The sequence below is a fragment of the Ranitomeya variabilis genome, chromosome 6, assembly GCF_051348905.1.
Source record: "Ranitomeya variabilis isolate aRanVar5 chromosome 6, aRanVar5.hap1, whole genome shotgun sequence".
Lineage (NCBI taxonomy): Eukaryota > Metazoa > Chordata > Amphibia > Anura > Dendrobatidae > Ranitomeya > Ranitomeya variabilis.
In genome coordinates, this window is record NC_135237.1 from 408,127,853 (window position 1) to 408,272,031 (window position 144,179).

At 44.5% G+C, this 144,179-nt stretch overlaps 1 protein-coding gene and 1 long non-coding RNA gene across 2 annotated transcripts; one reads left to right on the forward strand and one right to left on the reverse strand.

Moving 5' to 3' along the window:
* Nucleotides 1-9,650: 9,650 nt before the first annotated feature.
* Nucleotides 9,651-38,843, reverse strand: RAB12 (RAB12, member RAS oncogene family). Its single transcript, XM_077270221.1, has 6 exons — nucleotides 38,413-38,843; nucleotides 28,546-28,606; nucleotides 14,631-14,769; nucleotides 14,282-14,371; nucleotides 11,731-11,835; nucleotides 9,651-10,891 (listed from the first exon to the last, which is right to left on the reverse strand). The coding sequence occupies exons 1-6, from the start codon at nucleotides 38,651-38,653 to the stop codon at nucleotides 10,778-10,780; spliced, it is 750 nt and encodes a 249-aa protein (XP_077126336.1). The 5' UTR covers nucleotides 38,654-38,843; the 3' UTR covers nucleotides 9,651-10,777.
* Nucleotides 38,844-38,891: 48 nt separating this feature from the next.
* On the forward strand, nucleotides 38,892-118,050 carry LOC143782607 (uncharacterized). Its single transcript, XR_013217003.1, has 3 exons — nucleotides 38,892-39,001; nucleotides 39,098-39,144; nucleotides 117,965-118,050. It is a non-coding gene; the product is annotated as an uncharacterized LOC143782607 (long non-coding RNA).
* Nucleotides 118,051-144,179: the final 26,129 nt, after the last annotated feature.

Genomic DNA, 144,179 nt, shown 5'->3' on the forward strand with positions numbered 1-144,179 from the left:
CCCACACTCTGCGTCCTCCTTCATTGGCTGAAAAATGGCGCTGAAAGCGTCATACGAAACACGACTTTTGCGTGCAGATCGCCGACCTCATGGCCGATCCCACACTAGGATCGGGTCGGGTTTCATGAAACCCGACTTTGCCGAAAGTCGGCGATTTTTGAATTTGTACGATCTGTTTCGCTCAACCCTAATCCCTGCCACATAACAGGATGGCTGATTGCCGATCTTTTGTAGATCTTAGCAGAGTGGAGCTATCAGTCCTGAAGTGGTGGCGCTGCTCTATTCTGGGGGAGGGAGGTGGGTCATAGGACAAGTTATCACTTATTCAAAGGATAGCGTTAAATGTTGGGAAAGACCCTTTAAAGGGAACCTGTTACCCCCCCTGGCGTTTTTAATTAGAAGAGCCACCTTGTGCAGCACTAATGCTGCATTCTGTGAAGGTGGCTCTTCTTTTTATGGTACCTTCCAACGCTGCAATAATACTTTTTATACGTTGCGCGCCATACCTTTAGTCTGTCCAGGGCACGTCTGCATGCATCTGTCTGGTGTCTCTGCATCCATAGTGGAGACGGGATTTCATAAAATCCCATCCACTATGCTGTAACGTCTATACGCTGCGGATGTACACAGCGTCCAATCCACAGCATTTACTGACCGTGGAAACATACCCTAACTCAAGAGAAAATCACCACTCCTGTGGTGAACTAGAACTCTCAGCATGCCATAAGAGCTTCTGTACATGCTGGGAGTTATAGTTCTCCTCAAAGGGATAAGGATAATAGTCAACCATGTGACAGAAATGGCACCTATGGGATCTTAAAGGGAATCTGATGGCTGATGCATGCTGCTCGTTCCGCAGGTTGCATGTATCAGACATTGGCTGTATAATTCCAGAAAGGTATGCTGCGTTTCAGTGAAAACACACTGTAAAAGCTGCTGAGGACCAAGGCCACATGGGAGACTAGTCAAACAGGTGGGTCCCTGGTGGCTTCTCCCCATCCGCTCCCACTGAGGGACAAGTTTGTTCCTGGTGCGAGTACAGAGACACACCAGTCATTGGCAGCCGGAGGGGAGAAGTCAGACATGTTTTTCTCTGTGATGCCGCAGCGTTTCAGAGACAAACATACCTGGCTTAGATCATACAGCCGCTGCCGGACACATGCTGCCCATGGGTCACACAGCAGATATCAGCGGTCAGGTTCACTTTAAGGGTATGTGTAGACGTTCAGTATTAGGCTTAGTGCACACTTTGCGGATTTGCCTGCGGATCTGTAGCGGATTGGACGCTGAGGATTTGCAGCAGTATTCCATCAGGTTTACAGTACCATGTAAACCGAAACCCGCTGTGAACATGCTGCGGAAAATACCTCGTGGAAAGGCTGCGGTTTATTTTCCGCAGCATGTCAATCCTGTGTGCGGATTCCGCAGCGTTTTACACCTGTTCCATGATAGGAATCAGCAGGTGGTAAAACGCAGGTGAAATCTCCACCAAAAACGCAGGAATTCCACGGTAAATCTGCAGGTAAAACACAGTGCGTTTTACCTGCGGATTTCTCAAAAACTAAGCGGAAAATCTGCACAGAAATCCGCAGTGTGTGCACATAGCCTTAGGCAGCACTTATGACGCAGCACATGTCCGATTGGCCAAAACGATGCAGACTTCTCAGATTTTGGTGTGTTTTTGGCGCTACATATTTTTGTTGCATCAAAAACGCAGCATCTTACAGTTCATCAATGTGGATGGGATTTACCGTATAAAAATCTCCTGCCCACTGGGCTTTTTTATGCAGTGAAAAGTGACCCGCGGTGCGTGCTTCACATTCCCAACATGTCCATTTTTCTTGCAGATATGCTAAATTTTCTGTGCACAATTTTCCCATAGAAGCTAAATATAGGTAATGTGGTCACTTTGGACCAGACCATAGCACTATGGAGAGCGCAGCATCATCTTCATTGTCTACGAGACCCCGCTCTGTGTGTAAAGTAGCAACTTTTCTTGGTACTGCAACTGAGGCTGGAATCACGCAGGCGTATAACATCAGATGCGAGCGCAATGGATGCGATATGCCAATGACCCTCGGCTCCAGCTCTGATGTGTCAGTGCTCTGCTCCGATCCTCTCACGTGGGATAATCAGAGCACAACTGTGGAGGAGACGGAGAAAGTAATTTCTCCATCTCCTCCATTACCTGTCTCGGCGTAAATCAGACTGCACTGGAATGACATCAGAGTGCAGTCCGATGTTTCACATGCATCCATAGACTTGTCTGGGTGTGAGTGAGCCAAGTGTCGCTGCCTATGGCAGCATGCAGCGATTCTTCTCTTATGCCGAATCGACATGAGAAAATAATCGCAGATCTGAGCTGCACCAAAGGATAACACTGGGCCAAGTGCTATACGATGTTTTATTACATAGCACTCAGCCATGTTATACGCTCACGTGATCCCGGCCGTGGAGCAATAAATAAGACTGAGCTGTAATACTGGACCAGCTGGGACTGTGTTATATAGTCTTGTTAAACGCACCTCATATCTTGTGACATACAGGTGCACAAATATCTACTATATAATTGTCTAAGGGTTAATTCCGTCTTTCTGTCTGTAATGGAAATCCCAAGTCGCTAATTGGTCGCGGCAAAACAGCCACGACCAATCAGCGACAGGCACAGTCCAGCAGCAAAATGCCCGCTCCATACTCCCCTCCAGTCACTGCTCACACAGGGTTAATGGCAGCGTTAGTGGACCGCGTTATGCCGCGGTGTAACACACTCCGTTAACGCTGCTATTAACCCTGTGTGACCAACTTTTTACTATTGGTGCTGCCTATGCAGCATCAATAGTAAAAAAGATCTAATGTTAAAAAAAAAAAAAAAAAAAAAAAAAAAGTTACCGTATTTTTCGGACTATAGGACACACCGGACTATAAGGCGCACCCAGGTTTTAGAGGTGGAAAATAGGGAAAAAATATTTGAAGCAAAAAAAAATGTGGTAAAATATTTAATAACATAAATAACATACTATTATATGTGGTGTTATTATATATAATAGTACGTTATTATGTTGGAAGCTGCGGGGCCAGTGTGGTGTCTGTAAAGTACTATATGAAGACACTGGAGGGTGAGTATAAGAATGGGGGCACAGGGCTTATAGTGAAAGCACCACTCCAGCACTGCAAAATAACACTGGAGTGCTGCTTTAAAATCCCATGGGAGAACTATAACTCCCAGCATGTCCTGCAGATCCTATGACATGCTGGGAGTTATAGTTCACCAAAGGAGTGGCAGAGTGCTTTATTGTGTTTTGTAAAGACTAACCTCTTAATTGTGGGAGCCAGCCTGTGGTGAGGTAAAAGCTGGAGCATCCCATGGCTGCACACACAGAGCCCTCTCTCTTGTTGCCTTTCCACAGCGCACACGCAGGACATAAGAGGAAGCTGCAGATTCTAGGTGGGAGTCTAAAGGACCTATGATGATGGGCAGCACGGTGGTGCAGTGGTTAGCACAGCAGCCTTGCAGCGCTGGAGTCCTGGGTTCTAATCCCACCTTGGACAACATCTGCAAAGAGTTTGTATGTTCTCTCCGTGTTTGCGTGGGTTTCCTCCGGGCACTCCGGTTTCCTCCCACATTCTAAAGACATACTGATAGGGAATTTAGATTGTGAGCCCCATGGGGGACAGCGATGATAATGTGTGTAAACTGTAAAGCGCTGCGTAATATGTTAGCGCTATATAAAAATAAAGATTATTATTATTATTTATGATGTCAGAAGAGGGAGGGCTCTGAGCTGCCATGTGATGCTCCAGCCCGCCCACTTCTGACATCACACAGGTCCTCCTTGTGCACCACAGACAGCTCAGCGTCCAGCACAGGCAGGTATGCAGCGATCTCCTGGCCCCTGCTGCTGCCTCCTCCTCCCCCGGACACACAGATTCTCCCCAGAATCAGTGCTGGGGAAACTGTGTGTCCCTGCTTAAGTGCAGTATTCATTTGCTGCTCCCCGCTCAGCTGATCGGTGGGCGGGGAGCAGCTAATAAATATTCACTGCACTTAATCAGCGGGGCCATGTGGTTTCCCCAGCAGCTGATTCCAGCAGGGGACATCCTGAAGTGGGATATCATTGCGATCCCACTCGCTGCTGCCCCCCTCCCCACATACTATATCCGTACTATAAGACGCACCCACACTTTCCTCCCAAATTTGGAGGAAAAAAAGAGCGTCTTATAGTCGGAAAAATACGGTATATACTCACCGTCCGTCGGCCCCCGGATCAGGAACCGGCCTTTCCCGCTCCTCGCGATGCTCCGGTGACTGCTCCATGCATTGCGGTCTCGCAAGACCGCTACGTCATCATCTCGCGAGACCGCAATGCACTCTTGGGACCGGAGCGCGCGAGGAGCATCGGTAAACGCTTCGCCTGCATCCGGGGGCCAACGGGAGGTGAGTATATAACTATTTTTTATTTTAATTCTTTTTTTTAACAGGGATATGATGCCCACATTGCTATATACTACGTGGGCTATGCAATATACTACGTGGGCTGTGCAATGTACTACGTGGGCTGTGCAATGTACTACGTGGCTGTGCAATATACTACGTGGCTGTGCAATATACTACGTGGCTGTGCTATATACTACGTGGCTGTGCTATTTACTATGTGGGCTGTGCAATGTACTAGGTGGGCTGTGCAATGTACTACGTGGGCTGTGCAATATATTACGTGGCTGTGCAATATACTACGTGGCTGTGCTATATACTACGTGGCTGGCCGCGAACAATCAGCGACAGGCGCAGTCCGGCCGCGAGTTGGCGCGGGATTTGAACCACGCTTCGCTAATTGGTTGCAGCCGTCCGGCCGAATCATGTGTATAAATTGCATTATTTTAAAATCTTCATAAATAAACTACATACATATTCTAGAATACCCGATGCATTAGAATCAGGCCACCATCTAGTCTACTATATAATTGTCTAAGGGTCACTTCCGTGTCTGTCGGTCTTTCTGTCTGTCTGTCACGGAAATTCCAAGTCGCTGATTGGTCGCGGCAAAAATCAGCGTTCACACACGGTTAATGTCAGCGCTAACGGACTGCGTTATGCCGCAGTGTAACGCACTCCATTAACGCTGCTATTAACCCTGTGTGACCAACTTTTTACTATTGATGCTGCCTATGCAGCATCAACAGTAAAAAGATCTAATGTTAAAAAAAAATAAAAAGTCTGGATCCGGGGGCCAACGGAAGGTGAGCATATAACTATTTTTTAATTTTAATTCTTTTTTATAACAGGGATATGATGCCCACATTGCTATATACTATGTGGGCTGTGCAATATACTACGTGGGCTGTGCTATATACACTGTGTTCCAAATTATTATGCAAATAATATTTCCTCATATTTTCTCTAAATTACCTATCTGAATTGCAGTCATTGTTATTTTCCAGTCATCTACTATTCTAGTATAATTGCAATGTTTTGGAACAAACTGCCTATGAAAACAGTATCTTTAAAAAAAAAAATAAACACTCAAAATGCATGTTCCAAATTATTATGCACAGCAGAGTGTTCAACCTTTTTTTTTTATTTTGAACAAAAAAAATGGTCAGTTGTGAAGTTATAAGCATTATCAGCTTATTACAAAATGAAATCAAACAGTTTTCAAGTGAAAACTTTATTCTAGGTGATGTTACATTTGCACATAGGAGCCCTTGTTCGAAAGAAGCTTCTGAACTCTCTCGTCCATTGAATTTGTCAGTTTTTGGATGGTTTCTGCTTCAATTGTTTTGCATGTGGACAGAATACCCTCCCAGAGCTGTTGCTTAGATGTGAACCGTGTTTTCATGGGGTGTCCATCCACCAGCCATCCTCCACTCCATCCATCTGGACTATCGAGCGTTGCACGGTACTCATCGGTGAACAAAACAGTTTGGAAGTCAGTCTTCATGTATCGTTTGGCCCACTGGAGCCGTTTCTGCTTGTGTGCAGTGGATAGAGGTGGTCGACAGGATGGCTTACGCACAGCTGCAAACCTCTGAAGGACCCTGCATCTTGTTGTTCTGGGGACGTTGGAGGCACCAGCAGCTTCAAAAACTTGTGTGCTGCTATGACAAGGCATTTTTGCAGCTACGTGGCCTGTGTTATACACTACGTGCGTGGGCTGTTATATACTACGTGGCTGTGTTATATGCTATGTGGGCTGTTATACACTCCGTGGGCTGTGCTATATACTACGTGGCTGTGCTATATACTCCGTGGGCTGTGTTATATACTACATGGCTGTGCTATATACTCCGTCGGCTGTGCTATATACTACGTGGCTGTGCTATATACTACATGGCTGTGCAATATACTACGTGGCTCTGCAATATACTATGTGGCTGTGCTATATACTATGTGGCAGTGCTATATACTACGTGGCCGGCCGCGGTCAATCTGCGACAGGCGCAGTCCGGATTTGAACCACGCTTCGCTAATTGGTCGCGGCCGGCCGAATCCTGTGTATTCAATGTATTATTCTAAAATCTTCATAAATAAACTACATACATATTCTAGAATACTCGAAGCGTTAGAATCGGGCTACCATCTAGTATTATATATTCACCATGCGAAAAGTGGGCCTGTGTACCTTCAAATGCCAGGGCTGAATTTTAGTCCCAGTCCGACCCAGGGTAGGAGTCAGGGAAACTGAGGAGTCAGAGTTGGAGGTTTGGCTTACATACTCCACAGCCCTGATCAGCAGCACATCTGCATTTTACACAAGGCGATGTGCTGCTGAGATGATTTTTGTTCTGCCATAAACAATCCAATCACCGAATGAATGAGCAGCATTTTGCTTGCTTGTTGGACGATTGCCAACATGTTTATACAAATGAATGCTCGTCTGTGCAGCAGGCATTTATAAATGTGCATGACACACAGTGTGTCACATACTGTCACTGTATGTCTATACTAGGCCGTCTACATTTACAAGTTAGAGTGATGCAATAGAATATTTAGCCCCTTAGTGACCAACAATACATCTTTTTACTGACCTGAGATACAGCTCTGGCAAAAATTAAGAGACCTCTGCAAAATTTTCAGTTTGTCTGATTTTGCTCTTTATAGGTATATTTTTGAGTAAAATGTAAATTGTTCTTTTATTCTATAAACTTCTGACAGCGTCTCTGAAGTTCCAAGCAATAAAATTTTGTATTTATTTTCTGAAAATGAGAAATGGTCAAAATAACAGACCTCAAATAATGCAACTCAGGAAGAGTTCAGAAATCAATATTGTGTGGAATAACCATGATTTTTAATCACAGCTTTCATACGTCATGGCATCCTTTCCTCCAGTCTTTCACTCTGCTTCTGGTGCAAAAATTTCTTCTTTGTTTGATGTCTTGTGACTATCCATCATCCTCTTGATTACATTCCAGAGGTTTTCAATGGGGTTCAGGTCTGGAGATTGGGCTGCCCATGACAGGGATTTGATGTGGTGGTCTTTCATCCACACTTTGATTGGCCTAGCTGTGTGGCATGGCGCATTGTCCTGCTGGAAAAACCAGTCCTCAGAGTTGGGAAACATTGCCTGAGCAGAAGGAATTGACTGTTTTTCCAGGATAACCTTGTATGCGGCTTGGTTCATACGTCCTTCGCAAAGATTAGCCCGCCCAATTCCAGTCTTGCTGAAACATCCCCAGAACAACACCTGGTCATCTAATGGTTTGACGGAGACCTGGAGAGGCGCACAAGCCAGTGTCTTGCACCAACTGTGAAATTTGGTGGAGGATCGGTGATGATCTGGGGATGCTTCAGCAAGGCTGGAATTGGGCAGGTTAATCTTTGCGAAGGGTGGTTTTATGCTGGAAGGAATGAGATGTTCCACAATATGAGCTGCAGCTTCTCCTGCTCACATCAACAATGTGCTAGGAGACACCTTCCTGCCCTCTCCTCTGCTGGGACTGCTGACAAGAGCTGGAGGAGCTGACAGGACAGGAGCCATGTCTACCATCACCAGGAGCTCAGCACACACAAGTGAATACAAGACCACTTATCTGACAGCTCAGCTTGGTAGGTGCCGTGTCTCTGGCTCTCCCTCCCCCGCAGAGGCACTGTGCAGGAGCACTGGCCAATCAGCATGTCTATCATTCTGCTGGAGAAGGTTCAGTGGCCGGTGTTCTTGTCCTTCACTGCATGCTCCATTTTCAATACCAGTTCCCAGAGAGCATGGCCTGTGATTACATCTTGGTCAGATGATTGTGATGTCCTTAACCAGCCTCTACATCGGAAGCTGCATCTATAATGCTATTATCAGTGAAGCTTCTGCTGTAGACGCTCCCTCCCAAGGGAGTGGGGGCCCTAGGCAGCTGCCTAGTCTGCCCTGCTCCTGAGCCCCGTAGTGTGCCTAAACCACATTTAGTGTCCACATGTATGGCATTAATGTAGTGAGGAGAGGCCACTTAATTTACAGGGTGCATGCCCCCAGAAGCAAAAGCTGAGAACTAAAAATCGTCACTACATCTGTAGATAAATTACCACAGGGGTGTTTCCAAATTGGGGTCAATTGAGGCAGATTTCTGCTTTTGTGGCCTCTGTAACTGGAGTCTGCAAACTATTCTAAAAAAGTTTGTTATTCAAGAATCAAATAACACGCCGTCCCTTCTGAGTCTTCTGTGTGGCCAAACAGTAGAGCCACATATGGGGCATTGCCATGTTAACGAGAAATTATGCAACAATTTATGGGGTAACTTTCAGTGTACTCAGGAAAAGTTGGACAACAAATTCATAGGTTCATTTTCTCCTGTTACCCTTGTGAAATTGCAAAATTTGGGGCAAAACTAAAATTTTTGTGGGAAAAAGTAAAAATGTCCATTTTTCTTAAAGGGTAAATATACTTGAATGTGGTTTTGAGCACTTTGAGGGGTGCAGTTTTCAAACTGGTGTGACTTTGGGGTATTTTTTGTCATATGTCACTTCACATGTGATGAGGCCTCTAAACTAAAAAGTTTTGTAAATTTTGTTGCAAAAATGGAAAATTGCTGATAAACTTTAACACTTCTAACTTCCAAACAAAACGTTTTAAAAAATTATGCTAAAATAAAGTAGACATGTGAAAAATGTTATTATCTATTTTGTGTGATATAACTGATTTAAGGGCATAAAAAATTCGAAGTTTGAAAATGGCAAAATGTACAAATTTTTCACGTTTGATATTTCAGTAAATAAAACAAAATTACATTGACCTAAATTTACCACTGACGTGAAGTACAAAATGTCATGAGAAAATATTCTCAGAATCAGTGGGAATCATCAAAGCTTTCCGGAGTGATCACCACATAAAGTGACACTGGTCCGAATTGGAAAATGAGGCTCGGTCATTAACAGACCCTTAACTTGGCCCTTAATGGGTTAAATTGCCTTTGACCAGTCCCATAACTTGAGGTTTGCGGTCTCAATCTTAAATCCCCAACTATCATATTCTTTAATAGTACAGGCCTTCTCAAATGGGCGATACAGACTTTTTGCAACCCCTGCACCCACCAGTTACGGTATTCTCCTGCCTGTGGCCCGGTCCTCCATCAGATTGGATGATTTAGCTGCTCATGGACACAGAAAGCAGAGCTAACAATACAATACTAAAGAATGGTAGAAAGAGACAAACACTACTACACCACCATTCATAAATAAAAAAGGTTTATTTTCACTACATTAGTTAGAAATACTATGTTTTTTCAATACCACAAAGACACACATTTATCCAAATGCATATCCCTGCACTGCTGTGTCCACATTGGATTATACAGTGCATTTCAATAATGATATCAAAGACTTATTTCACAAAACCACCGTTATTAAAACAGTATGTGCCATTTAGGTGTCATGTCATACTTTTTCACCCACCCTCCCCACTAAAAAAAAAATCCAAAGTGGCATGATTAAAAGCAAAGATTAGTAGCTGAATACTAATAAAAAACAGTTGTATTTCCATTCCCAAATGGAACAGTAGTGCTGCTTTCTTAGCAGTCTTTTCTTCCAAGCCAGCCCATGAAATGCTGTGCGCAATGAAGTCTCCATAGAGCTCATAAAGCACATACGTATATTCCTTCTTCAGTGTGCCACACAAATCCTGTGCAAGGAGCATTAGAGAGAACAGAAGGGCACTGACAGCTCGTGTTATATAACTCTACTAGTGAAAGGAAAAAAAAGCAAAACAAATAAAAATTCCTCCATTATTAGACGTTAATAAATATTACTGGAGCAAACATTAATACTCGTGGCAAGTCCAGTAATCAACTATTGCTACAATTTATAAGAATATTAAAGTAAAATTGCACTGTTTGATAAACTAAATATAATACTGCATATGGAAGCATTTTACCGGAAAGCTTAAATAGTTAAATATTTTGGAGTGATAACAATGAGCAAAGCACCGTATATGCCTCTAGATTTAGTTAAAGAAAAAACATCCAAAAAAAGATTGGTCACTGAGAAACCAAACTTCTGAGCTGAAAACCCTAAATACTACCCAACTAGTGGAGCCTGATATAAAGTGCTTTGCAGGAACCACTGCGGTACAGCGCTTCAAAAGAGGGGCCAATCCTTCCAATCCAGGGCCCATCCATATTGGAGTACAAACTCCGGACTATTGCTCAGTGAGCAAAAGGCAGACTTTCAGAATTAAAATCTTTGCTTGATTACATATTTACAAATTTAACTGAGAAACAAGTGCAAAATGGGATCTTCCTAATGATTGTATCACAGGACACGGACTGAATGTCACCGTCCTGCTGTGTCAGGAGGAAATCAGCAACAACGGACCGGTGGTCGAGGTGGAGGCAGCTCTGGAGGGACTTCTGGCTCTGGCTGAAGAGATAAAATGCTGTTGGATAACCCGCTCCGCATCATATCCAGGGGCATCTGCACAAGAAATATTACGTGGTTACTATATGGAATATTTATGCTAAAAATATATAGATAAACATGATAAATCAGTTACCAAATGTACTAAAATCCACAGGAACTTACACGTGTCACGGAAACATTTTGCTGGATCTTTGGAATTTTTGTGCCTTTAGAAGCATCTCGTGTGCAGGCTATGTGGCGTTCTCTGGTGCTTGGGCAAAAACCAAAAGGGGCTTTAGTCAGGCAGCAGGGCTGCTTTCCCTGCTGGCACTGTTCAGAAGTGATCCTCCACCAAATTATGGACCAGTTTTCTTTTAGCACCGAGTGGGTACATTTCTGCACTTGTGTTGCTGCTGTGGGTCCGGATACTGGTCTGGTGACCTAGCTGGCAGGTTTGTAAGGATAGTTCAGACAATGGCCAATTACAATAGGGGTGGGGAATCTTTTATTTCTGCCAAGGGACATTTGAATATTTATACAATCTTTCGGGGGTCGTACAAACTGTGCGCTAACTCTGCCCACAGAGTATGTCCTGACGCTGGCATCTTTCATTGCACGCACCTCAACCTTCAGTAGAGAACACTCTGCGCAAGAAGAAATTAATGGGCCGCCGTCCATAAAAATACAGCTGCCGGCTTATTGATTTGGGCCAAACAACCCCTTTAAGGGACAAAGTAATTTTGGATAAATTACTGAAAATAGCAGCTGTGACCAATGGAGGGGACTTACACATTCACTTGTTCATAGAGTATGAGGGGACTGGAACTGAACTTCAGAAGATTAGAAATATTATAACCCAATCCATTCACAAGGCCTTTCACAATCATTGGAAAAGGTCTGGAGAACACACTTGCCTTTTTTAGTATGTCATCAACCAGCTTCAGGAAGATTTCGTCTACATTAAAGTTGTCCTTGGCACTTGCTTCACAAAACCGCATCCCAGTTATCTGTTGTGCAAACTTCACAGAAATATAGGAAATTAGCAGATGTGACAATATCCAGGTGAAGATACTGTATTATGCACCTCTAAATGCTTGTGTTTAGGCTTTGTTCACATCTATATTGTGGCTTCTGGTTATAGAAGAAACCACAATGCTGGATCCATCAGTCTTACGATGAACCCCAATGAGTTCTAATAGGGGCCATCAAGTTCTGCTACGAGGATTCACAAATCTACAGTCACAGAGTAACTACAGATGTGTAGCCTAATGCGGCAACCCCTTAGCACCTTCATCGTTTTTCATTTTTGCGTTCCTGTTTTTTTGCTCCCCTTCTTCCCAGAGCCATAACTTTTTTATTTTTCTGTCAATATGGCCATGTGAGGGCTTGTTTTTTGCTGGATGAGTTGTACTTTTGAACGACTCAATTCGTTTTAACATATTGTGTACTAGTAAACGGGGAAAAAATTCAAAGTGCGGTGAATTGAAAAAAAAAAAAAAAAAGTGTAATTCCACAATTGGTTTTTTTTTTTTACCATGTTCACCAAATGCTAAAACTGACCTGCCATTTGGATATTCCACGTCATTACAAGTTCATTGATACCTAACATGTCTAAGTTTTTTTGTTTGTTTAAGTAGTGAAAAAAAAAACAAATCAAACTTTTGTAAAAAAAAAAAACTGCATCATTTTCCAAGTCGGCTCCAATTTTTGTGATCTCGGGCTAGGTGAGGCCTTATTTTTTGTGCACTGAGCAGATGTTCTTAATGATACCATTTTGGTGCAGATACGATCTTTTGATCGCCCGTTATTGCACTTTAACGCAATGTTGCGGCGACAAAACCCCCCTACAAATCTGGAGTTTTCATTTTTTCTCGTTATGCCATTTAACAATCAGATTCTTTTTATATATTGATAGATCGATGGATTCTGAACGCAGCGATACCAAATATGTGCATTTATTTATATTTTGAATGGGTCAAAAGGGGGGGGTGACAAACTTATTTTTACAATCTTTTTTTTTCTTTAACTTTACACTTGCTTCAATAGTCTCCATTGGAGACTAGAAGCTGCGATCATCATTCTGTGTTGCAGAAATGCTCACTTGCTGACCGCTGGGCGGCGCTTATAGCTGTCCTGCTATGACAACCAAAGGATCTTCTTCGGACCCCGGGATGTCATGCCAACCCATCAGCGACCCGTGATCATGTGACACAGGCGCCGATGGGTGGGATTAGTGATACGCTTACGGCGCTATTGTGATAAATGCTGATGTCAGAGACTGACAGCGGCATTTAACAGGTTAACAGCCGTGGGTGGATCGCGATTCCACCTGCGGTTGTTAGAGGCACATGTCAGCTGATAAAATGAGCTGACATGTGCCGGAAAAGATGTGGTCTCAGCACCGGAGCCCACATCAAAGGGGAACACCCGACATACATCGTACATGTACGGCGCATTTGGTGAAGGGGGTAAACTTACAGGGAATCGTGGGCAGCAGGACATCAGTGTTTAGCTGCACAACTGTGGCCAGGTATATTTTTCTCTATGGCTTTTCAGGTAAAACATACTTCTATAGACCACAGATGAGACAAGTCCGGCTTTGCCTCCGGATGGCCCTTCCCAGCATCATGGCAGGTGATTGAGAGGTTCCTCTCTATGGGAGAGGCCAGTCAATCACCTGCAATTGTGCTGGAAGAAGCCAGACAGTGGCCCAGCTGGAACAGTCTCGTCTGTGGCTATGGTCTCTGGCCGGATCTATAAAAGTATATTTTCTCTGATATGCCAAAGTGCTTCTGATAAATGTATAGCTGTCTACAACAGTGCAGGCAGACTAAATCCTATTGCCAGCGGTTTGCACAGATGACAGGTATCTAAACAGTCTCCAAGAGAAACTTTTCCCAGGAGCAATTTGTTAACGAAGAGTGCTTTTTTCAGCATGATGGAGCATCATGTCACAAGACAAGTGTGATAACTAAGTGGCTTGGTGACCAAAACATGGATAATTTGGGTCCATGGCCTTTAAACTTCTCAGATATAAATCTCAATGAGAAACCTGGGGTCAATCCTCAAAACGTTGGTGGACAAAAAAAAAAACACAGAAATTGTGATAAACTCCAATTACTGATTAGACAAAAATGGGTGTCATCAGTCAGGATTTGGCCCGGAACCAGCTGCCAGGGTGAATTGCAGAAATCCTGAAAAATAAAGGCCAACACTATATATATGGAGTTTTTCCATAAACTTGATAGAATTTGTCAATAAAAAGGTAAACATTTCAGAAATGCTTATAATGGTATTTCACCAACTACAGAAACATCAGACTAAAAGATCCAAATCCACCGAAACAACAAACTTTATGAAAACCAAAGTTTGCGTCAGTCTCAGTTTTTGGCCATGTCTATATGCAACACGGAATTATAATCCAAACACCTTTTGAGCCATATTTGACAGGACAGGACTCCGTACCTTTTCTCCCTGCTGTCGGGTGATTTCTCTGTCAGTTTCACAGTCCAGCTTATTTCCAACTAGAAGGAGCTCTGCCTCCTCGGACGCATACTAGATTAAACACAAATTGTAAATCACTCATGTTTTACTGTATTTTGGTTGTCACAGAATATTTTTTCAGACATTTTCTTATACATTTGAAAGTCATGGTTTCATTGGTGATGCAGGGACAAAAACATCAAATTTAATGTCCGCTTTATTATTGTATGTAGCACAATATGGACTGCTGTATCAACTCATGATAGAGAGTATGGGCAATTCTGTCTTTACATAACAGGCTGGTTGTCGCCCTTGTGTCCATAATGCCCACCTTATCAATCATTTTCATCCATTTTGGTAAATCATCAAAAGTTTCTTTCTTGGTGAGATCATAAACTAATATGATACCCTTGGCACTTCTGTAGTAAGCTGAAGTAATACTGTTGAAGCGCTCCTGGCCAGCTGTGTCCCTACAAAAAAAAAAAAGGATATGATAGAAAACAGAGTAAGATGCAACATAAATCCCACAAAGAGAAGCGATTAGCATTCAGCGTCACACCTACTCACACTGCGAAGAACAAAGCCTGATCTGTAAGGGCATGAAAGGAGCTCCAGGATCCTGCCGCTGATCTCACAAAATCCTTGATCACGCTGCATTATCTCTTTATTAATGTCAAATTCAGGGGCTTGTAAGAGCTTAATGGGGAGTTGGCGTGTTTTAGCAGTTACTAATATATACACTACTTGTCTCATTGCTCTAAGGACAAACGTTAAGGCCAGGGTACACAGGAACATTTCACACAAACAGTGAGTTCATGCAATATAAAATCCACGAGGAGTTAAAGTTGTGAATCTACCACAAGCTCTATTCTGAGGCGCATTTCACCATGCTATATGTGTGTGGACAAGTGTTCCTTACTGGCTGAAACTCAGTGTGAGAAGGCCAAAAGAGCCATATTTTGCATAACATTGGGAATGGTATCAGTAGACAACAGGTGCAATTTAAAAGGAATCCATAATCAGATGAGGACGTATTTAATAAATCAAGTTTTATGTAAAACTAGATGGAGGCCCGATTCTATCGCATCGGGAGGGTGGTTTTGCGGCGGGGGAGTCCCAGCAGCGGGGGGTCCGGTGATGACCCGCTGGTGGTACTGCGCAAGGGCCTGGTACCACCAGCAGGTGCCATATTGGAATACCCATCACTTGGGTATTCCAATATGGCGGTCGGCGTACTTCCGGTGCAGCGGATTGTGGGATTCGAGGATGTCCAGACGGAAGTGGATGACAGACAATTTAAGGTATTTATATAAATAGATGTTTTTGTACAAAAATGTTTGTCTTTGTTTTTTAAATAAAATAAAAAAATATTTTGTATTGAAATGTCTAATAGCCTGTGCAAAGGTCACTGACAAAAGGAGAAAGCCTTGTTGGCTGGCCCTTTTGTTGTGAGAAGTCTATAGCCTGTCATTGCAATCCGGTCTCTGCTGATCAGGGGTGGACATAACATTTCTGAAACCAGTGAAGCTGTGCAGGGCCCAAGAGATAAGGGGCCCACAACCAGCTCCAAAGCAGGTGGAATTGGGCATGATCATGAGTGGACTGCACAGGGGCCTTTTCTGTCTTTGACTGCTCATGTGACAGATAAGGGTTAGAGATGGGCGAACCCTTGGATGTTCTGGTCCGGCCGAATAGTTTAAAAAAAGTTTGGTTCGTGTACCAGAAACGTACAGGGACACCATTCACTTAAATGGGGAGCCCAAATATCCAGTGTTTGCGACGCTGTCATGTGCATGACAGAGCGGCAAACACTGCCTATGATTGGTGGTAAAATCATTACCACCAGTCAGTGAGCCACAGTTCCCCCCCCCGTCATATGACAGCATGAGCCCACAGCTGAGATCAAAGGTGAATAGTTTACCTTCAGTCACTGGCATCGGATAATGGTACTACTCCTATCAGCTTACGCCTATTGACACAAATGACAGCGAGAGCAGGTGCGACTGATGGGAGTATTCATCAGCTGGGCCTGCGCTCTAAATAGAGACTTAAGAAAAAACGGTGTGGGTTACCCTGGAATGATAACCAGCCAAGCAAAACTGACAGGTGCAGGCTCCAACCCTCAGCTGCCAGCGTTAGCAAGGCTAGTTATCAAGAATACAGGGGACCACAAGTCGTCTTTTTTTTTTTTTAAATGATTTAAATAAATAAAAACCGGCGTGGCGTCCCCTCCATTTTTGTAAACCAGCCAAACTACAGCAGACAGCTGGGGACTGGTATTCTCAGGTTGGTAAGGCGCCATGGATATTGCTCCCTCCAACCCCCAGCTTAAATATAGATGCCCAGACACCCAAAGAAAATTCACATCTATTAGATGCGCCAATTCTGGCGCTTTATCAGGTTTTCCAACTAGCCCTGTGGCGGTGGCAAATGGCGTTCATATTTGTGGGGATGAAGTCACCTTTGTATTGTCCGGTGACATCAAGCCCACGGGTTAGTAACAGAGAGCAGTCTACAAGACACCTATCCATCACTAATCCTATAGCTGAAATTTCTCATTTCTCCCAGTGAACTCACCGCTGCACCATGAGACTTTTTCTCACTGTGCTAGCAGTGATCTCACTGAGGTCCCCGCAGTTCAGGGGCCCGGCTGGAAACGCAGTCTGAGTGACCTGCGTTAACAGCATCACCACTAGTCACTTGATGTGGGTTGAAAAAAGTATCCAGTCTGTTGCATTTCCAATGGCCGATTGTTTTGTTGCACAGAAGTTAGGCCACTGACAGAAGTGACCAGCATAAACTACAATAAAGATTAACCCCTTGCCTGTTACCTCCATCCCACCTTGCCCTGTCTGATCAGTCCTAACAGCCCTTTAACCCCTTCACGACATGCTCCGTACATGTACTGCTCTGTGGGAGCTGCGTTCCCACAAACAGCAGTACATGAACAGTGGCACAATCGTGCGGCCTCACGGGAGGATAGGGATGATAAGGCCATGCATACCAGGATAGGGATGACGGGGCCATGCATACCAGGACAGGGATGAGGAGCCATGCATACCAGGACGAGATGGGGGGCCATGCATACCAGGATAGGGATGAGGGGGGCTATGCATACCGGGATAGGGATGATGGGGCCATGCATACCAGGATAGGGATAGGCCATGCATACCAGGATAGGGATGATGGGGCCATGCATACCAGGATAGGGATGAGGGGGGGCTATGCATACCAGGATAGGGATGATGAGGCCATGCATACCAGGATAGGGATGATGAAGCCATGCATACCAGGATAGGGATGAGGGGGGGCTATGCATACCAGGATAGGGATGAGGGGCCATGTATACCAGGATAGGGATGATAAGGCCATGCACACCAGGATAGGGATGAGGGGGGCTACGCATACCAGGATAGGGATGATGAGGCCATGCATACCAGGATAGGGATGATAAGGCCAATAATACCAGGATAGGGATGATAAGGCCATGCATACCAGGATAGGGGTGATGGGGCCATGCATACCAGGATAGGGATAGGCCATGCATACCAGGATAGGGATGATGGGGCCATGCATACCAGGATAGGGATGATAAGGCCATGCATGCCAGGATAGGGATAGGGGGGCTATGCATACCAGGACAGGGATGAGGAGCCATGTATACCAGGATAGAGATGATGAGCCATGTATACCAGGATAGGGATGATGAGGCCATGCATACCAGGATAGGGATGAGGGGGGGCTATGCATACCAGGATAGGGATGAGGGGCCATGTATACCAGGATAGGGATGATGAGGTCATGCACACCAGGATAGGGATGAGGGGGTCTACGCATACCAGGATAGGGATGATGAGGCCATGCATACCAGGACAGGGATGAGGAGCCATGCATACTAGGACGAGATGGGGGGCCATGCATAACAGGATGGGGCCATGCATACCAGGGTAGGGATGATAAGGCCATGCATACCAGGATAGGGATGAAGGGGGCTATGCATACCAGGATAGGGATGATGAGGCCATGCATACCAGGATAGGGATGATGGGGCCATGCATACCAGGATAGGGATGATGGGGCCATGCATACCAGGATAGGGATGATGGGGTCATGCATACCAGGACAGGGATGAGGAGCCATGCATACTAGGACGAGATGGGGGGCCATGCATACCAGGATAGGGATGATGAGGCCATGCATACCAGGAAAGGGATGAAGGGGCCATGCATACCAGGATAGGGATGATGGGGGTCATGCATACCAGGACAGGGATGAGGAGCCATGCATACTAGGACGAGGTGGGGGCCATGCATACCAGGATAGGGATGATAAGGCCATGCATACCAGGACAGGGATGAGGAGCCATGCATACTAGGACGAGGTGGGGGCCATGCATACCAGGATAGGGATGATAAGGCCATGCATACCAGGACAGGGATGAGGAGCCATGCATACTAGGACGAGGTGGGGGGCCATGCATACCAGGAAAGGGATGATAAGGCCATGCATACCAGGATAGGGATGAAGGGGGCTATGCATACCAGGATAGGGATGATGAGGCCATGCATACCAAGATAGGGATGATGGGGCCATGCATACCAGGATAGGGATGATGGGGTCATGCATACCAGGACAGGGATGAGGAGCCATGCATACTAGGACGAGGTGGGGGGCCATGCATACCAGGATAGGGATGATAAGGTCATGCATACCAGGACAGGGATGAGGAGCCATGCATACTAGGACGAGATGGGGGGCCATGCATAACAGGATGGGGCCATGCATACCAGGGTAGGGATGATAAGGCCATGCATACCAGGATAGGGATGAAGGGGGCTATGCATACCAGGATAGGGATGATGAGGCCATGCATACCAGGATAGGGATGATGGGGTCATGCATACAAGGACAGGGATGAGGAGCCATGCATACTAGGACGAGATGGGGGGCCATGCATACCAGGATAGGGATGATGAGGCCATGCATACTAGGATAGGGATGATAAGGCCATGCATACCAGGATAGGGATGAGGGGGGCCATGCATACCAGGATAGGGATGATGAGGCCATGCATACCAGGATAGGGATGATGAAGCCATGCATACCAGGATAGGGATGAGGGGGGACTATGCATACTAGGATAGGGATGAGGGGCCATGTATACCAGGATAGGGATGATGAGGCCATGCATACCAGGACAGGGATGAGGAGCCATGCATTACCAGGATAGGGATGAGGAGCCATGCATACCAGGATGGGGATGGGGCCATGCATACCAGGATAGGGATGAGGGCGATCATTCCTGCCAGGATAGGGATGAAGGATCCATGCATACCAGGGTAGGAATCAGGGGGCCATGTGTATCAGGATGGCGAAGAGGGGACCATATATACCAGGATATGGGATATTAAGTACAGAATTGATCACATTTTTTTGCTTCATTTTTTTTCCCTTAATTTACTCCTCTAAAACCTAGGTGTGTCTTATGGTCCGGTGCGTCTTAAAGTCCGAAAAATATGGTACTCACCATGTAAACTTAGCCTTATGGTGTCAAGCACAGAAATTCTCTCGAATGTGTGGTGAGCTGAGGTCTATATTTCTCAGCCACACCAAGCTTACTGCACATATCCTAATCCAAAGTGCACCACTCCTGCTAAATATCACCAGAATGTGGAACAAGAAATCAAAAAAGAGAACAGGCGTGTTTCTAAGGATGACTCGGCTGGGATGCTGTACCGCCCTGATGACTTGGGGTAACGGTATTGCACACAAGAATGTAAAACGACAAAATTGTACAACTTAGTTACAAACACCATTGTTATCAAATCAATTGTCTGCAAGGGGTCAAATTAATAGTCAATTCACTGATGACATGTTTCCCTTTAAGCTAGAGTAGATTTCTGCTATAACTTTCCGGCCTAGATTATACCCTCCATAATTCCCTTGTAGGGTCACATCCTGAAAATGGGATGCAGTTTTGGGCTCCACATTCTAAAAAGGATTTGGGAAAGCTAGAAAATGTTTCAAAGGCAGGCAACTAAATTATTTCATGGGGTTGAAGGCCGCTCCTCTGATAAGCGTTTGGAAAAGTTTGGTTTGTTTAGATTAAGAAATATAGACGCCTCAGAGGAGATCACATTCATATGTATAAATACATGTGTGGTCAATATAAAGGTCTGGCACGTGATTTATTCCTTCTACTGACCTTACAAAGGACCACGGGATATTTTATTATATGTAGAGGAAAGGAAGGGATTCCAATGTCTAAATAGAAAAAGATTCTTTACAATTAAAGGGGTTGTCCAGGTTTGAGACAAAAATCTATAGCTACTATGTGACTACAGACTTCTGAATCATGACAGTATGTTGTGAGCACGTGGTTTTGATTCCCCGGTATTGTTGGTGCGAGCAGTCACATGACCCCATGTATGACTTCAACAGAAAACAAACTTGTCATGTTATGAAGTGTTAAGAGTCTATGAAAATCGCATAAATGCAGCCATGTAGTCGCTCTTTTGCTCCAGCAGTAACGGCGGAGTTGAGTCAGTGTGTGTACCACTCGCTGTCACGATTCAGAAGTCTGCAATCATATAGAGTAACTGCAGACTTTGCTCCGATACCTGGACAATCCCTTTAAAGTAGTCAGACTGGAATATCGTATCCTAAGAGGTAGTAATGACAGACACTATCAGAATTTAAGAAGGGCTGAATGCTTTTCTCACAACAAATGTTATTGTGGATTATAGATCCACATGGAAAAAGATAGAACCGGAGGACTGATGCCCTGATGAAGTGGCCTGTTTGCCACGAAACGCGTAGGCTAATAAACAGAGTGTGTGTGTAACTCTGTTACCTTTATTGTGGTCTGCGCGGCTTCTATCCTCCGGTTCTATCTTTTTCCATGTGGATCCATACTGTTTGCCGGGAGCCTACTGCGACCATACGTGCTTATCCAAGGGAGTTGTGACCTATCACAACCAGACCAGGTGAGTCTGTTTTGTGGGGGTCAAGGTGATTGCGATACCTGAAGGTATTACTCTATGTGCGCTTCTTTTTCTTGATTGTGGATTATAAATATTCTACAGCAATAGATAGCAAGGAAAATCCCAGTATGTAGCCGGCGTTCCCGTATGGAGAATCTCATAGATGTTATTTATAAATATTTATTTTTTAATGACCTGAAGAAGACTTCAGGGTGTAGGAGTCGAAACGCGTTGTCCAGTAATTTTTTCCTACCTCAATGAAGCAGATATTTATATATAACATCTATGAGATTCTACATACGGGAACGCCGGCTACATACTGGGATTTTCCTTGCTATCTACTGCTTTACCCTGGATGTCTGAGGGCCTATTCTGTGTACCCAGTCGGCCGAGCTGCAGACCGTTCCCCTTGGATTCCTGTTGGATCCCCTTTCAATGCTTCCTTTTTGCCTTTGACTAGGTGAGTGCAATTATATAAGAGTGCAATTTACACCTAGTTTCTACTGCACTTAGATCGTGCGCGGCGTTGTTCCCTTTTTTTCCCCTATCCTCAGGGTTGTTTGGATTCAAATATTCTACAGCAAAAAGGACAACGGTACTTACATGTCCAGGTTACAGGAGGGGGTGATTGCTTAGTGTTAAGCACCAAAAAAAGGCTTGTATAGGGCCCTGGTCAGAAACACACACATGTAGCTTGTGTATTTTGGCCAGAATTAGAATTTCTCCTTCTGCAGCCTTGCTTTTAATATTAGTGTAGGTATTTGTAAGTGTGAGGACCCTTGATGCGGGTTGTGAGCTTGCGTATTTTGGCCAAAATACCTCATGTAAATTAAATTTTGGTTTTTTTTTTTGCACGTTATATTTTTATTCAGGGTGCAGCCAAGACCATCAATGTTGGCCTTCTAAACTAGGGTGTCTGCCCTGGTGGGGTGCACTTGTAGGGCAGCCCACCTAATCTAATAGTATGGGTGTCATTAATAGGCTGTAAGCTAGACACTATGCACTACATGTGTGTGACCAGCGCCCTATACAAACTTTTTTTTGGTGCAATTTTAATACTTAGGGTATGTGTCCACGTTCAGGATTGTATCAGGATTGTATCAGGATTTTACGCAGGTAAAATCTGCACCAAATCTGCACCTGAGGTCAATGGCAGGTCACCTGCGTTGTTTCAGCATTGTAATGACATGCTGCGTTCTGAAAAGACGCGCCGCATGTGAGTTTTCTCGGGTCTGCCGCATGCGTCTTTTAATGCATAGTGGAGACATGATTTCATGAAATCCCCTCCACTATGCTGTAACATCTGGACGCAGCTCTACGCAGCGCCAAACACGCAGCGTTTCCTGAACGTGGAAACATACCCTAAGAAAATCACCTCCTACATGAACTGGTAGGTTGTGAGCGGATGTCTCATCAGTATTTTGCACCTGTACTGCCTCCATCTTTATTATGTGGGCTTTCTGCACCCTGATAGTGTAATAGCTCTGAGACCTGGGCAGGTAAATGCTGTGTTAATTCTTGAATTTTGGGGGAAATTAATTCCTCTTTCTGTGGCCTTGCTTTTAATAATATTTATAAATATTCTAGAGATAGAGACTGTATAACTGGTCAAGAAAGATCAAACTCACACATCTTTTTTCAACCTACGTAACTTCATACACCCCAGAATTAAATAATATTAGATCAATACAATACACTGTGTGCAGAATTATTAAGCAAGTTGTATTTTGATCACATGATACTTTTTATACATGTTGTCCTACTCCAAGCTGTTCAGGCTTGAGAGCCAACTACCAATTAAGTAAATCAGGTGATGTGCATCTCTGTAATGAGGAGGGGTGTTGCCTAATGACATCAAAACCCTATATAAGGTGTGCTTAATTATTAGGCAACTTCTGTTGCTTTGGCAAAATGGGTCAGAAGAGAGATTTGACGGGTTCTGAAAAGTCCAAAATTGTGAGATGTCTTGCAGAGGGATGCAGCAGTCTTGAAATTGCCAAACTTTTGAAGCATGATCACCGAACAATCAAGCGTTTCATGGCAAATAGCCAACAGGGTCGCAAGAAGCGTGTTGGGCAAAAAAGGCGCAAAATAACTGCCCATGAATTGAGGAAAATCAAGCGTGAAGCTGCCAAGATGCCATTTGACACCAGATTTGCCATATTTCAGAGCTGTAACGTTACTGGAGTAACGTAAAGCACAAGGTGTGCGATACTCAGGGACATGATGTAAGGCTACGTTCACATTTGCGTTGTTGGGCGTTGCGTCGGCGATGCATCGGCGACGCAACGCACAACGCATGCAAAACGCATTGTTTTGTGACGCATGCGTCCTTTTTTGGCATGTTTTTTGACGCACAAAAAATGCAACTTGCTGCGTCCTCTGCGCCCTGACGCTTGCGCCCAAAAAACGCATGCGTCACAAAACGCAACACAACGCATGACCATGCGCCCCCCTGTTAAATATAGGGGCGCCCGACGCAACGCAAATGTGAACGTAGCCTAAGAAAGGCTGAAAAATGACCACCTTTGAACAAGAAACATAAGATAAAACATCAAGACTGGGCCAAGAAATATCTTAAGACTGACTTTTCAAAGGTTTTATGGACTGATGAAATGAGAGTGACTCTTGATGGGCCAGATGGATGGGCCAGAAGCTGGATCAGTAAAGGGTAGAGAGTTCCACTCCGACTCAGACGCCAGCAAGGTGGAGGTGGGGTACTGGTATGGGCTGGTATCATCAAAGATGAACTCGTGGGACCTTTTCGGGTTGAGGATGGAGTGAAGCTCAACGCCCAGACCTACTGCCAGTTTCTGGAAGACAACTTCTTCAAGCAGCGGTACAGGAAGAAGTCGGTATCGTTCAAGAAAAACGTGATTTTCATGCAGGACAATGCACCATCACATGCCTCCAACTACTCCACAGCGTGGCTGGCCAGTAAAGGTCTCAAAGAAGAAAAAATAATGACATGGCCCCCCTTGTTCACTTGATCTGAACCCCATAGAGAACCTGTGGTCCCTCATAAAATGTGAGATCTACAGGGAGGGAAAACAGTCCACCTCTCGAAACAGTGTCTGGGAGGCTGTGGTGGCTGCTGCACGCAATGTTGATCGTAAACAGATCAAGCAACTGACAATCTATGGATGGAAGGCTGCTGAGTGTCATCATAAAGAAAGGGGGCTATATTGGTCACTAATTTTTGGGGGTTTTGTATGTCAGAAATGTTTATTTCTAAATTTTGTGCAGTGATATTGGTTTACCTGGTGAAAATGAACAAGCGAGATGGGAATATATTTGGTTTTTATTAAGTTGCCTAATAATTCTGCACAGTAATAGTTTCCTGCACAAACAGATATCCTCCTAAGGCTACGTTCACATTTGCGTTGTGCGCCGCAGCGTCGGCGCCGCAGCGCACAACGCAAACAAAAACGCGGCAAAACGCACGCTAAAACGCTGCGTTTTGCGCCGCATGCGTCGTTTTTGGCCGAAAGTTGGACGCAAAAAAAATGCAACTTGATGCGTTTCTTGCGTCCCACGCTTGCGGCCATGCGGCGCAAAACGCAGCACAACGCATGTCCATGCGCCCCCATGTTAAATATAGGGGCGCATGACGCATGCGGCGCCGCTGCGGCGCCCGACGCTGCGGCGCTGACCGCAAATGTGAACGTAGCCTAAGATAGCCAAATCTAAAAAACCCACTCCAACTTCCAAAAATATTAAGCTTTGATATTTAGGAGTCTTTTGGGTTGATTGAGAACATAGTTGTTGATCAATAATAAAAATAATCCTCTAAAATACAACTTGCCTAATAATTCTGCACACAGTGTAGACCAACTGTGGTAGTTTGGGATTATGAAAAGCACACAAGACAGTAAAGGACTGACTATAATACAATTTCACAATATTTGAAGGCAGATGTGAGAAAAAGCAGTAAAAAGTAATGTGTTACCTCGTGATGATCCCGCAGACAAGACCTGCTACATAAGCAGCCACGTGGCAACAGCGTTCCAGACAGGAACGCACAGATGAACGACCAAGACAAGGTACATATACATTCAAGCATTAGTTGACCGGTGTAGTCACTGAGAAAGCATCAGTGTAGTCAGTAGAAAGCAAAACAAGCAAATGGTGAGATTAATGAGATGATGACCAATGGGAAAAAGACACAATGTGACGCACATAGGTAGACATAATAACAAGGTGCATACATTAGTCACATGGCTGAAAAGAAACTAAAGTACGAAGAAGATGCATGTTTTATGAAAAATGCTTAAAATTGTGAGTTTAATGACAGAGTTCAAGCAGCAACAAATATATACATACAAAAGCAAACTACAAGCCAACCCTATGCAGTGCGAGAATGGTTAAGAGCAGAAATTCTATAACAAATAATAGATTATAATTATTTCTGTTGTTACATAAATATAACTGTTGTTACTGTAAAGTGCAAAATACAATCTCAGAAAGAAAAAGCAACAGTAAGGGAATGTGCAGACGATCCGGAACTGGCAGCGCTTTGGACGCAGAGTATGTTCGCTGTGTCCAATGCGCTGCCGTCTATTGAGAGCAGGTAAATACACATGTGTCCACTGAACCGTGCGGATTCACCCCGTCCAATACATTGTATGGGTGACATTTCTCTTGTGGAAACTCGCGTCCCCGCAAAAGAAATTAACATGCTACAGACTGGAAAGACGTGCCATATGTCCGTCTCTGTGGGTGATCCGCGGGCCTCTCTGGATGCATCCCATCCACTATGCTGTAACATCTGGCCGCTGTGGGTTTGACACTGCACAAGAACACAGCATCCAACCTGCAGCGTTTGCTGATCGTCTGCACATACCCAAGGGCTTGCTCACACACTGCACTTTTTTTTCTGCTCCGTTTTGCTGCTGAAAAGATTAAGCATTTCACAGTAACGACAAAGTGAAGGCGATTTCTGAAATCTCATGCAAATGCTGCTTATTTTTTCTTTACAGATTTGAACCAAAGCGTTTTTTTTTTTTAATGTCTGCAGCATGTCAATTCTTTCATTTTTAGCACCCAAAAATGACTGGGGAAAAAAAAACGCATGTAAAAATGCTCCAAAAATGTGCATATTTTACGCAGCTTTATTAATGCAAATAAACGAGTTTTTGCTGCAGAAAAATCTGCAGCAAATACTGAACATGTGCACATAAGCTAACAGCGCTCTCTAATGTGTTTGGCCAGCATTAGTCCGAGTATTAATCCTTTCAAGACGTGCGCCGTACTAGTACAGCCCACGTCGTGTCTCCCCCTTTTCAGCAGCGAGCCCACATCTTTCCTGGCACATGTCAGCTGTTTTGAACAGCTGACATGTGCCCGGAACAGCAAGGGTGGAATCGCGATCCACCCACAGCTATTGACCCATTCAATGCCACTGTCAAACGCCGACAGCGGCATTTAACGTGCGCTTCCAGCAATTGCACAGAAAATCCGACTGCACGTGATCGCGGGTCATCAATGGATTGGCAAGACAATTAGAAGTCTCCTGGAGAACTCTATGGTTGTCACTCCCGGATTGCAATGAGCGCCGCCCAGTGGTCAGCGCTCATAGCAAGTGAGCAGAGCTGATAGAGTTATGGCAGCTTCTAGTCTCCCATTGAGACTATTGAAGCATGCCAAAAGTAAAAAAAAAAAAAAAATGTTTTAACCCCTTCAAGTCGCGGCCCTTTTTCGTTTTCGTTTTTCACTCCCCTCCTTCCCAAAGCCATAACTTTTTTATTTTTCCGTCAATATGGCCATGTGAGGGCTTATTTTTTGCGGGACGAGTTGTACTTTTGAACGACTCCATTGGTTTTACCATGTCTTTTACTCGAAAACTGGAAAAAAATTCCAAGTGCGGTGAAATTGCAAAAAAAAGTGCAATCCCACACTTGTTTTTTGTTTGGCTTTTTTGCTAGGTTCACTAAATGCTAAAACTGACCTGCCATTGTGATTCTCTAGGTCATTACGAGTTCATAGACACCTAATATGTCTAGGTTATTTTTTATCCAAGTGGTGAAAAAAAATTCAAAACTTTGCTTAAAAAAAAAAAAAAAAAAAAGTGCCATTTTCCGATACCCGAAGCGTCTCCATTTTTCGTGATCTGGGGTCGGGTGAGGGCTTATTTTTTTGCGTGCCGAGCTGACGTTTTTAATAATATCACTTTTGTGCAGATACGTTCTTTTGATCGCCCGTTATTGCATTTTAATGCAATGTCACGGCGACCAAAAAAACATAATTCTGGCGTTTTGAATCTTTTTCTCGCTACGCTGTTTAGCGATCAGGTTAATGCTTTTTTTTTTTTATTGATAGATCAGGCGATTCTGAACGCGGCAATACCAAATACGTGTAGGTTTGATTTTTTTTTTAATTGTTTTATTTAGGATGGGGCGAAAGGGGGGTGATTTAAACTTTTATGTTTTTTACATTTTTTTCATATTTTAAAAAACATTTTTTTTTTACCTGTGCCATGCTTCAATAGCCTCCATGGGAGGCTAGAAGCTGGCACAACTCGATCGTCTCAGCTACATAGCAGCGATCATCAGATCGCTGCTATGTAGCTGAAATGCAGGTGTGCTGTGAGCGCCGACCACAGGGGGGCGCTCACAGCAGGCTGGCATCAGTAACCATAGAGGTCTCAAGGACCTCTATGGTTACTGTCCTGACACATCGCCGACCCCCGATCATGTGACAGGGGTCGGCGATGACGTCATTTCCGGCTGACCGGCCGGAAGCTTTAGTTAAATGCCGCTGTCTGCGTTTGACAGCGGCATTTAACAGGTTAATAGCGGTGGGTGAATAGCGATTTCACCCGCCGCTATTGCGCGCACATGTCAGCTGTACAAAACAGCTGACATGTCGCGACTGATGTGGGCTCAGCGCCGGAGCCCACATCAAAGGGGGATTCACGGCATGCGCAGTACATGTACGGCGCATGTCGTGAAAGGGTTAAAAATATTGTCGAACAGCCATGAGACATGCAGGCACGGGGACTCAAACATATTATTAGAGTAAACCGAAGGCACTCAGCATCCGAGCATGCTCGAATAACACCTTATCCAAGCACGTTCGCTCATCACTAATAATAATGACTCAATGTGTATGCGTGTATCAACCGAAAATAGCAAGCAAGGTTTAGAAATTTCTACAATGATATTAAGACAGATAAAGAAAATACCAGCAGGCATATTGTACATCATGCTAGTAACAAAGCGCCATATAATTCCACTTTATCACACAAACACAATGTGTACTTACCAAATTTGTAACCTAATTTTCTTCCCCCTTAATTCTACAGTTTTGATTTTAAAGTCGACACCTTTAAAAGAAAAAACACACAAATAATATGAATACACTTTATTTATAGTGTCACCATATTCCACAGCACTTTACTAATTCAGAGGGAACAATGTACAATCTGTATCAGACACTGCATTGCACATCTACTGTAGTTCTATTCACACAACAGGATAGAGGGCCGTTCACAAGAGCTCACAATCTATAAAAGACGAGGACAAGTAAAAATGTGCCAAGCATTTCCTTTGTAATACGCACATAACTAGCTGACACCCTATGAGTTAGCTATATAGGGGCTATACTTCGTTTCAGCTTCATGGCAGGCATCAATAAATACTAGTGATGAGCGAGTGTACTCGTTACTTGAGATTTCTCGAGCACTCTCGGGGGTCCTCCGAGTATTTGTTAGTGTTCGGAGATTTAGTTTTCATCACGGCAGCTGAATGATTTACAGCTATTAGCGGGCTGAGTACATGTGGGGGTTGCCTGGTTGCTAGGGAATCCCCACATGTAATCAAGCTGGCTAATAGCTGTAAATCATTCAGCTGAGGCGATGAAAACTTAATCTCCGAGCACTAACAAATACTCGGAGGACCCCCGAGAGTGCTCGAGAAATCTCAAGTAACGAGTACACTCACTCATCACTAATAAATACATGAAAATGCTAAGGCTGGTTCCAAGCAACTAAAAAGTGGTATTATTTTTGCATCTGCATTACAACTTTAATTTCCAGACCTCACAGTTTTACTGGAAAAAGTTAAAGAAGCCCTCCTCCCATCAAAGTTTTTATCCTCTTAATATATTGCTATCATCATGTTATATAGCACTGTGCACTTACAATTACTCATTTTGCTTTTCTACCCAAATAATTCTTCTCCATGTAGAAACAAGAACTCTCCTTCCTGTATTTATCATCACCCACTTCAACTCCTGATCCAGCTGCTCCCTTCACCCTCTGCCAGGGACTTTTGCAGTGACTTAGGACTCATAGGGTATGTTTCCATGGTCAGGAAACCTTCAGGATTAGCTGCAGATTGGACGCTGCGTGCAGCCGCAGCGTCCAGATGTTACAGCACAGTGTAGGGGGTTTTCTGAAATCCCGTCTCCACTATGGGTGCAGGGTTGCATCCGGTGGCCCTGCGTAACCGGACATGCAGCGCGTCTTTCCAGGCAGCAGCATGTCTATTTATCTTGCTGAGACGTCTATGAATACAATGCGGTGATACCGCATTTGTTCAATGAACACCATCCGGAATCACCGCGCAGACAACAGGGGGCGGATCGGGGTATCCCCTGTGTCTGAAGCGCAGGGAATCCTGAATGTGGAGACATACCCATACAGTGAAAGTTTACCTCCTGTTTCTACATAGAGCTTGGAAGGATTCAGCTAGTCAGTTTTTAACCCCTATATACTGCGATCAAATTCCGTTTTTGCGTTTGTTTTTTCCACTACTTATTACAGAGAACTAACTCTTATTTTTCAGTCCACATTGACATATGAGAGATTGTCATTCGCAGAACGAGTTGTACCTTTGAATGACACCATTCATTTTACCTCATAGTGTACTGGAAAATGGGAAAAAAAATCCAAAAAATGAATTTGTGAAAAAAATGCAATTCTAACAGTGTTTTTTTTTTTTATTTTTATGATGCAATATGATTCTCCTCATCAATACAATTGTGGCAATAGCCAGCATGTCCAGTTTTTTTTCTCATTATTTTAGTGGCGATTGTTTGCGGTGGGTCCTGGCTGTAATAAAAAGCCATCACCTACCAGGTTTGGGGCGGGCTTGCTCCATAAACCCGCTCCTGACATGTGCCGTACATGTACAGCGGGTGTCTTGAAGGGGTTACTCACATGATGTCATAGACTTAAAGATGAATTAGCTGGGTAGAAAGGCAAAATGAATAATTGTAAGTACACAGACTCATATAATATGATTATTGCAATATATTAAAAAAAACAAAAAACGTTTTGATGGAAGGAGGGCTTCTTTAATACAATATCCAAGTGAAGACAATGAGCCCAATTACAGATATATAGTGACCATACACTGTAGAGAACTTTCCTTAAAGGGAACCTGTCACCCCCCCAGTCGTTTCAAACTAAAAGAGCCACCTTGTGCAGCAGTAATGCTGCATTCTGACAAGGTGGCTCTTTTAGTTCTGGGTGCTGTAACTAGAGAAATAATCCGTTTTTTAATTTGTCAGAAAATACCTTGTCTTCAGTCAAGAAGGCCGGCGTTTCCCCCCTGCTGCAGACGCCACACAGCTGTCACTCACATCTTGTTGGCGCCGGGCGCCGCCTCCTCAGCGCTGTTTTGAAAATAGCCGGCGCCTGCGCTCTTTTCCCCTGCCTGGTGCAGGCACAGTGAGCGCTGCCCGTCTGTCCTCGTATGCAGTCTAGCTGACTGCGCCTGTGAGGCCACCCTGCCTGTGAATCCCAGCCCCGCAGTGACTTATGATTTATTCTCTAGTTACAGCACTCAGAACTAAAAGAGCCACCTTGTCAGAATGCAGCATTACTGCTGCACAAGGTAGCTCTTTTAGTTTGAAACGACTGGGGAGGGGGGGGGGGGGGGGGGCAGGTTCCCTTTAATAAAATTTCCTTCAGTGAAATTCATTAAAAACAAGTAACCATCAAGTTAGCCAAACAATGGCACCACATCCAAGTTGAAAAGCATGAAAAACACATTGTTATTTTAGTTCACAAAGATCATCAAAAGGTAAATAGATTATAATTACTGGGTATTAAAATGGTATACAGTCCATTCTGTGATCAACATAGCAAGTCCAGTATACAATCAAAGTGGCCAGTAAGCCACAGAATGGTCAGTGTATTGACATAATAGTCTCCTTACTACAGCCATCAAGACCTATTAGGACCTAACATGCATAAGAATGTAATACAGGTAGAATTACCAAAGATGCAGTGTGGTGCCAGGTACCTCTACATATGTTTTGGTGCCCAAGCGATTCCAGCAGGTACTGAAACTGTGCCTGCACCACCCCTATGACAGAGGCTATGTGCCCACGCTGCGGAATAGGGTGCGGATTTTTCCGCACCTTTTTTTGTAAAATCAGCAGGTAAAACGCACTGCGTTTTATCTGCGGATTTACCGTGGCATTAATGCAGGTTTTGTGCGGGTTCCAACTGCGGTTTTACACCTGCGGATTCCTATTATGGAGCAGGTGTAAACCGCTGCGGAATCCGCACAAAGAATTGACATGCTGCGGAAAATACAATGCAGCGTTTCCATGCGGTATTTTCCGCACCATGGGCACAGCGGATTTTGTTTTCCATAGGTGTACATGGTACTGTAAACCTGATGGAAAAGTGCTGCGAATCCACAGCGGCCAATCTACAACGTGTGCACATAGCCTAAAAGAGCGAAGCTGTGGCAGGAATAAAGTTCATTTCTTCCCAGCAGTGGGGCTCTCCGTGCAGGCACAGCATGGGGGTCAGAACACTAACCTGCAGATATCGGGTTATAGTATTATTTTACATGACAGGTTCCCTATAAGGTGCAGTAGTCGGCAGTATGGGGCTTTTGAGTTCTATCCCGTACACTGTTTTCTGGCAACTGACCATGGATAAGTCATCAATATTTAAGTCGCAGTTAACCCATGAAAATCAACATAAAACATCTTCCATAAACTGGAAGCCCTGAATGTGAACAGAACCCTGAGCCATATAATCCTATGATTCAGTATGTCGCTACGGATATTATTAGTGAACGAGCTCTATGTCATGTGATAGTATAGTTTTCATTCGATAATGTTACATTCACATATCAGCAGTGAAATGTAGTATGCTGCCCCTCCCCCAGTCACAAGGCAGCGAAACAGGTGCTGAAAGCAGAAAACAGCCTGGTGAGAAAGGCCAAGTCAGTGACATTAGTACACAGGAGGGTGCAGAGATCTGCAGGCAGCCTTATAGGCACTGCCCTGAGTCTATCCACCCCAACCCCCTATCTTATCTGTTATGTGACAAAGGCAGGATGGGCCTGGTCTACATTCCCAAAGCTCCAGGGACTAAAAACACTGGCATGTGGACATGGAGCACACATCTACCCATACAAACATCTATATGAACACGTGTCTGTAGACAGTTCCCTTATTGAAGCTGCATATTCCACACAAAATCACAGCTAAGTCACTGCAAAGTCTGCCTGTTAGTGCGGTGTGAACATAGCCTTTTTTTTCTTCCAGGTTGCCAACGTGTTAGTAAGTTGTGCATTGTTAAATTATTTTTTTTTAATGTCAGGAGCTTTTTCCAGAGAATATGTTAGAGGGAATCTGACAGCAGCATAATGTAAGAAAAGAGACCCTGATGCCAACGATGTATCACTTAGTTTACTGGGTGCAGCAGTTGTAACAGTTTCAGGGCTTAGGCCATGTGCACACGTTCAGGATTTTTAGCGTTTTTTTCGCGTTTTTTCGCTATAAAAACGCGAAAAAAACGCTAACATATGCCTCCTATTATTTACAAGGTATTCCGCATTTTTTGTGCAAATGTTGCGATTTTTTCCGCGAAAAAATCGCATAGCGGAAAAAAAAGCAACATGTTCATTAAAAATGCGGAATTGCAGGGATTCCGCACACCTAGGGGTCCATTGATCTGCTTACTTCCCGCACGGGGCTGTGCACACCATGCGGGAAGTAAGCAGATTATGTGCGGTTGGTACCCAGGGTGGAGGAGAGGAGACTCTCCTCCACGCACTGGGCACCATATAAGTGGTCAAAAAATAAGAAATAAAATAAAAAATAGTCCTATACTCACCCTCGATGTCCCGCGCAGTGTTCCCGCCTCACCGCTGCACGCTGCCGTTCGGTTCCTGTAGCTGATGTGCGGCGAAGGACCTTGCCGATGACGTCACTGTCCTGTGATTGGTCGTGAGCGGTCATGTGACCGCTCACGTGACCGTGACGTCACGGAAGGCCCTGTGCGCACAGACCAGCTATAGGAAGACGAACGGACGCCGCTGATGAGATGTCTGGGTGAGTATAAGCATTTTTTTATTTTTTTTATTATTTTTAAACATTCTATCTTTTACTATAGATGCTGCATAAGCTGCATCTATAGTAAAAAGTTGGTCACACTTGTCAAACAGTATGTTTGACAAGTGTGACCAACTTGTCAGTCAGTTTTCCAAGCGATGCTACAGATCGCTTGGAAAACTTTAGCATTCTGCAAGCTAATTACGCTTGCAGAATGCTAAAAAAACGCGAAAAAAACGGAAAAAAAACGCAAAAAAAAAAATGCGGATTTCTTGCAGAAAATTTCCGGTTTTCTTCAGGAAATTTCTGCAAGAAATCCGCAACGTGTGCACATGGCCTTAGGAAGCTAACCTGCCCACCCAGGCTCTCTATGCACATTGTCTATGGACAGAGAGCTGCTTATCAGAGGAGGGGGCATGGTCGGACCAGGGCTCCATGCACTGTAGTCAGGTCAATAATAATCTCCTAGTGATAAAAGCGTCATTATATGTAAACAGCACACAGCCTAAAGGCCCCGTCTCACATAGCGAGATCGCTAGCGAGATCGCTGCTGAGTCACAAATTTTGTGACGCAACAGCGACCTCAGTAGCGATCTCACTATGTGTGACACGTACCAGTGATCAGGCCCCTGCTGTGAGATCGCTGGTCGTGTCGGAATGGCCTGGACCTTTTTTTGGTCGTTGGGGTCCCGCTGACATCGCTGAATCGGTGTGTGTGACACGGATTCAGCGATGTCTTCACTGGTAACCAGGGTAAACATCCTGGTTACCAGCGTAAAAGTAAAAAAAAACAAACACTACATACTCACATTCCGGTGTCTGTCCCCCGGCGCTGTGCTTCTCTGCACTGTGAGCGCCGGCCAGCCGGAAAACACAGCACAGCGGTGACGTCACCGCTGTGCTTTCCGGCTATGGTGCTTACACAGTGCAGAGAAGCAGAACGCCGGGGGACAGACACCGGAATGTGAGTATGTACTGTTTTTTTTTTTTTTTTACTTTTACGCTGGTAACCAGGGTAAACATCGGGTTACTAAGCGCGGCCCTGCGCTTAGTAACCCGATGTTTACCCTGGTTACCCGGGGACCTCGGCATCGTTGGTCGCTGGAGAGCGGTCTGTGTGACAGCTCTCCAGCGATCAAACAGTGACTAAACAGCGACGCTGCAGCGATCAGCATCGTTGTCTGTATCGCTGCAGCGTCGCTGTGTGTGACGGGGCCTTAATAAATGAGCACATCGCTGAATTCAGTCTCAGCTGCTACCTCATGCTATCCTCAGATTACATAGCAAAAGCCTGCTGACAGATTCCCTTTAAGTTGATACAAGGTGTGAATAGAGCTTTTGCTGTAGATTTTGTTGGCGAATTGCCATATACGTCATCTTATGCACTGAAAGGGTGAAGTTCCCAATGAACTGCACAAATAGAATCGACATGCTGCAGGTTTGGAAATCTGCCCTCATGCGCCAATTTACATACAGAAAATGTCCACAACGAACAGAAGAGTTTTGTTGACTCTTATTACATTGCTGTTTCTATAAAAGTGCATTACTACTGAAAAATTATTGTGAATGAGTAATTTTAGAAACATAATTCATAACATTTCATAATACCCGTGCAGGGTAAACATAGGCTGCCATTCGACAAGCAAGCAAAATGCTTGTCCGTAGGGTGAAAAATTTTAAGCCGGCTTAAAAATCATTGCTCTCAGCAGCGCCTTATTCTGTGTAAGCTGGACTTGTGCTTCCAAGAACAATGCAAACCTATTCGCACAGAACGATCCATCACGCAACATCTAGTGCAGTCTGCCTGTGTACACAGGCTCTTAAATGACCACCGATCAGTAAATATGTGCCTGCTGCCGATCTTTTTATGTAAACAGACTATGGGAAAACCCATGCAGCATATCCAAATTCACCCGCTTAGGCACAAACCTCTCATCCAAGAAATGCTCTTGCCTATTTCCCCCAGATATTTCAGTGGAAGAGCAAGTTAAGCATGGCGGTGTTTTATGCTGTTACACCGTACCCCAATTATAGGTTTCCCGGGAGGCTGCCTAAACTCATACTGCCTTTTTAAATAAAATGTACTTGGCACTTACATGTGTATATAATAATCCACCTACACGGTTATCACACTCTACAGATGAGGTGATGCTCACTCATACCTCATTACAATCTGTGAATCACACCTTCTATAAACACAATCGCAGGTGAGATTTTCTGACAGGCCAAGTACATTAATATGCAGGTACTAAGCATATTAAAAGGGCTGTCCGACAATGGTGAAATCTGTGTTAAGAGCTGCAGCTTGCTGAACTCTGATGGTGTGCAATACTTTAAGGGTAGGTGCCCACAATCAGTAAACGCTGCGTGTTGGACACTGCACAATTGTGCAGCCTCCAACCCACAGTGTCCAGATGTTACAGCATAGTGGAAGGGATTTCAACAAATCCCATGCCCACTATGAGTCCAGAGACACCCACGGCTCGCCCTCAGAGATGGACATGCGGAATGCCTTTCCAGACCGCTGCATGTCAATTTCTCTTGTGGAGATGCAATTCTAGACAAGGGAAATTTCACCCATAAAAAGCATCGGAAGCGGTGAATCAGCACGGTTCAGTGAACACATGGGGATTCACCTGCGTTCAATAGACAGCAGCGCTTTGGACACAGCAGACATGCTCTACGTCCAAGCGCTGCCAGTTCCGGATTGTGGGCACATAGCCGAATGGAAGTCTCCAAACAGAGGCCAAACAACCATCTGTCTGAGATGGTTTAGAGAATTCTGCATTGGGTTGGACATGATGACCCTGGAGGTCCTTCCCGGCTCTAACATTCTATGACTAAGCTTACCTGTTCCCAGGGCTGAGGAGTCGGTAAGCCAAACCAGCGGCTGACTCCTCAATTTCCCCGATTTTTGACTCCACAGCAGTTTCATCTCCACTAAAAGCCGAGATCCTTAGATCAGGAACAGAACAGACATTTATAGGACATTTCATAACTTCCCAAATTATTATGGAGACATTTACGGATAATTTATCATGTAATTACATGCTGTACCTATAAATCATATTTCTCAGTGTGTGTGGGGCTCAATGCACATGTTAACAGTGGGGGGAGGGCAGACGTGCCAGCTGACATCCCATGGAAACCTTGTTTGTGCTGGCATTAATAGAGGGCTCAGTTTATTGTACATTACAACTGGTGAACAGTAAAAATAGTCCATGACCTTGAAAGTGACACTAAGGAGGATCGTCATGTCAGAAATTCTCTAATACGTATCCATTAGGCTGGACCCACTTAACATCTATAGAAATACTGGTAGATTGAGAAGTCTACATGGTGTGTCCTGAAGTATACAAGTTAAAAATGCAGTGCTGCGCTCTTCTGCATCCGCAGGCACCACGTGCGCACACACACACACGGTGAGGCACATCCTTACATATATCGGTCAGAAAAAGCGGATGGTAGCTGTAAACAACTTCTATGAGTCCAGAGTTCTGTACATTACACTGAGGACTAAGAACACAGAGGGTGTTCGAAACGCGTTCAGTGGGTCATGGCTGTTCTTTTCCAATAATCTGATGGTCATCTGTAAGCAGCTTTTCAATTTTAAAATGTTTAAATAAATTTTTGTCCATTTTAATTCCGGAGCTGGATTTATTTTCCTTCTAATCAAGTTTTCGGCGTTTTGGCAGTGACGGTATTTCCGCACTCGGATTTATCTTTGACCACACTGGTTCTGATCTACAAGGGTGAGCTGAAATACTAACTTTCTTTTTGTACATTACACTCATTAACTCAGATAAACAAACTGCAGCCGTCCTCATCTGATGCATGAAGAGCATCTCCTACCATAGGTACCGAGCAGTATAAAACATGTACACACTTTACTGTACAGAGGTGCTATTAGACAGCCCATCATAGCCTTCAAGTGAGTAATATGAGTGTTTTAACAGTGACATATCCACAGTGAATGATTAGAGTTTACCACCAAGCCTTCTCTCCAGTCGAATATGCTGATCTGTTATCCTCTATCTAGTACTTGGGTGGTAACGTCATTAAACAGCCTAAGAGCCTGTTCACATTCACGACTCTACCAAAGGTTAAACCCACTAAACAATGTGGGTCAGAGGTACCCCTGAGGGAGCCCTTCACTACAATGACCTGGACAGAGGCACCTCGGACTGCCCAGCTGATCAGAGGCGAGAGTCCAAAGCGGCTGTATCCCGATCATTATAGCAGAGCGCTCCCTTGGGGACACGTCCCAATCTGCTTCAATGAGTTCACATGGAACTATGACCGCATCAGTGAAATGTTCCCAGACCTTACCAGTGGCCCCTGCCAGCCATGGGCATAATGGCACCCGACAGGACGAAGCCATATGGAGAAGTCATTCAGCTCTAGTAATACCACGCGATTACCCAGCTCTGTTGGATGGATGGGCATACCTCACTAATGGAGTGTCCCTGGATAACGTGAAGTGACCGGGCACAATGGTGACGTACACTTACACTGTGGGGTCTGGAGCACTGCAATACAACTCCCAGCCTGCATCACTACAGGACTACAACTCCCAGCACTGATCCCACAACACAAAGGGACTACAACTCCCAGCCTGCATCACTACAGGACTACAACTCCAAGCACTCATACCACAACACAATGGTACCACAACTCCCAGCCTGCATCCCTGTGGGACTACACCTCTCATCATGCCCTCTGCTCCCGGACTGCACAGCGCTGTGGTATCCCCATGCACACATTGCAGTCGCCGTCCTGCCCCTGTGGCACTACACCTCCCAGCATGCCCGCCGGCGGAGCGCTTACCCACGGTGGACTTGCACGCCTCGCAGAACGTGTCGTCCGTGAAGCGCTCCATCAGGCTGGTCTTCCCCACTCCCCGGGAGCCGATGATGATAACCTGCAGTTTGAAGTCCGCGGGCCGGGGAGGCTGCTTCCTCCTGCGGCCATGAGCGCCGGTAATGGCCGGGGAGTCGCCGTACGGGATGTTATTGCTGTTCCCACCGTCGCCCCCGAATCCTCTGTGGTATCCGGGCCTCGAATCCATTAACACATCCGAACTGTCCTCACACAATCCTCCCTGCGACGTCAACACCGAGCCGGCCACGTCCGGTCCAGCCGGGGACACTGCGAGGAGGAGGAGGCCGGAGCGTCCTGGCGGCGGTCACTGGGGGTCCTGCTCCACACGGAAATGTCTGGGAGGAAACGGGACAGGAAGTGCAGAGTTGCGCGCCGCCGACACAGCGCCCCCTTAGGCCCGGGAGGAGTGAGCAGTGCTAGGCGGGTGGTCTCTCTCTCGTACCTCAGCGCTGGGAGATGTGCGGACCCCCGGGAGATGTGCGGACCCGCCGATGTTTTGGCTTGGACGTCATTGAACTTTGTGTGGGGGGTGTAGGTGACAAACACAACGTTTTATGAAGAAATCAGTCTTTTTAGACTTTTTTTTATTGTCGCCTTATCGGAGCCATTTGTTTTTTTATTTCTGTTATAGGCTTTTCCCAGGCTGAGCTTTGTCAGGGGTCTGGTGTTGGGGTACATGTAAGTTTTGGCAAACTGTTATCAACTCTTTATGGGGAGGAAGGCCGGAGTCACACTACAGCGAGATACGGCCGAGTCTCGCAGGTTAAAACCAAGCTCTGGTACCGCCGGTACCGGCACTCCGGAGCGGAGCGTGCTGCTCCATGTATTGCTATGCGGCCACACGCTCCGCTCCGGAGTGCCGGTACCGGCGGTACCAGAGCTTGGTTTTAACCTGCGAGACTCGGCCGTATCTCGCGGTGTGTGACCCCGGCCTTACCCTTGTGTACCTGACAAACTTGCAGAAAGTACAAAAATTACATTTTTATCACTAAAATGTCATATTTCCACGTCTTGATGCTATAAAATGCTGTGAGGCACCTGTGGGTTCAAAATACACCCCTAGAAGAATTCCTTGAGTGGTCCAGTTTCAAAACGGCGTCACTTATGGGGGGGTTTCTGCTGTTTTACATGTGAGGGGCTCTTCAAATGCGACATGTCATTGACAATCTATCCCAGGGAACTAGCACTCTTTCCTTTTGCTGCCCTGCCATTTTCCCAAGCAGGAGTTTTTGACCACATATGGGGTATAGTCGCATTCAGGACAAATTGCCCACAAATTATGGGGTCCGTTTTCTCCTATTATCCATTATGAAAATTACAAATTTGTGGCTAAAACAACATTTTCATGAAAAAAATTATAATTTTCAATATGACGACCTAATGTTATCAAAATCTGTGTAGTACCTGTGGGTTTAAAATGCTCACTACACTCCTGGATAAAATCCTTGAGGGGTGTAGTTTCCAAAATGGAGTCACTTGATGGGATTTTTCAGTGCTTAGGCACATCCGGGGCTCTCCAAGCACGACATGACTCCCGCAGACCATTCTATCAAAGTCTGAGTTTCAAAACATCACTTCTTCCTTTCCGAGCCCAGCCATGCGCCCAAACAGTGGTTTCCCTCCACGTGTGGGGTATCGGTGTACTCAGGAGAAATTGCTTAACTTTACACTCAGAAAATGTACAACAAATTGTGGGGTCCATCTTCTCCTGTTATCCTTCTTAAAATAAAAAAGTTGGGGCTAAAAGTACATTTTTGCTGGTAAAATGTGATTATTTTTTTTATTTTATTTTCACAGCTCTACATTATGAATTTCTATGAAGCACCTGGGGGTTCAAGGTGCTCACCACACATCTAGATAAGTTCCTTGGGGGGGGGGGTCTAGTTTCCAAAATGGGGTCACTTGTGGGGAGTTTCCACTGTTTAGGCACATCAAGGGCTCACCAAACACGACATGGTGTCCGCTCTCGATTCCAGCCTTTTTTGCGTTCAAAAAGTAAAACGGTGCTCTTTCTCTTCCGAGCCATTCCGTCTGCCGAAATAGTACTGTTCCTCCACATATTGGGTATCGTGTCCTCAGTAGAAATTGTACAACAAATTTTGGGGTCCATGTTCACCTGTTACCCTTGTGAAAATAAAAAAAATGGGTCTAAAAGTAAATTTTTGTTGTTAAAATGTGATTTTTTAATTTTCACAGCTCTGTGTTACAATCTTCTGTGAAGCACCTGGGGGGGTTCAAGGTGCACACCACACATCTAGATAAGTTCCCTGAGGGGTCTAGTCTCCAAAATAGGGTCACTTGTGGGGGGTTTCCATTGTTTAGGCACATCAGGGGCTCTCCAAACACGACGTGGCGTCTGATCTCGATTACACGCGTTTTTGTTTTCAAAAAGTCACATGGTGCTACTTCCTTTCCGAGACCTGCAGTGCGTACAAACAGTGGCTTTTCCCCACATTTGGGATAGCGACAGGAGAAATTGCACAACTAACTTTAAGGTCCATTTTTTACTGTTACCCTTGTGAAAATAACAAATTTGGAGCTAAAGTAAATTTTTTGTGAAAAAAAGTGAAATGTTAATTTTTTCCTTCCACATTGCTTTAGTTCATGTGATGCACCGGAATTGTTAATAAATTTCTTAAATGTGGTTTTGAGGACTTTGAGGGGTGCAGTTTTTAGAATGGTGTCAGTTTGGGGTATTTTCTGTAATATAGGCCCCCAAAGTCACTTCAAATGTGATGTGGTCCCTAAAAAATGGTTTTGTAAATTTTGTTGGAAAAATGAGAAATGTTGAAAAAATGATGCAGATCTAAAGTAGACATTTTCGAAATGTTATTTATTAATTATTTTGTGTAAGATAACTTTGTGATTTAAGGGCATAAGAATTAGAAGTTTGAAAATTGCAACATTTTCTACATTTTCGCCAAATTTTCTATATTTTCACAAATAAACGCAAGTTGTATCGAACAAATATCCACAGTCCAGAGGTATTGCAATCGCACAGCCGCTATGAGTTAGACCCTTACTGCTTCAGGAATGTAAAATAACATACCGTGTGTGCCTTTTTAGTCACAATAGAAAAAAATGATCGCTATACAAGCTCTACCAGGGTGCTGCTTTTCGGAAGAAACAATTTATGAGGAATGTCCAGATAAGAAAAAAGATAGCGCACTCACCGGTGTTGAGCCAAAGCGATTTATTCACATGCAATCATGCGGTGCAGGGAGGGTAGTGAACACATTGCGGATGACAGCTGTTTCGTGCTACCAAGCACTTCAACAGATCTGTTGAAGTGCTTGGTAGCACGAAACAGCTGTCATCCGCAATGTGTTCACTACCCTCCCTGCACCGCATGATTGCATGTGAATAAATCGCTTTGGCTCAACACCGGTGAGTGCGCTATCTTTTTTCTTATCTGGACATGTATCGAACAAATGTTACCACAATTATGAAGTACAATACGTCAAGAAAAAATATTTGGAGAATCAGTGGGATACATTGAAGCATTCTACAGTTATTATCACTTTGGGTTCATACTCACTTGCGCGAGACTCAAATGAGTCTCGCACGGCGATACCCGGCTCTGCACTCGGCACTCAGATCGGAGCATGCGGCCGCATAGGAATACATGCAGCCACACGCTCCGCTCCTCTCTGCCAGGTGCAGTGCCGGGTATCGCCATGCGAGACTCTTTCCAGTCTCGCGCAAGTGAGTATGATCCCATAATGTGACTCTGGTGAGATTTCAAAAATTTGGTCTGGTCATTAACCCCTTCACCCCCAAGGGTGGTTTGCACGTTAATGACCAGGCCAATTTTTACATTTCTGACCACTGTCCCTTTATGGGGTTATAACTCTGGAACGCTTCAACGGATCCTGGTGATTCTGACACTGTTTTCTCGTGACATATTGTACTTCATGATAGTGGTAAAATTTCTTTGATATTACCTGAGTTTATTTGTGAAAAAAATGGAAATTTGACGAAAATTTTGAAAATTTAGCAATTTTCCCAACTTTGAATTTTTATGCAATTAAATCACAGTGATATGTCACACAAAATACTTAATAAGTAACATTTCCCACATGTCTACTTTACATCAGCACAATTTTGGAACCAAACTTTTTTTTTGTTAGGGAATTATAAGGGTTAAAATTTGACCAGCAATTTCTCATTTTTACAACACCATTTTTTTTTAGGGACCACATCTCATTTGAAGTCATTTTGAGGGGTCTATATGATAGAAAATACCCAAGTGTGACACCATTCTAAAAACTGCACCCCTCAAGGTGCTCAAAACCACATTCAAGAAGTTTAACCCTTCAGGTGTTTCACAGGAATTTTTGGAATGTTTAAATAAAAATGAACATTTAACTTTTTTTCACACAAAATTTACTTCAGCTCCAATTTGTTTTATTTTAACAAGGATAACAGGAGAAAATGGACCCCAAAAGATGTTGTACAATTTGTCCTGAGTACGCCGATACCCCATATGTGGGGGTAAACCACTGTTTGGGCGCATGACAGAACTCGGAAGCGATGGAGCGCCATTTGACTTTTCAATGCAAAATTGACTGGAATTGAGATGGGACGCCATGTTGCGTTTGGAGAGCCCCTGATGTGCCTAAACATTGAAACCCCCCACAAGTGACACCATTTTGGAAAGTAGACCCCCTAAGGAACTTGTTTAATTGAAGAAAACTGAAACACTATCAAAGGTAATGATGGGGAGCAGACCTCATCAGCTCCCTCAGCACACCCACAGGGTGTCTGAAAAAAGGAATAGCTCCAAATAGAAATTGGTATAAAACAGCGGAGCAAAAACATCCATGACCACATTCTTATTTATATAAAATTAAAACTTTTATTCAATATTTGTACCACAAAAATGTAACAACAATAACCTTAAATACTGCGGTAGGTGCTATATGCACCCCGCAAAAGCAAGGAGGCAACCAACAAAAAGGGACGTAATAATAGCCAGGTCAGCAGGGAGACGCACATGTATATAAATGTGCTCCTGATCTCTTCCGCCTACTAGAGTGCCCAGCCCAAATAGTAAACCAAACAAGATACATACAGTGTCTTAGTGACATATGATAGAGGGCTCTGATGCCAAACCAGCATCAAACACTAAGTCAGGCTTACCCATAGTGGTTTCTTGAAAAGGGTTCCCCCTCGTGACGTGGCTCCCCTGGACGCGCGTTTCGCGTTACCGCTTTCTCAGCAGGGTTGGTGTAATGTCGTTCTTGTGCCATTTAAATATCAGAATGACCGGAAATGGAGCCGGCATTACGGCGCATGCGCGGTGACGTCCATGGCTCGTCATAGCCTAGACCGTCCCAGCAGAGCGAGCATAGGGGGAAAACACCTCCCATAGACGTCATGTAATGCTCGCTCTGCTGATAGGGACGGGCGCAGCACAGAGCGCTCACCCTGGACCACAGCGGGCATGCGCACGCCTAACATCCATTTTTGGAAGGATAACAACGTCGGCCATCTTTTCAGGGACTCACAGGGCTAGATGTCCGAATCCACCATAAAAATGTATATCATAAATCATTGCACATATGTGAGATAGTGGTATCGGGACAAAACCAGGGTAAAATATACCACTGTACTCCAAATAACAAAGTGAAATAAGGCATAAATTTACAATAATATAATAAGTGCATAAAGTGACCAGTGTATAGTGATATTTCTATTTATAATGCAAATACAAGAAAAACAATTAAAAACATAGCATTCCGATCCTCTGAAGCAGAACATCCATAGCTCCCATCTTTTTTCTTCTTTCGACACCAAGTTGCAAGGTGATCATATTTTATGGAGATAACAGACATCATACCGCCCAAATGATACCAATGGCCGTTAATATATAAGAGAACTAAAATAAAAAACAATAAACACACAAAAAAACAATTAATAAAAACAAATTAAAATAGGATGGTGACCGTACTCAGGAACACAGAATACAACATGGGCAGAAACCTACCCAATGAATCATTAGCAACTATCTAATTTACCTCCGCTGCACAGACGGAGAGGAGGGAGGATGTGGCATAATACAGATTCTAGGTATTTTAGAGGAAGGGGGCAAAGCTCAATTTTTCATTTAGCCCCTTGGGAGTTGTAGTATCAAGGGTGACAATCCACCTACACTCATGTTGCGCAAGTACCTTGGCGATATTGCCACCCCTGATCCCTCCATGTATCTTCTCTATACCTCTTATGCTCAAACCTCTGGGGTCACTATCATGATATTTATGAAAATGTCTTGGCAGAGTTTTTAAAGCTGCCACATCACTTGCCTTTTTTACATTTTTCGCCGCACTGATGTCGCGTACATGTTCACGCGTCCGAATTCGTAACTCCCTAGATGTGAGTCCCACATAAATAAGGGAGCAGGGGCATGTTGCATAGTAAACGACATAGGTCGTGCTACATGAAATGTAGTCTCTAATTTTAAATTCCCTGCTCCCATCTGAAGTCTTGAAGGTCCCACATCTAAGGATATTCGGACACGCGACACATGAACCGCATGGATAACACCCTTGTCTTGGGCTACTCACATCCAGGAAATTCCTACTCTTGTTTTTGGCTACATAATGGCTTCTCACCAAATTGTCTTTTATATTTCTACCTCTCCGTTGGGTCATCAGAGGGAAGTCTGTCAAATGTGAGGCCAGTACTGCATCAGTCTGTAATACAGACCAGTGTCTGTTCAAAATCTCCCGGATGTGGTGCCACTGACAATTCGAAGTTGATATAAATCTGACCCCAGGATCGTCATTGCATTTAAACCTCCTTCCTGGTGCCAACAAATCCTCCCTCCGTGTAGACCTAGCTCTTCTATACCCCGCCCTGATGCTCCGGCGGCTGTAACCCCTTGCCCGGAAACGTTCCGTTAGAATGGCGGACTGTCTCTCAAAGCGGGCCTCTGTGGAGCATACCCGCCTGTTCCTCAAAAATTGTCCAACTGGGATGGCCTTAATAACAGAATAGTTGTGTGCCGAGGACGCATGTAACAATGAGTTTACGGAAGTTTCCTTCCGATATAGATCCGTTTCAATGGAACCATCCTCGGCAACACATAACGTAATATCTAAAAAATCAATAGTGGTTTTGTGCCAGGAATAAGTAAATTTTAAATTAAATGAATTTTGATTTAGCTCCTGCATAAATTTGGATAGGCTGGTCTCGCCACCGTTCCAGATCATCAGAACGTCATCAATGTAGCGAAACCAGCCCACCACTGGGTCCGCGGCATGTGCCCCGTCCCCCTGGAAGACACATCTCTCCCAGAACCCCAAAAAGAGGTTAGCGTATGACGGGGCACATGCCGCGCCCATTGCCGTACCTTGTAACTGTAAATAAAACTTATCTTTGAAAACAAAATAATTATGAGTTAAAATAAACTCCAATAACTCCAAAACAAATTCAATTAGATGTCCATCCCAGTTGGTACCCTCGAGGAAAAAACGGGCAGCCCGCAGACCATCTTCGTGTCTAATGGATGTATATAACGATTCTATGTCAATAGTGACAAGGATCATACCCGCTTCAAGAGACAGCCCATCCACTCTCCTTAATACATCCGTAGTGTCTCTGACATAGGAGGGAAGCGTCTCAACCAATGGTTTTAAGTAAAAGTCTACCAGTTTGCAGACATTATCACATAATCCCCCTATGCCAGAGACAATCGGTCGTCCAGGTGGGTTCACAGCATCCTTATGCACCTTGGGCAGGGCATAGAAGGTTGCAATTCTTGGGAATTTAGGTACAAGTCCCTCCATAATTTTCCTAGGGACAGCATCAAACCCGTCCGCCAGATCCAGGATGCGTATCAATTTAGTCATGAAGGTCTGAGTGGGATCCTGAGGCAGGACACGATATGTATCCTTGTTCCTCAGCTGTCGCATAATCTCCCTTTCGTATTTTTCGATAGGCCATATCACCACATTCCCTCCCTTGTCTGCTGGTTTAATTACCACGGAATCAAGTTCCTGAAGTTCCCTTAGGGCTTTCCTTTGGCCCACTGTAAGATTATCATTATAAAGTCTCCTTGGCAATTTGGCCAAATCTTCCGTGACCAGCCTGCAAAAAATGTCCACTTGTGGGCATAAAGACAGGGGAGGGAATGTGGTTGACCTAGGCATGAGTGTAGGAGGGAATTTACCTAAAGAATCTGGTTGTTGCTCCTTCAGAAGATCCTCCAACACTGATAAAGCATCAGCTTCCGCCTCATTCAAAGATATGTCACCAAGATTTCTCTGGCCATGTAGTTTTTTGAGAAGTAATTTGCGGCAAAATAAGTGGGTGTCTTTTACGACTGTAAAGAAATCAAAATGATTAGAGGGAACAAAATTCAAACCTAGTTTTAGAACCTCAATCTGCGTATTCGATAATGAATGGGAGGATAGGTTAATCACCTCTAGACCTGTGTTCTTGACTCTACGTTCATATAGGGGTGGAGGAGTGAGTTTCCTTCTCTTCCCATTGTATTTACCCTTGGCCGCTCTATTTGGCTGTGTTTTTCGCTCCCTTCCTCCATCCGATGTATTAGAGCGATCAGAGGCTATACTTATTTCATCTGCAGATACTACAGACGAAATGGATCCTGATCTAGTTTGTGATCCTGGGCGGATTTTATTTTTGTTTTTGCCCATCCTCCAACGATAAACTCGATTTTCCCGGTAATCTAAGCTATCTCTTTGTAGTTTTTTGGTTTTAGTCTCACTGATCTCCTTTTCCCACTTCTTAAAATCATCATCCAGGTCATTATTTAGTTTCTCCAATGCCTCTATAGTCAAATCCTCCTTTATGATATTTTGAATGGCGTCAATCTCTTTTTCCAACTCAGTCAGTTTTTTTGTATCCAATTGTATGAGCAAATCAATAAACCCCCTGGAGCATTTGGCAGCAACAGTCTCCCACTCAGACCTAAATGTTTCATCCTCCACTGGAAAAGAGGGGAATATCTGTACACGCAATCCCCTCGGGATCAAGCCACGGGCCAAATACTGCCCCAAGGTAGCCTTATTCCACCAAAGTCTCGTACGTCTGTGCAGCAGAGATTTTAGCTTAGTAATTCTCTCTCTAGAGTCGTCACCATTCATAGTTAAAACACCATCCGACCCTTCTTTGAAAACCTCCTGCAGCCGAGACAGCCAAGTCTGGTCTCGTGTCCGAAAATCCATCGGCTTCAGTTTAGTGGCTGTGAGACACACAGAAAGACACAGTTTAATTGAAGAAAACTGAAACACTATCAAAGGTAATGATGGGGAGCAGACCTCATCAGCTCCCTCAGCACACCCACAGGGTGTCTGAAAAAAGGAATAGCTCCAAATAGAAATTGGTATAAAACAGCGGAGCAAAAACATCCATGACCACATTCTTATTTATATAAAATTAAAACTTTTATTCAATATTTGTACCACAAAAATGTAACAACAATAACCTTAAATACTGCGGTAGGTGCTATATGCACCCCGCAAAAGCAAGGAGGCAACCAACAAAAAGGGACGTAATAATAGCCAGGTCAGCAGGGAGACGCACATGTATATAAATGTGCTCCTGATCTCTTCCGCCTACTAGAGTGCCCAGCCCAAATAGTAAACCAAACAAGATACATACAGTGTCTTAGTGACATATGATAGATGTTTTTCAGACACCCTGTGGGTGTGCTGAGGGAGCTGATGAGCTCTGCTGCACAGACGTACGAGACTTAGGAATAAGGCTACCTTGGGGCAGTATTTGGCCCGTGGCTTGATCCCGAGGGGATTGCGTGTACAGATATTCCCCTCTTTTCCAGTGGAGGATGAAACATTTAGGTCTGAGTGGGAGACTGTTGCTGCCAAATGCTCCAGGGGGTTTATTGATTTGCTCATACAATTGGATACAAAAAAACTGACTGAGTTGGAAAAAGAGATTGACGCCATTCAAAATATCATAAAGGAGGATTTGACTATAGAGGCATTGGAGAAACTAAATAATGACCTGGATGATGATTTTAAGAAGTGGGAAAAGGAGATCAGTGAGACTAAAACCAAAAAACTACAAAGAGATAGCTTAGATTACCGGGAAAATCGAGTTTATCGTTGGAGGATGGGCAAAAACAAAAATAAAATCCGCCCAGGATCACAAACTAGATCAGGATCCATTTCGTCTGTAGTATCTGCAGATGAAATAAGTATAGCCTCTGATCGCTCTAATACATCGGATGGAGGAAGGGAGCGAAAAATACAGCCAAATAGAGCGGCCAAGGGTAAATACAATGGGAAGAGAAGGAAACTCACTCCTCCACCCCTATATGAACGTAGAGTCAAGAACACAGGTCTAGAGGTGATTAACCTATCCTCCCATTCATTATCGAATACGCAGATTGAGGTTCTAAAACTAGGTTTGAATTTTGTTCCCTCTAATCATTTTGATTTCTTTACAGTCGTAAAAGACACCCACTTATTTTGCCGCAAATTACTTCTCAAAAAACTACATGGCCAGAGAAATCTTGGTGACATATCTTTGAATGAGGCGGAAGCTGATGCTTTATCAGTGTTGGAGGATCTTCTGAAGGAGCAACAACCAGATTCTTTAGGTAAATTCCCTCCTACACTCATGCCTAGGTCAACCACATTCCCTCCCCTGTCTTTATGCCCACAAGTGGACATTTTTTGCAGGCTGGTCACGGAAGATTTGGCCAAATTGCCAAGGAGACTTTATAATGATAATCTTACAGTGGGCCAAAGGAAAGCCCTAAGGGAACTTCAGGAACTTGATTCCGTGGTAATTAAACCAGCAGACAAGGGAGGGAATGTGGTGATATGGCCTATCGAAAAATACGAAAGGGAGATTATGCGACAGCTGAGGAACAAGGATACATATCGTGTCCTGCCTCAGGATCCCACTCAGACCTTCATGACTAAATTGATACGCATCCTGGATCTGGCGGACGGGTTTGATGCTGTCCCTAGGAAAATTATGGAGGGACTTGTACCTAAATTCCCAAGAATTGCAACCTTCTATGCCCTGCCCAAGGTGCATAAGGATGCTGTGAACCCACCTGGACGACCGATTGTCTCTGGCATAGGGGGATTATGTGATAATGTCTGCAAACTGGTAGACTTTTACTTAAAACCATTGGTTGAGACGCTTCCCTCCTATGTCAGAGACACTACGGATGTATTAAGGAGAGTGGATGGGCTGTCTCTTGAAGCGGGTATGATCCTTGTCACTATTGACATAGAATCGTTATATACATCCATTAGACACGAAGATGGTCTGCGGGCTGCCCGTTTTTTCCTCGAGGGTACCAACTGGGATGGACATCTAATTGAATTTGTTTTGGAGTTATTGGAGTTTATTTTAACTCATAATTATTTTGTTTTCAAAGATAAGTTTTATTTACAGTTACAAGGTACGGCAATGGGCGCGGCATGTGCCCCGTCATACGCTAACCTCTTTTTGGGGTTCTGGGAGAGATGTGTCTTCCAGGGGGACGGGGCACATGCCGCGGACCCAGTGGTGGGCTGGTTTCGCTACATTGATGACGTTCTGATGATCTGGAACGGTGGCGAGACCAGCCTATCCAAATTTATGCAGGAGCTAAATCAAAATTCATTTAATTTAAAATTTACTTATTCCTGGCACAAAACCACTATTGATTTTTTAGATATTACGTTATGTGTTGCCGAGGATGGTTCCATTGAAACGGATCTATATCGGAAGGAAACTTCCGTAAACTCATTGTTACATGCGTCCTCGGCACACAACTATTCTGTTATTAAGGCCATCCCAGTTGGACAATTTTTGAGGAACAGGCGGGTATGCTCCACAGAGGCCCGCTTTGAGAGACAGTCCGCCATTCTAACGGAACGTTTCCGGGCAAGGGGTTACAGCCGCCGGAGCATCAGGGCGGGGTATAGAAGAGCTAGGTCTACACGGAGGGAGGATTTGTTGGCACCAGGAAGGAGGTTTAAATGCAATGACGATCCTGGGGTCAGATTTATATCAACTTCGAATTGTCAGTGGCACCACATCCGGGAGATTTTGAACAGACACTGGTCTGTATTACAGACTGATGCAGTACTGGCCTCACATTTGACAGACTTCCCTCTGATGACCCAACGGAGAGGTAGAAATATAAAAGACAATTTGGTGAGAAGCCATTATGTAGCCAAAAACAAGAGTAGGAATTTCCTGGATGTGAGTAGCCCAAGACAAGGGTGTTATCCATGCGGTTCATGTGTCGCGTGTCCGAATATCCTTAGATGTGGGACCTTCAAGACTTCAGATGGGAGCAGGGAATTTAAAATTAGAGACTACATTTCATGTAGCACGACCTATGTCGTTTACTATGCAACATGCCCCTGCTCCCTTATTTATGTGGGACTCACATCTAGGGAGTTACGAATTCGGACGCGTGAACATGTACGCGACATCAGTGCGGCGAAAAATGTAAAAAAGGCAAGTGATGTGGCAGCTTTAAAAACTCTGCCAAGACATTTTCATAAATATCATGATAGTGACCCCAGAGGTTTGAGCATAAGAGGTATAGAGAAGATACATGGAGGGATCAGGGGTGGCAATATCGCCAAGGTACTTGCGCAACATGAGTGTAGGTGGATTGTCACCCTTGATACTACAACTCCCAAGGGGCTAAATGAAAAATTGAGCTTTGCCCCCTTCCTCTAAAATACCTAGAATCTGTATTATGCCACATCCTCCCTCCTCTCCGTCTGTGCAGCGGAGGTAAATTAGATAGTTGCTAATGATTCATTGGGTAGGTTTCTGCCCATGTTGTATTCTGTGTTCCTGAGTACGGTCACCATCCTATTTTAATTTGTTTTTATTAATTGTTTTTTTGTGTGTTTATTGTTTTTTATTTTAGTTCTCTTATATATTAACGGCCATTGGTATCATTTGGGCGGTATGATGTCTGTTATCTCCATAAAATATGATCACCTTGCAACTTGGTGTCGAAAGAAGAAAAAAGATGGGAGCTATGGATGTTCTGCTTCAGAGGATCGGAATGCTATGTTTTTAATTGTTTTTCTTGTATTTGCATTATAAATAGAAATATCACTATACACTGGTCACTTTATGCACTTATTATATTATTGTAAATTTATGCCTTATTTCACTTTGTTATTTGGAGTACAGTGGTATATTTTACCCTGGTTTTGTCCCGATACCACTATCTCACATATGTGCAATGATTTATGATATACATTTTTATGGTGGATTCGGACATCTAGCCCTGTGAGTCCCTGAAAAGATGGCCGACGTTGTTATCCTTCCAAAAATGGATGTTAGGCGTGCGCATGCCCGCTGTGGTCCAGGGTGAGCGCTCTGTGCTGCGCCCGTCCCTATCAGCAGAGCGAGCATTACATGACGTCTATGGGAGGTGTTTTCCCCCTATGCTCGCTCTGCTGGGACGGTCTAGGCTATGACGAGCCATGGACGTCACCGCGCATGCGCCGTAATGCCGGCTCCATTTCCGGTCATTCTGATATTTAAATGGCACAAGAACGACATTACACCAACCCTGCTGAGAAAGCGGTAACGCGAAACGCGCGTCCAGGGGAGCCACGTCACGAGGGGGAACCCTTTTCAAGAAACCACTATGGGTAAGCCTGACTTAGTGTTTGATGCTGGTTTGGCATCAGAGCCCTCTATCATATGTCACTAAGACACTGTATGTATCTTGTTTGGTTTACTATTTGGGCTGGGCACTCTAGTAGGCGGAAGAGATCAGGAGCACATTTATATACATGTGCGTCTCCCTGCTGACCTGGCTATTATTACGTCCCTTTTTGTTGGTTGCCTCCTTGCTTTTGCGGGGTGCATATAGCACCTACCGCAGTATTTAAGGTTATTGTTGTTACATTTTTGTGGTACAAATATTGAATAAAAGTTTTAATTTTATATAAATAAGAATGTGGTCATGGATGTTTTTGCTCCGCTGTTTTATACCAACCCCTAAGGAACTTATCTAGAGGTGTGGTGAGCACTTTGACCCACCAAGTGCTTCACAGAAGTTTATAATGCAGAGCCGTAAAAATAAAACAAAAATTTTTTCCCACAAAAAATATTTTTTAGCCCCCAGTTTTGTATTTTCCCGAGGGTAAGAGAAGAAATTGGACCCCAAAAGTTGTTGTCCAATTTGTCCTGAGTATGCCGATACCCCATATGTGGGGGGGAACCACTGTTTGGGCGCATGGGAGGGCTCGGAAGGGATGGAGCGCCATTTGGAATGCAGACTTAGATGGAATGTTCTGCAGGCGTCACATTGCGTTTGCAGAGCCCCTAATGTGTTATGGACCTGGTGGTTAGGAGCACCCGGAATGACCTGATGAGTAAATTCAAAATCGGGACAAGCTCTGGGTAAGTGGGAACTCTGCTGACCGCAACCCTACTCCTATCACACACAACTAGAAATAGCCGTGGAGCGTACCTAACTCTCCCTAGACGCCTCTTCACAGCCTAAAGGTACCTTCACATTAAGCGACGCTGCAGCGATAGCGACAACGATGCCGATCGCTGCAGCGTCGCTGTTTGATCGCTGGAGAGCTGTCACACAGACCGCTCTCCAGCGACCAACGATGCCGAGGTCCCTGGGTAACCAGGGTAAACATCGGGTTACTAAGCGCAGGGCCGCGCTTAGTAACCCGATGTTTACCCTGGTTACCAGCGTAAAATGTAAAAAAAACAAACAGTACATACTTACATTCGCGTCCCCCGGCGTCCGCTTCCTGCACTGACTGAGCGCCGGCCCTAACAGCAGAGCGGTGACGTCACCGCTGTGCTGTACTTTCACTTTCACTTTACGGCGCTCAGTCAGTGTGGGAAGCGGACGCCGGGGGACGCGAAGGTGAGTATGTACTGTTTGTTTTTTTTACATTTTACGCTGGTAACCAGGGTAAACATTGGGTTACTAAGCGCGGCCCTGCGCTTAGTAACCCGATGTTTACCCTGGTTACCAGTGTAAAAGATCGCTGGTATCGTTGCTTTTGGTGTCAAACACGACGATACACGCCGGTCTGACGACCAAATAAAGTTCTGAACTTTGTTCAACGACCAGCGATATCACAGCAGGATCCTGATCGCTGCTGCGTGTCAAACTAAACGATATCGCTAGCCAGGACGCTGCAACGTCACGGATCGCTAGCGATATCGTTTAGTGTGGAGGTACCTTAAGAGCTAACTACACCTAAAGATAGAAATAGAAGCCTTACCTTGCCTCAGAGAAATTCCCCAAAGGTAAAGGCAGACCCCCACATATATTGACTGTGAGTTAAGAGGAAAGTCACAAACACAGGAATGAAACAGGTTTTAGCAAAGGAGGCCAGATTTCACTAAATAGTCAGAGGATAGAAAAGGGATCTATGCGGTCAGCACAAAAGACTACAAAAAACCACGCAGAGTGAGCAAAAAGACTCCCCACACCGACTCACGGTGTGGAGGTGCCACTCTGCACCCCAGAGCTTCCAGCTAGCAAGGGAACATCATGATAGCAAGCTGGACTAGAAATTAGCAGTAACAACAAATGAACTAGCAAAGACTTAGCTTATGCTGGAGTAGACAGGTCCTCAGAGTAGTCCAAGAGAGATCTGAACCAATACTGAAACAATGACAGCTGGCATGAAGTAACGATCTGAGTGGAGTTAAATAGGGAAGCAACATAGCAATAAACGAGAGCAGCTGATAAAGCCAACCTCAGTGACCAGCAGTTCCGCTCGAAGCCATCAGAGGGAGTCCAAGAGCAGAACTAACCAAAGTACCATTCATGACCACAGGAGGGAGTCCGAGAACGGAATTCACAACACTAATGTACCTAAACAGTAAAACCCCCCCACAAGTGACACCATTTTGGAAAGTAGACCCCCTAAGGAACTCATCTAGATGTGTTGTGAGAGCTTTGAACCCCCAAGTGTTTCACTACAGTTTATAACGCAGAGCCTTGAAAATAAAAATAAAAAAATTTTCCCCAAAAAATTATTTTTTAGCCCCCAGTTTTGTATTTTCCCAAGGGTAACAGGAGAAACTGGACCCCAAAAGTTGTGTCCAATTTATCTTGAGTATGCTGATACCCCATATGTGGGGGGTAACCACCGTTTGGGCGCATGGGAGGACTCGGAAGGGAAGGAGCGCCATTTGGAATGCAGACTTAGATGGAATGGTCTGCAGGCGTCACATTGCGTTTGCAGAGCCCCTAATGTACCTAAACAGTTGAAACCCCCGACAAGTGACACCATTTTGGAAAGTAGACCCCTAAGGAACTCATGTAGATGTGTTGTGAGAGCTTTGAACCCCCAAGTGTTTCACTACACTACAGTTTATAACGCAGAGCCGTGCAAATAAAAAATATTTTTTTTTCCACAAAAATTATTTTTTAGCCCCCAGTTTTGTATTTTCCCAAGGGTAGCAGGAGAAATTGGACCCCAAAAGTTGTTCTCCAATGTGTTCCGAGTACGCTGATACCCCATATGTTGGGGTAAACCCCTGTTTGGGCGCACGGGAGAGCTCGGAAGGGAAGGAGCACTGTTTTTCTTTTTCAACGCAGAATTGGCTGGAATTGAGATCGGACGCCATGTCGCGTTTGGAGAGCCCCTGATGTGCCTAAACAGTGGAAACCCCCCAATTATAACTGAAACCCTAATCCAAACACACCCCTAACCCTAATCCCAACGGTAACCCTAACCACACCTCTAACCCAGACACACCCCTATCCCTAATCCCAACCCTATTCCCAACCGTAAATGTAATCCAAACCCTAACTTTAGCCCCAACCCTAACTGTAGCCCTAACCCTAACGGGAAAATGGAAATAAATAAATTTTTTTAATTTTTCCCTAATTAAGCGGGCGATGAAGGGGGGTTTGATTTACTTTTATAGCAGGTTTTTTAGCGGATTTTTATGATTAGCAGCCGTCACACACTGAAAGACACTTTTTATTGCAAAAAATATTTTTTGCGTTACCACATTTTGAGAGCTATAATTTTTCCATATTTGAGTCCACAGAGTCATGTGAGGTCTTGTTTTTTGCGGGACGAGTTGACGTTTTTATTGGTAACATGTTCGGGCACGGGAGATTTTTTGATCGCTTTTTATTCCGATTTTTGTGAGGCAGAATGACCAAAAGCCAGCTATTTATGAATTTCTTTTGGGGGAGGCGTTTATACCGTTCCGCGTTTGGTAAAATTGATAAAGCAGTTTTATACTTCGGGTCAGTACGATTACAGCGATACCTCATTTATATCATTTTTTTTATGTTTTGGCACTTTTATACGATAAAAACTATTTTATAGAAAAAATAATTATTTTGGCATCGCTTTATTCTGAGGACTATAACTTTTTTATTTTTTCGCTGATGATGCTGTATGGCGGCTCGTTTTTTTGCGGGACAAGATGACGTTTTCAGCAGTACCATGGTTATATCCGTCTCTTTGATCGCGTGTTATTCCACTTTTTGCTTGGCAGTATGAGAATAAAGCGTTGTTTTTTGCCAGGTTTTTTTTTTTTTTTTTTTTTTTTTTTACGGTGTTCACTGAAGGGGTTAACTAGTGATATAGTTTTATAGGTGGGGTCGTTACGGACGCAGCGATACTAAATATGTGTACTTTTATTGTTTGATTTTTTTTTATTTAAAGAAATGTATTTATGGGAATAATATATATATATTTTTCTTTATTTAGGAATTTTTTTTTTTATTTTTTTTTTTTACACACGTGGAAATTTTTTTTTTTACTTTGTCCCTGGGGGGGACATCACAGATCGCTGATCTGACAGTTTGCACAGCACCGATCTGAGTTCCAGTGCTGCAGGCTTACCAGAGCCTGGTCTGCACCCGGATGCAGCCCCGCGGCCATTTTGGATCCGGGGCCTGCAGGGATAGGAGGTAAGAGACCCTCGCAGCAACGCGATCACATCGCGTTGCTCCAGGGGTCTCAGGGAAGCATGCGATGCTTCCCTGTACCGCTCGCACACCGCGATCATGTTTGATCGCGGTGTGCCGGGGGTTAATGTGCCGGGGGCGGTCCATGACCACTCCTGGCACATAGTGTCGGATGTCAGCTGTGATAGGCAGCTGACACCCGGCTGCGATCAGCCGCGCTCCCCCCGTGAGCGCGGCCGATCGCGCTGGACGTACTATTCCGTCCTTGGGAATTAGGGCCCACCCCACATGGACGGAATAGTACGTCATATGGCAGAAAGGGGTTAAGGTCAAAATTGGCTCTGTCACTAGGGGGTTAAGGCAGAAAGACCCACAAACAAGCCTGGAAAAGCATCACAAAGGAGGAAACCCAGGGTTTGGTCAGGTCCTGAGCTTCCTTACTTCAGGCAGTCATTGTTTGCAAAGAATTCTCTACAAAGTATTAAAAATGAACATTATATTTACGGTAAATTTAATTTGTCTGAATACTTTTGAGCAATTCCTAAATGTTTCACAGGATATTTGTGTTCATCCTCTTTTTTTTAAACCTGAAAGTTTACACTTCAATTGCATCCCAGGTGTTTCTTTTTAAATCAGAAATAGTTGCATGCAGTGCCCAAATCATGTATCATCTGTATAGCTCATTAATTCCATATTGATGCTGAGAGACTATAAGGCCGGCGTCACACTCGGCGTAAGACAATACAGTCCGTATTTTACGGCCGTAATACGGCCGTAATACGGAGAAATGTTCCCAAAATAGTGATCCGTAGTCAGGGTGTGTCAGCGTATTTTGCGCATGGCATCCTCCGTATGTAATCCGTATGGCATCCGTACTGCGATATTTTCTCGCAGGCTTTCAAAACCGACATCTAATGGATTTATGTGCTCAAATGTTCGGGAAAACATATATACAGTATATATATATATATACACTCACCGGCCACTTTATTAGGTACACCTGTCCAACTTCTTGTTAACACTTAATTTCTAATCAGCCAATCACATGGCGGCAACTCAGTGCATTTAGGCATGTAGACATGGTCAAGACAATCTCCTGCAGTTCAAACCGAGCATCAGTATGGGGAAGAAAGGTGATTTGAGTGCCTTTGAACGTGGCATGGTTGTTGGTGCCAGAAGGGCTGGTCTGAGTATTTCAGAAACTGCTGATCTACTGGGATTTTCACGCACAACCATCTCTAGGGTTAACAGAGAATGGTCCGAAAAAGAAAAAAAATCCAGTGAGCGGCAGTTCTGTGGGCGGAAATGCCTTGTTGATGCCAGAGGTCAGAGGAGAATGGGCAGACTGGTTCGAGCTGATAGAAAGGCAACAGTGACTCAAATCGCCACCCGTTACAACCAAGGTAGGCCTAAGAGCATCTCTGAACGCACAGTGCGTCGAACTTTGAGGCAGATGGGCTACAGCAGCAGAAGACCACACCGGGTACCACTCCTTTCAGCTAAGAACAGGAAACTGAGGCTACAATTTGTACAAGCTCATCGAAATTGGACAGTAGAAGATTGGAAAAACGTTGCTTGGTCTGATGAGTCTCGATTTCTGCTGCGACATTCGGATGGTAGGGTCAGAATTTGGCGTAAACAACATGAAAGCATGGATCCATCCTGCCTTGTATGGAGCATCTTTGGGATGTGCAGCCGACAAATCTGCGGCAACTGTGTGATGCCATCATGTCAATATGGACCAACATCTCTGAGGAATGCTTCCAGCACCTTGTTGAATCTATGCCACGAAGAATTGAGGCAGTTCTGAAGGCAAAAGGGGGTCCAACCCGTTACTAGCATGGTGTACCTATTAAAGTGGCCGGTGAGTGTATATATATAGTCTGTATTTATATTTACTACAGCGCGATATCTGTGAAAAGCCGGTAATTCAATTGCCGGCTTTTCATTTCTCCTTCCCAAACCCGACAGGATATGAAACATGGTTTACATACAGTAAACCATCTCATATCCCCATTTTTTTTGCATATTCCACACTACTAATGTTAGTAGTGTGTGTATGCAAAATTTGGGCGCTGTAGCTGCTAAAATAAAGGGTTAAATGGCCAGTGACTGAGGGCAGATATTAATAGCCAGGAGAGGGTCCATAGTTATTGGCCCCCCCCGTGGCTAAAAACATCTGCCCCCAGCCACCCCAGAAAAGGCACATCTGGAAGATGCGCCTATTCTGGCACTTGGCCACTCTCTTCCCACTCCCGTGTAGCGGTGGGATATGGGGTAATGAAGGGTTAATGCCACCTTGCTATTGTAAGGTGACATTAAGCCAGATTAATAATGGAGAGGCGTCAATTATGACACCTATCCATTATTAATCCAATTGTTTGAAAGGGTTAAAAAACACACAAACACACACACATGATTAAAAAGTATTTTAATGAAATAAACACAGGTTGTTTTAATATTTTATTGCTCTCAATCCATTTGAAAACCCTCGCTTGGCAAAATAATAAACGCACAAGATACATACCCTCAGATGAACTGTCACGTCCCACGAGGTAATCCATCTGAAGGGGTTAAATTAAGTTACAAGCAGGAGCCCTGCAAATGCAGCTGTGCTCGTGCTTGTAATTCCCCAGCGAATGAAGGAAATGTTGGTCATTGACCTACATTTCCTTCAGTCGCGGTGATGCGCCCCCTGGTGGATGTCCTCATATGACCTGGAGCGTGGGAAAAAGTTCCCAGGCTGCAGTTCATGAGAACATCCAGCAGGGGCGTATCACTGCGACTGAAGGAAATGTAGGTCAATGACCTACATTTCCTTAATTCGCCGGGGAATTACAAGCACGAGCACAGCTGCATTTGCAGGGCTCCTGCTTGTAAATTAATTTAACCCATTCAGATGGATTAACTCGTGGGACATGACGGGTCAGCAGAAGGTATGTATATTGTGGGTTTATTGTTTTGCCAAGTGAGGGTCTGCAAATGGATTGAGAGAGCAATAAAATATTAAAACAACCGCTGTGTTTATTTCATTAAAATACTTTTAAATCATGTGTGTGTGTGTTTTTTAACCCTTTCAAACAATTGGATTAATAATGGATAAGTGTCATAATTGACGCCTCTCCATTATTAATCTGGCTTAATGTCACCTTACAATAGCAAGGTGGCATTAACCCTTCATTACCCCATATCCCACCGCTACACGGGAATGGGAAGAGAGTGGCCAAGTGCCAGAATAGGCGCATCTTCCAGATGTGCCTTTTCTGGGGTGGCTGGGGGCAGATGTTTTTAACCACGGGGGGGCCAATAACCATGGACCCTCTCCTGGCTATTAATATCTGCCGTCAGTCACTGGCTTTACCACTCTGGCGGAGAAAATTGCGCGGGAGCCCACGCCAATTTTTTCCGCCATTTAGCCCTTTATTTTAGCAGCTACAGCGCTGAAATTTTGCACATACACACTACTAACATTAGTAGTGTGGAATATGCAAAAAAAAAGGGGATATGAGATGGTTTACTGTATGTAAACCATGTCTCATATCCTGTCGGGTTTAGGCAGGAGAAATGAAAAGCCGGCAATTGAATTACCGACTTTTCACTAACACCGCTGCGTATTTCTCGCAAGTCACACTGCTGGTCCGTGTGGAATCCGTATTTTTCTCGCCCCCATAGACTTTCATTGGCGATTTTTTTGCGCAATACGCTGACAAACGCAGCATGCTGCGATTTTGTACGGCCGTAGAACGCCGTATATTACGGATCCGTAATATACGGCTGATAGGACGAGACCCATTGAGAAGCATTGTGCCGTATGTTATGCGAGTTTTACGCACGTAGTTTCTGCGCTCTTACGTCCGTAAAACTCGCATGTGTGACGGCGGCCTAAGAGTTGAGCGAATTTATTCGGGTCCCCGCTTATTTGGCAAGCTATAGTGCTTGCTGAATAAGTTGCAGAGGGAACCCGGCTTCTTGGATCGCGCCAGCTGATCGGCGCCGCAGCTATATGTGTCGCAGCTGTATGATTGTCACAGCACATGCATGGAAAGCCCAACAAACAGACTCTCCATGCATGTGCTGTGAGAGTGACACAGCCGCGACACATGCAGCTGCGGCTCCGATCAGCTGATAAGCGGGGTTCCCTCTGCAGCTAATTCGGCAAGCGCTATAGCTTGCAGAATAAGCGGGGACCTGAAGAAATTCGCTCAACTCTAGAGGCTATATCACTTCCCTTTCTCTTTTCAGTGATATAGATAGGTGCCTGAAAATTGAAAGCAACACCTGCAACAGGCTGTCACTAGAGTATGTTTCCCAAGAGTACATATTGCCTGCAGCACATGTACAATCTTTTCTTATACATTTTTTTTTTTTTTGTGATGTGCGAAGAGCAAAAAACCTCCGCAAATCTGCCATAGTTTTTTAACTGCATTCATCATGTGGGATATATAATATCATTTTATGGTACTAATTGATACCAAATATGTGTTGTTTTTGTACGTTGGGGGGCATTTTTACCTTTTTACAAAAAACCCAAACTTTAATTTTTTTATATTTATAAAAGTAGAACGGGTTAATCAGGTTCTTGAGAACCATCTCTGCCATTTTATCTCTGTCGGTCAGGATGACTGGGTGCAACTACTGGGAACAACTACTCCCCTGGGCGAAGTTTTCCGGCAATAACCACATTGGAAAGTCTTCTGGAGAATCTCCATTCTTCTTCATGGTATACTCCCAGCATCCTCAAGTGCCCTCTGCTATGTCTGCTTCCTTTGAGTACCAGCATCTGATGCCTCACATGGTGACTTTCTACAGATTTGGCAGCAGACCCATTCCTCACTCCTTAAGGCTGTGTCAAGAATAATGACTCGTGGACAAGAAGAGAGGTTTGCATTCTCAGTATCTTCCAGGTTATAAAGTCTGGCTGTAATCCCAGAATAAGCGCCTGAAGGTGCCTTTATACGAGTTTGCTCCCCAGTACCTTGGTCCGTACAAAATTCTCAGGCAACATAATCTGGTAACCTACCGTCTTCAACTCCCTGCGAATCTACGAATCCCAAACGCCTTTCATGTCTCACTCCTTGGTCTTGAATCGCTTCACAAAGCCTCATGCTACTTTTACTGCTGCTGTTCCTTCGGGTCCTTCGGGACATCTTCAAAGTTCAGGATATCCTGGGATACTAAAAATGTTCGGAGGAGGGCCTTCTATCTGGGGGACTGGAGGGGATTGGGAACCAGCAGAGAATATCTGTGCCCCTGTCATCTTGGAAAGGTTTTTTCATTGGTCTGGCTAAAAAAGGAGAGGGTGAAAGTGGGGCCCCTATTACACTGGCCACTCACCCACCTCTTGTTTCACTCTGCTTCATTGAGTACTTGACCATCGTTCCGAGTTGCCTTGTGCTGGTTGTGAGTGATATGGGGTAGCAGTCGAACCCTGCTGAAATTTGTATCCACCGTCATGCAGAGATTTGCTTACCCAGCCATCATAAGCTGGTGACGTATCAGGCGACTCCACTTTCCATTTCAAACGTTGGTCCCTTGCCTGCTAGTGTAGGGATGTGGACTGTCTTACCCTGTTCCTGCCCCCAGAAGACAACAATCACGCTATGTGTAGTGTTATGCGGTTTTATATGTAATGTGAATAGTGATGTGCATCTTGTATTATGTGCTATGGTTTTGTACAGCATGTACGTAATATAAAGTGTTAATGTATAATATGAACAGTGCAAACTTAGCACTTGGTTATATTAGGACTAAAATAAGTACTGTTTATATAGTAAATGGTTTAGCAAACGGTATAGGTCATAGAATAAGTACAATAGGTTTAGTCTATAGGACATGGTATAGTTAATAATAGAACTAGCCCAGTGGGTGGGGACTAGTGTTAATAAAAGGTGGACACTTCCTGATAGGAAAAAACATTGAGAAGTGCTGTGACAAGTCCAAGTTCAAGTCCAGTGGGCTGCTAGGGTCAGCATGTGTCTTCCTTTCGAGGCAGTGTGACACGTTACTGGAATCCTGAGGGTACTCTTTCATTGCACCCGGAGCCTAAGGCCTGACAGGGGTTGCTGCGCACATCGTGTTCTTTAGTGTACAAGGGAAGATGGACAGGGGCCAGTCAAGATGGAATGTAATGGATCCCGTGTGCACTGCACAACGAGAATGGAGGTCCTTTGGGCTAACAGAGCCAATGGGCAAGGGGATGCTCAAGGAGGAATGAATGATAGGGCTGAAAATCTGCTAAGAAAGGTGAGGAATTTGAATTACTGTGCTCTATCCCACGTGTTACCACTTGATGAACTTGGACTGACTAGTAAAAGTTTGCTTGTTGCAATGAACTCGGTGTCCCCTGAGTTATGTTTGGTGGCTTCTGAGGATGGAGGCCTGGAGACAGCGGAGGCTTACGGCCTACAATTGAGTGTGATGCACCCCACACTTGACAGCACATTGGGACTGGGACATTTTTTCTGTAAAGTGTCAGAGTGTAACTGGACAGCAATTCGATCATGACTACCATTGTCACGCACTTTACACTAGCACCTTGTTCACGCTTTCCTCCATATTCTGTCTCCCGTTATCGACCCAGCTTGTGTACCATCCTGTCTGACTTCTCTGATCCTGACCTCAGCTACTTGTTCTGAACTTGTGCTGACTGCCCTGACCTGAGACTGTCTGACCACGTCTTTGTCCTCCTGTATTTCGTACCCATGCCTCTGACCCACCGGTCAGCTGCTGAGGTCCCGGGGATTGCTGTGGAGTGCTACCTGGTGTCTGCCGGCAGCCCAGCCGATCCTCACTATCAGAAGCTCTAGTGAAGTCCCGGTAGACCCTTAATCATGCCCCTAAAGGGTAAGGCTGGGTTCACATTGCGCTAGGGCATGTTTTTAAGTAGTAAAAACGCAATGTAACGGACATTGTAACGCACCCATAGACTTACATTTGTATGACGCATCATAACGCATGTCAAAATTGGCATGCGTTTGCAACATTCCGTTTTTTTATGACGTACCTTCGAACGCGGCCTGCAGCGTTTTTGAGTCCGGTCAAGCTAACGCAAGATTAACGGAAGCACTAATTCTGCCATTCAAGTCTATTGCTAACGCAGCCAGATGCAAATCAAGCAAAATGTCCAAATGAAACCATACGTTGGATTGCGTTAATGAGGGTGGTGGGTGGTCCATGAGGGTCCATGTGGTCATGTGACAAGAAATATGATTGCAGCCATTTTGGAGCATATACTCTGCCAGCACATATTGTGAAAACGCCAGCAGCACAGTGTGTGTGTCTTGTGATGATGTATCTCATCCTTCACATGCGAGAGCAGAGCATCAAAGGTCTCAATGGACATCCAAAGATAACGTTGAAATTTAAAGGGATGATCCAGATGCTGAACATACAGGGTGTAAAAGGCACCATATGTATTCCGTAAAAAATTCACTTCATGGATCCAATATCTCTTTTGGGAAGTACGCCTTCTCCGCTGAAGTCGCAACTGCATCAAGCGAAATCTAACAAGCTCAGACACAAACATCTTGCTAGCAGAAGTTCACTCAATGGTTGCAAAATGGAGAATGTTTTCCATACACACCCAATGCTGAAAAAGAGCAAAAAAAAAGAGAACAACTTTATTGACAGTGCCTGAATGCAGATAAACGGATGCTTCACGAACGGACATCAAAATGACAAACGCAGTCACGTGCGTTAACGCATGCGTTAACGTGAAGCCAAATTTTCACCAAATTTGGCTCATTTCTGGACATGCGTTTAACGGATCCGTTAAACAGATTGTACTAAACGCAATGTGAACCTAGCCTAAGCCCGGCCCGTGGTGCAGTGGGTCCACACACACCAGCGATACACAGGATACAACGGCTCAAATCAATGCGACGACTGCACTCAGATACTGCAGACCAGGTCCTCTCCTCTTGCAGGGCATGTTGCTGCAGTGTGTATTTCTAGATAACATTAACAGAGAATCTGTCAGTGAGCTCATTGTAGTAGGAGAATTCACAACTCTTATCTTTGTTCTTCTGAGCTTTTCTCAGCCGGTGCTGTTGTAGCTCAGAACCCATGGAGCAGATATCTTACACTTCTTGTCCAGTGCTCCATATTCCCCAAGGGAGTGCCACTTTGAACTGTATCAGCATTAATAGTACACCAATAGTGTTGGATCTTTTGTTATAGCAGTCAGACATAGGCAGAGGAAGAGGAATATCAGTGCTTTGGAGAAAATGTTAAAAGTATTTACCAAACAAATGTGCCAAGAGGCCTAAAATGCCCTCTTATGGCTGGGTTCACATCTGTACTAGTGTAATATGAAGTAAAACGTGTGGGTTTACCATAAGTTACAGTGGTTTTGGCATACAGTTATTGGCCACATGTTTTTTTTTTCATCCGTCTTCCTCTCCCAATCTACGTAGCGTCACAAATAACGTCAAATACATGGATCTGCTCTAACACAGCATCTCTATATGCTATCTGAGACCCAGGTTACCACACAGTCAGGCAAAGTGGGCACCATTCATTATGGGAATTGCAATTTTGGGCTCACTGCTGGAGCTCCAAAACTTGTAAAAAAAAAAAAAGTAGAATGGTCAAGAAAAAAACAAGTGATTCTCTCTAGGATGGCTAAAACATATATCTAGGATTTGTGGTAAAATAACTTTATTTTACTTGTACATTGCCTTTCTAATGCTTATTAGAGTTTCTTCAACTCCTGCAAAACCCTTTGAAGGTAGACCTTTAGGGTATGTGCACACGTCCGGATTTCTTGCAGAAATTTCCTGAAGAAAACCGGAAATTTTCTGCAAGAAATCCGCATTTTTTTTTTTGCGTTTTTTTTCCGTTTTTTTCGCGTTTTTTTTAGCATTCTGCAAGCGTAATTAGCTTGCAGAATGCTAAAGTTTTCCAAGCGATCTGTAGCATCGCTTGGAAAACTGACAGGTTGGTCACACTTGTCAAACATACTGTTTGACAAGTGTGACCAACTTTTTACTATAGATGCAGCTTATGCAGCATCAATAGTAAAAGATAGAATGTTTAAAAAAAATAAAAAAAATGGTTATACTCACCCAGACATCTCATCAGCGGCATCCGTTCCTCTTCCTATAGCTTGTGTGCGCGCGCAGGACCTTCCATGACGTCGCGGTCATGTGAGCGGTCACATGACCGCTCACAACCAATCACAAGACAGTGACGTCATCGCAGGTCCTTCACCGCACAGCAGCTATAGGAACCGAAGCGGCAGCATGCAGCGGTGAGGCGGGAAGACATCGAGGGTGAGTATAGGACTATTTTTTATTTTAATTCTTTTATTTTTGACCAATTATATGGTGCCCAGTCCGTGGAGGAGAGTCTCCTCTCCTCCACCCTGGGTACCAACCGCACATAATCTGCTTACTTCCCGCATGGTGTGCACAGCCCCGTGCGGGAAGTAAGCAGATCAATGGACTCCTAGGTGTGCGGAATCCCTGCAATTCCGCATTTTTAATTAACATGTTGCTTTTTTTTCCGCGATGCGATTTTTTCGCGGAAAAAATCGCAACATTTGCACAAAAAATGCGGAATACACTGTAAATAATAGGAGGCATATGTTAGCGTTTTTTTCGCGTTTTTATCACGTTTTTATAGCGAAAAAAACGCTAAAAATCCTGAACGTGTGCACATGGCCTTAATGTCAATGGAAAGCGAGCAATGGACCATGTAAGTAAGGTGTACTATACCATCAGCACTTCTGGGTCATATGATTAATAAATGTAATGCATTGGTGAGAGAAATCATTACAAATCCTTTATATGTATACTCTGCTAAGTGCAATTTTTTTTGCAAAAGGGTAAAATGTTTTTTTTCCCTCAATAAATTGAACCGTTTAAAAATAAACGCAGCCAAATGGAAATAAAAAGGAAATTTATATTGAAGCCATAAATCTATCTACAGCACATGGAGATGAAATTGTCAGCTTTTGCATTATGTTATAATCAGCATTACTCTGACACAAAGATCTAAAGTAGAAGTGAAATGGCTTTTTGTCAGGACTCTATTAGGCACACCTTCCTAGTTCTGCTTTGCGTCTTTCCTAACAGAAATCCTTTCCTGAGCCAGGTCATGTCAGGTGTATTTGTGTGTACATTGGAATGTTTTATGGGGCTATTTGGATAGCAAGAAGAGGAGCAGGAATGATTTCTTTATGCAAAAGTTTTGCACGACCTTGTTACTAGTTTCATGTTTTCTTTACCCAAACAATCTCCTGTGCCTAGTTAAAGAATTTTTCTGCTTTCGGAACACCCCAGTCCTCTGCTGAAGTTTACTTTAAAAAAATAAATAAACTATGCTTTACACACACTTCTTGGGGCCAGCACTGAGCCTCCACCGCTGCTCCCAGTTGTCTTTGGTTGTCTGCAGCGCTGATGTCATGTTGACAGCACCCCATTACATCAGTAATGATACCGCTCATCAGAGTCGCTGGGTCACACAGATATATAGATAATGATTGCTTTACTCCAGGTATGTCAAACTCATATACACAGAGGCCCAAAAATTAAAAGCTTAGACAAAGTCCGGGGCCAACCTTGATATTTATTTAAAAAAGTCTACAATTGGGGAAGTTTTTCCTTATCAATAAATATAGCAAAGAACTTTCTCATATGGAAACAAACTTAAGCCACTTGCCCCCACAAGCCTGTTTTCACCTTCATGACCGGGCCAAATTATACAAATCTGACTAATGTCAATTTATGAGGTAATAAATCTGGAACGCTTTAACAGATCCCACTGTTTTTTTGTGTGACATATTGTACTTCGTATTAGTGGTAGAATTTCTCCGATATGACTTCTGTTTATTCGTGAAAAAATCTGAAATTTGGCTAAAATTTTGCAATTTTAAAATTTAGAATTTTTATGTCACTAAATCAGAGAGATATGTAAAAATAGTTAATAATAACATTTACCACATCAGCACAATTTTTGAAACATTTTTTTTGCTAGGAAGTTAGGTTAAAAGTTGACCAACGATTTCTCACTTTTCCAACAAAATGTACAAAACCATTTTTTTAGGGATCACCTCAAATTTGAAGTGAGTTTGAGGAGCCTATGTGACAGAAAATATCAAATAAAAGTGACACCATTCTAAAAACTGCACCCCTCAAGGTTCTCAAAACCGCATTCAAGAAGATAATTAACTCTTCAGGTGCTTCACAGGAACTGAAGCAATGTGGGAAATTAACATTTAACTTTTTTTTCACAAACATTTTACTTTAGATATATCCAAAGAGAAAAAAAAGTAATGCTGGATCCTTGAATTCAAAATATCCCTGTTTTTATTTGAAAATCATTTAAAAAATCACATCAAGGTAGTCAGTAACTGGTTGACGCGTTTCGGCAAAAGCCTTAGTCATAACAGATTATAGAATGTGATAAAAACACATTATTTACAAGGAACATATGTGAAGAGCCATATAATTGAAGGAAAACAACCTTGAGCCAAAGTAGCACAACAAAGGAAACAATATATATACAGTACAGAGCAAAAGTTTGGACACACCTCATTTACAGATTTTTCTGTATTTTCATGACTATGAAAATTGTAAATTCACACTGAAGGCATCAAAACTATGAATTAACACATGTGGAATTATATACTTAACAAAAAAGTGTGAAACAGCTGAAAATATGTTTTATACTCTAGGTTCTTCAAAGTAGCCACCTTTTGCTTTGATGACTGCTTTGCACACTCTTGGCATTCTCTTGATAAGCTTCAAGAGGTAGTCATCGGGAATGGTTTTCACTTCACAGGTGTGCCCTGTCAGGTTTAATAAGTGGGATTTCATGCCTTATAAATGATGTTGTACCATCAGTTGTGTTGTGCAGAAGTCTGATGGATACACAGCTAATAGTCCTACTGAATAGACTGTTAGAATTTGTATTATGGCAAGTAAAAAGCTAAGTAAAGAAAAACGAGTGACCATCATTACTTTAAGAAATGAAGGTCAGTCAGTCCGAAAAATTGGGAAAACTTTGAAAGCGTCCCCAAGTGCAGTGGCAAAAACCATCAAGTGCTACAAAGAAACTGGCTCACATGAGGACCGCCCCAGGAAAGGAAGACCAAGAGTCACCTCTGCTTCTGAGGATAAGTTTATCCGAGTCACCAGCCTCAGAAATCGCAGGTTAACAGCAGCTCAGATTAGAGACCAGGTCAATGCCACACAGTTCTAGCAGCAGACACATCTCTACAACAACTGTTAAGAGGAGACTTTGTGCAGCAGGCCTTCATGGTAAAATAGCTGCTAGGAAACCACTGCTAAGGACAGGCAACAAGCAGAAGAGACTTGTTTGAGCTAAAGAACACAAGGAATGGACATTAGACTAGTGGAAATCAAAAGGGCCAACAAGTGCTAAGCATCTCTGGGAGCTCCTTCAAAATTGTTGGAAGACCATTCCCAGTGACTACCTCTTGAAGCTCATCAAGAGAATGCCAAGAGTGTGCAAAGCAGTCATCAAAGCAAAAGGTGGCTACTTTGAAGAAACTAGAATAAAAGACAATTTCAGTTGTTTCACAATTTTTTGTTAAGTATATAATTCCACATGTGTTAATTCATAGTTTTGATGCCTTCAGTGTGAATGTACAATTTTGATAGTCATGAAAATACAGAAAAATCTTTAAATGAGAAGGTATGTCCAAACTTTTGGGCTGTACTGTAAATATATATATGTCGGAGTTTCACAAGTGGAAAGTACAATTATGCAAAAAAAAATATATAAAAATATAAAAAAAAAACTAATCTCCTTCTTTCTTCTCTTCTCAATATAAATACATGAGGTCATTGCAAAAATTTAGTCCAAATGGAATTCTGGTATTAAGTTTCATAATCCATAATTCCTCATGTTTTAATAATATTTTCCTCGAATTGCCTCCCCTTTTTGGTCTATCTATTCTCACTATACCAAAAAAAAAATTATTTTCCAGGCTCCCAGCATGTTTTTCACAAAAATGTTTGGCAGCTCCTGATGTATTAGAAACTTGTCCCTTTTTTATGTCTGCAATGTGTTCAGCAATCCTTACTTTTAGATGACGTATAGTACACCCCACATATGAGATTACATTGCGTACACATAATGGCATACCGTATATACTCGAGTATAAGCCGACCCGGGTATAAGCCGATGCACCTAATTTTGCCATGGAAAACTGTTAGCTTATTAACTCGAGTCATCCCTGTCCTGGTATGTGGCTCCCCTGTCCTGTCCTGGTATGTGGCTCCCCCGTTTTGTCCTGGTATGTGTGGCTCCCCATCCTGTCCTTGTATATGTGGCTCCCCCGTCCTGTCCTGCTATGTGTTGCTCCCCCATCCTGTCTTGCGATGTGTGGCTCCCCCCGTCCTGTCCTGGTATGTGTGGCTCCCCCCTGTTGTATTCATGGCTCCTCCAGTCCCACATGTCTCCCCCGGTCCTGTATGGCTCACCCCCCGTCCCATCGTATGCATGGCTCACTTCCCCCCCACTCACCCTCCTCACACCGTCGCTGCACCTTCGTTGTTCTAGTGCGGCAGATCTCTGCTGAGCGGTCACGTGGTACCGCTTATTAAGGTAATGAGTATGCTCTCCACGCCTATGGGAGTGGAGACGCATGCATATTCATTATCTTAATGAGTGGTACCACGTGACCGCTCTGTACAGGAAGAGACGCCGGCGTCGGGATGGAGATGCAGAGAAGGAGATGCAGCGATGGCGCAAGGAGGGTGAGTATGATGTCTTCTGTTAGCCGGCTCTTGCCCCTTCTCCGCCGCCCACATCCCCCACCAGCTTTCTGGACAATGACTCTATAAGCTGAGGGGGGAGTTTTCAGCACAAAAAAATGTGCTGAAAATCACTGCTTATACACTAGTATTGTAACAATTGTAGTGGAACACTCAGGAATCTCTTGGCTTGAGACAAATAAGCAGCAGAACCAAATATAGTGATAAGTCTGTATTTTTTCAAACAAACACTGGTGCAAAGCGTGAACAAGTTCAAACACAGCAAATAAGGTGAAATCAGGATAAGTTCCTTGCAGCTCGGCTGCAGGCACAGTCAATATTCAAACGCACAAACGTGGGTGCAGCATGTGCACAACAGTTCAAATGGACGGCAAACTGGGTCCTTCTTAGGAATAGTTTTTGCAGCTTTGCTGCAGGCAAAGTTTTATGGGCGTAGCATCTTCTGGGGAAATGCAGACGATAATACACAGTTCTAACCAGGGCTGGCAGTTTTAGCAACGAGTCCAGAAGCAGTGCAGAGCTTCAAGTCCAAAACAGTCACATAAACCAGCAGTGAAAATCAAACAAGCTTAGCTGTAGCAGGATGAGCTTACATGTCCAGCAGGTAGGAGAAGAATGCAGAGAAATGCAGGAGAACCTCTGAGAGCTGAGAAGGTTTAGCTGAATAGGCGGAGCCGGAGTATCTGGAGAGGGGAAGTCTCTTGCAGCACAAACCAGGGATTCAGGCAGAATACACAAGCAAGGAGAATGAAGCAAGCCAGGCTTATAAAGATAGGGAAGTCAGATCACATGAGCAGATTTGAGGCAGCAGATGCCATCTTGGAAAATGGCAATAAAACACCAAAGATAAACAAGGAATCAGAGTCCTTACATTACTCCCCCCTTAACAGCGGCCTCAGGACGATCCCGGGCCTGGTTTCTCTGGGTGTCTCTGATGGAACTGAGTAATCTTCTGTGGAGCACAGATGTTAGCAACGGGTTCCCAAGAGTCCTCCTCAGGTGGGTATCCTTGCCATCTTATAAGATACTGAAGATGATTTCTGTGGATCCTTGAATCAATGATTTCCTCTACCAAGAATTGTTCTTGCCCATCAACCAGTACGGGTCGTGGAGGGGGCACAATGTGTCCCTGAAAGCTATTGGGAGAAACAGACTTCAGTAGAGAGACATGAAATACTGGGTGTACCTTCATAGTCTTTGGCAGCTTTAGACGGCAGGCCACAGAACTCACGATACCGTTGATTTTGAAAGGACCGATGAACTTCTGTCCCAGTTTCTGTGAAGGAACGTTCAGTCTTAGATTCTTAGTTGATAACCATACTGAATGTCCTACCTTGAACATGGGCGCTGGCTTTCGAAATCTATCTGCCGACCTCTTGTAACGTTCCTGAGCTGATGTTAAGGATTCCTTAAGGACTTCTAGATTTTCCCTCAAAGCAGTCAATCTCTCCTCCACTGCCGGAACTGGAACATCCATTGGAGATCTAGGAAAGATGTTTGGGTGATAACCTAGATTAGCGAAAAAAGGCGTAACCATAGTGGAGGCATTCTGAGAATTATTGTAGGAGAATTCCGCTAAAGGAAGCAGTTCCATCCAGTCATCCTGAAGATGGCAGACGTAGCATCGTAGATATTGCTCCAGAGTCTGATTGGTTCGCTCGGTCTGACCATTCGTCTGAGAGTGATATGCGGAAGAAAGACGAACATCAATATTAAGCGCAGAACAAAACCCCTTCCAGAATCTAGACGTGAACTGTACTCCACGATCTGAAATAACTTCATCTGGGAACCCATACAGCCGAAAAATATTCTGTATTACTAAGTTTACAGTCTCTTTAGCTGAGGGGAGGCCGGCACAATGAACAAAATGAGCAGCCTTAGTCAGACGATCAACTACCACTAGAATAGTGTTCATGCCACCAGAAGTTGGAAGATCCACAATGAAGTCCATAGAGATTGAGCCCCACGGACGAGATGCAATAGGTAGTGGTTGAAGTAGACCAGTAGGAGAAGCACGAGGAGTCTTATAACGAGCACATACCTCACAAGAGAGCACATAGTCCTTAGTATCCTTCAGGCAAGTTGGCCAACAGAAAAATCGTCTCAGGAACTCTTGCGTCTTCTGTACCCCCCTATGACCAGCCAACTTGGAGTCATGTACCAACTTGAGGATCTGTAGACGTACGGCCTCAGGAATGTAGATGCGTTGGTCACGGAACCACAAGCCTCCCCTAAGGGCAAGATTGATAGCCACAGGTGGGTTAGCAAGAAATACATCACCATCATAGGCCTCCTTGATCCTTGTCCATAGATCTGAATCATGGATTACTCCGATGAAGTTGGCATCCGAAAGAATGGTCTTGAACGGGGCTCCAGGTACGGAATCTGCAGAATGAATTTGGGAGAAGGCATCAGCCTTCCCATTACGTGAACCTGGACGGTACGAAATAATAAAGTTAAATTGGTTTAAAAATAAGTTCCACCGAGCCTGACGTGGAGACATTTAGCAGATCTGAGGAACTCCAAATTGCGATGATCGGTGAGCACTACGAGGTAGGTGATGTCTCCATTCCTTAAAGGCTGCAATAATCGCTAGGAGTTCCTTATCTCCCACGTCGTAGTTCCTTTCTGCAGGAAGTCTACGAGAAAAAAAAGCACAAGGATGTAATAGAGCCTTCTCTCCAGTTCTGAGTTCCCAGTGCCCAATCAGAAGCGTCCACCTCCACGATGAAAGGAAGTGCTGGGTCTGGATGAATCAAAAGCGGAGCTGAGGTAAAACAAGACTTAAGCCGATCAAAAGCCTCCTTAGCCTGTGAAGACCACTTAAAGGATCTTTCCTTCTTAGTCAGAGAAGTGATGGGACGGACAATCTCTGAAAAATTTCTTATGAAACGTCTATAAAAATTAGCAAAGCCGATAAAGCGTTGAACCTCCTTAATGTTCTTAGGCACCGGCCAATCCAGGATTTCTTGAATCTTACTGGATTCCATGTTTATCCCCTGAGGAGAGATGACAACCTAAGAACTGAATTTTCTGAACGATGAAACTCACATTTCTCCGGCTTGATATAAAGATGGTTCTCTTGCAAACGCTTCAAAACCATCTTGACGTGTTCTTGATGCTCCTGTAGAGAGTCAGAAAAAATTAGAATGTCATACAGATAGATTACAACAAACTGGTTCAGTAAATCTCTAAAAATATCATTGGCGAGATGTTGAAACGTTGCTGGGGCATTGCACAGCCCAAAAGGCATCACCAAGTACTCAAAATGTCCATACCGACATCTGAATGTCGTCTTCCATTCATCACCTGGTCGGATACGTATCAGATTATACGCCCCGCGAAGATCCAATTTAGAGAATACCTTGGCATGACGGATTCTTTCCAACAGTTCTGGAATCAAAGGCAAGGGATAACGATTCCGGATGGTCACCTTATTGAGTTCCCTATAGTCGATGCAGGATCTTAGGGTCCCATCCTTCTTCACAAAAAAAATAGGTGCCCCTGCTGGTGAGGAAGAAGGGCGTATAAAGCCTTTAGCCAAATTTTCTTCAATATACTCTTTCAAAGCTTGGAGCTCAGGAGCTGCCAAAGGGTAGATGTTACTGAAAGGAATGGCTGCCCCTGGAAGCAGTTCAATGGGACAATCATAATCCCTATGTGGAAGAAGCTGGTCTGCCTTTGTCTTATCACAGATGTCAGAGTATTCCTTATATACAGCAGGTAAAGTAAATACCGGTTCAGGGGGTTCCGAATCAAGAGACTCCGGAACAGTTTCTGTTACGGCTGAATCACTCCTGGTTGGGAATGTAATCTCCTTGGTCTCCCAGTTGATTGTTGGATTCTGTGAGCGCAGCCAAGGAATGCCTAGAATCACAGGAAAATGAGGAGAAGAAATTAAAAATGAGAGTTGCTCCTGATGGTCCGGTTCCAACAAAATGGCAAGCGGTGCAGTCTCCAGATCAACAGGCCCAGAAACTAAAGGTGAGCCATCTACCATTTCCATAGCAATTGGAGAAGCTCTATGCTGGATTTCTATGCCGTGTTTCTTGGCAAATGCAATGTCCATAAAATTACCCCCTGCGCCGGAATCTATCATGGCTGCACTAGTGATCCACTGTCCAGAACATAAGATTTTAATAGGGAGTGAGCAGTTAGAGTATTTTACCTTCTGCTCCCTGGAAGGAGTAGTCATAGAGAGAGAATGAAAAACAGCATTCAATGGTAGGCTAAATTCAGAGACATCAGATTCATCGTCATCGTTATCATATTCCCCTACCGCTGCTAACACCTTGTTAGGCCGCTACGGACAGTTGATTAAGAAGTGATCAGATTGGCCGCAATAAAAGCAGAGACTCTCCCGGAGGCGACGTTCATTATTCTCACGTCTCTGCACTGAGTCAATTTGCATAGGCACTACCTCTGTCTCTCGAGTGATTTTACCTGCAGGTTCTTTGGGAGAAAGGGAATAAATAGACATACGATTAAATACCGCCAATTTCTCCTGTCTACGCTCAGTAAGGCGAATATCAATGCGTACACAATGTTGAATAAATGTTTCTAGTTCTTGCGGTGACTCAGAGCAGGCTAGTTCATCCTTTATAACACTAGACAGACCTCTCCTAAAAATAGGCAATTGTGCATAAGAATCCCAGTTAGTATCCACAGCTAGCCTTCTAAAATCAGTGGCATATTCAATAACTGAACGTTTACCCTGACACAAGGACAGTAAGGCGGTCTCAGCAGAGGCGCGGCGGTTAGGGTCATCAAACATTAATGCCATGGCAGCCAAAAAATCATCCAATACATTTAAACGTGGATCACGAGACTCGATCATCGGATTCACCCAGGCGAGTGCTCGTGATGTCAATAGCATAATAATACATAACACTTTAGATCGATCTGTGTGAAAGCGGTCGGCATGCACATCAAAATATAACAAACATTGATTTACAAAACCACAAAATTTATCACGATCACCATTGTATCGGAATGGCGGCAGCTTAGGAGGACTGACTGCCTGCGGCTGTCCTGGGGGTAAGACCACTTGTGTGGCCATCTGAGCACTTAAGTCTTGAAAAGCCTGTCCATACTGGGACTCCCATGTTTTTAAATTTATTTTCCTGAGCGTCCATTCGAGTACTCAGATCCTGCAGAGTCTGTCCAAACAACTGCTGATTATGTTCCAAGCCTCCAACCTTACTCTGCAGACTGCCCATCTCTTTTTGCAGAGATCTCATCATAGAAAACAGTTGTTCAAGCTTAGGTTCAGTGACCATTGTATCAGCAGATTCCTTATTTGGCTTGTGTATCCTGTAACAATTGTAGTGGAACACTCAGGAATCTCTTGGCTTGAGACAAATAAGCAGCAGAACCAAATATAGTGATAAGTCTGTATTTTTTCAAACAAACACTGGTGCAAAGCGTGCAAACAAGTTCAAACACAGCAAATGAGGTGAAATCAGGATAAGTTCCTTGCAGCTCGGCTGCAGGCACAGTCAATATTCAAACGCACAAACGTGGGTGCAGCATGTGCACAACAGTTCAAATGGACGGCAAACTGGGTCCTTCTTAGGAATAGTTTTTGCAGCTTTGCTGCAGGCAAAGTTTTATGGGTGTAGCATCTTCTGGGGAAATGCAGACGATAAGACACAGTTCTAACCAGGGCTGGCAGTTTTAGCAACGAGTCCAGAAGCAGTGCAGAGCTTCAAGTCCAAAACAGTCACATAAACCAGCAGTGAAAATCAAACAAGCTTAGCTGTAGCAGGATGAGCTTACATGTCCAGCAGGTAGGAGAAGAATGCAGAGAAATGCAGGAGAACCTCTGAGAGCTGAGAAGGTTTAGCTGAATAGGCGGAGCCGGAGTATCTGGAGAGGGGAAGTCTCTTGCAGCACAAACCAGGGATTCAGGCAGAATACACAAGCAAGGAGAATGAAGCAAGCCAGGCTTATAATGACAGATCACATGAGCAGATTTGAGGCAGCAGACGCCATCTTGGAAAATGGCAATAAAACACCAAAGATAAACAAGGAATCCAGAGTCCTTACAAGTATATACGGCATCTAACATATGTACTTTCAAAAATAATAAAACTCCTAATAGAATAAACATCCAAATTCTGTCCATTTCCAAATGTTTGTGTTTTAGACGCATATTGACATACCGAACATTAATTTAGTCCACATTTAAAAAACTCTGTCACCGATAGCCAGGTTTTCTTGTTTTTTTTTAATCTTTTCATCAAATACAAAATCACCCAAAGTTTTACCTTTCCTGGCTATAAAATTGCACCTAGGTTTTAAAATTGATGCAAATGTTTCATCTTGATTTAGAACTGGTAAGTATTTAGACACTATATGCTTAATTTCGTTGAAATGTTTACTATAAGCTGTAACAAAACTAATTTTTTGCTGAGTATTTCTTGTTTTTATTTGAATTAGATTTTAAAATACAATCATTCTTGCCATTTTTTAGGTTTTGTAGTTCCCTTGTTCAACAATAAATCAGACCTAGCAACCCCATCTACTCTGGACTTTGCATTTTTCAACAGTGAATTTTCATAACCCCTCTGTTTTAATCTGTACTGTATTAAATCACACTGCTCCTCAAATAACTCATTGTTAGTACAAATGCATTTTGCTCTCACCATTTTACCATATGGAATCGCCATAATTGTATGTCTACGGTGACAACTATCTGCCCTGAGCATGGTGTTACAGGCAGTGGGTTTGCGATAAATGGTTGTATTAACCCTTCCTGTACTAGAATCTGCTATTAATAAAATATCCAAAAAAGGAATTGATAGTCCAAGTTCAGAAAAGGTAAATTTGAGATTTAAGTTGTTGTTATTTATTTATTTATTTGATTTTCAAATTCAAACAAGGATATTTTTTATTCAAGGATGCAGCATTACTTTTTTTCCTCTTTGAATATAGTTATGCACCCAGCCGACGGGTGGCTGTGTTCCTTATTTGTATGGATCGGTCAGGTCAATGGACTTTCTGGTGAGCAACATACCCTCTACTGATTTTTATTTTACTTTAGACCCAATTTTATTTACTTTCAAAAGGGTAAAAGGAGAAAATTTGTTGTCCAATTTTTCCTGGGTACGACAATACCCCATATGTGGTGGAAAAGCACTGTTTGGGCTCTCGGTAGGGGTCGGAAGGGAAAGAGTACTGTTTGACTTTTAGAATGCAAAATTAGCATGTTTGCAGCGGCCAGCGAGGAAAGGTGAGTATTTACCGTATATACTCGAGTATAAGCCGCCCCGAGTATAAGCTGAGACCCCTAATTTTGCCACAAAAAAATGGGAAAACTTAATGACTCGAGTATAAGCCTAGGGTGGGAAATGCAGCAGCTACTGGTTAATTTCAAAAATAAAAATAGCTACCAATAAAAGTAAAATTAATTGAGACATCAGAAGGTAAAGTGTTTTTGAATATCCATATTGAATCAGGAGCCCCATATAATGCTCCATACAGTTCATGATGGCCCCATAAGATGCTCCATAATAAAATATGCCCCATAAAATGCTCCATAAAGTTTATGATGGGCCCCATAAGATGCTTCATAGAAAATATGCCCCATATAATGCTGCATAGGTTGATTATGGCCCCATAAGATGCTCCATAGATAATGTGCCCCATACAATGCTGCATAGATTGATTATGGCCCCATAAGATGCTCCATAGATAATGTAACCCATATAATGCTGCATAGATTGATTATGGCCCATAAGATGCTCCATAGAAACATTTGCCCCATAGCCGGCTGCTGCGATAAAAAAAAATCACATGCCTCTTGCCCTGAGCAGGCCCCTGGCACTTGTAATATTCACCTGTCCGCGTTCCACCACTGGGCGCCACTGTGTCTTCCGCGTACTCCGCAGTGACTGTTCAGGCAGAGGACGGTGAGCACACTAATCACGTCATCGCACCCTGTGACCTGAACGGCACAGGCAGAGGACACAAAAGACACAGCGGCACCCAGCGGTGGAACACGGACAGATGAATATTGCACAGTACTCACCCTCTAGTCCCCATTATACTCACCTGCTCTCGGCGCGGTCCCTGGCAGCTTCTCACTGTCAAGTGATCTTTGGCGCCCGCAGCTTCTTCCTGTGTTCTGCGGTCACATCGTACCGCTCATTAAAATAATGAATATGCGTCCATATTCATCACTTTAATGAGCGGTACCAGGTGACCGCTGAACACAGGAAGAAGCTGCGGGCGCCGGAGAAGCAGGAACGTGCAGAGATGCGCCGGGAGCAGGTAAGTATGATTTAACAGCTGCCACTCCCCCACCGACCCCCTGGGTCAATGACTTTAGTATAAGCCGAGAGGGGCACTTTCAGTCCAAAAAAATGGGCTGAAAATCTCAGCTTATACTTGAGTATATACTGTAATTTTTTTATGTTTGAAGCAATATATGGGGCCTATCATATATTTGAGCACCAGATGGGGCCCATTATATATGGAGTATTATATGGGGTCCATCATATACTGGAGCATTATATGGGGCCCATTACATATGGAGCAATATTATTAATATTATTATTTATATAGCACCGTTAATTCCATGGTGCTGTACATGAGAAAGGGGTTATGTACAGAGTTATATCGTTTACAGTAAAGAAATTTACAATGACAGACTGGTACAGAGAGGAGAGGACCCTGTTCTTGAGACTTACATTCTACAGTATAATGGGGAATATATGGGGCCCATCATATACTGAAGCATTATATGGGGCCCATCATATACTGGAGCATTATATGGGGCCCCTCATATACTGTATGGAGCATTATATGGGGCTCATTATGTATGTATGTGACTGTTCAGGCAGAGGTCACACATTAGTCACGTCATTGCGCCATCTGACCTGAAATGTCACAGTCAAGAGATGCGGAAGACGCCGCAGGGAGAAGTAAGTATCGCATGTGCCGGGGCCCTGAGCAAGCAGGTAAGGGGGGCTATTTATGGGCGCTGGCACAGGCACCAGGCCCCCATAGCATGCCCAATGGTGAGTGTGCCCCAGCACTTGTCCGGGTGTGTCAGGTGCTGACGCCGGCCCTAACGCTGATACCCAATAAGTTATAGGCGTGTTGGGGCAGGTGCCGCATTGATAAGTGGTGTCCTTGCGTATTCCTCTTGTCTAAGACACTTGGCACCTATTCTGCGCCCTTCCTTTGTGGTTTGAGTGACCTCCCCGGGAAAATGTTGCCTGGTACGAGTTGCGAGCACCTTCACTTCCGGAAGTACTGGGGTCTGCTCCTTCCTGACTTCCGAAGGTTAAGGCCTTGATCACTACCTCGTGGAACTGAAGGTATGACATACCGGTTTGGCCAGCTGCCCAATTAGCGTCTCAGGGAAGCCTCTCTGATTTTTGCGGACAGTACTGCATGCAGCTTTTATGCCAGCATCCCATGAAGAGTGGGATGCTGGTATAAAAGCTGGTATAAAAGTTATCTACGTAGAGGTGATAACCTTGATCCAGCAGTGGGTGCACCAAATCCCACACAATTTTCCCACTCACTCCCAGGACATTCAGGGAGTTCAATCTGAACTTCCCTTCATAAACTCTAAACCTGTAAACTGAGGTACTCTCACACAGCTTGTAGAGTTTAATTCCATTCCTGGCCCCCTTATTGGTCAGGTATTACCAGAATTTGGGCCTCCCTTTGAAATGTATTAGGGACTCATCTACGCAAATGTCCCTTTGGGGGACGTACACCTCAGCAAACTTGCTGATGTGTTCATTGACTGGCTGAACTTTGAAAAGACGGTCAAATTTGGGGTCATCTCGGGAGGGCATTGTGCAGTATTGTTGTAATGAAAACATTTTTGGATTGCGTAAAATTCTGGGTCATAGCCATGCGGAACACTAGAGTGTTGTATAAAACATCAACACTCCAATATTGCCAAAGTTCTGGCTTCTTCACTAACTCCATGTGAAAGACAAGGTCCCAAAACTTCATTTCTTCTGCATCTACAGGGGTCCAGTTAGAAAATGATGAAGGGCGGTTTTGTGGCTCTAGTTCATTTTCTGTCCTGGGGCATCAGTATCAATTAAGGAAGAGGAAAAATAATGGAAGGTGAGATCCACTCACTATCAGTTTCGGAGGCAAGGAAGGCATATGCCTCCTCCGTTGAATACAGTGATTGGGATGAGCAAGTCATTTTTTCATGTATGCAGTGTTTGTGTGTGCAAATTTTATTCAGGTGTGTGAGTGCTTTGTGTAAACTTTTATTTAGAAGAGAAAAAATAGAAAAGAATCTAGAAAGATAAAAGTAAAAATAAAAAAAATATACAAATTTGGTAAAATAAATACAAACTTACTAAAAGGACGTCCGTAAAAAAAAATTACTAAACGTCCACAGCTATCTGACACTAACCCTGACTGTATTCAGTAAAAAATACTGTGTAGATGCCGATTACTACAGTATGTTTTTACTGTCCATAATCTAGTCCTATCAACTAATCTAAAAAAAAATTTCACACCCAAAAATATAAACTACAACCGGAGGCCGTTCACTGTTGTGCGTCAGGGATCGGTGCTTGACTGCTGTAGGATGCACACACAGATGTGATTCTTTTTTTCCACGCAATCTGACACCCTAACTAAATTCAGCAAAAAATACTGTAGCAAACGCTGATTACTACAGTATATTTTTACTGTTCCTAAACTAGTCTTATCAACTAATCACAATTTTTTTTTTGCACCGAAAAAAACCCCACAACCGGAGGCCAATCACTGTAGTGCGTAGTGATCAGCGCACGACAGCTGTAGGACGCATGCATGGATGTGGTACCAAAAGGGTTTAAAAAAATAGACAGGAGAAAAAAGTCCTTGCCAAAAGTGAGCACGGACCCTAATCAGTCATGAGGGTCTGATCAGCGGTGGCTGTAGGACACACATACAAAGTGGTGCAAAGGTGGGGGCGGAAAAAAAATTGACAGGCACAAAAACAAGTCCTGGAAAACAATGAACAATGAGTCCACAACTAACCCTGACTATATTCATTAAAAAATACTGTAGTAGACGCCAATTACTACAGTATATTTTTACTGTCGGCGATCTAGACCTGTCAACTCATCTGAATCTTTTTAAATTATTTTTTCACACTGAAAAAACCCCAGCAACTGGATACCAATCACTGATATGCGTCAGTGATCAGTGCTCAAAGGCTGTAGGATGCATGCATGGAGGTGATTCTTTTATGTCTGACACTAATCCTAACTAAATTCAGTAAAGTATATTGTAGGAGATGCTGATTACCACAGTATATTCTTACTATCCCTAATCTAATCCTATCAACTAATCAAAAATGTTTTTTTTTTCACACACAAAAAAAGCTACTACTGGAGGTCGATCACTAGAGTTCTAGTAATCTTCCTCTCTGAAGAGACAATTTGCATATTTCCCAGAGGAGCATTGCGGCTTTAAGTCTCCTCATCTCGACATGCTTAGCATGTCAATCTCCACAAGGAAAAACTATACTTCTTGGATAGTAATCAGAACACACGCATGGATTAATTGTATAGGCTTTTATTCTCAGCCATACAGTGTTATGTAGCCTGTGAACATTTCTGTGATCTCTAAAGCTGAAAAAAAGCTTATAAAATTTGGTAGGCTTCCATTTCTCAGCTATACAGTGTTACGTGGTCTGTGAACATTTCTGTGATTTCTAAAACTGAAAGAAAGCATTGAAACACTTTTCTGGATTGAATTTGATTGTTATCCATACACTTTTGCGTTCTTTCTGTTACATTACGGTGGAGTAAACTCCAAAAGCCACTTTGATTGCTGCAGGTGAGAAATGTTTTCTTTTATTAAAAATAAACTTGATTTCAGGAGACCTTGCAATTACAAAATGCGTAAAGTGTGCATTAAGAGACTGGGAAGTGGAATTGCTGATGATGGTGCACGCAGATGCCGAGGACGCGGTCTTCCATCCTCCCACGATGTTGACTCCCAGGAGAATGGTGATCCCACACTAGGACACACTCCAAGTAGCTCTTTACCACAACATTTCTTGATTGTGGCCTCTCAACCTGCATGCTCCAAGAGGGACAGGCGGACATGCTGTTTAGTGATGCACAAAATTTAGATCAGCCACAAGAATATGACGGGGAACAGCAATTTTGTGATAAGGAAGAAAATGATAAGACACAGTTGCTGCTAAGTCTTGTTAAGTCACAAAGTCAGGAGCATCAGAGTGTGGTGGTAAAAAACGAAGTGGTGAATGACAAAGTCACTGACCCAACCTGGGAAGCTGGCATGCAGAGCGAGGCCATCAGCTCTGAGGCGGAGAGATTGGCAGAGCTGAAACAGACAGAAAGAAGCAGTGGGGTGACCAGATGGTGAAAGCGGGCAAATGTTCCGCAGAGCACTGACACTCCTGAATTTTTCCATCAAAAAGTTGGGTGTTCCCCAGTCTGGGACTTTTTTTTAAAGAGAGTTCTGAGACAAACAAAATGGCCATTTTCAACCTGTGACATACCAAGATCAGCAGGGGTCTGACTACTAAGAACCTAACCACCACTATCATGATCAAGCACATATCATCTAAGTACCCGACTCGGTGGGCCGAAAGCCTGGGTTCACGATTGGTGCCATCGGGTGACATCACTGCCTCTTCCCCTGTCCTAGGTGCTTCCCGATCCCCTGTCCAAAACAGTGGCACAGATGCCTCCTGCCCTGAACCTATCCTTGCACGTTCTAACCATCATCAGGCACTTCTAAATGCTTGTCCCAGCACAGCGTTCAGCTGTTATTAACCCAGGCCTTGAAATGCAAAAGAAAGTTCTCAGACACCCACCCACAGGTCTGAATAATTAATGGACATATTTCCAGTCTGCTTGCCATGGAAATGTTGCCATTTAGGATAGTAGAAACGGAGGATTTCCGCCGACTCATGGTGCCAGCCGTCTCTTGGTACTCGGTCCCCGAGCCACCACTTTTTCTCCCGATGTTACATTCCTGCCTTTTACCAGCGCCTGTCCAGGAACATTACCCGTGCCCTTACCAATGCACTTAGTGGCATTATCCACTTAACGACCAACATGTGGACAAGCACTTGTGGACAGGGATGCTACATTTCCCTGATGGCACACTGGGTGAACATTATGGAGGCTGGGGCCAAATCACACCCTGGCACTGCGCATGTGCTCCCGATGCCAAGGATTGCTGGCCCTACTTCTATTAGGGTCTCATCCACCTCCTACAGCAGTTCCTGCACCCCCTCCACATCTCCGATGTGTATTTCAGAGTATGTCATCCACATCAGCCAGAAGCTGGAAAGTCTGCAGCACTGTCATGCCGGCTTCGGACTCTGTTCACACTGGGAAGTCTTTTGTGCAGTCTTAGGGTACCGTCACACAGTGCAATTTTGATCGCTACAACGGCACGATTCGTGACGTTCCAGCGATGCATTTACGATATCGCTGTGTATGACACGCTACTGCGATCCGGATCCCCGCTGAGAATCGTACATCGTAGCAGATCGTTTGAAACTTTCTTTCGTCGTCTAGTGTCCCGCTGTGGCGGCATGATTGCATTGTGTGACACAGGTTGTATACGATGTGCGCACAGTAACCAACGGCTTCTACATCGCAAATACGTCATGAAATTATCGCTCCAGCGCCGTGTATTGCAACGTGTGACCGCAGTATACGACGCTGGAGCGATACTTATACGACGCTGCAACGTCACGAATCGTGCCGTCGTAGCGATGAAAATGGCACTGTGTGACGGTACCCTTAGACCTTCCTGTTGCTGAGCCTGAGTATGGGCGTCAGTGATGGTTTGTTCACTGATGTTCAGCTTGGCAGGAGTTAACTTTTTGATTAGTGGCCGAGGCTGCTGGGAATGCCTTCTCCCTTTTAGTATGGCTCAGAACATTCCTGGATGCCGGCTATAGCATTTGCTTGTCTCTTGCATACCGGTCCTGTGTTGGTGTAGCTGTTGATAATCAAGTCTTTATTTAGGAGTTTGGAGAAGTATACTTTGCTGTTTATTCATTTCACTATTGGTTTTGTGTTCCCCTCACACACATATTGTGTCATCCTGATAGTTTGCTTTGTGGTGCAGTTTACTTTATTCCCTGCCATTCTTTATCTGTGGTTTCCATTACTGTTCACCTCCTGGGGTGGAGGTTGGGGGTTTAGCTCAGATCTGGACAGGAGATAGGGACAGGTCGGTGACTTGAGCCTCCCTACCATCAATGGTACCCCTGAGTTAAGGAAATTCAGGGCTCCCCCTAGTCTGAGGGGCATTTCAGAGGCCCGGGTTCCTCATCTCATATTTTCCCATTGCTTCCCGTGACAAGCATTGCCTCAACGAAGTGGCAACAGGCTCTGCTGAAGCTAATTTGTTTAGGAGACAAACCACACACCACAGCAGTTACTTAAAAGAATAACAGCCCAGAGAGATCTTGTTCTTTTGCTGTTGAACCTTCAACCAGGCATGGTCGTAATAATGTGATAATGGGCGTAATCTGCTGGCGGCTGTGAAGCTTGGCAAGCTCACACACGGTACCATGCTTGGCACTTGTGCTCAACTTGGTAGTTCAGCAAAAACACAAAATTGACCTTGGATTATGTTGGTATACATGCAGCACATAAACGCATGTTCACATTGGCCATAAAGCGCACAAAACCTACAAGAAACATAATTAGCAAAAAAAAAACCTGCTGTAACTAAGTAAGTAAAAAGCAAAATTGCATTTAAATAACTCAGGGTTTTTAGTAATACTGTTTTTGATCAAAAATAGCATAAAAGCCATCCCACGGTTGACAACCTTATTTACCTTATTGACCTTATTCACACATTGAGGTCAACTCTGACACATGGTAAGGTTTTTAATATTAGACATTATAGGTTCCGTCCCGATCAGAGGCACCTTGTCGATGGTGGGATGGCCTTTATGCTATTTTTGATCAAAAGCAGTATTACTAAAAACCTGAGTTATTTAAATGCACTTTTGCTTTTTACTTATTTAGATACAGCAGGGTTTTTTGCTAATTTTGTTTCATGTAGGTTTTGTGCGCTTTATGGCCAATGTGAACATGCGTTTATGTGCTGCATGTATGCCAACTTAATTCAAGCTCAATTTTTGTGTTTTTTCTTTGTATTTTTGCATTTTGTGCAAGCTGGGGTGTGGCCTCTCTCTCCTGAGCTGGTAATTACATTTAAAGGGGACCTGTCACCCCCAAAATCGAAGGTGAGCTAAGCCCACCAGCATCAGGGGCTTATCTACAGCATTCTGTAATGCTGTAGATAAGCCCCCGATGTATCCTGAAAGATGAGAAAAAGAGGTTAGATTATACTCACCCAGGGGCGGTCCCGGTCCTGTTCTGGTCCGATGGGCGTCACAGTCCGGTCCAGGGCCTCCCATCTTCTTACGATAAAGTCTTCTTCTTGTATTCACCCTGCAGCTCCGGCGCAGGCGTACTTTGTCTGCCCTGTCGAGGGCAGAGCAAAGTACTGCAATGCGCAGGCGCCGGGAAAGGTCAGAGAGGTCCGGTGCCTGCGCATTACAGAATGCTGTAGATAAGCCCCTGATGCTGGTGGGCTTAGCTCACCTTCGATTTTGGGGGTGACAAGTTCCCTTTAAAAGCTTCCCTAGACTGGTGTCCATAGATTGGGACCCGGTCCTTTTATCTGCCTTTATTCACACACTGAGGTCAACTCTGACACATAGTAAGGTTTTTCACATTAGACAGTATAGGTTCCATCCCGATCAGGGGCACCTTGTCGGCGGTGGCTTTTATGCTATTTTTGATCTAAAACAGTATTACTAAAACCCTGAGTTATTTAATTCACTTTTGTTTTTACTTATTTAGTAAGAGCAGGGATTTTTGCTCATTTTGTTTCTTATAGCTTTTTTGGTAGTTTAGCAGTTTCTGAAAACATACCGTATATACTCGAGTATAAGCCGACCCGAGTATAAGCCGACCCCCCTAATTTTGCCACAAAAACTGGGAAAACTTATTGACTCGAGTATAAGCCTAGGGTGGAAAATGCAGCAGGTACCGGTGAATTTCAAAATTAAAAATAGATACTCCATACCGTTCATTATGGCCCCATAGATGCTCCACATAAAGCTGTGCCACATATAATGCTCTGCACCGTTCATTATGGCCCCATAGATGCTCCACATAAAGCTGTGCCATATATAATGCTCTGCAGCGTTGCCCCATAGATAGCTGTGCCATATATATAATGCTCTGCACCATTGCCCCATAGCTGTGCCATATATATAGTGCTCTGCACCGTTGCCCCATAGCTGTGCCATATAGTGCTCTGCACCGTTGCCCCATAGCTGTGCCATATAGTGCTCTGCACCGTTGCCCCATAGCTGTGCCATATAGTGCTCTGCACCGTTGCCCCATAGCTGTGCCATATAGTGCTCTGCACCGTTGCCCCATAGCTGTGCCATATAGTGCTCTGCACCGTTGCCCCATAGATACTCCACATAAAGCTGTGCTGCTGCTGCTGCAATAAAAAAAAAACACATACTCACCTCTCTTGCCTGCAGCTCCTCAGCGTCCCATCCCGGCGTCTCTCCGCACTGACTGATCAGGCAGAGGGCGGCGCGCACACTATATGCGTCATCGCGCCCTCTGACCTGCACAGTCAGTGCGGAGAGAGACGCCGGGAAGACAGAGCGGCGCCCGGCGGGTGGAACGAGGACAGGTGAATATGACATACCTGCTCCCGGCGTCCCGCTCCTTCCCCCAGACAGCTGGTCTTCGGTGCCGCAGCCTCTTCCTCTATCAGCGGTCACCGGCACCGCTGATTAGAGAAATGAATAGGCGGCTCCGCCCCTATGGGAGGTGGAGCAGCCTATTCATTTCTCTAATGAGCGGTCCCATGTGACCGCTCAGGGGAAGAGCTGCGGCACCCGGAGACCTTGGGACGGGCAGGGGGAGCGACAGGAACGCCGGAACTAGGTGAGTATATGACAGTCCTCACCCGCCGACCCCACCACCGATCATGACTCGAGTATAAGCCGAGAGGGGCACTTTCAGCCCCAAAATTTGGGATGAAAATCTCGGCTTATACTCGAGTATATACGGTACCCAGATTTGCCAGATCTTCTGGACAAGGTAAGCCGCGTCATCACCCATTTTCGCAAGTTGGCTACAGCTGCCACCACTTTGGCTGTACTGCAGCAGCGCATGCAAGTGCCAGCTCACCGACTTGTGTGTGACGTCACCACACACTGGAAATCTACACTACACATGCTGGCAAGGCATTGTGAGCAGAAGAGGCCAGTGGTTGAGTACCAGCTAAAACACGCCCATTAGCATTCTGGTCAGCCTCCGCATATAACAGCTGAAGAGAGGGCATGCATGTCTGACATTTGTATGGTTCTCCAAGACTTTGAGGACTGCACAAAGATGGTGAGCGGCAATGATGCCAGAGTCAGTGCAACTATCCCGCTTCTGTGCCTACTTAAACAGTTGCTGCTCTCAATTAAACATGAAGCTTTGTATGCAGAGCAGGTGGGGATGGAGGAAGACTTAAGGGTACTGTCACACAGTACCATTTTGATCGCTACGACGGTACGATTCGTGACGTTCTAGCGATATCGTTACGATATCGCAGTGTCTGACACGCAGCAGCGATCAGGGATCCTGCTGAGAATCGTACGTCGTAGCAGATCGTTTGGAACTTTCTTTCGTCGCTTGATCACCCGCTGACATCGCTGGATCGTTGTGTGTGACAGCGATCCAGCGATGTGTTCGCTTGTAACCAGGGTAAACATCGGGTAACTAAGCGCAGGGCCGCGCTTAGTAACCCGATGTTTACCCTGGTTACCAGCGTAAACGTAAAAAAAACAAACAGTACATACTTACATTCCGGTGTCTGTCCTCCGGCGTCTCAGCTTCTCTGCAGTGTGAGCGCTGGCCAGCCGGAAAACGAGCACAGCGGTGACGCGGTGACGTCACCGCTCTGCTTTCCGGCTATGGCGCTTACACAGTGCAGAGAAGCAGAACGCCGGGGGACAGACACCGGAATGTAAGTATGTAGTGTTTGTTTTTTTTACGTTTACGCTGGTAACCAGGGTAAACATCGGGTTACTAAGCGCGGCCCTGCGCAGCCCTACCCGGGGACTTCGGCATCGCTCCAGCGCCGTGATTGCACAGTGTGACCGCAGTCTACGACGCTGGAGCGATAATCATACGACGCTGCGACGTCACAGATCGTGCCGTCGTAGCGATTAAAATGGTACTGTGTGACGGTACCCTAACACAGAGAGATTGTAGCCAGCCCAGCCTTGTCTCATCTGCTCAGCGCGGATTAGGTATCAATGTGGAGGTGGATGCTGAGGAGGAACAGGAGCTGGTGGCAAGTGCAACAGACGCTATTTTATTAGCAAAGCCTTGTACCTAATCGGTCAAAAAAATTCAAAAAAGTAGCCACGGATATGATCAATTATTAAAACATAACTTTTAATCGGTTATTAAAATGTATTCTACTATGTACATGTGCAAAATAAAGTGCTAGGTGCAAAAAAAGTGAAAACACAGTGGCGGTATAAAAAGATACCACTAAATACATATATGGAAGATCTTCCCTTATTCACAGAGTATCTCTACCAGGTTATCTTTCTCTTCTGGTTACCTGATCAAAAATACAGATACTTATACTCCGTAGAATCCTGTATGTACCTCGATACTTGTGCTATATTGCGTATGCACTTTGTTATACCATAACAACCCAGATATATTGAACCGTTTGGGTACACACTTATACCAGAAACCGCATCTTTAGTCCTGGTCAATCAACACATTATCGTGTGGGACTAGTGACATATCAGACCTAGATCTCTGCTGTGTAATCCCACATACGTAACTTCCAAAGTAATTTAGTGGTATATATTATGCATGCTCATCTGTACAATTCTCCTGAGATGTACCAACACTCACATCTCAATAACATAGCCTTGCAACACTATATATTTTGAATACATCGATGCCAATATATCTCTAGCATAGGTTCATATAGTGGGCTAAGTATACTTTGCGTAAACCATGTATATTCATCTGGGTCCACAGGGTGGCTTTCTGGGAAACCCTCCAGTTAGAGTATAGTCATCACCGGCAATCTTCATTATCCTGCTTGTTGCCCGGTTCTTAAATATGGTAATGTCTTCCGACGCGTTTCCTCATATCGATTCATCAGGGGATGATGACATTTTCAAAATGAGCAGAGCTGCTGCGCAACTCTAATTACCTGCCTATATACGTGCACCATGGCGCCACACTTCCGGACGCAGACTTCGCTGTTTCCGGAATAACCCGCGCATGCGTTGATCCAGTTTCACCGCACCTGGTAACTGGAACGCACGCGGTGTATCGTGAACCGCTAGCGTCACTTCCGGTCAGCGAACGTCACACCGCTTGAGATTCAAAGCGCATGCGCGCTTACAGCTGAACTACGTCTGCAAAACTAGGTCGCAAGCGATGTGTACTGAATCTCCGACATTCTGTTCAGTCAGCAATAGTCATGAACCGATTGTGCTGTGTTATATATATATATAAATCGCACATATAGTTCAGGCATAGTAGAGTGGATTCCATTCCACTCAGGCAACATAGGTACACGTGCAGGTTTATACAATTCCTTAAATCCACGATCATTGTGTATACAAACTATGGGTAAGACACCAGAAGAAGCGCTGTGACTGTTCTAACACACATATAAAGGTTAATACCTGAGTGAGAGTGAGACCTCATATATTGAAAAAAATGTTAAAAACAATTTTATACAGAAAAAAGTAGCACAACGGACCTCTCATGGATACATTGAGGAAAGGATAGGAAAGGGTGACCCTATATACCATAAACCCTAAGAGTCCCTGTCTTATTCTGTGCCCTGCCTAACGCGGAGGTTGGCACCCTAGACCTGCGCAGTGGCGCCCCCACTCGTCGGTGGCTGTCCCTGCTACAGGTCCCTGTTTTAGCTACACTTATAGGAAGGAAGAATAGTTAAGTTGTTCATTCAGCCCATTCGGATTAACCGTCTGCAGCCTGAAAATCCATTTGGTTTCTCTCTGTAGGATACCTCTGTCCCAATTTCCTCCTCTCTGCGCTGTAGGCACCTTGTCAATTCCCATAAATTTTACTTTCTTCAGATCTCTATTATGCATGTTATTAATGTGGTTAGCTACAGGGGTGTCTCTATGGTTGATGGTATCCCTATGATGCTCTCCTACCCTTCTTCTTAGTTCTCTGGACGTTTTCCCTATATATTCCTTTCCACATTCACATGTCATTTTGTAAATGACCCCTTTCATTTTACTATTTATGAAGTGGTTTATTCTGAAGGTTTGCCCTGTCACGTTACTTACAAACTCTTTTCCTTGGTTTATAGACCCACAGTATTTGCAACCCCCGCATCTGTAACATCCCTTGACCCTCATATCTAGCCATGTAGAATTAGCCGGGGGTACAAAATGGCTGTGGACAATCCTACCCCTAAGAGATCTACCTCTCTTGAAAGTAATTTGTGGGGAGGAGGCGACCATGTTTTTTATATCATCCATCTGCAGAATGGGCCAATGGCGCTGTAAGATCTCTCTCAGGTCACCAGCACCATTGGTGTATCTGGTGACAAACCTGGTTGTCTCTTCATTCCTATCCCTCTTTTTTATGGATGGATTAAGTAGATCTTTCCTATCTCTTCCTGTCACAGATTTATAGGCTTCCCTTAGGACCGAATCTGGATAGCCACGCTCACAAAAACGTTTCCTTAGATCCTTTGCTTGTTCTTTGTATCTACCTTGGTCCGAGCAGATCCTTCGAATTCTAAGGTACTGACCTTTTGGTATACATCTCCTGAGTGGGGCTGGATGGTTAGATTCCCATCTCAGGAGAGAATTTGATGCTGTGGGTTTCCTATAGGTACTGGTTAGTAGTTCTCCTCCTCTCCCCTTTTCAATAAGGACATCTAGAAAAGGAACCCTTGAAGTGTTTGTCTCATATGTGAAATGTAGGCCCAGCTCGTTAGAATTAAGGCCTGTCACGAACGTATTGAAGCTAGGTTCATCTCCTCTCCATATGACGAACACGTCGTCTATGTATCTCAGCCATAAGACGATGTTCTCTTCAATGCCATATGTGGCCTCCCCAAATACAACGTTTTCCTCCCACCAGCCCAGGAGCAGATTAGCGTACGATGGAGCACAAGCGCTTCCCATCGCTGTGCTCCTGAGCTGGTGGAAGTACTTACTGTCAAACAAAAAATAATTTCTCGTAAGACAAAACTCTAGTGCCTGCAGGACAAATATGTTGTGCTCAGTGTATTGGCGACCTCGTGTTTTTAGATAGTAGTCCACAGCCATGATGCCTTTGTTGTGAGGGATCGAGGAATAAAGGACTTCTACGTCAATAGAACATAGAATCATATCATCATCAAGCTCAATGTTCTCCAATTTAAGGAGAAGGTCCATTGTGTCTCTTATATAGGAACTCAAGGAAATAACAAATGGTCTTAGAATTTTGTTGACGTATCAACCCAGATTCTGGGTGAGACTGCCTATCCCTGAAACGATGGGACGACCTTTTAACGGGTTCGTCCCTTTGTGAATTTTTGGTAGGCTATAAAAAGTTGCCACCACTGGATGTGTGGGTAAGAGGAACTCACTCTCACCCCTGTCAATCACCTTACGTTCAAGGGCTCCCGATATTAGCCTACTTAGTTCCTTCTGATACACAGCTGTCGGATCTCTATCCAGTATCTCGTATCCCATCTCGGCTTGTAAAAGGGAGCAACATAGGGTTCTGTATTGTGTCACATCCATTACTACTATGTTGCCCCCTTTGTCAGATGGCTTAACTATCCTACTGCTGTCATCCTCTAATTCACGCAAGCCCTCCATTTAATTCTTTGACAGGTTATAGGAACCACCTTTCCTTTGTTTCATTTCCATTATGTCTCGACACTAGATTTAAAAAGACATCCACTGTGTTCACGTCTCCTGTGGTTGGTGGCATACGTTTACTCTTATTTTTGAGATCGGTAAACGGACCTAGACCCATTGCATTAGGGTCCATGTCCTCTAAATGGAAGAGGAGTCTTACGTCACCAAGAAGGTCCTCGTCAATTCCTAGGTCAGCACAATATTTTTTATCTTCCCTGATAAAATGTTTTTCCACTTTAAACGTCGAGCGAATAAATTCAGGTCCTTAATTGCCTCGAAGCTATCGAAGTCGGTAGTAGGTACAAAGGACAGTCCTTTACTTAGGACTGCCATTTGTGCACCAGTGAGGGCTTTGGAAGACAAATTAACGATGAGAAGTCGGCGTCCGGAAGTGTGGCGCCGTGGTGCACGTATATAGGCAGGTAATTAGAGTTGCGCGGCAGCTCTGCTCATTTTGAAAATGTCATCATCCCCTGATGAATTGATATGAGGAAACGCGTCGGGAGACATTACCATATTTAAGAACCGGGCAACAAGCAGGATAATGAAGATTGCCGGTGATGATTATACTCTAACTGGAGGGTTTCCCAGAAAGCCACCCTGTGGACCCAGATGAGTATACATGGTTTACGCAAAGTATACTTAGCCCACTATATGAACCTATGCTAGAGATATATTGGCATCGATGTATTCAAAATATATAGTGTTGCAAGGCTATGTTATTGAGATGTGAGTGTTGGTACATCTCAGGAGAATTGTACAGATGAGCATGCATAATATATACCACTAAATTACTTTGGAAGTTACGTATGTGGGATTACACAGCAGAGATCTAGGTCTGTTATGTCACTAGTCCCACACGATAATGTGTTGATTGACCAGGACTAAAGATGCGGTTTCTGGTATAAGTGTGTACCCAAACGGTTCAATATATCTGGGTTGTTATGGTATAACAAAGTGCATACACAATATAGCACAAGTATCGAGGTACATACAGGATTCTACGGAGTATAAGTATCTGTATTTTTGATCAGGTAACCAGAAGAGAGAGATAACCTGGTAGAGATACTCTGTGAATAAGGGAAGAATCTTCCATATATGTATTTAGTGGTATCTTTTTATACCGCCACTGTGTTTTCACTTTTTTTGCACCTAGCACTTTATTTTGCACATGTACATAGTAGAATACATTTTAATAACCGATTAAAAGTAATGTTTTAATAATTGATCATATCCGTTGCTACTTTTTTGCAACAGAAGCTAGTAGTCTCTCCTATGTGGATGGGTTAAGGATGGGAATGAGTAGGAAGAGAGGGAGGAGAAGATGGAGAGTCATCATCATGGTGGGAACAGGGAAGTGTTGGCTGTATGGAGTTTGGCATATATGGCCGACTTTATGTAGAGCTGCCTTCCCCATGACCCTCGCGTTACATTCATCTTACCCAAAAAAAGAATACTGGCTGTTCACCCTGCTAGACCCACGCTAAAAGAAGAACTTTGCATCTCTTCTCCCTGAGGTGGATAGATCTTCTAAAATGGTGCTATTCCAGAAGGTCATTGTGGGAAATATGTTGAAAAAATTCCCATCAGAAAACTCTAGCGGCAAGGAGCAGGCTTCCTTGCCCAACCAAGAAGGAGAGGCCAGGGAGACACACAGCAGAGGCAGGGGTACGCTGTCAAAGGCATGGGCGAATTTCATGACACCTGTCATGATCTCTGCAGGCAGAGATCATAGCAAGCCTATAGAGGGACAAGCTCTCGGAAGATGGAACTATACTGACCATGAACTAAGCCTGCCGCGCAACTAGAAATAGCCAGGTAGCATTTCCTATTTATCGCTAGATGCCCAGCTCTGGCCTAAGACCTAAATAGCTAGCAGAGGGAAATATAAGACCTGGCTCACCTCTAGAGAAATATTCCAAAGAAGACAGTAGCCCCCCACATATAATGACGGTGAGTTCAGATGAAACAACAAACGCAGCAGGAAAATAGTCTTAGCAAATTTGAGGTCCGCTTACTAGATAGCAGAAGACAGATAGTATACTTTCATGGTCAGCAGAAAAACACTAACAAAACACCATCCAGAGATTACCTTAAACTCTGGCATTAACTCATAACGCCAGAGTAGCAATCCCTGATCAACGAGAGCTTTCCAGACACAGTAACAAAACTTCAGCTGTGAACTGGAACAAATAGGCAAAACAAAACATGGACAAAAGTCCAACTTATCTAGTAGTTGTCTAGAAGCAGGAACAAGCACTGAGAGGCATCAGATAACATTGTTGACCGGCAAGAAACCACCAGAGAAATGAGCTTAAATAGCGACACCCACTACTGATGGAATCAGGTGAAACAGGAAAGAGGATGACAAGTCCAATTCCACAAGCGGCCACCGGGGGAGCCCAGAATCCAAATTCACAACAGTACCCCCCCCTCAAGGAGGGGGCACCGAACCCTCACCAGATCCACCAGGGCGACCAGGATGAGCCCTATGGAAGGCACGAACAAGATCAGAAGCATGAACATCAGATGCATTGACCCAAGAATTATCCTCCTGGCCGTAACCCTTCCAGTTGACCAGATACTGGAGTTTCCGTCTGGAAACACGAGAGTCCAAAATTTTCTCCACAACGTACTCCAACTCACCCTCAACCAACACCGGAGCAGGAGGCTCAACTGAAGGTACAACAGGTACCTCATACCTGCGCAATAACGACCGATGAAAAACGTTATGAATGGAAAAGGACGCAGGGAGGTCCAAACGGAAAGAAACAGGATTAAGAATCTCCAATATTCTATAAGGGCCGATGAACCGAGGTTTAAACTTAGGAGAAGAGACCCTCATAGGGACAAAACGAGAAGACAACCACACTAAATCTCCAACACAAAGCCGAGAACCAACACGACGATGACGGTTGGCAAAACGCTGAGTCTTCTCCTGGGACAACTTCAAATTGTCCATAACCTGCCCCCAGATGTGATGCAATCTCTCCACCACCGCATCCACTCCAGGACAATCCGAGGATTCCACCTGACCGGAGGAAAATCGAGGGTGAAACCCCGAATTACAGAAAAACGGGGACACCAAGGTGGAAGAACTGGCCCGATTATTGAGGGCGAACTCTGCCAATGGCAAAAAAGCAACCCAATCATCCTGGTCAGCAGAGACAAAACACCTCAGATATGTCTCAAGGGTCTGATTAGTCCGCTCGGTCTGGCCATTAGTCTGAGGGTGAAAAGCAGATGAAAAAGACAAATCTATGCCCATCCTAGCACAGAATGCCCGCCAAAATCTAGACACAAATTGGGTACCTCTGTCAGAAACAATATTCTCAGGAATACCGTGCAATCGGACAACATTCTGAAAAAACAGAGGAACCAACTCAGAAGAAGAAGGCAACTTGGGCAGAGGAACCAAATGGACCATTTTAGAGAAACGGTCACAGACCACCCAGATGACAGACATCTTCTGGGAAACAGGCAGATCTGAAATAAAATCCATCGAGATGTGTGTCCAAGGCCTCTTAGGAATAGGCAAGGGCAACAGCAGTCCGCTAGCCCGAGAACTACAAGACTTGGCCCGAGCACAAACGTCACATGACTGCACAAAGACTCGCACATCTCGTGACAGAGAAGGCCACCAGAAGGATCTTGCCACCAAATCCCTGGTACCAAAAATTCCGGGATGACCTGCCAATGCAGAAGAATGTACCTCAGAGATGACTCTGCTGGTCCAATCATCCGGAACAAACAGTCTATCAGGCGGACAACGATCCGGTCTATCCGCCTGAAACTCTTGCAAGGACCGCCGCAGATCAGGAGAAACGGCCGACAAAATTACTCCCTCCCTAAGGATACCTGTGGGTTCAGAATTACCAGGAGAGTCCGGGTCAAAACTCCTAGAAAGGGCATCTGCCTTAACATTCTTAGAACCCGGTAGGTATGACACCACAAAATTAAAGCGAGAAAAAAATAAAGACCAGCGCGCCTGTCTAGGATTCAGGCGTCTGGCAGTCTCAAGATAAATCAAATTCTTGTGGTCAGTCAATACCACCACCTGATGCCTAGCCCCCTCGAGCCAATGGCGCCACTCCTCAAACGCCCACTTCATGGCCAAAAGCTCCCGATTCCCAACATCATAATTCCGCTCTGCGGGCGAAAATTTGCGAGAAAAGAAGGCACAAGGCCTAATGACGGAGCAGTCGGAACCTTTCTGCGACAACACTGCCCCAGCTCCGATCTCCGAAGCGTCAACCTCAACCTGAAAAGGCAGATTCACATCAGGCTGACGCAACACAGGGGCAGAGGCAAAACGGCGCTTAAGCTCCTGAAAGGCCTCTACAGCATGAGGGGACCAATTAGCAACATCAGCGCCTTGTCTGGTCAAATCAGTCAGTGGTTTAACGACATCCGAAAAACCAGCAATAAATCGGCGGTAAAAGTTGGCAAAGCCCAAAAATCTCTGAAGACCCTTAAGAGAGGAGGGCTGAGTCCAGTCACAAATAGCTTGCACCTTGACGGGATCCATCTCAATGGAAGAGGGAGAAAAAATATACCCCAAAAAGGAAATTTTCTGGACCCCAAAAACGCACTTAGACCCCTTCACACATAAAGAATTAGACCGCAGAACCTGAAAAACTCTCCTGACCTGCTGGACATGAGAGTCCCAGTCATCAGAAAAAATCAGAATATCATCCAGATATATTATCATAAATTTATCCAGAAAATCGCGGAAAATATCATGCATAAAAGACTGGAAAACTGAAGGGGCATTAGAAAGACCAAAAGGCATGACCAAATACTCAAAGTGGCCCTCGGGCGTATTAAATGCGGTCTTCCACTCATCCCCCTGCCTGATCCGCACCAAATTATACGCCCCACGAAGATCAATTTTAGAGAACCACTTAGCACCCTCTATACGAGCAAACAAATCAGTAAGCAATGGCAATGGGTATTGATACTTAACAGTGATCTTATTCAGAAGCCGATAATCAATACATGGTCTCAAAGAGCCGTCTTTTTTTGAGACAAAGAAAAACCCAGCTCCCAAGGGAGAAGAAGATGGACGAATATGTCCCTTTTCCAAAGACTCCTTTATATATTCCCGCATAGCAGCATGTTCCGGCACAGACAAATTAAACAAACGACCCTTTGGATATTTACAACCCCAGCTCAACACAGACATTGCTCTCCAGTCCAAGACTGGGTTGTGAGACTGCAACCATGGCAATCCCAGTACCAAATCGTCATGTAAATTATACAGCACCAGGAAACGAATAATCTCCTGGTGATCCGGATTGATACGCATGGTTACTTGTGTCCAGTATTGTGGTTTATTATTAGCCAATGGGGTGGAGTCAATCCCCTTCAGAGGAATAAGAGTCTCCAAAGGCTCTAAATCAAAACCACAACGATTGGCAAAGGACCAATCCATAAGACTCAGAGCGGCGCCAGAGTCAACATAGGCGTCCGTGGCAATGGATGACAAAGAGCAAATCAGGGTTACAGACAAAATAAACTTAGACTGAATGGTGCCAATGGAAACAGACTTATCAAGCTTCTTTGTACGCCTAGAGCATGCCGATATAACATGAGTAGAATCCCCACAATAGAAACACAATCCATTCTTCCGTCTAAAATTCTGTCGCTCGCTCCTGGACAGAATTCTATCACACTGCATACTTTCTGGCGTCTTTTCCATAGACACCGCCAGATGGTGCACCGGTTTGCGCTCCCGCAGACGCCTATCAATCTGAATAGCCATTGTCATGGACTCATTCAGACCTGCAGGCAAAGGGAACCCCACCATAACATCCTTAACGGCATCAGAGAGACCTTCTCTGAAAGTTGCCGCCAAGGCGCACTCATTCCACTGAGTAAGCACAGACCATTTACGGAATTTTTGGCAGAAAACTTCAGCTTCGTCTTGCCCCTGAGATAGTGCCATCAAAGTTTTTTCTGCCTGAAGTTCCAAATGAGGTTCCTCATAAAGCAAGCCCAAGGCCAGAAAAAACGCATCCACATCGCGTAACGCAGGATCCCCTGCTGGCAATGAGAAGGCCCAATCTTGAGGGTCACCCCTGAGCAAGGAAATCACAATCCTAACCTGCTGAGCAGGGTCTCCAGCTGAACGAGACTTCAGGGACAAATAAAGCTTACAATTATTTCGGAAATTCTGGAAGCTAGCTCTATTCCCTGTAAAGAACTCCGGCAAAGGAATTCTCGGCTCAGATACCGGAGCATGTACCACAAAATCTTGTAAATTTTGTACTTTCGTGATGAGATTATTCAAACCCGCAGTTACACTCTGGAGATCCATTATTGTCAGGTGCACACAGAGCATACAGAGATTAGGAGGAGAGAGAGAAAAAAGACTGCAGCAAGGCAGACTGGAGGAAAAAAAAAAAAAAAAAAATTCCAGCAGACTTCTTATAACTCTCCTATCTCAACCTGGGTCTTTAACACTTTAGTGGCCGGTCAAACTGTCATGATCTCTGCAGGCAGAGATCATAGCAAGCCTATAGAGGGACAAGCTCTCGGAAGATGGAACTATACTGACCATGAACTAAGCCTGCCGCGCAACTAGAAATAGCCAGGTAGCATTTCCTATTTATCGCTAGATGCCCAGCTCTGGCCTAAGACCTAAATAGCTAGCAGAGGGAAATATAAGACCTGGCTCACCTCTAGAGAAATATTCCAAAGAAGACAGTAGCCCCCCACATATAATGACGGTGAGTTCAGATGAAACAACAAACGCAGCAGGAAAATAGTCTTAGCAAATTTGAGGTCCGCTTACTAGATAGCAGAAGACAGATAGTATACTTTCATGGTCAGCAGAAAAACACTAACAAAACACCATCCAGAGATTACCTTAAACTCTGGCATTAACTCATAACGCCAGAGTAGCAATCCCTGATCAACGAGAGCTTTCCAGACACAGTAACAAAACTTCAGCTGTGAACTGGAACAAATAGGCAAAACAAAACATGGACAAAAGTCCAACTTATCTAGTAGTTGTCTAGAAGCAGGAACAAGCACTGAGAGGCATCAGATAACATTGTTGACCGGCAAGAAACCACCAGAGAAATGAGCTTAAATAGCGACACCCACTACTGATGGAATCAGGTGAAACAGGAAAGAGGATGACAAGTCCAATTCCACAAGCGGCCACCGGGGGAGCCCAGAATCCAAATTCACAACAGACACCAGCCCAGCGCCCAGGGCCTGAGTATTTTTTACAAAGAGGGAAAAGTTTTTAAAGATGGTCAACCAATACCTGGTCGACCAAACCAGCGTACTCCCTAATTCCTCTGCGACTTTCGACTATTGGGTCTCCACCTAGAGGCAACTGGCATCAGCTGTCCCTCTATGCCTTGGAAGTGTTTTGCTGCCCTGCCGCTATCGTCTTGTCTGAGCGGGTTTTTAGTGCCACTGGGGGAGTCATAACAGACAGGCACTTTCGCCTGTCAACAGAGAATGCAGACAGGCTCGCACTCACACAGGCTCGCAGCCGCACGCTTCGGTCCTGACTCCTGAGTGCTGGCGCCTGTGTCGGGTATTGATGCAAGAGACTCGTGTGAGTTTCTCGCATTGCACACGCAAGTATGACCTCGGCCCTAGGAATTGTTCCGTTTGAGTAACGAGCGCCGGGCATTTTAGTGTTTTCTCAGCTCTGGTGCTTAGATATACCTCTTATGTGCACGAGCAGGGCTATGGCAAGCTACAGTTATATGAAAAAGTTTCGGCACCCCTATTAATCTTAAGCTTAATGTTTTATAAAAATTGTATTTTTTGCAACAGCTATTTCAGTTTCATATATCTAATAACTGTTGGACACACTAATGTTTCTGCCTTGAAATGAAAATGTGCAATCTGCATTCAAACAAAATTTGGCAGGTGCATAAGTATGGGCACCCTTATCATTTTCCTGTTTTAAATACTCCTACCTACTTTTTACTGACTTACTATAGCACTTTTTTTGGTTTTGTAACCTCATTGAGCTTTGAACTTCATAGCCAGGTGTATGCAATCATGAGAAAAGCTACTTAAAGTGGCCACTTGCAAGTTGTTCTCCTGTTTAAATCTCCTCTGAAGAGTGGCATCATGGACTCCTCAAAACAACTGTCAAATGATCTGAAAACAAAGATTTTTCAACATAGTTGTTCAGGGGAAGGATACAAAAAGCTGTCTAAGAGAATTAACCTGCCAATTTCCACTGTGAGGAACATAGTAAGGAAATGGAAGAACACAGGTACAATTCTTGTTAAGGCCAGAAGTGGCAGGCCAAGAAAAACATCAGAAATGCAGAGAAGAAGAATGGTGAGATCAGTCAAGGACAATCCTCAGACCACCTCCAGAGAGCTGCAGCATCAACTTGTTGCAGATAGTGTCACTGTGCATCGATCAACTATACAACGCACTTTGCACAAGGAGAAGCTGTATGGGAGAGTGATGCGAAAGAAGCCGTTTCTGCAAGCACGCCACAAACAGAGTCGGCTGAGGTGTGCAAAAGCACATTTGGAGAAGCCAATTTCTTTTTGGAAGAAGGTCCTGTGGACTGATGAAACCAAGATTGAGTTGTTTGGTCATACAAAAAGGCGTTATGCATGGGGGCAAAAAAACAGCATTCCAAGAAAAACACTTGCTACCCACAGTAAAATTTGGTGGAGGTTCCATCATGCTTTGGGGCTGTGTGGCCAATGCCGGCACCGGGAATCTTGTTAAAGTTGAGGGACGCATGGATTCCTCTCAGTATCAGCAGATTCTTGACAATAATGTTCATGAATCAGTGAAAAAGTTGAAGTTACGCAGGGGATGGATCTTTCAGCAAGACAATGATCCAAAACACCGCTCCAAATCTACTCAGGCATTCATGTAGAGGAACAATTACACTGTTCTGGAATGGCCATCCCAGTCCCCAGACCTGAATATAATTGAACATCTGTGGGATCATTTGAAGAGGGCTGTCCATGCTCGGCGACCATCAAACTTAACTGAACTGGAATTGTTTTGTAAAGAGGAATGGTCAAAAATACCTTCATCCAGGATCCAGGAACTCATTAAAAGCTACAGGAAGCGACTAGAGGCTGTTATTTTTGCAAAAGGAGGATCTACTAAATATTAATGTCACTTTTCTGGTGAGGTGTCCATACTTACAGTATGCACCTGTCAAATTTTGTTTGAATGCAGATTGCACATTTTCTGTTCCAACAGTTATTAGATATATGAAACTGAAATAGCTGTTGCAAAAAAACAATTTTTATAAAACATTAAGCTTAAGATTAATAGGGGTGCCCAAACTTTTTCATATAACTGTATGTCTGCTGATGGAAAAACAGGGTTCAGGATTTTAATACGGATGATTCTCTGTACTCTTGACCTCTGGACATTTGTAGTTAGCAATGCAAACAGATTGGATTTTGGAGCTTTCTGCAAAGAGAAGAGAGTTCTAATTGTCAGCAAACGTAATTTTTGCCCTTCTTTTAATATGACACTTTGTGTAAGTGATCAGTGACAACTGTAAAATAATACATAACAAACTATTGAGTTTAAAAGTTTTGTTCTGTTTTACATTTTCAATGTTAAAACATAAAACTGTTGATTTTTTGCAATAGCGACTGTTTTCAGCAGAGTTTTGGAGCAGAACGATGCTCATTGCTGCTAACCTTGAGATTTTAAATGCATTTGCTGCTTGAGAAAACGGCTAGGTTGTCTGTCTGGGACACATCAACATCAATTGCTCCAGCCTGAATGTAAAATAAATGTCAGCATGTCAGTGCAACATAGGACCACAAGGTGGCTCTCTAACTACACAAACCTTTTACCTATGTAAGCGCAAGCAGACAAAATTCACTGAGGTTTTCGGACACCACATGATGTGTAAACTATAAAAATCCTAAATATTTATTGCTTAGTAGGAATATCCTTCTAGAGTTAGACAGTAATTCCTTTGCATACTTCAGAAGATAATGATTCATGGAAAATGGCAAAGAATGCCATGTCTCTATGAAACAACACTTACCTTGACATTAGTTAATTTCTTATGGGGCACATAACTTTATAAATTATATATTATTATTATATTATATTATTATATATCTAGATGCATTCAGTACACTAGTTATAAATGTTAATATACCTATTTAAAGAATATCATTGTTATCGCTAAATACATGCCAAACAGATGCAATTGACATTCACTGATAAGGAGTTCTACGATGATAAAAGTAATGTAAGCTATAAGTCACTGTCTAGTCTATGTATATATAAACTATTTATATTCAGACATATGCAGACCTTATTTTCCCCTATGAAACTATTTATATAGATATTAGTTCCATAAAACATTGAGTAACATTGTAAACTTTTGTAGTAGGCTGCATTTATACAGTTTCTTTTAGGTGGATTTTGGAGTGTATTCTCCAAAATCCACATCAAAACCTATTTCAAATTCTTAAATAAATTTCCTATCAATTTTACTGGAAACTCAGCTATAATGCACAAAGTTCTATTGCTTTTGTGGCGTTTAATATTTTACCACTTAATCATCAATAGATGTAGAAAAAAAAGTGCACAAAAGCTGCTCAAAATAACAAAACATTTTGATGCAGCTTGCACATTTTTTAAGTGGATTTTTCAGCCAGGCATAATACTTGTGAGAGTATTTCAATGATTACCTGATGCAATATCTGAGATGTTTAAAACGCAAGTAACAGTAAATAGAATTCTAAGACTTTTCTGAAATATACAGCGTTGTGCAAAAGTTTTAAACAGGTGTGGAAACAAATGCGGCAAATTAAGAATGCTTTCAAAAATAGAAGTATTCACGGTTTATTTTTATCAATTAACAAAATGCAGCGTGAGCGAATAAAAGAGAAATTTAAATCACATCAATATTTGGTGTGATCACTCTTTGCCTTCAAAACGGCATCAATTCTTCTAGGCACACTTGCACAAGATCAGAGATTTTGTAAAATTATAATCAGGTGTATGAACTACACAATGATCAAGAATTTCATATGCAGGTTGAAAACACAGTCGCTAACCAAAACAGCTGTGCAAGTAGTCTTAAAGCTGAGGGCGGAACAGCCAAACTCTGCTATAAAGGTGAGATTGACAAGACTGAGTACAGCAACAAGACACAAGGTAGTTATACTGCATTACCAAGGTCTCATCCAGGTCCTTGTTGAGGTCCTTAAATGCAGTGATCGGGCAAAGTAATGTAGTTGAGCAGATGAAAGACACATCATCCTTACTTCCCTTCAAAGTTGGAAGATGTCCAGCAGTGCTATCAGTTCATAACTAGCAGAAACTGATGGGACCCAGCTACACCCACCTATTGTTTGAAGAACTATGTCCAGAAGTGGTTTTCATGAAAGAATTCTTGCCGAAAAGCCATACCTTTGACATGGAATCAAAGCCGCAACGTTTAAAGAAGAATAGGGCCCAGCCATATAGCATCCCTGGTCTGGACCACGTCAGGAGAAGCAACAGAGCTAGCGGTGCAGTATTAGTGGGACTGCAGTTGCTAGAAAAGGCTAAGCAGTACCGGCATGTCGCTCATCATGTGGCAGCTTATTGCGTGGGCTACCCCCCTCAGAACTGGGGCAAAACAGCTGAGGGAATCCCCAAATGGAGTAAGACTGAGCAGAGAGGATGCTGAGGGATCGAAAGGTACGGTCCGTCCCGGAAGCGAACTTAAAGACAGAGAGAAAAGGACAGGGACAGAAGAGGTATTGCCTATTGTGAAACTTAATGTGGAAGCTGGAAATAACTTGGATGTGCTGTGTAAAGAACCAAGTAAAGCAGTTGTTAAAGTTGAGCTGGACTGTCTCTCTTTGTGTAACACCGATGACAAGGAGCCTTCAGCAGCCCGAAGAGAAACCTGATGGCGCAGAGACCCAGAATACAAGTATGCCGTAGAAAAGGCACTATTGTACTGTGAGGAGAGGCCAGGGTGTGATACAGGGATTACTCTCAGCCATGACTACCGCCCTGGCCCACCCTCACACCCACTCACAGTAGTCACATGCAGAGCCCCCTATTACATGTGAAAGCCAAAGTTTTTCCACTGAAATCACACCAATGCAGAATGCCAAGCTCCAGGATTTCCTATCTTACCCCATTTAGATCTGCTCTTCTGTGCAGGGCTACACACAAAAGTCATTATATAGAGATCTACTCTTAATGGCTGCTTGCTAGACCTGGTGCTAATGCACGAAGCTGGTAGACAGCCGCGAGCCACACATCATGGGCCCGCAAGCCACATGTGGCTGTTGCAATTTCAATGTTGATGCGTGTAGATCTATCTATCTATCTATCTATCTATCTATCTATCTATCTATCTATCTATCTATCCCATATCTATCTATTTATAGATTGATAGTCCAAGAGAAGGCATATACAGTAGAACAGGGACCCATCAGAGGGAGGTCACCTTGCCATGGTTGATGGGCATACATGAATTGGCCAATTTATGCGCTAAGAACCTTCATTTTCATTAATTTCCGTAAGCTTTCTAAAAAAATTTGAAACATTTTTTTGAGTAGTAAATTCCAGATTAAATGTTTTTAATGTTTTTCTGTGTTTTCACATGGCCTAAACTTATGCATAGTGCTGCTGTGCTTTCTTTTTTCTATGCAATGCAGTCTGGCAGCTTGCACATGTTCACACTTAGGAGGTGCTGGTCAGGTTTTACTGTATATCTATCTATCTATCTGTCCATCTCATATCTATCTATCCCATATCTATCTAACTGTCTATCCCATATGTATGTATGTATGTATGTGTGACGCCCCTCGGTCCTGGTCGTCACAGTGACATTGCTTTCCTCACGGGGAGAGTGATGTTACGCTTGGAAGTGATGAAGGATATCTCTTTATCAGGTAATCACAATGCACACAACATGTTCACACTCCAGACCAGAAGGGGGAGTCCACACCCTGTTTATGGGTGGCTTCCCTATATAAATTCTGATTTGGAGGGAAAAGGTGGAGAAATTTGAGAGGCAGAGGAGAGTGCAGACTGACAGAGAATGTCAGAAAGGGCTCTGTTGTCTGAAATACTACAACCCCTGGAGAAAGAGACATACAGAAGGAAAGAACATTGTTCAGTGAGCATGCAGGAAAGCGAAGCACAGGAGAGTGAGATCAGGTGAGACCAGCTCCGAATGAACTATCTCCCCCTGAAGCGCAAATCACTGGTAGCCGGAACACCGAGGTTGTAAGGTACTCTAAGGGTACCGTTACACTAAAAGACTTACCAACGATCACGACCAGCGATACAACCTGGCCGTGATCGTTGGTAAGTCGTTGTGTGGTCGCTGAGGAGCTGTCACACAGACAGCTCTCTCCAGCGACCAACGATCAGGGGAAGGACTTCGGCATCGTTGAAACTGTCTTCAACGATGCCGAAGTCCCCCTGCAGCACCCAGGTAACCAGGGTAAACATCGGGTTACTAAGTGCAGGGCCGCGCTTAGTAACCCGATATTTACCCTGGTTACCATTGTAAAAGTGAAAAAAAAAAAAACACTACATACTCACCTTCTGATGTCTGTCACGTCCCCCGGCATCCACAGGGTTACGCGCTGCTGCTCAGAGCTTCCTGCACTGAATGTGTCAGCGCGGCCGGAAAGCAGAGCACAGTGGTGACGTCACCACTGTGCTCTGCTTTATGGCCGCGCTGACACAGTCAGTGCAGGAAGTTCTCGGCAGCAGCGCGTAACCCTGTGGACGCCGGGGGACGTGACAGACATCAGAAGGTGAGTATGTAGTGTTTTTTTTTTAACTTTTACAATGGTAACCAGGGTAAATATCGGGTTACTAAGCGCGGCCCTGCGCTTAGTAACCCGATATTTACCCTGGTTACAAGTGAACACATCGCTGGATCGGCGTCACACACGACGATCCAGCGATGACAGCGGGTGATCTGACGACGAAAGAAAGTTTCAAACGATCTGCTACGACGTACGATTCTCAGCGGGGTCCCTGATCGCAGTAGCGTGTCAGACACAGCGAGATCGTAAGTATATCGCTGGAACATCACGGATCGTGCCGTCATATCGACCAAAGTGCCACTGTGAGATGGTACCTTTTGACTTACAGCAGAGACAGGCAGGACAGCTCAACTATCTATCTATCTATCTATCTATCTATCTATCTATCTATCTATCTATCCCATATCTATATATCATCTATCTATCTATCTATCCCATATCTATCTTTCTATCTAATTATCTATCCATCCATCCATCCCATATAAAAGTAAGGCATCATGTGACATGCAATAATATATCATAATGTACAATAATAAAAATGTACAAAGGACTGAAAATATGGTTCTACACCACACGAATACAAATCATATAGGGGAAGCCAGTGTGAATGACAAAAATAAATAAATAATTAGATGAAAAGTAATCTTTTATTAATAATAGTTAAAGACAGTAGAAATACCAATGTTAGCCATAGGATGGCGCCACGCAGTAACTTGCAAGCGAAAACAGAAGAAATCAAGGTAGAACGCAAAGATTCAAACAAAGTAAACTAACTGATGACTACAAGTGAGATGTGACAGAAAAATGGTAAGTAACAGACATTGATATGAGGTAAAGATAAGGTAAGGTATAAGCCTTCTAAGGTGTCACAAATCAGAAGTAGACATATATCGTTGGGAAGGAAAATTCAGGAACAATAGGTATAAAAGAAAAAAATATATGAGAAAGTTTATTCACCAATACATATTGCTCCTGAATCTTCCTTCCTAACCTTATTGGATTCCATTTATGTTCATTTTTTTCACATGTCAACATATTTCTATGCGTAAATTAAAGATACGGTCTAGAGACCTTCTCTTATATATTATCTTATTTTTTTTTTAAGTTACATAATGTCTGCATTAACTGCCATAGATAACATAGGCCTCCTGCCTATCTAAACCCCCCCAGTTCGTTGTCGTCGACACCCCTGATGAAGGGCACAGTCCGAAACGCGTGTCGGGGTGTTCGCCGCACTGGAGCATCCTCCCTATCAGGTGACATACCCTCTCTCTCCTTACCTGTGCACATTTGGCTTCATAGTAGCCCTCTTCCCATGGTTGCCACAAATTTCTCCCCTTATTGTTTGGTTAGCTACACACTACATATGAAACCTGCCATTCACTGCTAGATTTGATGTAATTTCAGCACGTACTTATTAAATTGCTTTGTGTTGCCATATTTGCACTTATTTGCGTCCTTGGCTGTATTATATCACTCTCACACATTCATTTGTTTTTAATTACCATTTTTCCTTATTATTATTTTGTTTTTATTACTTCTATTTTTACCATGGGGCGTGACTCATATTGTCATAAGACATCTGGAAGCACAGTATTGTAGCACTGTATGCATGCACATATATATATATATACAGTGCCTACAAGTAGTATTCAACCCCCTGCAGATTTAGCAGGTTTACACATTTGGAATTAACTTGGCATTGTGACATTTGGACTGTAGATCAGCCTGGAAGTGTGAAATGCACTGCAGCAAAAAAGAATGTTATTTCTTTGTTTATTTTTTTTTTAAATTGTGAAAAGTCTTTTCAGAGGGTAATTTATTATTCAACCCCTCAACCCACCAGAATTCTGTTTGGTTCCCCTAAAGTATTAAGAAGTAGTTCAGGCACAAAGAACAATGAGCTTCACATGTTTGGATTAATTATCTCTTTTTCCAGCCTTTTCTAACTATTTAAGACCCTCCCCAAACTTGTGAACAGCACTCATACATGGTCAACATGGGAAAGACAAAGGAGCATTCCAAGGCCATCAGAGACAAGATCGTGGAGGGTCACAAGGCTGGCAAGGGGTACAAAACCCTTTCCAAGGAGTTGGGCCTACCTGTCTCCACTGTTGGGAGCATCATCCGGAAGTGGAAGGCTTATGGAACTACTGTTAGCCTTCCATGGCCTGGACAGCCTTTGAAAGTTTCCTCCCATGCCGAGGCCAGGCTTGTCCGAAGAGTCAAGGCTAACCCAAGGACAACAAGGAAGGAGCTCCGGGAAGATCTCATGGCAGTGGGGACATTGGTTTCAGTCAATACCATAAGTAACGTACTCCACCGCAATGGTCTCCGTTCCAGACGAGCCCGTAAGGTACCTTTACTTTCAAAGCGTCATGTCAAGACTCGTCTACAGTTTGCTCATGATCACTTGGAGGACTCTGAGACTGACTGGTTCAAGGTTCTCTGGTCTGATGAGACCAAGATCGAGATCTTTGGTGCCAACCACACACATGACGTTTGGAGACTGGATGGCACTGCATACGACCCCAAGAATACCATCCCTACAGTCAAGCATGGTGGTGGCAGCATCATGCTGTGGGGCTGTTTCTCAGCCAAGGGGCCTGGCCATCTGGTCCGCATCCATGGGAAGATGGATAGCATGGCCTACCTGGAGATTTTGGCCAAGAACCTCCGCTCCTCCATCAAGGATCTTAAGATGGGTCGTCATTTCATCTTCCAACAAGACAACGACCCAAAGCACACAGCCAAGAAAACCAAGGCCTGATTCAAGAGGCAAAAAATCAAGGTGTTGCAGTGGCCTAGTCAGTCTCCTGACCTTAACCCAATTGAAAACTTGTGGAAGGAGCTCAAGATTAAAGTCCACATGAGACACCCAAAGAACCTAGATAACTTGGAGAAGATCTGCATGGAGGAGTGGGCCAAGATAACTCCAGAGACCTGTGCCGGCCTGATCAGGTCTTATAAAAGACAATTATTAGCTGTAATTGCAAACAAAGGGTATTCCACAAAATATTAAACCTAGGGGTTGAATAATAATTGACCCACACTTTTATGTTTAAAATTTATAAAAATTTAACTGAGCAACAAAACTTTTTGGTTTTGTAAGATTTATGCATCTGTTAATAAATCCTGCTCTTGTTTGAAGTTTGAAGGCTCTAACTTATTTGCATCTTATTAAACCTGCTAAATCTGCAGGGGGTTGAATACTACTTGTAGGCACTGTATATATATATATATATATATATATATATATATATATATATATATATACTGTATATATCCAATTATAAAAGTGATTATTTATAGGTTTTATCATTTATTTTTCATTTTTGTCTGTAATACTACATGATAGATTGTTTATGTGTATGCATATACAGTATGTGTATATTGAAATATATATATATATATATATATATATATATATATATATTTGCATTTTGCTATATTCCAACTGGAGTAACCTATAGGTATTGTCACCTGGGAAGTTGTCTCGTTTTAATTGAATTCTATTATATATATAATATTGTTGGTTATTTTTTCGGTGCATGTGTAAGATACTAACAGGATCGCCTGATGCAGTGATGAGCAGGAGGCAGAGCAAGAGTTAACAGATTTTATATATATACTGTATATATGTCTCAACGGTAAATACTACCAGCAGGTAGAGCACCCCACTAGGGCCTAGGGGTACTCAGTACCGGGTACAGTCGTCGTTAAAGGGGTGGTCATGGTGGCAGCGACCCGGTCCGTGGCCCTGGGCGTCCAAGTAAAATGGAAGGTCTTTAAAGGGGTTATTTGAAATAAAGTTTGTTCGTGATGCCACCTGTGGTGTTCGGTCAGGGATGACCGACGCTGCTAAAAGAGGTCCACTGGGGTGATGTTATGGCAGCAAGGATGGTAGGGCTTCCCACAGGTGAATCTGGGTCCCCAGGGCTCCTGGTGTTGTAGGGAAAGATGGTATAGTGCCCGAAAGAACTAGAGGACACAAGGTTGTAGTCTCTACCTTTTTTACTGATATGTGGCAGCCACAGTCCAGGGTACCCGTAACAGGTGATGGTAAGGTCCGGTTGGCAGTGGCGTATCCAGGGGGGCCAGCCGGGGCATGTGCCCCGGGCGCAGCCGACAGGTGGGCGCCAGCGGGCCGCCTGATGATGCGGCGGTCCAAGGAGGCTCCTCGTCGGCTGCATTCTGCCGCCCCCACACTGAGATACTCACCTACTACTGGCGGCGCGGTCCCTGCAGGTCTCCGGTTCCCCGGCGCCCCAGCTTCTTCCTGTACTGAGAGGTCACATAGTACCGCTCATTACAGTAATGAATATGCAGCTCCACCTCCCATAGGGGTGGAGCCGCATATTCATTACTGTAATGAGCGGTAACAGTGACCGCTCAGTACAGGAAGAAGCTGCGGTGCCGGGAACCAGGGACTGCATCGCGCCAGAAGCAGGTGAGGATAACGGGGAGGGGAGCGCTGCGCGATATTCACCTGCTCCTCATTCCGGCGTCGCTCCGTCTTCAGCAGTGACGCTGAGGTCAGAGGGCGCGGTGACGTAGTTAGTGCGCGCCCTCTGCCTGAGTGTCAGTGCTGAAGATGGAGCAGCTGCTGGAACGAGGAGCAGGTAAATATTGAAAGTGCCGGGGGCCTGAGCGACGGAAAGGTGAGTATGTGATTTTTTTTTTTAATCGCAGCAACAGCAAATGGGGCAAGTGTCTGTATGGAGCATCTTATGGGGCATAATCAACGTTTCTGCAGCACTATAACGGGGCAAATATATTTATGGAGCATCTTATGGGGCATAATCAATGTTTCTGCAGCACTATATGGGGCAAATATATTTATGGAGCATCTTATGGGGCATAATCAACGTTTCTGCAGCACTATATGGGGCAAACATTTATGGAGCATCTTATGGGGCATAATCAACATTTCTGCAGCACTATATGGGGCAAATATATTTATGGAGCATCTTATGGGGCATAATCAACGTTTCTGCAGCACTATATGGGGCAAACATATTTATGGAGCATCTTATGGGGCCATAATTAACATTTGTGCAGCATTATATGGCGCAAATATATTTATGGAGCATCTTATGGGGCCATAATCAACGTTTGTGGAGCACTATATTGGGCAAATGTGTCTATGGAGGATCTTATGGGGCCATAATTAACCTTTATGCAGGATTATATGGGGCTCCTGATTCAATATATATAATATATATATTCAAAAACACTTAACCTACCGCTGTCTCAAATAATTTTAATTTTACTTTTATTGGTATCTATTTTAACATAATGGGGATTCAGGAATGTACCTTGGCTTGGTCATACAGTTTCAATTGAGTTAAGGTTCAAATGGGGGAGGTTGGGGGGGGGGGGGGCAAACTGATCCTTTGCCCCGGGTGCAGGAAAGGCTAGATACACCTCTGCCGGTTGGACTGGAATTGATTATGGATCCCCCTTTCAAGTGAGGTTAAAAGCCTTCCTTCTTGCGTTGTAAGGCGAGTCCCTTGCTGCCTATGGCTCCACTGTTGTGAATTTGCTTTTTGCTCCCTCTAGTGGTTACTAGTTTTTTGACTCTGGTTTTTCTGTCATTCCTTTTATCCGCACCTGGGTCGTTAGTTAGGGGTGTTGCTATATAAGCTCCCTGGACCTTCAGTTCTATGCCTGGCAACGTAGTTATCAGAGCTAGTCTGCTGTGCTCTTGTCTACTGATCCTGGTTCCAGTTATATCAGCTAAGTCTGCCTTTTGCTTTTTGCTATTTGTTTTGGTTTTGTATTTTTGTCCAGCTTGTTCCAAATCTATATCCTGACCTTTGCTGGAAGCTCTAGGGGGGCTGGTGTTCTCCCCCCGGACCGTTAGACGGTTCGGGGGTTCTTGAATTTCCAGTGTGGATTTTGATAGGGTTTTTGTTGACCATATAAGTTACCTTTCTTTATTCTGCTATCAGTAAGCGGGCCTCTCTGTGCTAAACCTGATTCATTTCTGTGTTTGTCATTTCCTCTTACCTCACCGTCATTATTTGTGGGGGGCTTCTATCCAGCTTTGGGGTCCCCTTCTCTGGAGGCAAGAAAGGTCTTTGTTTTCCTCTACTAGGGGTAGCTAGATTCTCCGGCTGGCGCGTGTCATCTAGAATCAACGTAGGAATGATCCCCGGCTACTTCTAGTGTTGGCGTTAGGAGTAGATATATGGTCAACCCAGTTACCACTGCCCTATGAGCTGGATTTTTGTATTCTGCAGACTTCCACGTTCCTCTGAGACCCTCGCCATTGGGGTCATAACAGTTTGCCAGGCCAGTATTAAATGTTTAATGCATTGCAGAAGAGGGATTATAAGAAAGAAGATTCTGAGTTTTTTTTTCTTCTTCCCCTTTACCTCAGAGTGGCTATGCTTGCTGCAGACATGAATGTCCAGACCTTGATTACAAGTGTGGACCAGCTGGCTACTCGTGTGCAGGGCATACAAGACTATGTTATCAGAAATCCTAGGTCAGAACCTAAAATACCGATTCCTGAACTGTTTTCCGGAGACAGGTTTAAGTTTAGGAATTTCGTGAATAATTGTAAATTGTTTTTGTCCCTGAGACCCTGTTCATCTGGAGATTCTGCTCAGCAAGTAAAAATTGTTATTTCGTTCTTACGAGGCGACCCTCAGGATTGGGCTTTTTCACTGGCGCCAGGAGATCCGGCATTGGCTGATCTTGATGCGTTTTTTCTGGCGCTCGGTTTACTTTATGAGGAACCCAATCTTGAGATTCAGGCAGAAAAGGCCTTGCTGGCTATGTCTCAGGGGCAGGACGAGGCTGAAGTGTATTGCCAAAAATTTCGGAAATGGTCCGTGCTGACACATTGGAACGAGTGTGCACTGGCCGCTAATTTTAGAAATGGCCTTTCTGAAGCCATTAAGAATGTTATGGTGGGTTTTCCCATTCCCACAGGTCTGAATGATACTATGGCACTGGCTATTCAAATTGACCGGCGGTTGCGGGAGCGCAAAACCGCAAATTCCCTCATGGTGTTGTCTGAACAGACACCTAATTCGGTGCAATGTGATAGAAAAACCGCAAATTCCCTCATGGTGTTGTCTGAACAGACACCTGATTTAATGCAATGTGATAGAATCCTGACTAGAAATGAGCGGAAAATTCATAGACGCCGGAATGGCTTGTGCTACTACTGTGGTGATTCTACACATGTTATCTCAGCATGCTCTAAACGTATAGCTAAGGTTGTTAGTCCTGTCACCGTTGGTAATTTGCAACCTAAATTTATTCTGTCTGTAACTTTGATTTGCTCACTGTCATCTTATCCTGTCATGGCGTTTGTAGATTCAGGTGCTGCCCTGAGTCTCATGGATCTCTCATTTGCTAAGCGCTGTGGTTTTACTCTTGAACCATTAGAAAATCCTATTCCTCTTAGGGGTATTGATGCTACGCCATTGGCAGCAAATAAACCGCAGTATTGGACACAGGTTACCATGTGCATGACTCCTGAACACCGCGAGGTGATACGTTTCCTGGTTTTACATAAAATGCATGATTTGGTTGTTTTAGGGCTGCCATGGTTACAGACCCATAATCCAGTCCTGGACTGGAAGGCTATGTCAGTCTCAAGTTGGGGCTGTCGTGGTATTCATGGGGATTCCCTGCCTGTGTCTATTGCTTCTTCTACGCCTTCGGAAGTTCCGGAGTATTTGTCTGATTATCAGGATGTCTTCAGTGAGTCTGAGTCCAGTGCACTGCCTCCTCATAGGGACTGTGACTGTGCTATAGATTTGATCCCAGGCAGTAAGTTTCCTAAGGGAAGACTGTTTAATCTGTCGGTACCTGAACATACCGCTATGCGTTCATATATCAAGGAGTCTCTGGAGAAAGGACATATTCGTCCGTCTTCTTCCCCTCTTGGTGCGGGATTCTTTTTTGTGGCAAAAAAGGACGGATCTTTGAGACCTTGTATTGATTATCGGCTTTTAAATAAGATCACTGTCAAATTTCAGTATCCTTTACCGCTGTTGTCTGACTTGTTTGCCCGGATTAAGGGTGCCAAGTGGTTCACCAAGATAGACCTTCGTGGTGCGTACAACCTTGTGCGCATTAAGCAAGGTGATGAATGGAAAACCGCATTCAATACGCCCGAAGGTCATTTTGAGTACTTGGTGATGCCTTTTGGGCTCTCCAATGCGCCTTCAGTTTTTCAGTCCTTTATGCATGACATTTTCCGGAAGTATCTGGATAAATTTTTGATTATTTATCTGGATGATATTTTGGTTTTTTCTGATAATTGGGATTCGCATGTGGAGCAGGTCAGGTTGGTCTTTAAAATTTTGCGTGAAAATTCTTTGTTTGTCAAGGGCTCAAAGTGTCTCTTTGGTGTACAGAAGGTTCCCTTTTTAGGGTTCATTTTTTCCCCTTCTGCTGTGGAGATGGACCCAGTCAAGGTCCGAGCTATTCTTGATTGGACTCAGCCCTCGTCAGTTAAGAGTCTTCAGAAGTTCTTGGGCTTCGCTAACTTCTACCGTCGTTTTATTGCTAATTTTTCTAGCATTGTGAAACCTTTGACGGATATGACCAAGAAGGGCTCCGATGTAGCTAACTGGGCTCCTGCTGCCGTGGAGGCTTTCCAGGAGTTGAAACGCCGGTTTACTTCGGCGCCTGTTTTGTGCCAGCCTGACGTCTCACTTCCTTTTCAGGTTGAGGTGGATGCTTCGGAGATTGGGGCAGGGGCCGTTTTGTCGCAGAGAGGCCCTGGTTGCTCTGTTATGAAACCTTGTGCCTTTTTCTCTAGGAAGTTTTCGCCTGCCGAGCGAAATTATGATGTGGGCAATCGGGAGTTGTTGGCCATGAAATGGGCATTTGAGGAGTGGCGTCATTGGCTCGAGGGTGCTAAGCATCGTGTGGTGGTCTTGACTGATCACAAAAATCTGATGTATCTCGAGTCTGCTAAACGCCTTAATCCGAGACAGGCCCGCTGGTCATTATTTTTCTCCCGCTTTGATTTTGTTGTCTCGTATTTACCAGGTTCAAAGAATGTGAAGGCCGATGCTCTTTCTAGGAGCTTTGTGCCTGATGCTCCTGGAGTCGCTGATCCTGTTGGTATTCTTAAAGATGGAGTTATCTTGTTAGCTATTTCTCCGGATCTGCGACGTGTGTTGCAGAGATTTCAGGCTGATAGGCCGGAGTCTTGTCCACCTGACAGACTGTTTGTCCCGGATAAGTGGACCAGCAGAGTCATTTCCGAGGTTCATTCCTCGGTGTTGGCAGGTCACCCGGGAATTTTTGGCACCAGAGATCTGGTGGCCAGGTCCTTTTGGTGGCCTTCCTTGTCAAGGGATGTGCGGTCATTTGTGCAGTCCTGTGGGACTTGTGCTCGAGCTAAGCCTTGCTGTTCTCGTGCCAGCGGTTTGCTCTTGCCCTTGCCTGTCCCGAAGAGACCTTGGACACATATCTCCATGGATTTCATTTCTGATCTTCCGCTATCTCAGGGCATGTCCGTTATCTGGGTGATATGTGATCGCTTCTCCAAGATGGTCCATTTGGTTCCTTTGCCTAAGCTGCCTTCCTCTTCCGATCTGGTTCCTGTGTTTTTCCAGAACGTGGTTCGTTTGCACGGCATCCCTGAGAATATTGTGTCAGACAGAGGATCCCAGTTCGTTTCCAGGTTCTGGCGATCCTTTTGTAGTAGGATGGGCATTGATTTGTCGTTTTCGTCTGCTTTCCATCCTCAGACTAATGGACAGACGGAGCGAACCAATCAGACTTTGGAGGCTTATTTGAGGTGTTTTGTCTCTGCTGATCAGGACGATTGGGTGACATTCTTGCCGTTGGCTGAGTTTGCCCTTAATAATCGGGCTAGTTCCGCCACCTTGGTTTCGCCTTTTTTCTGCAACTCTGGTTTCCATCCTCGCTTTTCTTCGGGTCATGTGGAGCCTTCTGACTGTCCTGGGGTGGATTCTGTGGTGGATAGGTTGCAGCAGATCTGGAATCATGTGGTGGACAACTTGAAGTTGTCACAGGAGAAGGCTCAGCGCTTTGCCAACCGCCGCCGCGGTGTGGGTCCCCGACTACGCGTTGGGGATTTGGTATGGCTTTCTTCCCGCTTTGTTCCTATGAAGGTCTCCTCTCCCAAATTTAAACCTCGTTTTATTGGGCCTTACAAGATATTGGAAATCCTTAATCCTGTATCTTTTCGTCTGGATCTTCCTGTGTCGTTTGCTATTCACAATGTATTTCATAGGTCCTTGTTGCGGCGGTACATTGTGCCTGTAGTTCCTTCTGCTGAGCCTCCTGCTCCGGTGTTGGTTGAGGGCGAGTTGGAGTACGTGGTGGAGAAGATCTTGGATTCTCGCCTCTCCAGGCGGAGGCTTCAGTACCTGGTCAAGTGGAAGGGCTATGGTCAGGAGGATAATTCCTGGGTGGTCGCCTCTGATGTTCATGCGGCCGATTTAGTTCGTGCCTTTCATGCCGCTCATCCTGATCGCCCTGGTGGTCGTGGTGAGGGTTCGGTGACCCCTCACTAAGGGGGGGGGTACTGTTGTGAATTTGCTTTTTGCTCCCTCTAGTGGTTACTAGTTTTTTGACTCTGGTTTTTCTGTCATTCCTTTTATCCGCACCTGGGTCGTTAGTTAGGGGTGTTGCTATATAAGCTCCCTGGACCTTCAGTTCTATGCCTGGCAACGTAGTTATCAGAGCTAGTCTGCTGTGCTCTTGTCTACTGATCCTGGTTCCAGTTATATCAGCTAAGTCTGCCTTTTGCTTTTTGCTATTTGTTTTGGTTTTGTATTTTTGTCCAGCTTGTTCCAAATCTATATCCTGACCTTTGCTGGAAGCTCTAGGGGGGCTGGTGTTCTCCCCCCGGACCGTTAGACGGTTCGGGGGTTCTTGAATTTCCAGTGTGGATTTTGATAGGGTTTTTGTTGACCATATAAGTTACCTTTCTTTATTCTGCTATCAGTAAGCGGGCCTCTCTGTGCTAAACCTGATTCATTTCTGTGTTTGTCATTTCCTCTTACCTCACCGTCATTATTTGTGGGGGGCTTCTATCCAGCTTTGGGGTCCCCTTCTCTGGAGGCAAGAAAGGTCTTTGTTTTCCTCTACTAGGGGTAGCTAGATTCTCCGGCTGGCGCGTGTCATCTAGAATCAACGTAGGAATGATCCCCGGCTACTTCTAGTGTTGGCGTTAGGAGTAGATATATGGTCAACCCAGTTACCACTGCCCTATGAGCTGGATTTTTGTATTCTGCAGACTTCCACATTCCTCTGAGACCCTCGCCATTGGGGTCATAACACTCCACACAAGGTCCTCTCTTTCCCTGTCCTAAGACAGTACCTGCATGGCAGGCAACGCGAGCCTTTCTACAGGTGTCTCTAATTCTGACTTCGGGCTCTATGTGTTGCTGTGCCTTCGGGTGTTTGTGCGGACAGATGACCTACTATCTTCTGCCCTCCAGTTTCTGCTGTGGGACATACAGTTCCACACAGCCTCAGGCTCCCGGTGCCCGGTTCTTGCGCTTCAGCATAGAACGAGCTCAGTCGCAGCTCCCTTCCAGCTCCTTAGTTCTCCTGTGCTTCTTCCCTCTGGCACGTTTTACAGATACAACACTGTCCGCTTCTTCACTCTGGCCTGGAGCTGCAGCACCACCTGGCTGCACGGCTCCAGCTCTCCTGCTCACCTCTCTCTCCTCCAACTGACTATCCCACAGCATCTCACTAACTCCTACTCCAAGCCAGAATATATATATCTGGGGAAGCTCCTCTGAAACCGGGTTCAGAGCTCCCCCTTCTGGCCTGGAATCAGAACATGTTGCATGTATGTACCACCTTTTAAAGGGATCCTCCTCCCTTCCAGGCATCGCATCACCCTCCCCAAAAGGAAAGCGACACCACTGTAACAGCCGGCTTCCTGGGGTGTTACACAGGGAGTAAAGGGGTGTAAATATACAGGCACACAATGTATATATATATATAGCAATGGAGTAACTACGGGTGAAATAACACGTTAACTTATCAGTCTCTGGTTCCTGGACGATGGTGGCTGGGAAATCCCACGACGGTGCCGTAGGTGGCGCGTGAAGTCTCTGAGCTGGTCCTGAAGGAAAGTGTACCACTGTCTCTGTACTGCTATGAAGCATCCTGTTCTTCTTTCCTGTAGTCTTGTGATCCTGGAACAAGGTGCTGAACGGGGAAAGATCTGTGGCATGGCTAACGATGTGCACAGTCCTGGGCTGGAGGCTGCAGTCTCACCGCTATGAAACGCGTGCAACGCCGGACCAGCTCTTCAAGGAGGGACAGAAGGTGTCAGATGTTCTGACCGGTTAGTGCTGTCAAGGTCGGGGAATTAGTCTAGGGTAATGCACAGTCTATATATGCAGGGGGATGGAACGCTGCAAAGCAGCCTTCTTAATTGGCATCGGTCAGCGGAGAGGGAGTCAACCTTCTCCTGTAGCGCACGCTGGGTACCCGCCAAAAGCTCCGTTCCCGCGCGTTCAGTCCCTTTTATATCACACCCGCCCCAAGCAGTCAGGTGCAAAGGTCTACTTCGGTCAGAAAGTGCTTCCCCCAGCAACAATGGTGACAGTCCCGACAGTTCCGGCCCAGACACGCAAGAGAGACTACTATTCTGGTCCATCTTCCTACACGGGCAGCTCTTGTATGTGGTGCTAATACAGGTATTTTAACTCTATATATTCTTGTCCCATATTATCTTGGATCACATGTTTGGTTTCTTTCTTCTTGGTCTTTTCATAGATAACATAGAGAGTTAATGAATAGATGAGAATTGGTCCTGAATAGATGTCCATGTATGAGATACCGGGTCTCCAGTATGCTTTAGACTGGAGATCCGGCTCAATATGCTTGTATCAGTGTTTCTACTTTCAGGCGCTTGACGCGAATAGCACATGCGCAGTTTAATACAGTATACTGATTCTCTTTTTACAAATGCCAATATTGGCAGTTGGGACCCAGCGACTCTCTGTCACTAATCACACGCGGTGAGACAGCTTTATGCTTTTTTTTTAATCAAAAACAGTGTTTACTAAGTACCCTATTAATTATTGAATGCACTTGCATTTTTACTTATTTATTTTCATTAGGGTATATGCACACATTGTCTTTTCTTTGGTTTTGTTGGTTTCCATGGCTAGTGTGAATATGCTCTTACATCATGCATGTTATTCAACTCATACTCTGGCTCAGTTTTCTGTTTTTTTTTTTTCAGTAGTTTTGTATTCAGTACAAATAGGGTGTGGCCTCCTTTTCACTGAGCTGGGCAGTTCATATATAGTCCCTCCAAAGCTGGGTGTCCAGTTGGGACCTGGTGACTCTCTGCCACTATTCACACTAGGCAGGTTTTAACATTAGAGAATGTAGGTACTGTCCCAATGGGGTACACCTTGTCGTGGTGGGACAGTTTTATGCTTTTTTTTTTAATCAAAAACATGGTTTACTAAGTACCCTATGTTAATTATTTAATGCACTTGCTTTTTTACTTATTTATTTTCATTAGGGTATATGCACACATTGTCTTTTTTTTTGTTTTGTTGGTTTCCATGGCTAGTGTGAACATGCTCTTACATCATGCATGTTATTCAAGTCATACTCTGGCTCAGTTTTCTGTTTTTCTTCAGTATTTTTGTATTCAGTACAAATAGAGTGTGGCCTCCTTTTCACTGAGCTGGGCTGTTCATATATAGTTCCTCCAAAGCTGGGTGTCCAGTTGAGACCCGGTGACTCTCTGTAAGGACTGGCGGAATGCACCGAGTTAATATAGATGTTATAATTGGTGCGTTCGCAGCCCGAGGTCCACCTTGCAGGAGAGAACCTGCTGCTAGAAGATGACGGCACTATATGGCGGTATAAGTGAACTCAGTTACTTCACTGAGTCGCACTGCAAAGAACGCGCTGTGCCCTGTTAGCATCACAGAGGAACACAGCTAACTGCTGAGCTGATGGCAGTCAGTGGTCACGCACACAGAGAAGCACACAAACACTCCTTTCCGGTGGAACCGGAATTCTAGTGGCTATTAGCCAGCCCTGAATACATACATACAAACTCCTCACCAGAGGTGCCGGTATTCTAGGGGCTTATTTCAGCCAAACCCTATCCATATACAGGCGCGACCACAAATAGCAAGCTCATAACATGAAGTGATACTAGCGCATGGCCGTGCGGCCATGCAAACCTTTTATAGCTGCTGCAGCAGCTTTAGGACCTTCCTAGAGGACCAATGGAAGCTGCTACAATACCAGAGCAACTTCAGGACCTTCTAGAGGATCAATGGGAGCTGCAGCAGTACCTGAGCATGTGACCCCTGACCTCCAATGAGAGGTCTTACCTTGGGCATGCTCAGAAGGGAAAAAGCAGGACTTTGTCCCAGAGACGTCTGCTCACCGCTGACCAGTACTGGCTACAATGGCTGAGCCTGGGAAAGCAGCAGAAACTATCCGCACTGTATCAGGCCGGTTTCACACGTCAGTGGCTCCGGTACGTGAGGTGACAGTTTCCTCACGTACCGGAGACACTGACACACGTAGACCCATAAAAATCAATGCATCTGTGCAGATGTCATTGATTTTTTGCGGACCGTGTCTCCGTGTGCCAAACATGGAGACATGTCAGTGTTCGTGGGAGCGCACGTATTACACGGACCCATTAAAGTCAATGGGTCCGTGTAAAACACGGACCACACATGGACCTTCTCCGTGTGCAGTCCGTGTGGTGTGCAGGAGACAGCGCTACAGTAAGCGCTGTCCCCCCCACATGGTGCTGAAGCCGCAATTCATATCTTCTGTGCAGCAGCGTTTGCTGCATAGAAGATATGAATAATAGTGTTTAAAAGAAAGATCGATCAGTCCGCCGCCCTCCCACCCCCTGTGCGCCCCCCCCGCTGTTCTGAAATTACTCACCCGCCTCCCTCGCAGTGTTCTGTGCTGGCCGCCCCTTCTACTGTATGCGGTCACATGGGGCCGCCGATTAGAGTCATGAATAGGTGGCTCCACCTCCCATAGGGGTGGAGCCGCCTATTCATGACTGTAAATGAGCGGCCCCACGTGACCGCATACAGGAGAAGATGGGGCCAGACCAGGAAGCAGCGACAGCCAACGAGGGAGCGGGTGAGTATTTTCAGAACAGCGGGGGGGCGCACAGGGGGTGGGAGGGTGGCGGACACATAGATCTTTATTTTAAACACTATTATTCATATTTTCTCTGCAGCAAACGCTGCTGCAGGGAACATATGAATCGCGGATTCAGCACCAGATGCTGGTAGTACGTGTGGTACCCAGCACGGTGCGTGTGGTACCCAGTGGGCATACGGGCGGCACACGTGTGCCACACTGATGTTCACCAGAAATGCAGGGGCACACGGACACGGATAATTCTGGTACCGTTTTTTTCCGGTACCGGAATTATCTGGACGTGTGGGACAGCCCTTAGGCTGAGCCAAACGCTGGGACCGACGTCTCCGCTGAGCAGGCTCCACTGAGGCTGGAGAAGAATGGGAGACCGCAGTGGAGATGGCTTGTGATTCCCCCTGTGCAGAGGCGGGAACTTGACCCCTAACATTGCCCCCCCTCCTTGGGCCTCGCTACCCTCGAAGGCGGCAATGAGCAATGGAGCTCAAATATTCTCAACAGGCTCCCAGGACCTGTCCTCTGGGCCATAACCCCTCCAGTACACCAAATAAAACTTTCCCACATACCACATTGCACCCCAAAATAGCGTTCACCTCGTAATCATCCGAAGACGAACCCGATGTCCCGGCAGATGACTCAGAAAACCGGGACATGTGTACGGGCTTTAAGAGGGACACATGAAAGGTGTCGGTGAATCCTCAGCGTGGAGGAAGGGCCAGACAGTAGACCATAGGGTTAACCTGTTCGAGGACCTTGAAAGGTCCCAAGTAGCGAGGAGCAAACTTAGTGGACTCAACTCGCAGCCTGATGTTACGGGTGGAGAGCCACACTAAGTTGCCAGGAGCAAAGGTCGGAGCGGGGCACCGATGTTCATCGGCGGAGGACCTCATTCTCTCCTTGAAGGCCCGGATGGCATCCTGAGTGCGGTCCCAAATGTCCCGTGCCTCCACAGCCCAGTCTGCCACCCTGGAGTCGGTGGAAGACACAGGCATAGGAACAGGAACCCGTGGATGCTGACCATAATTAAGGAGGAATGGAGTCTGACCAGAGGAGTCGGTTAAGGCGTTGTTAAGCGCAAACTCTGCCCACGGTAGCATGGATACCCAGTCATCCTGCCTGGCAGAAACAAAATGTCGCAAATATGTGACCAAGGTCTGATTGGTCCTCTCTACCAATCCATTCGTCTTGGGATGATATGCTGAAGAGAGATTTAAGTCAATGCTGAGTAAACGACAAAGCTCTCTCCGGAACCGAGAGGCAAACTGGGGACCCCGGTCACTGACAACTTTGTCCGGCATACCGTGTAGGCAGAAAATCTGTCTTATAAACAACGCTGCCAAGGCCCGTGCAGAAGGTAACCGTGGAAGCGGCACCAGGTGCACCATTTTAGAAAAATGGTCGGTGATTACCCAAATGATGGTGCAATCATGAGACTTGTGTAAGCCCACCACAAAGTCCATCCCGACCATCTCCCAGGGCCTGTCTGCCACCGGCAGAGGATAAAGTAACCCAGCCGGTCGTTGTCGAGGAGACTTATATTTGGCGCAGGAGACACACGCCCGAACATAGTCTCTGACATCACGGGCCATATGCGGCCACCAGTACGTCCTCGCCAACAGCTCAGATGTCCTCTTGGTCCCAAAATGTCCACCCACCCTGGATGAATTAGCCCAAGAGAGAACCTCCGGTCACAAATTAGTAGGTACAAAAGTCTTGCCCAGGGGCACCGACTCTAGCAAAACTGGAGCCATGGTTCTCAGGCTCTCAGAAGGAACAATAAGCCGAGGCTCCTCTTCCTCCTCCTCAGAAGACACAACGGAGCAAGAGAGAGAATCTGCATGAATGTTCTTCTCCCCAGAGAGATAATGGAGGGTGAAATGGAACCGGGAGAAGAATAAGGACCATCTGGCCTGGCGAGAATTTAGCAGCTGAGCTGTTTGTAAGTACGCCTAATTTTTGTGGCCGGTGAAGACTTGGAAGGGAAAGCGAGCCCCTTCCAGGAGGTGTCTCCACTCAGAGAAAGCCAACTTCATAGCTAGCAACTCCCTGTCCCCAATGGAATAATTCCTCTCTGCTGGTGTGAAGGTCTTGGAAAAGAAGAAGCAGGGATGCTTCCGACCTTGAGCATCCTTTTGGAAGAGGACTGCACCAGCACCAACAGATGAGGCATCCACCTACATTATGAACGGCTTATCTACATCAGGGCGATGTAGGATGGGACCACTAGCAAAATGAGATTTTATAGAAAGGAAGGCCTTGGAGACTTCCTCCGACCACAATTTGGGATTTGCTCCCTTCTTGGTGAGGCTACCAAGGGAGCAACCAAAGTCGAGAAATGCGGAATGAACTGACGGTAATAATTAATGAACCCCATAAAACGCTGCACCGCTTTGAGAGAATGAGGTTCCTGCCAGTCCATCACAGCCTGTAGTTTGGCAGGATCCATAGTCAATCCCTGGGTGGAGATTATATAACCAAGGAAAGGCAAGGACTCCTGCTCAAACACACTTTTCTTCAACTTGGCATAAAGAGAATTTGCCCGTAAGAGGTCGAAGACCTTGCGAACCTCTCACCGGTTGGAGTCAATATCTGGAGAGTAGATGAGCATATCATCCAGATAGACTACGACCGAGGTGGAGAGTATATCCTGGAAGATGTCATTCACAAAGTCTTGGAAAACGGCTGGGGCATTACAGAGCCCGAAGGGCATCACCAGATATTTATAAAGCCCATCCCTGGTATTAAAAGCCGTCTTTCATTCGTCCCCCTCATGGATGCGAATCAGGTTATAAGCACCCAGCACATCTAATTTGGTAAATACCCTTGCTCCCCGTAGCCTATCGAAGAGCTCAGATATCAGGGGCAACGGGTACTTATTCTTAACGGTGATGGCGTTAAGACCCCTGTAATCTATGCATGGACGTAGTTCTCCGTTCATCTTCTGCACGAAGAAGAACCCCGCCCCTGCAGGTGACACTGACTTCCTAATGATCCCTCTTGCCAAATTCTCCTGGATGTATTGGGACATAGCCTCCGTCTCCGGGAGAGAGAGGGGATAGATGCGTCCCCGAGGAGGTTCAGCTCCAGGCATGAGGTCAATAGGACAGTCATATGGGCGGTGAGGCGGAAGGGTCTCCACAGCCTTCTTGGAGAACACGTCTGCATAGGACCAATAGCACTTGGGAAGGGAAGTAAGATCTGTGGGTATCTCTGTAGTGGAAACCTGAATGGACTCTCTCACACATCTGCCCTTACAAGATTCACTCCAACCCAGTATCCTCCATGTGGTCCACTCAGAGTGGAAACAGAGCCAAGGTATTCCTAGCAGAATCTCGTCTATTCCCTTGGGAATGACAAGAAGGGAGATAATCTCCTGATGGGAAGGGGACATAGATAATGAGAAAGGGATGGTCTGATGTGTGATTTGTGAGGGCAGTGTCGACCTATTCACTCGAACAGTCACCGGTTTGGCGAACATCACCAGGGGTATTGCGTGGCGCTGAGCGAAGGCAGAGGACATGAAATTCCCCTCTGCTCCAGAGTCCACACAAAGCTCAACTGTTAGAGTGGGCGAGCCTAAAGAGATTGTCCCTTTTAAGGACAACTTGGCGGAAAATGCCGCTGTTTCTAGTGAACCTCCTCCAATGGTTACTAGACGCAATCGTTTCCCGACCGCTGAGGACATTTATTGGCATAATGTCTTAACTGTTGGCAAAAATTACAAACCACGGGTACTCGAGTGGCCCGGGACTTAGAGCCCGCTCGAGAAACCTCCATGGCCTCATGGGCGTTGGACCCCTGAACAGGAGATTTCAGAGGGCTGGCGAAGGTAAGAGCCAACCGGAAACTCTGCCTACACTGGGTCCGCTCTGACCTCCGCTTGTTAAAACGGGGGTCGATGAGGGTAGAGATTGTAATGAACTCCTCCAGTGTGGCAGGAATCTTCCTGGTGGCCAAGGCGTCCTTCACATGGTCTGCCAGTCCTTTCCAGAACACCGGAATAAGGACTTTATCCGGCCACTCCAGCTCTGATGCCAGAGTCTGGAATTGGATGGCGAACTGGCTGACCATGCATATATACTAAAAAAGGACAAGGAATCTCACATGGTAGGATGTATATATGAAATTAAAAAAAAAATAGAGTGAATTTTAAAGTCTCCAATTGTTGTTTTTAAAGAATTATTTTTTTTTAAAGTTTGTAATGTATATGTATTTATCTTTACAGATATGTTATCGCATCTCTCACGAATCACCAACACTTCATATACTCACCCAAGAGGATACATAGATGTATGGAGGATAGATGGTTAATGTTTATGTATCATTAATATTTTTTCAGTAAAATGTGTTTTTTTTATCATACATACCATATTTTATATCCCATATATTTTTCTATCTACCTATCACCTATCTATCTATCTATCTATCTATCTATCTATCTATCTATCTATCTATCTATCTATCTATCTATCTATCTATCTATCTATCTATCTTTTGAAAAAGGGAACAGCACAATTACTTATCTTCGGGTGCAGGGCCCCCAGGCATCCTGTCCACTGATTGCTCCAAATTTACACAAGTTCAAAAATGAAGGCAGCACTCCATATCCATATATTTTTCACTAAGGATATGGAGTGCTGCCTTCATTTTTGAACTTGTATCCATCTATCTATCTATCTATCTATCTATCTATCTATCTATCTATCTATCTATCTTCGAAAAAATAAGAAATTAGAGCAGCACAAAAGGATAAGAAAAATTGGGTGCAGCGCCCCCCAGGCAAAGCCCAAACCTCAATTGTAGAAATCGGAGGCAGCACACCATTCCTAGTGAAAAAATAGCTACTTTTATTTAGCCCATCTCTTTTTTTCACTAGGAATATCTATCTATCTATCTATCTATCTATCTATCTATCTATCTATCTATCTATCTACCTATCCCATATCTATCCCATATCTACAGTGAGGAAAAAAAGTATTTAGTCAGCCACCAATTGTGCAAGTTCTCCCACTTAAAAAGATGAGAGAGGCCTGTAATTGACATCATAGGTAGAATACAACTATGAGAGTCAAAATGAGAAAACAAATCCAGAAAGTCACCTTGTCTGATTTGGCAAGGTTTATTTTGCAAATTGTGGTGGAAAATAAGAATTTGGTCACTTAAAAACATGAAAGATTTCTGGCTCTCACAAACCTGTAACTTCTTAAAGAGGCTCCACTGTCCTCCACTCATTACCTGTAGTAATGTCACCTGTTTGAACTTATTATCAGTATAAAAGACACCTGTCCACAACCTCAAACAGTCATACTTCAAACTTCACTATGGTGAAGACCAAAGAGCTGTCGAAGGACACGACACCATAAACAAAATTGTTGCTCTTCACCAGGCTGGGAAGACTGAATCTGCAATAGGCAAGCAGCTTGATGTGATGAAATCAACTGTGGGAGCAATAATAAGAAAATGGAAGTCATACAAGACCACTGATAATCTCCCTCGATCTGGGGCTCCACGCAAGATCTCACCCCGTGGGGTCAAAATGATCACAAGAATGGTGAGCAAAAATCTCAGAACCACACGGGGGACCTAGTGAATGACCTGCATAGAGCTGGGACCACCGTATCAAAGGCTACCATCAGTAACACACTACAGCGCCAGAGACTCAGACACTGCAGTGCCAGATGTGTCCCCCTGCTTAAGCCAGTACATGTCCAGACCCATTTGAAGTTTGCTAGAGAGCATTTGGATTATCCAGAAGAGTATTGGGAGAATGTCATATGGTCTGATGAATCCAAAGTAGAACTGTTTGGTAGAAACAAAACGCGTCGTGTTTGGAGGAGACAGAATGCTGAGTTGCATCCAAAGAATACCATACCTACTGTGAAGCATGGAGGTAGCAACATCATGCTTTGGGGCTGTTTCTCTGCAAAGGGACTACGACGACTAATCCGTGTACATGAAAAAATGAATGGGGCCATGTATCGTGAGATTTTGAGTGCAAACCTCCTTCCATCAACAAGGGCATTGAAGATGAAGTGTGGATGGGTCTTTCAGCATAATAATGATCCCAAGCACACCGCCAGGGCAATGAAGGAGTGGCTTCATAAAGCATATGAAGGTCCTGGAGTGGCCTAGCCAGTCTCCAGATCTCAACCACATAGAAAACCTTTGGCGTGAATTGAAAGTCCATGTTGCCCAGTGAGAGGCACAAAACTTCACTGCTCTAGAGGAAATCTGCATGGAGGAATGGGCCAAGATACCACGAACAGTGTGTGCCAACCTTGTGAAGACTTACAGAAAACGTCTGACCTCTGTCATTGCCAACAAAGGATATATAACAAAATATTGAGATGAACTTTTTTTAATGGCCAAATACTTATATTCCACCATAATGTGCAAAATAAATCTTGCCAAATCAGACACGGTGATTTTTCTGTATTTGGCTGACAAAATACTTTTTTCCCCCCACTGTATCTATCTATCTATCTATCTATCTATCTATCTATCTATCTATCTATCTATCTATCTATCTATCTATCTATCTATTTATCTATCTATCTATCTATCTATCTATCTATCTATCTATCTATCTATCTATCTGTCTGTCTATCTATCTGTCTATCTTTACTCATATAGTATAGTTTTCTGTCATATTAACCTTGAATGGAAGGAAGATTTCACAGAACATTAGGGCGTCTCCTGAAATGCTGAAGAATGTAATTCCATTTTTACAACACATATGGCTTGGATTGTTAATCTGTCTCTGGTGCCAAATCCATGTGTGGAAATGCATAAGCAATATATGGTTTTCCTGTCTCCAAGTTTGCATAGCTGCTAAAGCAATCTTTCTTAAAGGAACTTGCATTTTTTCTTTTAATTCTGCAGTGACGTATATATGATGTAAAGGGCTAAATGAGTAAATGAAGTTTATATCCCCAAATACATAGCTTTTAAAATTGTTCACAAAAAACATTCTGTGTAAAAATCTAGTTCTACTAGAAGGGATATGCATCATCCAGTACTTAGAAGTTACTTTTATGGGAAACACACATCTAGTAGTGCATTGGAACTCCTCGTAGTTTTCAGAACCACAGCAAACTATTATGCCATAGATTCCACTAGATGTTGAAATCATTCTGCATGAATATTGGCCCAAGTGGACAGGATAGCTTCTCGTAGTTGCTGCTTGGGAACTCTGAAGGCAATGTACCGTATATACTCATGTCTAAGCCGACCCGAGTATAAGCCAAGGCACCTAATTTTGCCATGAAAAACTGGGAAAAATTATTGACTCAAGTATAAGCCACATATGCATTGTCCCCTCATCCCTATTCTGGTATGCATGGCTCCTCATCCCTATCCTTGTGTGCATGGCTCCTCATCCCCATCCTTGTTTGAATGGCTCCTTATCCCCATCCTTGTCTGCACGGCTCCTTATCCCCATCCTTGTCTGCATGGCTCCTTATTCTCATCCTTGTCTGCACTGCTCCTTATTCCCATCCTTGTCTGCATGGCTGCTTATCCCCATGCTTGTCTGCATGGCTCCTCATCCCTGTCCTGGTATGCATGGCTCTTCATCCCCATCCTTGTATGCATGGCTCCTCATCCCCATCCTTGTCTACATGGCTCCTTATCCCCATCATTATCTGCATGGCTCCTAATCCCAATCCTTGTCTGCATGGCTCCTCATCCCTATCCTTGTATGCATGGTTCCTCATCCCTATCCTTGTATGCATGGTTCCTCATCCCTGTCCTGGTATGCATGTCTCCTCATTGCTATCCTTGTATGCGTGGCCCCCATGAGAAAAGCATTAAAAAGAGCAAAAAAACACCCTACTTACCATCCCTGAGTGCCCTTGCAGCATCTTGTTCCCGTGCCAGCAGCTCCTGTGGCCAAGTGATCACGTGTCCCCGCTCATTATGGTAATGAAAATTCACTCCACTCCACGCCTATGGGAGTGGAGAGAGGTGAATATTCATAACTCTTAAGTAGTGTGCACCTGTGATAGCCCGGCAGCTGCTGGAAGCCGGTGGCTGCGGCTGTAACTGTGCACGCTATAAAAAGAAATGAATATCCACTGCATTTCCATTGTTTTTTATTATTGTTTTATTACAGTAGACGAGGGATTCAGTAGAATTAGACGTTAGGTGAGTATAACTGTGTTTGTAATTTTTAAATAAAAAAAAGTTTAAATGCATTTTCTTTTATTTCAAATAAAAGACTTTATTCTGGTTGTGTTTTTATTTATGATATGACTATAGAATTTGTAATGGATAGGTGTCGTTTAGATGCCTCTCCATTACTAACCCCTGGGCTTGATGTCACCTGACAATACAAAGGTGAAATCAACCCCACAAATATGAACCCCACTTACCACCACTACAGGGCGAGTGGGAAGAGCTGGGCAAAGCACCAGAATAGTTAATAGCTAATTAATAGATGCGCCTTTTCTGGGTGGCTGCGGGCTGATATTTTTACCCTGGGGAGGCCAATATCCATGGCCCCTTACCAGCCTGAGAATACCAGACTCCAGCTGTCTGCTTTAGCAATGCTGGTTATCAAAAATGAGGGGACTCCACTCCGTTTTTTTAAATTATTTATTTAAATAAAAAATGTGGCATGGGGACCACTCTATTCTTGATAACCAGCCTTGCTGAAACTGACAGTTGAGGGTTGCAGCCCCCAGCTTTGAGTTTTGCCTGGCTGGTTATCAAAAATACAGGGGAACCCTTGCTGCTTTTTTTAAAGATTTATTTTCAGCACAGGAGCCATCTGATGACTACTCCCATTAGCTGCTCCTGCTCTCACTGTTATTAGTGGCAGCAGGCGTCGGCTGATGGGAGCAGTAGTTCATCAGCTGACACTAATGACCGAATGTAAAATTTATACCTCCAATCATAGTTGTGCGTTCATGGCTGTCTAAACTGTGGTGATGATTTTACCGCCGATCAGAAGCGGTGTTTGCCGTGCTGTCATGCACATGACAGCATGGCAAACGCTGGATGTTCAGGTTCAGTTCAAGTGAATGGGGTCCGGGTCCTGTTCTGGTACCCAAACCTGAACTTTTTGCAACTGTTCGGTTGAACCCGCGGGACCCAAACATCTAGGTGTTTGCCGATCTCTAATCACTACAATTGACATAATAAAGTAGGACGTTTAGTATAATATTATACAATTCTGATCATGTGGAGTAACACAATATATATCATATGATCCCAATATTCCAGTTCATAGCTCTGAAAAGGATTATATTTTACAATCTGTGACTCTGGTTTCTGAGAAGCTTGTAAAATACTGTATGTATGATTTTGCAGCGCCCCAGAGTCCTGGTCGTTGCAGTACTGTTGCTCCGCCACTAAGGGGAGTGATGGTATGGCCGATGGCACTTAAGGAGTTTACATGACCAGGTATCACAGACACCAATACACTTCACAGTCTGGCCTCCAGGGGGAGCAAAGGGTACTATGTATTAGGCCACTCCTCACAATCTGGTAAAACTGGGGGTTGGATAGGAAGTTAGTTAGAAGCTGACTGGGTTGGAACCAGGCAACATCCTGTGGCAGAGGGTGTTGCGGGGAAAGATTCAGGGGGGTCCCTGTCAGGGGTGGGATCCTGACAGAGGCCTAGCGAACAAGACAGAGCGTTAAGGAACTGTGCCTGCACTACATTGCGGTGGTATCTCAAGAAAGGACAAGAAGCGAGGTTTATTGTGGAGAAGTGAGAAACGAGGTCACAGCAAAAAGGAGATAATACCAGTAGGAGTCGTGCCGTAAGATCAAGGCAACATCCTACTGAGGCGCGTAGCCGGTGGCCGGAACGCCGAGGAAGTATTGGGCTCCAAGCATTGCTTCAAACCAACGGCAGGACAGTTAATTATAGGTTGGCTGTCTCACCTAAATCACCTAAGCAGACATAGGGGGCAACTGAGGGAGAGGGGCGACACTAGGGTCCCGGAAGAACTCCAGGCCTACCCGTCATACGGGTGCGTCCTAGCCATATCATCTGGGGGACGGAGAAGAACATCAGAACAGATACAAGTTGTGAGAAAGAACATCAGAAACAGACACAACAGTTGTGAGGACTATCTCGTGGTGCTCAGCGGGGAAGTACTACAACACACAGGCGCTAGAAGGTAGGCACAGATTTCCACCTGCAAAGGGAACTCTGGATGTGCCTTCGGACTGGCCGGTCTCAGCCAGCCCTGTTAGCAGTACTCTGGATTGAGGATCCTGAAGCCTTCAGTAAAGAGGTAAAGAGACTGCAACCCTGTGTCCTCGTTATTCATCGCGACCTACACCACGCACCATCATCTCATCTTTCATTGGACGCCCCTTAGCAGGGTCACGGACCGGGTCTCCAAGACCGAGACAGAGTGGCTCGGTACCGAGTACCCCACGGCCCTGCGTCTGGGGGCGCTCCAATTTTGTCATCACACCAAAGGCGCACGAAGCAGACAGTGTAAGAATTGTGTCTCTGTCTTTGGCTTTCCTAACTACCTTTCTAAGAATATGATATTGCATTTGTTAAATTTAAGAAGGACAGGACAGTCCTTGTGGCTGAAAGCAGCTTTGTACAAGTATTTTACTTGTTGCTTTCTATGGAAAAAAATCCTAAAATATTGATCATTTAAATTCAAGCTGCCCAATCCCCCTCTTCCATCATCAGTCTCCAGGAGTCAGTCCCAAAGCAAAACAGATAGTTGGTCATTCATAACCCCTTTATGACCAGGTGATTTTCCGTTTTGATTTATTTTTTTCTTTCTTTCCCTGTTTCAAGAGCCATAGCGCTTTATTTCTTTGAGATGCTTGTAGTTTTGAATGGCACTATTAATTTTACTATCTAATGCATGGAAAAAATATTAAGTGTAGTGAAATTGTGAAAAAAATTCCACAATTGTTTTGAACCCATTTTAAGCTATGGGGATCAGTTAGGCTTTGCTGATCTGTTTGATGGAGTAGAATGACAAAAGTGAAAAACATTGATGTGGTCAAATCCTTGCATGGGTGCTCCTAAAATCATGTAAAAGATAGATGGAATAATCTACACTCAGATGAGAAAAGTAGGAGACCTATACGCATATGTTACAAAAGAGTGTGATACATTCTGTTCAAATAATTTCTAATCATACCGTGTTTCCCCGATAGTAAGACACCCCCGATAGTAAGACGTAGTGGGGGTTTTAGCGGGGTCGGCTAATGTAAGACGCACCCCCGAACGTAAGACATAGTACTGTACGTTGTAAAAATATAAGCCGTACCGGTACCTTTTGCTGCATTAACTGCGGGATGCGGACGATTCAGCCACTGGTAACCAGGGTAAACATCGGGTTACTAAGCGCAGGGCCGCGCTTAGTAACCCGATGTTTACCCTGGTTACCAGTGTAAATGTTAAAAAAAAAAAAAAAAAGTGAGGTGTCATATCTTGTTTTTTCCAGAGGTGATTTTGGAGTTTTTGGGCTGTCGGGACAGAATACAGTGGCTCTTCCTTTGCCTTTTGGTGTTTTTAATCCTTCAGAAAGATACTGTTGACTTCCATCTCCAAGTTCTAATCGTCGCTTTGCCGTAGGGCGCCCCAGTGCAGGCTGCAGTAGGCCGGCTCTGGCGGCGGGTCCATGCGGGGTGGAGTAGATGAAGCTGGCCGCTGCTTGCTGCTCCGGAGCGCACAGTCCGTGCGGGGGATGGTGCACCGGGCCGGGGGAGGACAGGACGTGCAGGTATCCGCCGCCTCCTGCGCCAACCACAGCGCCGCCCCCGGCCACGAGCCCCCCGGAGAAGCTGGAGCATTTGTCGGGGAGCAGCAGCTGGTCGTGCCCGAGGTGGCTTCCCTTTCTCATGGTACGGAGCCACCGCCTTCTCCGCTCTCCTCCTTGTGACCCCAGTAATCCGCACTGCCCGGCCTGCACCATACAAATAGCCGGGGCTGCAGTTAGAGCAGGTGCTGAGGTGAGCTCGTCGGAGGGCTATCGAGCACCGGGGGAGGCAGATGGAGGCGGATTGTACGGCTGTGTGTGCTCGGGCCCCAGCTCCGACCTCCCTGCCACCGCCGCGGCTGAAAAATGGCTCCAGGAAGCTGACAATGAATGAAGGGATGCGGTTTATGCGCGAAGGTCGGAGCTGGGGCCCGAGCACACACAGCCGTACAATCCGCCTCACAAGGAGGAGAGCGGAGAAGGCGGCGGCTCCGTACCATGAGAAAGGGAAGCCACCTCGGGCACGACCAGCTGCTGCTCCCCGACAAATGCTCCAGCTTCTCCGGGGGGTTCGTGGCCGGGGGCGGCGCTGTGGTTGGCGCAGGAGGCGGCGGATACCTGCACGTCCTGTCCTCCCCCGGCCCGGTGCACCATCCCCCGCACGGACTGTGCGCTCCGGAGCAGCAAGCAGCGGCCAGCTTCATCTACTCCACCCCGCATGGACCCGCCGCCAGAGCCGGCCTACTGCAGCCTGCACTGGGGCGCCCTCCGGCGAAGCGACGATTAGAACTTGGAGATGGAAGTCAACAGTATCTTTATGAAGGATTAAAAACACCAAAAGGCAAAGGAAGAGCCACTGTATTCTGTCCCGACAGCCCAAAAACTCCAAAATCACCTCTGGAAAAAACAAGATATGACACCTCACTTTTTTTTTTTTTTTTAACATTTACACTGGTAACCAGGGTAAACATCGGGTTACTAAGCGCGGCCCTGCGCTTAGTAACCCGATGTTTACCCTGGTTACCAGGGGACTTCGCATAGTTGGTCGCTGGAGAGCTGTCTGTGTGACAGCTCTCCAGCGACCACACAGGTTTTTTTCCCAATGTAAGACACCCCCCCCGAAAGTAAGACATAGTGGGACTTTTGAGTGGTAAAAGAATGTAGGACGCTGTCTTACTATCGGGGAAACACGGTACTTACTGAAAGAGGTGTTACATGAAGTTCGAGGTCTCAATGAAAAATCTGTAACAGGGATCCCATCTACAATGTGCCATTTTTATGTGGAAGATTATGACCTGCATGTACCTCCTATCTCTGCATCCTATATAGCTACGCCACATTTTACAAGCATTTAAAATACTAAAAGGGATGATCCGAAGGCAAATGACCATAATTTTGCTACCAACTCCATATCTGTTTAGTCCCATAATTCTAAGCTATTTTCTAATATACTTGCTTTAAAAATTCTCTACCATTCCCTAACTACACAGCTAGTGTATATTTTTTTCTCTTTCCAGTCTGATGATGATTTGTTTGAGTATCACCAGTGCATGCTGGGATATCCAAACGAGGCATCATTGGGGGGCAGAAACTGCGGTCACTGCCACAGCTCTTGTCCCCTAATTGAAATTAAGCATCATCAGTGCTCGTTTCAGGGGCTGCGCTGTCCCTGCCCTGTCTCTGCGGTGTCTACCCTGTGCACAGCGCTGTCCCTGCTCTGTCCCTGCGGTATCTACCCTGTGCACAGCGCTGTCCCTGCCCTGTCCCTGCGGTGTCTACCCTGTGCACAGTGCTGTCCCTGCCCTGTCCCTGCGGTGTCTACTCTGTGCACAGCGCTGTCCCTGCGGTGTCTACCCTGTGCACAGCACTGTCCCTGCCCTGTCCCTGCGGTGTCTACCCTGTGCACAGCGCTGTCCCTGCCCTGTCCCTACGGTGTCTACCCTGTGCACAGCGCTGCCCCTGCTCTGTCCCTGCAGTGTCTACCCTGTGCACAGTGCTGCCTCTTGTCTGTCCCTGCGGTGTCTACCCTGTACACAGCACTGTCCCTGCCCTGTCTCTGCGGTGTCTACCCTGTGCACAGCGCTGTCCCTGCTCTGTCCCTGCGGTGTCTACCCTGTGCACAGCGCTGTCCCTGCCCTGTCCCTGTGGTGTCTACCCTGTGCACAGCGATGTCCCTGCCCTGTGCCTGCGGTGTCTACCCTGTGCACAGCGCTGTCCCTGCTCTGTCCCTGTGCTTTCTCCCCTGTGCACAGTGTTCACTCTGTTGTCTTAGGAATATTAATAAGACAGTAACAGTGCTTTGTCGCTATACCAGGCAGAGAACAATAACGTCATCTGAGGGGGCGACACTAGTCTCCTGCACCCCCGCTCTGCTACTGATACTCAAATTAATCATCATCAGACAGGGAATAGACCAAAAAATAGACTAGCTTTAAGAAAGTGTAGTTACGGAACGGTAGGGAAATTTTAAAGCAAGGGTATTAGAACATAGCTTAGATTATTTGACTAAATAGCTAGGGAGTTAGTAGCAATATTAATTTACCTTCGGACCACCCCTTTAACGCCTACAATCATCAATTCAACTAATCCAAATAGAACACAGGCTCATGTATGTATTAAGACAACTGTAAAGAGCACACAAATTCAAGACTACAATGCCCCATTGTCAATTTACTTTCCATTAAGAGTTCCTTAAACATGCTGAGTTAATGTAGGGTTACTGCACTCTTCTATACACACGAAGGCTGACCTGATATTGGATTTTGAATAAAAAGATTTATTTTTCAGAAGGAACATTCATAGTAACACCTTTGCTATCATCCTTTTTGTTTCTGCATGGTATTTGTAATCTTCTTTCGGTTTGCTGCCCTTGTATTTTCTATGGGATAACTTGCCCCTTATTGATGTCCACCCTTCCCTACATGGGGTATGCAGTGTGTTATGTTAGGACTGGATGTTTTCTTATGTTCACACGATATTGATAGAAAAAGAGCTTGAAGAAAAACTATTTCTTGTAGTCTATACAAACAGCCTACAATGCACTTTTTCTGCCACATCAGTCACTAAAGCATGATATTTTTGACAAACCTAATATGAACATTACTAAGGTACAGTGGTTGGGCTCTTGAGTATGACCCTAAGGAAATGAAGCATGTAATACTGCAAAGTGCTTTCAAGAAGACCCTCATTCCTCACTAATGCCTTTACACTGCTCGGAGCAGTTTGTTTTAGGATTTGCCATTTGCTAGGCAAATTGTTCAAATGGTTGAACATCACAAAGCTTGAAGAAATCCTTTATGTTTGGTTTCAAGGATTCAAGTAAAGGAGAGAGTGGTAGTTTATAAGAGACAGAAAAGTTTGTCTATTCCAGTTAGCTAATATTTTGTGTCCTTATCATGTATAGTACCAAGTCGTCCAAAAACTAATGTTTATTAACATTTGTGATTGCAAAATCCTTTATGTCTGAGCTCTGACCTTGTATCCTTCACACTCTGTAGTGCGGCTGATTGGCCGCAAGCTTTTTAAAAATAGTCTTATTGTAATGAAGCACAATAGGAAATATTTCAATGCCTTTTAAGCTTGTGATACAAAGGTAATGAAATTGCTTGGTATTTTAGACATTGAATGACTTTGAAAACAACCAAAATAAGTTCCTCTGTATAAAAAAAAGATGAAAATTCCTGATATGTTAGACCTGACTCGCTGACATTCCTGTGTGAGACTTGCATTATGTAAAACTTATTAAGGCTTATTGTGTTTTAGAAAAGAGGAATCCTTTTCTTTAGTTGAGATTTTGACTGTATAAACAAAGCAGCTTAAGATTCTGTTTATTTTAATAATTTGCAAATTTTCATACCCCAAAGTATTTTCTTAGCAATTTGTGCAGCATTGAATTTGACAAAAGCCTTGAGCTACCTAATGTGGCACTGTCAAGGATAATTCCGCCTTTGATAAATTCTTCTTCTACCCACGCAACTTCTTCTGACTGTTGCTTATAGTTTCAAAATTCACTTTCTGGCACCTTGGTAGAAAGCCAACTGGCCGTAAATACGAGCTGCCAAGCCACTTATTAGTATTGAACATTAAATTGGAAGTATACAATGTGTGGTGTTACCTTGTCATTAATCTGTAGAGTAATATAGATCTATCCATACAGTTAAATCTACTTGCTAATTGTTGTCTGTATGTGAACGAAGAAACTGACTACTTTATGATTACATTTCATAGGCTTGTAACTCATAGCCAAATTATTAACACTGACCTACAAAGCCATCCATACCCTGTCTCCTCCATATATCTGTGAACTAATCTCCCGATATCTTCCCTCACGCAATCTCCGGTCCTCCCAAGACCTCCTTCTCTCCTCCACACTTATTCGCTCCTCACCCAATCGCCCCCAAGACTTCTCCTGAGTATCCCCCATCCTCTGGAATTCTGTGCCCCAACACGTCCGATTATCCACCACATTCGGATCCTTCAGATGGAACCTGAAAACCCACCTCTTCAGGAAAGTTTACAGCCTGCCAGGGTCGGATTTAAGAGGTGGGTGGCCCAGGGCCCATTTTCGAGGGAGGCCCATTTTTCAAGGTGTTGCAATATGTAATGCAAAAACACAAAATGAAACGAATGCAAGTTTATTTACAGAAATCATTTACGCAGAGTAATTCAGATAAAATCATTCATCTTTTACAATCCAGACACTTTCCTTGATTTTCGTGCTGCAAAATCACTAGTGATGTCACTAAAGTCCAATTCACGCAGTATATCTGACTCGATGCTCATAATAGCCAAATTTACAAGTCATTCCTGCTTCATGGATGTCCTTAATCGGTTTTCAACTAATTTGAGTTTTGAGAAGGAACGCTCACCACTGCAGTTTGTTACCATCAAAATTAGATATATCCTTAGATCTATCTCAAAATTTGGGAAAGTGTCATGCACACCCTTTTCCATGATAAGCTTGTACATGAAAAGTTCAATGCTGATATCTTTTGGCTCCTTGTCTGTGAATAAATTGGCAAATGTTACAAACTGACACAGTTCATCGATAAATGTAATATCCAAGTCATCTGAATAAGACCTGACGAGTTGCTCTGCTGTGGCCTTAAGCTTGTCTGAAGACAGTTATTTCAGATCCCTAAAATAGCTAAATTTGCTTGATATGTCTTTATATGCTTGAAGATGTTGGTCTAGAGAAGTGATAAACAATCAATGATAGGCAAGAAAGTTTCTGTTCTGTATTTTTCAGAAGGGCTGAGTTGTACTTCTTCCATATGACCATAATCCAATGGATTGAGACACACGTTTTGGCGCCTGTGTCGAGTTATCGTCTGAACATACTCAGATGAACCAGACAGCTCTTTGCCTTGCTTCTTATAAATTTTGAAGGAGTCACGCTTTGATGCGACATAGTTTTTTAAGCTGGTCAGTGATGCCACAGCAGTGTTTAGATTGAGATGTAGAGGGGCAGCTGCCGGGCTGTATATATCAGAGGCTGTTTACCTGTATATATCAGAGGCTGTTGCTGTGCTGGCTGTATATAGAATAGAGGCTGAGGGGCTGTATAAAGTGTATACACAGCACTATACTGTTAACAGGTCCACACTATATACATACAGTATACACAGACATGCTGTAATGCAGGATATAGTGTAGACCTGTATATACAGTATGGTACTGTGTAGGACAGGAGCTGCAAGAAAGATACACAGATAGACAGACACACACAGACAGAGATCATACTCACCCACCGTGACACTGTGAAGACTGAACCACTTCACCTCTGGATCTTCAGTGACTGAAGTCCTGCCGCGCTCTGCGGTGGAGAATCCTCTTCTCGCGCCGACATCGTTGTTCCACCTCCTTCCTCGTAGGTAGCTGAACAAACTCTCATCTGATCTAATTCGAGGGAGCGATCATATAGCTGAATGGGTAGCGCCTAGAAGCTTCTTTTGGGATCGGAGAAGCCTGCTGCTTGCCATAAGCTAAGCATTAGGTGCAGGGAGGGTACATAGGAAGTGAGGCTAGGCTAGCCAGGTCAGTGGATGCTGACACAGGTCAGGTGCCATGACTCTGCCGCTCTGCACCAGCCACTGAGATGTAGGACCGTAGCCAGGTTCCTACACTTTCAATAGTTTCTCTTTTGTTAAATATTCCTTATCATTAGAAACAGTTCACAGCAAAGAGACGTGTATTTTACATGTTTTGAGATACAGTATTTATCCCTATATTGATGGGAGGCTCCTGCTTGGTGGGTGGCCCAGGGCCCGGGCCCCTTGGCTCCCCTAAATTCAGGCCTGCAGCCTGCACTGACCCCGCTGCCTCCTTATCACTACCAGAGCTACCGTCTCACCAACACCGGAGCTGCTGCAACCCTCAACATATTGTCTCCTTCCCCACCATCGTGTAGAATGTAAGCCCACAAGGGCAGGGTCCTCACCCCTCTGTATCAGTGTGTCAGTGTTAGTTTGCTTACTGTAAGTGATATCTGTAATTCGTATGTAACCCCTTCTCATGTACAACACCATGGAATCAATGGTGCTATATAAATAAATAATAATAATAATAATAAAAAATAGTCTCAGTCCACATCTACAGCTATTCTTCTTATATGTAGTTAATGCTATGAAGGAAAACTGATCAGATTTACTAATTACATGTAATGTTATGGTAGTGTATTACAGAGAAATGCTGCAGACTATGTGTGTTGTGTACTTGTACTCACCATATCATGTGGAGACATCGCTGCCCTTACCCTGTTACAATATACAAGTGTGATGTACCTGCATCGCTCCACAGAGGGGGACAGAACCATTGTTTCAAAGAGGATAGAGAAAAAGATCTGAACAGAACAGGAAAAGAAATGTAGTAGTGAGTTATCTGGAAGACATGGATGTTATGGCTGCATAGAGATCTGTAGGAGAGTGCGGTGGAGACTTTAGTTTTTATTCACCACTCATGCAACATTGACAAAGACTTTTGAGGTGGAAACGTTGCATACCTGGTGAATAAAACACCTCTGATGAACTGTGGGTGTGGACTGACAGAAAACCTAGGCTAATTCCTCAGTGTAACCGTTGACCGATGGTGCAATCTGACAGGAAGAATGGTCAGGTAATTGGGTAATAAAAGGGAGGTACAGTTAGGGACAAAATTGTCAGTCAGGAAATAGCCAGTAAATAATGTTTGCTTTCACGACCATTTTTACTCAAAGTCGCCAAAATTTGGTCACAGTTCAGTAAATCATTGCGTTTTTCCACTAATGCTTTTATTATTACTTTCGCTATGATAGTGCTGCTGTATGATGAGCAGGAGGGACAGGGGAGGTGTTTGATGAGGAGAGGGGGTGTGTAGGAGTTAAAAGAGCGTCTGAAGAGATTATAGGAGTGGCACACGCTTTTTTTTATTCCACTTAACTTTATGTGTGATGATTCCGGCAGCCAATTGGGGCACATAAACCATCCATGTCATGACACAAGGTCTTCTGTGATTGGTTGCTGAAGTCACATGTCCCTGGCCATATAAAAAGCCGACATCTTGTTTTTCTGGCACCATTTGCTCAATGTCACAGTGCAGAGAGGTCGCTCCTGTGCTAGAGCTGGTGCTGCTGAAAGTGAACTTGTCAGTGAAATAGATAGGATTCTGTCCTGTGTGAAATCAATCTACCAGCATGGAAGTAGACTGAGCAAATACTGTGTGGCAGTCTCTGGAAGCCCCATTTGCTACTCCAAATAGTTTGCGATAAAACTGTGTTTCAGTGGCAAATCAGAAGGTCAGGTTTCCACTTAAAAATCATTAGGCCTAACATTGGGATGCAGCCACGAGGCCCAATTAGCTACTCCAAATCGTTTGTGATAAAGCTGTGTTTCAGTCACAAATCAGAAATACAGATTTCTACTTAAAAATCATTAGGCCTAATATAGTGGTGCTGCCATGAGGCTCAATTAGCTACTCCAAATCATTGTGCTAAAACCGTGTTTCAGTGGCAAATCAGAAGGCCAGATTTCCACTTAAAGGGAACCTGTCAGCAGGATTGTGCACAGTAACCTTCAGACAGTGTCAGGTTGGCGCCGTTATACTGATTAAAATGATACCTTGGTTTATGAAATTTGCCTTGTGGTTTTTGTATAATCTTTATTTTCAGTTTTGAGTTAGGGTACTGTCACACAGTGCAATTTTGATCGCTACGACGGCACGATTCGTGACGTTCTAGGGATATCGTTACGATCTCGCAGTGTCTGACACGCTACTGCGATCAGGGACCCTGCTGAGAATCGTACGTCGTAGCAGATCGTTTGAAACTTTCTTTCGTCGCTGGATCTCCCGCTGTCATCGCTGGATCGTTGTGTGTGACAGCGATCCAGCGATGCGTTCGCTGGTAACCAGGGTAAACATCGGGTTACTAAGCGCAGGGCCGCGCTTAGTAACCCGATGTTTACCCTGGTTACCAGCGTAAATGTAAAAAAAAAAAAACACTACATACTCACCATCTGATGTCCGTCAGGTCCCTTGCCGTCCGCTTCCCGCTCTGACTGTCTGCCGGCCGGAAAGTGAGAGCAGATCACAGCGGTGACGTCACTGCTGTGCTGCGCTCTCACTGTACGGCGGCACTCAGTCACAGCAGGAAGCAGACGGCAAGGGACCTGACGGACATCAGATGGTGAGTATGTACGTTTTTTTTTTTTTTACTTTTACGCTATTAACCACGGTAAACATCGGGTTACTAAGCGCGGCCCTGCGCTTAGTAACCCGATGTTTACCCTGGTTACCCGGGGACTTCGGCATCGCTCCAGCGCCGTGATTGCAAAGTGTGACCGCAGTCTACGACGCTGGAGCGATAATCATACGGCGCTGCGACGTCACGAATCGTGCCGTCGTAGCGATCAAAATTGCACTGTGTGACAGTACCCTTAATGATGTGCTCATGCTCCGGGGTGGGCCTGGTGGGGGGACTTCATGTGGTGCTCTGATTAGGTATTTGGTATCTGATTAGGCGCCATCTTAGAGGAGGAATTTTTTTCTTCTCTAGCAAGATGGCGCCGTCGCGTCTGCACAATGGCAGCAATCGGTTCACTTTTATATACACCGATGGCTGCTACTGCACAGGCATGGTGGGCACCATTTTCAAAAGGATTTTTTTCTTTTTTTAATCTCAGGATTTAGATTTCAAGCACATTACTTATAAACACAGTACACGTGCGATTATGCTGCAGCGCAGGTGCCACGTCTGGCACCTGCCTGCGGAAGGCTTTTTTTTCAGTATGTACATATAATATTCATTATGTAAACTAGGGGGCAGGTCATTGAGGGATCATTGACCTGTCATCAGTCTTCAGTATAAATAGCTAATCATAGCACCACATGAAGACCCTCCATGGCCCCTCCAAAAGCACGAGCATATCATTAGCTCAAAACTGAAAATAAGGATTAAACAACAACCACAAGATATATTTCATCAACCAAGGTATCATTTTAATCAGCATAACGGCACTGACCTGACAGTGTCTGTATGTTACTATGCACCATCCTGCTGATAGGTTCCCTTTAAAAATTGTTAGACCTAATATAGTAGTGCAGCCATGAGGCTGCACTACTGCAATCTCCAATCGTTTGTGCTAAAACTATGTTACAGTGGCAAATCAGAATGCCAGATTTCCTCATAAAAATCGTTAGACCTATAATGGTGCTGTCATAAGGACCAATTAGCTACTCCAAATCATTTGTGTTATCCCATCAGTGTCCTCTCTAACACATACCATCATTGCCTCTCCTCCTCATCCATCATTGACCTCTCCTCCACATCCCATTATTGTCCTCTTCTTCACATCCCATCATTGTCCTCTACCATGCATGCATCATTGTCTTCTCCCTTATATCCCATCATTGTCCTATCCTCCACATCCCATTATTGTCCTCTCCTCCATATTCATCATTGTCCTCTCTTTCACATCCTGTCATTGTCCTCACCTTCACATCTCATCATTGTCCTCTTCCACACATCCCATCATTGTCCTTTCCCCCACATCCCATCATTGTCCTTTCCCCCACATCCCATCATTGCCCTCCCCCACACATCCATCATTGCTCTCTACATCACATCTCTCATTTCCTCTCTCCCACATCTTTCATTGTCCTCTCCCCCACATCCATTGTTGTCCTCTCCTCCACATCACTCATTATCCTTTCCACCACACCCATCATTGTCTGTTTTCCCACATCCCATCATTGTCCTTTTTCCGACATTCATCATTGTCCTTGCCTCCACATTCATCATTTTCCTCTCCCGACATCCCTCATTGTACTCTCCCCCATACCCATCATTATCCTTTCCCCCACATCCCATCATTGTCCTCTTCCTCACATCCATCCTTGTCCTCTTCCTCACATCCATCATTGTCCTCTCCTCCACCGCCATCATTGTCCTTTCCTCCACATCCTATCATTGTCCTCTCCTGCATATTCATCATTTTCCCCTCCCCAGTGGCTTGAAAAAAAAAACAGAAGACACATACTTACCTCTCCGTGCGTTTTCCTGAGGCATTACTGCTTCTTGTTTCTTCGCTGGCAACTTTCTAAATGAACCAGGCATGCTACATGCTGAAGTCATTAAGCCGCGTGTGCCTGTGTCACTGAACAAGTGCCGGGCAGGAAGTAGAGGATGGATTCCTGCAGCTCCACTGCCATTTTCTCCTATAGGCACTGAAGCTGCAGGATTGCTCCCAGCCTGATGCATATGATGAAGGCAATCTGGCCATGGGCCCCCCGGGCAATAGGCCACATTGCCCTCAGTATTATATGTTCTCCCTGCCGCACACATTTACATCTACAGTATATAAAGTATTGTGCAAAAATTGTGGGCAGGTGTTACAACAATGCTGCAAAATAAGAATGCTTTCAAAAATAGAGATGCAAATAGTTTATATTTTTTATCAATTAACAAATGCAAAGTGAATAAACAAAACAAATCTAAACCAGATCAATATTTTCAATATTTGGTGAGATCTTCAAACAGCATCAATTCTTCTGGGTACACTTGCACAAAATCAGAGATTTTAGATGTTTTTAGTCAGGTGTATGAGTAGCCAATTATACAGATATTTAGGAAGCACACAATACAGCCTCGTCTTTCTAGCAGAGTTTTCACCCATGATTAAACTGTATGCATAAATATATACCTGCAATAAATAAAGTTTTTATATAAATACAGTTGTGTGAAAAAGTGTTTTTAAATGCAGGAAAAAAGAAATTCAAACCTACAGGGCCTTGTGTGAAAAAGTGATTCCCCCCTCCCCCAAAAACATAAGTTAACTGTGGTTTATCACATCTATGGGAAGCTGAATTCAAATTCCCTAGCCACACGCTGGCCTGATTACTGCCACACCTGTTCTCAATCAAGGAATCACTTAAATAGGACCTGCCTGACAGTCAAATAGACCAAAAGAACCTCAAAAGATAGACATCATGCTGCGATCCAAAGAACTTCTGGAATAAATGAGAAACAAAGTAATTGAGATCTATCAGTCTGAAAAAAGGGTATAAAACCAT

Excerpts from the sequence above, each read along its gene's own strand:
- RAB12 (XM_077270221.1), bottom strand. The coding sequence starts at position 38,653 with ATGGATTCGAGGCCCGGATACCACAGAGGATTCGGGGGCGACGGTGGG. Across the intron at positions 14,372-14,630 it reads GGATGAAAATGATTGATAAG|TATGCGTCCGAGGAGGCAGA; the intron begins GTGGGCATTATG and ends TGTTTAATCTAG. Across the intron at positions 11,836-14,281 it reads CCCGACAGCAGGGAGAAAAG|TTTGCACAACAGATAACTGG; the intron begins GTACGGAGTCCT and ends ATTTCTGTGAAG.